Source organism: Gigantopelta aegis, chromosome 3, assembly GCF_016097555.1.
Source record: "Gigantopelta aegis isolate Gae_Host chromosome 3, Gae_host_genome, whole genome shotgun sequence".
NCBI classification, from domain to species: domain Eukaryota; kingdom Metazoa; phylum Mollusca; class Gastropoda; order Neomphalida; family Peltospiridae; genus Gigantopelta; species Gigantopelta aegis.
Window position 1 is genome coordinate 41,646,836 of NC_054701.1, and position 141,682 is coordinate 41,788,517.

Consider the following 141,682-nt stretch of genomic DNA (forward strand, 5'->3'; position numbering starts at 1 on the left):
TATTGAAGAAGAAGCATTAAGACAGCGGGGAGGTGTAGGGTAGGGATTGCAGTGGAAGTCAGGGCCCATAATTTTGAAGGTATCTTAGCGCTACGATGTCGTAAAACCATCGTAGCCTATAAAGTCACTGTGTTGTAGTGAAATCATAGCCTACGATGATTTTACGATATCGTAGCACTAACATAGCTTCGAGAATCTAAAGCCAGAAAAGAAATGAAACGGTGAAAATCGTGAAAGGTTAAAAACTTCGGTGTTGGACAAGGACTGAAGTAGTCGGAATCGGAAAAGGGTTGATGACTGAACAGTTCAATGAGCTAGTGGAAGTCAGACAAGGGTTGAGGTAGTCGGAATCGGATAAGGGTTGATGACTGAACAGTTCAATGGGGTAATGGAAGTCAGACAAGGGTTGACGTAGTGATAGTCGCGTAGACATCGGAATTAAGCAGGGCTTGAGATATAGAGAGTCTGATACGAATTAGGACAGAGGACGTTTGGCTTACGACAATGGGCGTCTTCCATGAGCTAGGACAGTGGGAACCAGACAGGCTTTGAATCGGTTAACATTAGATAAGGGCTGGGGCAGTGAGATTTCGATAGTGATGGCCATGTGCCAATTGGGTTAATGAAAAGGAAGGAAGGAAGGAAGGAAGGAAGGGAATGATTTATTTAACGACGCACTCAACACATTTTAATTACTGTTACATAGTGTCGGACATATGGTTAAGGACCACACAGATACCGAGAGAGGAAACCCGCTGTCGCCACTTCATGGACTACTCTTTTCGATTAACAGCAAGGCTTCTGATCTTCCTGATGTTTATGGTAGCTAAAACTGTGTTTACTCTCTATTCTAATAAACCAGTGAACCCCACTTACATGTTGCTATATAGTTTTAATTTATCCTTTAATGTTTAAAAGGTATCTAAATAAGTAGAGGTCTTCTAATAACTTTTTACCTATAGGGTATTATAGCATGACACAATGGGCCTAACGAACAAATGGAATTTGTTTTAGCCTGGGGGTAGTGTTTTTAAAATGGCCGTAAAACAAATTGCTCAATGAAACTGTCATGTGGTTTTTGATTCAGGATACCCTAAATGACATAAAACTACCATAAAACATGGTATGTACCCTAGTTCAACGTTAAGTCAAATTTTGGCATCTGACTATAAGAAGTGTACACAGTTTTTCCATTAGTACGATATTAATGAGAGGTAAAAATCTAGCCTCTGTTTCTAGAAGCATTCAGGTGATGAGAATCACCTTGTATATTTTAGTCATTGAAAATGCTCTGTCGGTTTAAAACGTGTTACAATAGCGGTAGACTTAGGACTGACTCTTTTAACTTTTACGAGACAGAATTAATTAGATATTTGCACAACCATACAGGCCTAAGGGCTTAACTCACTAAACTCTCGCACCTTTAGTAATATCGCAGTGCAGTGCAAAAAGTATTTTATGATGTGATGATGTTTAAAAGAGCTTAAGAGAGCTATGTGAATTTAGCCCATGCCTTACAATGTCCAAAGCAACCAAGTAATAGCCACTATGTACTAATTATTTCACCAGGTACAACACTTTTGATGAATAAAAACAAGTTATATCCAACTGCCTTAATTTATATTAAAAATGTCATTCTGATAATGTATGCCGCTGTTCTTGTATTAGATTGTCGTGTACCGTTAGCGAGTTCGAATGGACTAACGCTCACGGGTATTCATATATTAAATCTATTTGCGAGCGCTCGGAACATCCGCACTCCCAAATATACTACCTGTTTGCACCAATGTTGTCACCATGATGACCTTGTATAAAATATTTCCATTTTACCTTTGTAGAACTACAAAATCATATTTTTGTTTATTAAAAAACTAGCAAGAATTAAATAGAAAATTAATATTTATTTAACGATACCTGAGCACATTGATTGATTTCAAACATTTGGTAATTTTTATATGTGGTCTTAGAGAGGAAACTCGCTAAATTTTCCCACTAGTATCAAATAATATTTTATATGTATCACACATCAGGCGAGCGCTTTACCACTGAGCTACGCCATGCCCCCAGGAGTGAGAGAACAAACCCATTATTCGTATCATATACCAACACGGAATCTTGAATATGTGCGCTCTGTCATAAATTGGACAGTGCATACCACGTGGGCTTTTTATGTACCAGGGAATGGAACTGGAGACGGATCCGCCAAAGGGCAGCTCGTCGCGTCTCAGGCGGGCACCCAACCACTGAGAATCATTCAAGCACGTAGAATCTAGAACCAATATTCGTTTCAGAGCATCATCTCATTAACAGAAAATCATTTGCGAAATCGAACGGACCGAGAGGATGATAGGTGCACGGTGAGTACACTAACGAATAATCGATCAGCCGATCGGTTTTCGTGTCTGAAAACATAACACCTCAAAGGACTCATCAGAAAATGTATTACAGCACAAAGGAACTATCAAATACCTGCATAAGAATTATTTCCGGATTGGTACCAGAAAACAGAAACCCTTGTCTTTATGCACGAAAATGACAAAGGAGAACAATTCGTGAAAATGGAATACCGGAGAATTAAATGTTATTAAGGACAATGCCCGACAAAGACCCCAGTTCTTAGGCAGTGTGTGAAATACTGTTGGTTATTTCATCCTTTTCGTTGTCAAATCATACAACCCTAGTATAAATGATCAATTTTTACCAATCCTATGTGTTGTTTGGCTGCCTTGGTGTTGGTAGTAGATCCAAATACATTTCACGCGAAACACAAATGGTACGTACGTACATCGAAAACCTGGGTTAGTGACAATAATGGGATACCCCCAAGTACATTTTATTTCAGAACACCACTAGAACACATTGTTTAATCATCAGCTATTAGAAAGACATTTTTTTTTCGGTTTGATAACGGTTTAACTGGCTCTCTGAAGCTCGCCTGTTACACCGTTATCTAAAACTCGCCAAATAACCACGATATGAAAACGTAGTAACCTGATATTCTATATAATTACACACACACACACACGCACACACGCACGCACAAAAAACACAAAAACAAACAAAACAAACACGCACACACACGCCCGCGCGTGCACACACATACACACATAAATACATACATTTTCCAGTTCGAGTCCCAGCAACGGCATGAGGCAATTTTTGAGGTCAGAAATTATTTAATTATCCCCTGCGCCAGTGCGTTAATATCTATGTAAGTAATAGGCAAACCCGACATACATACAATATATAGATAAGGAATAACTGGTTACTGTCTTAAAGGGACATTCCTGAGTGCTTCATTGTAAGATGTTTCCGACTGATACAATATTTCTACGATTCAACTTACATATTAAATATTTTTTCTTGTTTAGAATATCAGTGTCTGTATATTCAATGTGTTTCTGGTCGTCTTAATATTTGTAAGAAGCCCAAACTGAAATTTGTCTTCAAATAATTTCGTACGTACGAAAAAACTATATTTTAGGAAATAAAATAAAATTTAACCTAGTACAAATATTAGAACGATCAGAAACACATTTAATATACAGCCAATAATATTTGATGCAGAAAAATATATTTGATATGTAATTACAATCGTTAAAAAGTCTCTGTTAGTCAATAACATCTTAAAAATTGCAGCAAACTCGGGAATGTCAGAGCCTTGCTGCATTCGCCATTCTAACCTTCGCGCCCCTGCGTGTGCTGTAACCTCACCGTGGTGCAGGGGTGTAACATTCTCTTTGAGAATGGCCAATACAGCACAAAATTGAAGTTTTGAGTAAAATTCAGTATCCGTAAAATTCTGTGATATTTGTGTTTTTGCACAGTTCTTTACACTGTTTTTGTTTAAGTCTTGAATTTTTATATTGATGTTGATCATCACTTTATCTATTTGTATTACCATAGTTTGACACCCAATAGCCGATGTATTTTTCGTGCTGGGGTGTCGTTAAACATTCATTCATTCATTCATTCTAACCTTCGCAGGATCAAGCCGATATCTTAAGACAGTAATCAGTTATTTCTTTTATCCTGCAATCCTACAGGAATATCCGGAAAATCATTATTTATTCCAGTTTTGTGTACGCAAGTCGAGTATTTCAACCTAGCAAGGCTTTTGCCGTATGACGTCATACAAGATACACGGCGTCACATTAAAAAAGCGTTTCTGACCTTTAATTCATACAAGTTTTGTATTGTTATCGCAAAACTAAAAGTTATTTGTATTTACTGTACTTCAACAAATGATTTAAAGAGTATGTTTATTGAAATTCTACTCTGAAATACTCGAGTCGAGTCTGGCTTATGGCACGTGACCGAAAATAACAAGATTTATCTAGTCATCATATCAGGTTCGAGTCCCAGCAACAGTATTAGACAATTTGTGAGCCGAGAAAGGATTTAATTATCACCTGCGCCAGTGCGTTAATATCTATGTATGTAATAGTCAAGTCCGACATACATACAATATATAGATATTCATACATCAATACATACTTGCCAGTGCCAGGTCTGCCACTCTTTCATGTACGTAAGCGGGATCGACCGTGTAGCTTGTGGCCCCATGTGTATGGTTCAATTAAAGAGCGTTAATATCTATGTGTGTATTTGTCAAACCCGACATACATACAATATTATTATCGATATGCATACATCGATACATACGCCAATTTTAAATTGCCTTGTGTGGAAACATTACATTAATGCCTCTTTTCCATTACCTAACGCGATAACAGTCGATTGCAGCTGGTGACGCTGTTTTTTCAATCAATCTTTGTCTTACCATCAAAGATCTCGGTTTCAAACATAGCCTTGACGTTATATTTTGTTAATTAGTGTACTTTATCTGGGCTATTTGTGTGTAAACGACCCCAGCCTACCCGTAACTGTCCATTCTTTTAAAAACAGACACGTATAGGGGAAATAATAGATATTTATTGTTTACTTAATGGACAAATGCACGTATTGTAATGTTGCTGTGTTTGAAGTAGGAGTTTTAAAAGCCTCAAAATATCCATTCTGCTAATGCGCCTCGATTGTTTACACAGTACCTTTTTTTTTTTTTTTTTTTTTTTTTTTTTATCCCAGTGCTCCCTTTCCTTTCTCTCCTTTGAATTCCATCTCATTTCTTCCCGATCTAGCAACTCCTCCTATCTTTCAACTTCTTTCGTTGTCCACCTCCACATCCCAGTCCTTGACTCCTCAACCGCGACAGGTGCTTGTCTCTTGTGGCTATCTGTGCCACACACCTGTTCCCCATCAGCTTTTAGCTGTGGGCTTAGTCTTACCACTTCGGGGAGTGTTCAGTTGTTACTTCTGGCATTGTTAAGAGGCACTTATAACCACCTACTATGCACCCCTACTACCGGCGGTCGTTAGTTAGTGCCGTGGGTCAGACCAGCTTTATTAGCGGCAGAGGACGAGGATGCCAGGTGGGTGCAGGGATATACACAGAGACTGCACCCGTGGAGGAAGTTGAGACAGGTAGGCGATGGTGTGGACAGCTCAGAAGACAGAGTCGGAGGAAATTGACAGAAAGGGTCGAAACAGATTGAAATCGTGGGAGAAATTGGAAAGTTTTTTATATTAAGATAATGAGAATGATAGGCAGAGGGTGATAGATGAGAAAGATGAATGAATGTGTGAGCCAGCTTTGACGGGATTTGAGCCACTGTCGTCAGCTTGATTGTCCAGCAGCTTATCCACTAGACGACGGAGCTCACAGTACTTGTCAGTCGAGAGCACACCCTAAATTTAGTAGTCACATGACCCACTCGACAGTATTGTATTTTTCACATATATTCTGACATAGAAATTGTATTGAACTGCATGGAGTAATTAATGATGGTGTGTAACCTGAATGGCCAGTGATCGACTAAACAACAGTAAACATTCTAATGATTCATTCATTCTTTCATTCATTCATTCATCGTTCATTCATTTATAATTATTTTCGTTCTATATATATAATTAAAGTTAAAGCACGCTGTCCTGGGCACACATACATCAGCGATCTGTACTTTCTGCCCAGGGCAGTGGATTAGTGGTTAGTAGTCTTAGCACCTACCCACTGAGTAGTTAAACCTCGCTGTTGGTGGGAGCCGGCACCGTGCTGCGAACCCAGTACCTAGTAGTCTTATATCCGATGGCTTAACCACGACACCGCCGAGGTGGTTAGTGAGAGAGAAGTCGGTTAACCACCTCATAAACTGGGTATTCTGAAACCTAACCTGAAATAACTATGAAAAAAGACAACAAAAATATACAAACAAACAAAGAACCTCAACCCCAAACGAAACAAAAAACCCAACACCCCCTAACCCTCATCCCACCCCCATTCCCAAAATCACACGGGGCAGTAATACACGGTTTTCTGAAGCTACACAGAAAAGACTCTTAAACATATATACGTGTATAAATAAGTAAACTACTTTTAGAACGAACACGCTTATAACAAAGTAGTGGTTAGAACGAACTGATTATAAGGTCCCGATCCCCCCCCCCCCCCCCCCCCATAGTATTAGTAAATTTTAATGTATAGCGAATTAACTGTTAAAACGAACTAATTTGTTTGTCAAAATGGTGAATTTCAGTGTAAATTAGTGCATAATTATACAGCAAACCGATCATAATTTTTTTTGTTAATAAAAAAACAAAACAAAAAAAAAACAAACAATTGTATCTTATTTGTATCCAGTAATGAAAGTCGTATATTTTGTTTTGAAGGTAGGTAACACAAGTATTATGAAATGTTGATCAGTATTCGGTATATGCGCAATCATGACGCACAAGATAACACTGTTTTTCCAAAGTAAAGTTGATGTAGCTATGCCTGTGTTTTATTCGATATTGCCGACATCGCTACAGCCTTGCAGGCTATGAGACCTACGCTCACTAAGCACACAAAAATAAGCAACTTTGTTTCAAAACGTGACTGACTGAACTCTCATTTGATTCAACATGCTGTATTTATTTGCATATTTGCTTCTATTGGTGATAATAAATGATAAAAAAAACCACCCCACTAATTCTTGTGTTTATGGTGTTTAAATTTGAAAAATCCAAAATAGCCGACTTCCTGAATTAAAGGGCTAACGTCTGTAAATGTTTACAACGAACTACTGCTATAACGAACCTTTGTTCCTGATCCCTTGTAGTTCGTTAAAAGAATATATTTAAAATATATCTGAAGATTAAAAACTGCATAATTTAAAATTCCATACTGAAATTATTCCACTCTTTTTCACTTGACTTACAAAACCGATATTCATAATTCCATTATCCCCAGTCTTGTTCTGGCACACACACACACACACACACACACACACACACACACACACACACCAATGAATATGAAATCCCTCTAAATTGCACACCCACGATACTGGAAGGAACAAACCCGGTTTTAAGGTGTATCCGGTTTAGAGAGGTTCTGTTATGTACAGGAAACCGCTGTCACCACTTCATTAGCTCCTATTTTCGATTAGCAGCAAGGGTTCTTTTATATGCACCATCCCACAGACAGGGTAATACATACCACGGCCTTTGTTACACCAGTTGTGGAGTATTGGCTGGAACGAGAAATAGCCCAAATGGGCCCACCTACGGTCATCGATCCTAGATCGATCGCGCATCAGGCGAGCGCTGTACCACTGAGCTATGTCCCGCCTTTAACTATTTAAAGCCATTTTAAACATTGGCGTAGTGAGGATTTTATACTGGGGAACACACTGGAATGAAGGGGCACCTAAACTGTCCATGAGTCGTGTTATGGGGTGACTGGTAGTGGATGGACGAGAGCTGTCATGACCCCCCCCCCCCCCTCCCCAAGCTACGCCAGTGATTTTCAAAGAAATATTCCTTTCCTTTTGTCGTTCATTGTAGGGTACATTAGAATTGGAACAGTTTGATATTATATGCGGTTGTTCGTTTTTAAGCACAATAATAAATAAATTAGTCACGTACACAATAATTCCAGCCAGTGCTGCACAACTAGTGTAACAAAGGCTGTGGTATTGACTTCACTATTCTGTTTGTAGGATAATGCATATAAAATATCCCTTGCTGATACTCGAAAAGAGTAGCCCATTGAATGACGGGAACGCGGGTTTCCTCTCTAATTATCTCTGTGATCCTTAACCATAAGTCCGATGACATATAACCGCAATTAAAATGTGTTCAGTACGTCGTTGAATAAACCATTTTCTTTTCTTACTCTATCTTGTAGTGTTACACTTTGTTTAACAACACCACTAGATTACATTGATTTATTAATCATCGGCTATTGGATGTCAAACATTTTGACATATAGTCATACATTTTTCATTAGTAGCAAGGGATAGTTTATATGCATTATCCCACAGACAGAATAACACATACCACGGCCTTTGACTGGGATCGATCCTAGACTGACCGCGCATCAAGGGAATGGCTTTACCACTGGGCTACGTCCCTCCCCTGTGTGGATGGAGGCACGTTAATAAAATTACTCAATTCAACTCACGGAATTTAGTTCGGTCGGTAGAGCGATCGCCATATTATGTCTGACGCCATATAACCGTAATTAAAATGTGTTGAGTTTGCGTCGTTAAATAAAGCATTTATTTATCTTGTACCTACATATGTAACATAATGATGGGTAAAAGCAGTGAATAATACAAAGTGAAAAAGGGGATATAACTCTTATAGCAGTATATATCACAACTATTAGAACAGTTGATACGGACTATTTGCAAACAAGTTTCTCGAACCTAATCTCGAAGAGTCGATCTAGTGATTGTAATAGACCAAATCAATTCCTATTGCCGATAATGTTAACATTTACTAATAAAACTGATATAAGCAGCGTATCAACACACCCAGGCAGTACACCAATAAAAAGTGTGGCACCTCACATTTAATCTACCTGCAAGAAAATGGGGGATCACACACCATTTAAGAGATTTAATTAATGTTTTTATTAGCAACCGTCAATTTAATTTTGCTGAAAATCGCAGTTCTATTTTTGGGGGTACCTGCATTAGTTTCAACCTCTGCTGTATACTGCATAATAACTGTATAAGAAATAAAAGTGTATTTATTTATTTATTTATTGCCAATGGATAATAGTATTTGAACAAATAATCAATGTCTACCAATCACAGTCACAGCTGTTTTTATTCCGTAAATAGTTGACGGTGCACCTCGAACTTTGACATGGAACTCTCTTCTTTGGTACCATGCGACCTAGTATGCTCCGTCTAATGGCTTTAAAGGAGACATGATCGGGAAAATGCCCTGGTACACACACCACACTCTTCCAATTGCCAAAATCAGAAAATGAGTAAGACTCCCTAGGAGAAAATTAGGGCGCGATATTATGTAGCTCTGTGGTAGAGCTCTCGCGTGTTTCTCCCATTCCAACTATTGCCCCAGGGCTGGTGTATTAAATGTCGTGATATATTATGTTATTTCCCGTAGAGGTGTAATATCATCTGATCTTGGCGGGTTGGAGATCGAATATTAACCTAGTGAACCCTTTTTTCAAAAAATATTTTCCAGGACCATAGGCGTACCGGCTCCCATTTTTGTAAGGGGCAGGCTGGCTTTTGCCGGAATTAAACGAAAATGTCCGAATCTGGATATCAACATTTATTCATATTAGCAATATTACTACCAAACAGCTATATATGGGTGCAAACGAATCATTACGCATTTTTACATGGATTACAACTAATTTTGAGGATAGAATCATGAAAATACATGGTAAAACCGTCTCAGGTTAGCATATTTACCCCCGAATATCTGTAAATGTTTTCCCCGAATTTGAGGTTTTGCTCCAGCACTAGTGGGACAGTTACCCCACCCCACCCCACCCCCCGCCCCGTCTCGTACGTTTCTATCCAGGAAAGCTATATTAACACTGCAAATGTCCGTCTAGCTCTCTAACGGCACTGTATTCGCGATACCCATGCGACAGCAGCGGGTTTCCTCTCACATATTTTCTTTCTCGACAAAGAGCTGAAATAACCATGTGCGTAGTCACTAAATGGTCGTTTTGTAATAAAAGTCCTGAGGTGCCATTTTGTCACTAAACGTTCACAAAACATTTTCACTTGTTCCCGAAATAGTCATTCAGGCAAATCAGACAACGATCAAAGAGTTTTGGAGGTTATACGAAATGACCCGATACTGCAGTATTTAACGACAGTTTACAGTCAGTTTGTGTTGTTTTTAATGTGGAGAGTGGGTGGGAAGGGCGAAATTGTAATATCTTTGTTATGATTTTACTTTGATATGCAGTTAAAAAAAAAAAAAAAAAAAAAAAAAAAAAGAGAGAAAAGTTAATTCATTCCTAAAACTAAAATATTCAGCTGCAATTTAGTTTAAACTTAATAATACTGTCAAACTAGATTTAAAGACATAGCAGCAACAATCCCTTAAGAGTAGGATTCTATTAATTTACGTTCTCATAATTTTGTCGTTCAGACGAGTGTCGTCTGTTCTTATTCTTTTGTACTCGTTTCGCCCCATTTTCAAATAGTTCTTGCAGGAAATGGATAACCGCCAAATGAGAAACGCTGCAATTCTGAATCATAAGCACTATTTACATTTATACACGACAGCTAGCTATACAAACAGCATCGTGGACATTTTCGTGTTTACACTGTAAAATATTAATCATTGACATGGTCCCTCTACGTTTGTGTGGAATTGCATTGCTGCACCGAGACATGATAGACCATATCCTGTCATCAAGTGTCGGATAGAAATGTTGTGCAAGTAAAAAAAAAAAAAAAAAAAAAAAAAATAATAAAAAAAAGAAGAAAAAAATAAACGTTTAAATAAGATTTTGATGCATGATTCAGGCGAATACAGTTTTTTGAACACTTTAAAAAAAAAATTTGTTTGGATTTCCATGAACCAAAATACCTGAAACACATTATTGGTTTGTGAAGTAGATTTTGTTATGTTTTGTTTAATGACACCACTAGAGCACGTCGACTTATTAATCATTGGCTTTTGGATATCAATGTGAAGTTGAAGAGAATATTTGTTTTATATTCATGGAGTTATAAACAAAAAATGCACACACACACACACACACACACACACACACACACACACACACACACACAAATACACACACATAAATGCACGCACACGCACGCATAAATACACACATAAATACACACACACGCACGTACACGCACACACACATAAATACACACATAAATGCACGCACACGCACGCACACACGCACGTACACTCACACGCACGCACGCACACACACACACACACACTAATTGTAAAGTTTATAGATGGTTGCAATATGTAACACTTGTGGACACACCGTAATGTTGTATATCTTCCAGGAGCGGATCCAGGATTTTGTGCAGGGGGTGGTGGTGGTGGTGGTGGTGGTGGTGGTGGTGGTGGTGGTAGGGTTATGAAAATTCTAAATGAGCAGGTTTATTTTGCAGAAAGTAAATCAGCCGAACTTTAAAAAAAATAAAGATGCTGAGTTTATTGTTGCAATATAATAATAATAATAATAATAATAATAATAATAATAATAATAATAATAATAATAATAATATATATTGTCTAGTCATTAGAAAGGGCATTTGAAATGGGCATGGGGTGGGGTGGTTGACAACCCTCTAGATCTGCCTAGTGGATCGCCTAGTGTTTACGAATGACCAATAAAAGATTTCTTGAAAACGATTTGATGTTTTCTTTCAGTACCGTTAAACATATATGATATATCATATACAATGGCGCATCCAACGTAAAACTGAGCAGGGGTCACGAGACTGTGAAGCTGGCAGATGGGGAAAGGAAAGAGTAGTAATTGTATTTAAAATGTGTCAAAACAGGGATGGGGGGGGGGGGAGGGGATGCAGCGCTTTAAAAGGACACCTACAGTATTCATTAGTAAACTAACTGCCATTAAACGCGCTCTCTCACAGATGGTTGACCTAATTATTAACCCAACAAGGTATTATATGACAATATATACATTTGATTTGTACCTAAAAGTACTTTATTGAACCATCTACATAACCACCATAAAAATAAGTGAATTATGGGTACGGTCCATAATTCTGAGAAAAATAACGGCTATTTAGAGAGCATCGGTGTGACGTATTATTTTGAGTCACGTGACGGGCATTCCCCGAATAACCGAAGTGCCAAAACCATTTACCAAGCTTGTGTAACGAGAACGCTTGACCGTCCTCTGCGAAATAGGGTAAATAGAAAAAAAACCCCAATGAAAATAAGTTATTAAAAAATAATTAAAACATGTACTGAATGATAATAAGCTTATACATTAATTTATTTTAGTAACAGAAGCATGTTAAATGTCGACAATCCCGACTAGTTAGGCCTTTACATCTACAGGTAAATTTATCGTTAGTCGTATGCGAAAAATTCTAAACATCTGGATCAGAAACACCATCATTTTCCACCTTGTCAAATTCATTATTATGCAAAATATGGCATAACAGCTGACTTGGGATAGGAATTGCTCCTTTAATATCTATAATCAATAACTGTTCCCCACTAAAGAAAATTAAATGCGTTTACTAATATATCCATCTGCTAAACACTGCATTTTCGGGGCACTTCCAATTTCGGAAGATGCGCATCCCCAACGCTTACAGTCCCTCGGAGTTCGTTTGTACATAAAGAGAACTCAATTGTCCTTTGTGAACATATTTTGTAGTCTTACTGATATGCATTGATTTAGCCTGCAGCATAGGAACCACGACATCCCCAATATTTGTTTACTTCACTTTATATTGGCATGGTTGCCACATCCTATAACATCCTGGCTATACTAGCTAGACACGGCGGAGCAGGGAGGGGGGGGGGGGGGCGCTGTGTGTGTGTGTGTGCTCTAGCCCACCCAATAATTCTGAATAAAAAATATTATTGGTAGTAAATATTATGGCAGAGATGAATTTTACTTGTAGAATGTAGGAAATGGCATTTTAGGACATCTAGTTTTCATAATTTTACGGGGGAGCATACCCCCGAAGCCCCCTAAAAACTTTGCTTTGCACCCTCGATCTCAATCAGCCCCGCAATGTCTACTTGCTTCCGCGCAATCTAATTAAAATTAGCTCCACTATTACATGTGGATCTAACAGCAGCTCGTTGGAGCTCATGTCCAGTTGACCTTTCATTCGACCAATCAAAACCTTACTTGAAAAATCATGCCAGTGATTTGAAAAGAATTTGAAAACATTCGGGTTTATGCCGAGGGTATACGAAATGATTCGGGTGAATTACGAAGTAAAGAAAGAAAGAAGTGTTTTATTTAACGACGCACTCATCACATTTTATTTACGGTTATATGGCGTCAGACATATGGTTAAGGACCACACAGATTTTTTAGAGGAAACCCGCTGTCGCCACATAGGCTACTCTTTTACGACAGGCAGCAAGGGATCTTTTATTTGCGCTTCCCACAGGCAGGATAGCACAAACCATGGCCTTTGTTGAACCAGTTATGGATCACTGGTCGGTGCAAGTGGTTTACACCTACCCATTGAGCCTTGCGGAGCACTCACTCAGGGTTTGGAGTCGGTATCTGGATTAAAAATCCCATGCCTCGACTGGGATCCGAACCCAGTACCTACCAGCCTGTAGACCGATGGCCTGCCACGACGCCACCGAGGCCGGTGAATTACGAAGTATGCCGGAAACTAATTGCAATATAAAATTTTATATAAAATTCGCTTCAAGACGAAAAAAACCCGTGATGGTATAGCCATAAAATCGGTTTATACTAGTATACAATCCAAAGTTTTATTACTGCACTTTTCCCCCTGTTTTTTCAATGTTGAAATAGACCAACAAGTTCGCCTATTGCATAAATAGTCTCGACCGATATTTTTAGAATTTGTATGCTCCCGAATAACGTTATAAAGGCGAAGTGTAATTGGTCGATATTTAAATTGTTATTTTTAGATGAAATGTCGCCTGAACATGGGAGTCCACGCAATGCTGTTAGATCTACTGGTGAGACCAGTAGAGCTAATTTTAATCAGATTGGCTTCCGCGGTACATGTCTACGAGTGTTAAAATGCTATTTTTTTTTACACATTTTCAAATTTCCACAAATACGTTGAAGGCAAGACCCCTAAGCACATTGACGGTCTCCACATAACACGACTCATAGGTAGTATGGGTGCCACCCCCAATATGAGTACCTCCCAATGTAAAATCTACGCACTCCGACCTCAAAGGTCCTGAAAAACAAACAAATACGCAATGAAACACTTACCTGAGGTCATATATCCAGTCAACAAAACAGCACAGTAGTTAGCAGTCGTCATTTGGTAGAATTGTCCATGAATATTTTACATTTATACACATTTAAAATAAATATGCTTATAAATGTCAAACAGCGATCCTATTTGCCCATACAGAAGAATGTACGTAGTATCGCTTTGACATCAATAATCATATTAATTAAAGAGTCAAAGTATTGTTGACGTCATGTCAATGGATTGTTTGACGTTCATATGGTAACGTTTCCGGCAATTTCCGTAACGTAACGGACGATATCGAAATACAATTCTCTCTCTCTCTCTCTCTCTCTCTCTCTCTCTCTCTCTCTCTCTCTCTCTCTCTCTCTCTCTCTCTCTCTCTCTCTCTCTCTATGTGTGTAATGTTAGGATCAGACTACCAACTACCAGAACAAAGTTGGCCAACTTTCTGCTGTTGCGACTTCTACGACTGTCCAGTTGCTAGTCTGAGCGTAGAAGTGACGATATGTTTGCCACATTAGCTTTGTTTAAATACACCACTAGATCATATAAAAAAAACACACACCGGCTATTGGATATCAAATATTTGATAATTCTGACTCGTAGCCTTGGCAGAATACCACTTCATTTTTTTTCCATTAACAGCAAGGGATCTTTTATATGCAATTTCCCACAGACAGAACAGCACACACCACGCCCTTTGATCTACCAGTCGTGGAACGAGAAATAGCCCAATAGGTCCACCGACGGGGATCGAACCCATACCGAACGCGTATGAGGCGACCGCTTTACTACTTATTGGACTATTTGATATAGACCGTCTTTAAGCGAAAGAAAAGAAAGAAATTTTTATTTAACGACGCAAACAACACATTTTATTTTACGGTTATATGGCGTCAGACATATGGTTAAGGACCACACAGATTTTCAGAGGAAACCCGCTGTCGCCACTTCATGGGCTACTCTTTCCGATTAACAGCAAGGGATCTTTTATTTGCGCTTCCCACAGGCAGGATAGCACAAACCATGACCTTTGTTGAACCAGTTATGGATCACTGGTCGGTGCAAGTGGTTTACACCTGCCCATTGAGCCTTGCGGAGCACTCACTCAGGGTTTGGAGTCGGTATCTGGGATCCGAACTCAGTACCTACCAGCCTTTAGACCGATGGCCTAACCACGACGCCACCGAGGCCGGTAGTCTTTAAGCGGAACCCAATAACAAGATTTTTATGTAGACAGTTGCACAATTGATGTGAAGACTTTAGGGGATTAGTAGACACCGCGGTGAGTTGCCATCAATTTACAACAGTAACCTAATCGTACCTGGTCAACTCGAATACTGGATCTTGTGTTTGCGTGACATTTTGATCTCCTAAAGTTAATTGTGCGAGGCCTGCGACATTTGATGTAAATCATCCTCCTAGGACTCCTCGGGTTCAATGATCGGAAATCATCGACCTCCAGTGTGGGGAAATCTCTTCATCACAAACATACTTTAAGGAACCATGGGCGTTCGGGTTCTGGTTGTTGGAGTTTTTAGGTGGTTGGTTAGTACCAGTTAATGGAACACTCATACGCGTTACGCTATATTGTCTGTGTTTATAATATATATATATAAAATCACGTAGTCAAGTGGGATAAAAAATTACACCCGAGGTGGTGAAAATTTCGACCCGGGACGGGTGTACTTTTTCTATCCCATATAAACGCATATGATGGGAGTATTTTTCTCTCATCCATTCGATAAATAAACCATTATTGTACACGAACAAACGAAGATGACTGAAAAAGTAACTTCTTTATTTCAGCATTTTATCACAAATAAACTACACTATCATATTTGTCGCGTTTGTTTCATGTGTATAATTTAACACTACAAATTAACAAGACAGCTTTTATAATGATTTTTAATAACAAAATATCAATCTAAAACTCGCATTGATATGACGTTATATAATATTATTACCAACGAAGTGTACTCCCCGTAGCGGCCTTGAGTGTTCCATTGACTGGTACTAATGAAACACCTAGAGTGTTCAGCACCGACCTCGGTGGTGTTGTGGTTAAGTCATCGGACATAAGGCTGGTAGGTACTGGGTTCGCAGCCCGGTACCGGCTCCCAGCCAGAGCGAGTTTTAACGACTCAGTGGGTAGGTGTAAGACCACTACACCCTCTTCTCTCTCACTAACCACTAACCCACTGTCCTGGACAGACAGCCCAGATAGATGAATTGTGTGCCCAGGACAGCGTGCTTGGACCTTAATTGGATATAAGCACGAACATATAAGTTGAAAAGAAAGAGTTTTCAGCCATTGTAAGACGGTCGTGTGCTAATGTTTGTAGCAATCATTTTCCAAATGGTTTCGTAATATATATTTCCTTTTGTGCGTACGAAATTATTAGGAGGTAAAATCCAGTTTGGACTGCTGCAAGCATTAGCACAACAAACACTTTTTTATGGAGGAAAACGCATTTGATATGTAATTTTCTTCACCAACAAGGCTCTGTTAGTGGGACACATTTTCATTCATCTTTCTCATATATCACCCTCTATCTATCATTCTCATTATTTTAATATAAAAAAAAAACCTTTCCAATTTCATATTGAAGCAAACACAAATAAGGCATTGAGGGTTACCATGTCCGAACATTACCAGGTTCAACAGAATAGTCTAGAAATAATGTGTTTTGTTTAACGACACAGCTAGAGCCCATTGATTTATTACTCATCGGCTGTTGGATGTCTAACATTTGGTAATTGTTACATATAGTCTTAGACATTAGTAGCAAGGGATCTTTTATATGTACCACCCCACAGATATGATAGCACATACCACGACCTTAGTAGAACAGAGATTGGATCACCGTGTTTTGGGGTGCAGAGTGAGAGCGGGATCTGGGTTAGCTGGTAGAGCGTTAGTCTGAGGTGCTTTGGTCGCAGGATCGAATTTCCCCAGTGGACCCATTTCTCTGAATGTTTCCCTTTTACCTGTCCCAACCAGTGCCCCATGTCTGGTACATCATAGGTCGTGGTATGTGCTGTCCTGTCATGTGGGAAAGTGGTCGTGTTCAATCTAGAAAATATCGAATTTCAGTACGTCTCCGACTTCAGAATCGTGGTCGTTTTCAACCTAATTGGTCTCGCTCCTTATTTTCATTTCAATTTATTTTTGTACTTATATCCAATTAAGGTTCAAACATGCTATTCTGGACACACACCTCAGCTATGTGGGCTGTCTGTCCAGGACAGTGGGTTAGTTGTTAACGGTTAGTGAGAGAAAACAGGGTGTAGTGGTCTTACACCTACCCACTGAGTCGTTACCTACCAGCCTTATGTCCGATGGCTTAACCATAACACCACCGAGGCCGGTCTTACTCCTTAGAAGCGACATTGGGGTGGGGGGCACAACACCTGTACATTTTCGTCCTCGGGTGAAGGGGATAAGCTCCCCCCCCCCCCCCCACTCCCACTCCTCGGCATGAAGGGCATAAAATTGCATTGTCCACAAGAAATATCTCATTTCACAACAGGATACATTATAACATGGTTTGTGTGCTGACACAAATTGCACAAAATAACATATACTAATACTAAGTTGAATTATCACGGGTTTTTTTTCACATAAAATATTTAATATTCAAAAATGTATTTAACACAAATTTGTATGACTTCGCTACATTGTTCGTTCATTTGCAGACACACGTTTTCTGACAGGCCCCAAAGCTAAGTTGTGCTATACTATAAAATCTTTGGCAATGTCGTGAATTATAGTTTTCATAAGAAACAAATGTCTTCCCAACACTAATATTGTCTTAATTTTATTATCAATAATACACACGTGAACATTAAAAACAATACTGCTGAACCATGGTCAGCTACAACGTTTATGTATATTAATGCATGAATATGTATTATTGATGAAGATTATTTATTTGTGACCATGCCTTCATTCCTCTTCTTGAACATTGATTCGTGAGTCGGAAGAAGAAGAAAAAGAAAAAGAAGAAGGAACAAAATCCCGAGGAAAAACTATGTGACCGGCGTGTGTTTGAACTAAACAGATGACCAATACATTAAAGGGACATTCCCGAGTTTGCTGCAATGTTTAAGATGTTATCGACTAACAGAGACTTTTTAATGATTGTAATTACATATCAAATATATTTTTCTGCATACAATATTAGTGGCTGTATATTAAACATGTTTCTGATCGTTCTAATGTTTGTACTAGGTTAAATTTCATTTTATTAACTAAAAATTATTTTTTCGTACGTACGAAATTATTTGAAGACAAAATCCAGTTTGGGCGTCTTACAAATATTGAGATGACCAGAAACACATTGAATATACTGATATTCTAAACACGAAAATATATTTAATATGTAAGTTTAATCGTAGAAATATGTTATTAGTCGGAAACATCTTGCAATGCAGCAAACTCAGGAATGTCTCTTTAAGTTGTGATGTAATATATACGACCTTTACCAGTGATACTTAGTTTTAAATGAGACAGATGACAAATGATACAACTGGAATGTTAGTCCATAGTACGTCCCACAGGAAATTTTTTTTTTCATTCTATTGAATTTACTACAAGTATCTATTTCTGAGCCATTTATAAATTACAGGCAAAAATAGTTTTGTTATGTTATTTCCAAAACAGTTTTACTTTTCTTCTTACGTCAAAAACCCCCCAAAACATATTTAGAATGATGGGACGGACTATAGTTTGCTTTTTACACTTGCAAAGTACCAAAGTTAATAAATATAAGTGACACAATTAAAAATTATAATGTCTCATGACAGCATCGTAAGTTAGTGACATTTGCTTTTGGTCGTGTATACACAACCTTATTCTCTTTATGTCAATATATTACATACAATAAATGAGAAAAATTGAAAAAATTGAAAGACTGTGTTAAAGCAGCAACTATGGTGTAGATATGTGCATTATTTGAAAAAAAAGAGGATAGTTTCATCCGCGCCAATATTATATTCCTGTTAGTGAGGAAAACACGTGTTTCTTTGGTAATAGTCAATGAACCACTTGACTCGTGTTTCACTTTCATAATTTTGTAAATATATAGGCCCCAAAAACCTTGACATCTAACAGGGCATACTTATTTCTCCATCACATTTCTAAAGTCGTTTATTAAATCTTTTGTCGATATTCCTCAGAAAGATGCCCAAGCACAGGAATGATATGAAGACACTCATATTCCACCACCTCTACTAGGTAAACTGTGACCGTGTGCCCCTTCATCTTTATCCTTAACTGAATTGTCCCCACACTACCCCCGAGTACTCCGACGGTAAACGCGTTGAGAGAGAGAGAGAGAGAGAGAGAGAGAGAGAGAGAGAGAGAGAGAGAATTAGAAAGCGTTGATAACTGTCCAAATGTCCGTCTAGCTCTCTTACAGTCAACGTTTTCGGGCTACCACCACACCTCATACTTCGCTACTCATAACTGTTCATGGCAGTCGTTGATTTGCAGTGTCCTGTCCACGCAAGACAAAACTGAATATTCTGCCATCACAAAAGACAGCAAGTCCTGGTTTTGTGATTGGCATACTTGGACGTTGTCCTCGTGATCGACGCTGAGACTGTCTGGCTCTCTTGGTCCAGGTCTGCCAGTGCGCAGAGATCCCGATACTCGTCATTAGGTTCCTTGAGTTGTCTCCACCTGTCAGCCACGAGGAAGTATGTCGTCATCATTCCCTTGCCTTTCACGGCTATGTCCCCACGTCGCTTTAGTCGGAAGTTAGATTTCCTTAGGTACCTGCGAATATATATATATAGACGTTATTACCAGAGTGCTATTTGTCACGTGTATTTGTCCACCAATCAGGACGCTCTATTACATGAACCAAACGAGTTTTATTTACTGTTTACACACTATTTCGGAGAGAGAGAGAGAGAGAGAGAGAGAGAGAGAGAGAGAGAGAGAGAGAGAGAGAGAGAGAGAGAGAGAGAGAGAGAGAGAGAGAGAGAATAACAACATTTTAGATTTCCAATTGAACAAACATGAGCTAGAGCTAAGCGTAAACTAAACCATCCAAACTACGTAACCAATCTAGTAAAGTTATTTAAAATGAGCCAAGTATCAAATTTACGTACCAATTCATAACGTATGTTATTAGTATACTGAGACTAATTAAAAGAACAGTCTCTAATGGTTGGTACAAAATATTTACGGAAAGTCATCAGCAGGTGATATAAAATAAACACGAACAGTCACTAATTGTTGGTACATAATAAATATTGAAAGTCACTGATAAGTGATAAAAATAAACTTGAACAGTAACTAATGGTTCATACAAAAGTGAAGAAGAATAGTCATTAATAGAAGATACCAAATCAATTTGAAAAGTCACTAATACACATGTAGTTGGTACAAAATAAACAGGAACAGGCCAAAATCCGGAAACATATCCGCACAAAATAAATAGTCCGCTGTTTGACTGTGATTATTTTATGTTTGCAAACATGTGTAACTTATCAAAATTGGAGGCTTGTTTGTGGTAATTTTATCCCATGCAGATATAGTACATTTTTAGTAAAATGGTCGCTGTACTTCGGCCAAGTTTAGTGAGTGTGTTTGTTTAAACCAATATCCTGGGAGAAAGAGCTGGACAGGGGTTGTACTTTTCAGGACAATTTCCCCCCAGTCAGGAAAGTTGCATGAAAAAACAACAACATCCACGGGCCTACTTTTATGAATAAAAGTCCTATAGCCACTAACGCTATATAGAAATATGTATACAGCGTAAATAATTGTGGTCTATGGCCAACAGTCACCAATGATTGATACAAAATCAATATGGACACAGTGACTAATTGTTGATACAAAATGTTATTTTCTTACTCCATGGTTGAAGAGCTGATGTGTATTCTATCCGGCACGCCGTGACTCTCCATACGCGCAGCCGTGTTGACCGTGTCACCGAACATACAGTAGCGCGGCATCTTCATACCTACGACGCCGGCCACGATGGGGCCGCTGTGGATCCCAACACGAATCTACGTCACAAATCAAAGCATAGCAAGTAATATATATATACACACACTGAACTGCATGCAGTAGCATGGCATCTTCATGCCTACGACGCCGGCCACGATGGGGCCGCTGTGAATCCCAAAACGAATCTACGTCACGAGAGAATCAAACGATATCAAGTAATATAATTAATATATACACGTATAGTATATACTGAACTACATGCAGTAATGCGGCATTTTCATACCTACGACGCCGGCCACGATGGGGCCGCTGTGAATGCCAACACGAATCTACGTCATAAAAGAATCAAAAGATATAAAGTAATCTATCTATCTATCTATCTATCTATCTATCTATGTATTTATCTATCTATGTATGTATGTATCTTCATATCTACAACGCCGGCCACGATAGGACCGCTGTAGATCTCAACACAAATCAAAGCATATACCAGATATACCAGTCGTGGTGCATTGGCTGGACCGAGAAATAGTTGACGGGGATTGATCCCAAACCGACCGCGCATCAAGCGAGCACTTTACCACTGAACTACGTCCCGCTCCCTTTGTGGGGATTCAGATGCTCCGGGATCTCGCTCGGTCCAGCCTGGGGCCGCAAAATCCTCAGTTACCATGGTATGCCAAACTAAAAGTGCAGAGTGCATTGTGAATCTTGTCCGAGGAGAGGTTATGTACTGGAGTAGTACAAACTCACCTCTGACTACATTTTCACCTTAGTATGTTATCCGATGGCTACAGCTAAAGCTAGAAGGGTATAAGCCTGCTGCCCTCTAAAGACACGTCACATAGACCAGGACCCGTGCTTATGCCCAATATCTAATGACGTCACACACACACTTTGTGTGGCGTTGTCATGACATCAGTGTCTTAGACTCTATTAGAGTTTCGAATGAATGAATGAATGTTTAACGACACCCAAACACGAAAAATACATCGGCTATTGAGTGTCAGACTGTGGTAATGGAAAAACAATGTGATGATCAACATCAATATAAAAATTCAAGTGTCAAATAAAACACAGTGTAAAGAACTGTGCAAAAAATACAAATATCACAGATAGAGAAAATTAAAATCTAGAATAAAAGTCCGTATCACGTAAAAACTGCAATAAAAGTTCTGGATGGAATCGAAATGATTCCATCACATTTCTTTTCGAGTTGCTGACAAATGCTTACACTCCACCAAAATGTGTCGCACAGTCAGAAGACACTGACAGTGCTCACACTGAGGTGGAGGATCTTTCTTCAAGATAAATGAATGGGTCAAGTAAGTATGACCGATGCGGGCACGACACAAGACTACCTCATCCTTCCTGCACTGTCTATAGGAGGACTGCCACTCTCCCAAGACTGGCTTGATAACATGAAGCTTGTTCGCAACCGCACCGTCCCAATCACGTTGCCAAGTCGAAAAAGATAAATTGGTTGATACTATATTTAAAATCAGTATAAGGTACACCAACCCTGGCATGAGGGAAATCCAAAGCAGACTTGGCAGCAGAATCTGCCTTTTCATTACCCCTGATGCCAACATGGCTGGGCACCCAACAAAATACAACATGTTTATTGGCAATAGATAAAAAGACACACTTTCGTATCACCATCCCAATTAAGGGATTGGCTAGCTTCATATTGCGTAAAGCTTGGAGACACGAAAGTGAGTCGGTAAAAATAATAAACTTGGATGCTATTGAATCTTTGAGTTCTTCTAAGGCTTTAATGACTGCCCAAACTTCAGCACTAAAGATCGATGCCGAGTCAGGCAGTCGCATGGAAATGATAGTGTCTGATAGAAAGACTGTAGCACAAGCCACAGAATTCCCATCCCGTGATCCATCTGTATACACAGGAATGTAATCACGGTACTTGTCTTGAATTTCCATGAAAAACTGTTTATACACAACAGCATCTGTGCGATCTTTCTTCAGATGCACCAAATCAAACACAATTTTAGATGGTGTAATACACCAAGGTGGTAAAACAAAATATGAAGGAGTTTCCAAAGTGTCTGATAAATCAATGTTGGAAAGCGATAAAAAACGCTTAATGCGAAGACCAAATGTACGAATAGCATTTGGCCTTGCATCAAACAACTTCATATATTTGTTGTCAAACACCGCATCATGTGTAGGATGTGTTGGTAATGAGTTATTCTTGGTGGCATACTGCAGAGAAAGCTTGGCACGTCTAGCACCCAAACAAGGTTCGTGTGCATCAACGTACAAGCTCTCTACAGGAGATGTTCTAAATGGCCCAAGACAAAGCCTAAGTCCATGATTGTATATAGGATCTAGCATCTACAAGTAAGACTTGCGTGCCGACCCATACACAATGCACCCACAATCAAGTTTTGACCTCTCAAGAGATCTATAGAGACGGAGCATAACCTTTCAGTCTGCTCCCCATTCTGTATTACCAATAACTTTAAAAATATTCAGACAGGATACTACCTTGAGGCACACCCATCTCCTGTGGGTGAATGTCAGATAAAGTCGACCCCACCCGGACTTTAAAAGTTCTATCTTTTAAAAATTGAGAAATAAAAACAGGAAGTCGACCTCTTAGGCCCATGCTATGGAGGTCGTTTAAAATCCCATACTTCCACGTGGTATCGTAAGCTTTCTCCAAATATCCCCCCCCCCCCCCCCCCCCCCCCACTGAAACCAAGTGCTGATTATGGATGAAAGCTTCCCTACAAACTGTTTCAAATCTAACAAGATGATCAACCGTGCTACGTCTAGATCTGAATCCACATTGCACATTAGTGAGCAATTTGTGAGATTCAAGATACCAGACAAGTCTACGATTGATCATTCGTTCGATGGTTTTAGAAATGCAACTTGTCAAAGCAATAGGGCGATAACTAGTAGGATTAGTTGGATCCTTACCAGGTTTGGGAATAGGAATGATGATTGCTGCCCTCCAATCAGAAGGAAAGTCACCAGAAATCCAGATGTCATTAAAAATATTCAAAAGAACCATCAAAGATGATTCAGGTAAATGTTTTAATAACTGATAATGAATTTCGTCCGGTCCTACTGAAGTATCATGGGCTCTACGAAGAGCATCCTGCAATTCCTCCATAGAGAAATGCATGTTGTATACTTCAGCATTTTCGGATGAAAAATTAATGGACTGCTTTTCAGCTTTAGTTCTAACAGATGTAAAAGCATCTGTACTGAAAGCAGAAGATGAATTATGAGAAAAGTTGTCTGCCAATGCATTGGCCTATTAGAGTCTCGAGTCTAGACTCTAAACGTTTTATTCGCACCAGGCCTGTAGTCTGGCAGCAACTTCAATCAACGAAAAAAGAGTCAAGTTTGTTTTATTTAACGACGCCACTAGAGCACATTGATTTTTTTATCTTATCATCGGCTATTGGAAGTCAAACATATGGTCATTCTGACCACTGGTTTTTTAGAGGAAACCCACTGTCGCCACATAGGCTACTCTTTTACGACAAGCAGCAATGGGTCTTTTATTTGCGCTTCCCACAGGCAGGATAGCACAAACCATGGCCTTTGTTGAACCAGTTATGGATCACTGGTCGGTGCAAGTGGTTTACACCTACTCATTGAGCCTTGCGGAGCACTCACTCAGGGTTTGGAGTCGGTATCTGGATTAAAGATAACATGCCTCGACTGGGATCCGAACCCAGTACCTACCAGCCTATAAACCGATGGCCTAACCACGACGCCACCGAGGCCGGTCAATCACCAAAAATGACTAAAAGCTGTTATACTCTTTCATTGAAATTACAGGTGATAAAAAAAAAAAAGGTAGGCCTGTTACTTGTATACTTATTAAATTGAAAAATCTGTATAAATAAATATCATCTTGAATGCTAAGGGTTGATTTATAGAATGCATTTTGTTCTTATTCTCCATCCCCACGCAACCACCACCTCACCTTCCCCCACCCAAAAAAATAAAAAAATAAAAACAAAAATAAAATAAAAATAAAATAAAAATAAAAATGAAAAGAAAGAAGAAATGGAAATGACATTACTTTAGTAAAATAATTCAATATGAATTTCTATACAAGTTAATTGACTCCAACTTCGTCTAGTCATCGTAAGGCATATGGACATCGTCACGTACGCCAGTTGTCTTGTTGGATATCGAACGTGTTAGTCTGCTGGCGTATATAGTACCAGCGTCAGTGATTGTTATACTGGAAGTTAACAACATGCTTAACCAACTACTGCCGCCAATATATATATATATATATATATCGATAACGTTGACAAGAGATAATTAAGTCTTTAATATCTTTATCTTCAAGGATCTGTCCAATATGTCTCAGCCGTAAATACTATTAGGTCAATGAAACCTGGATTGAGAAAGCTGCGTGAGACGCGCAATGGGGTCGTGATGGAAGGTGGGGTGTGGGGTGTGGTGTGACACGTAGCCTAGTAACAAAACACACGCCTGATGCGCGGTTGTTCTAGGATTGATCGCCGTCGATGGGCCCTTTGGGTTATTTGTCATTCCAGCCAGAGCACCACGATTTATATATCAAAGACCGTGGTATGTGCTAACCTGTCTGTGAGATAGTGCATACAAACGATCCCTTGCTACTAATAGAGAAATGTAGCGGGTTTTCTCTTTAAGACTGTATTAGAATTACCAATTGCTTGACATCCAATAGCCGATGATTCATAAATCAATGTGCTCTAGTGGTCTCAGGGCGTGATAAATGAAACAGTGGTAGAGCGCTATCCTGAGGTGCAATGACCGGATTTCTTGCGCTATCAATCTATACACACACACACCTGTGTGATCAGTATATACGGGTGGTGGGGTGTGTGGGTGTGTGTGTGTGTGTGTGTGGGGGGGGGGGGGGGGTACTCACCTGCAGTGGGCTGCCTGTAGCCGGCGATTCGACGGTGGCCGCCTCAGTGACCATGTCGATGGCGAAGCTGGCCACCTTCTCGGCGTGTAACGTCGTCTTCTCCGGCACGCCGCCCACCACCATGTACGCGTCGCCGATAGTCTCAACCTGCAACGAGAATTCACGAAAATTAAATGTTTCGCCCACCATAAACAGTTTCGGTGTATTGTGATTAACACCCATAGGTGCAACTATAAACCACGTTTCTTACACACCCCTTGGTTAGAACATTATTCGTTATTGTTGATAACACACACTTGCTAACACATATGCGTGCGATAACATTTTACAGACATACGACTGGCTGCACCTAGGTGATCACCAGGTCACCAATGCCATACCATCCAATGAAAAAGCACGGTAGAAATCGATCACTAGATGTGACGTACAAGTTAACCTGCAATTGACTTGTTTGTGACGCATAACTTAACTATATAAGCGCTAGGGCCGTACAAAGGTTTTAGTTGAAAAAGGCGTTTAAATTTACTTTAAAATCTGAAGATATGTATGAAATAGAATACTACATTGGTGTCCGTTAGATATCGTTTATCTTACAACTCGTTGTTTAAAAACATATCGAACTCGCTTTCACAGATACGTTAGATACGTTTTTAAACAACCCGTGGTAAGAGAAACGGTATCTAACGGACGCCCATGTAGTATTCTCTATGTATCACTTACCATAAACGGTTTCGGTGCATTGTGATTAACACCCATAGGTGCAACTATAAACCACGTTTCATTGACATATGACTTACAGTTTTGTGAAAAAACCCTGATATAAACGTTAAACTTTAACGCAAAGGTTGACGCCATCGTATCCGCCGCCGTTAATTCTTGACACAAATCACTGTCATAGATATCAACAGTTTTGTCATAGGTGGTAAAATATCCGAGACATTGCCATTTGTGCCTTTTGGCAGCTATCTTGAATATTTCAAAAAGCTCAAGGCTACCAAATTTGCACCCTTTGATCTCCAGTCATCACCTTTCAAAGATGCAACCCCCCCCCCCCCCCCCCCCCCAACAAGGAACAATTGTGGGTATCGAACGGCAAGGTTCATCCCAAAAATGAAGGTTTGGCAAACAGACTTAACAGTCTTAGACTATAATTAAGGTCCGGGTTACAAAGTATCCCACCGGCCTCGGTGGTGTCTTGGTTAAGCCATCGTACATAAGGCTGGTAGGTACAGGGTTCGCAGCCCGGTACCGGTTTTTACCCAAAGCGAGTTTTAACGACTCATTGGGTGGGTGTAAGACCACTACACCCTCTTTTCTCTCACTAACCACTAACAACTAACCCACTGTTCTGGACAGACAGCCCAGATAGCTGAGGTATGTGTTCATGACAGCCTGCTTCAACCTTAATGGGATTATAAGTACGAAAATAAGTTGAAAGGAAAGGAAAGATATCTCAAATCGGTATAAAGCATTAAAAAAGCGATTAGCAGAAAACTCTCCAGATTCTGGAGTTTTTATAATTTTTTCATGGCTTTAAGATACACTGATGGAACAAAATAAGAGACCACACCAACGCCAACAGCAAAGCGTAACTCTCAATCAAAACTCTCATCCATGGTATGAGGAAGTGAGTCGTGTTACTGTCAGCCAACCTGACACGACTGACATTCAATGGCTAAAAGTGAATTAAATTTCGTCTACAGGTTGCATGGTACCAAAGACGAGAGTTCCGTGTCAAAGTTCGAGGTGTACCGTTAAATATATACGGAGTAAAAACAGCTGTTGCTGTGATTGGTAGTAATATATGACATTTATTATTTGATTGCTAATAAAAACATTAATTAAATCTTTTAAATGCTATGTGACCCTCCATTGTCTTGCCGGTAGATTAAATGTGAGGTACCACACTTTTTATTAATGTATTTCCTGTGTGTTGATACGCTGCTTATATCAGTTTTATTAGTAAACGTTAACATTATCGGGAATAGGAATTGACTTGGTCTATTAGAACCTACAATACCAAATGGTCCCGTATTTATTTCTGTCAGTATATGTTAATACTTCCGAAATTGTCAATTCCCGTCCAGTCTATTTGCTTCCTCATCAGCTAGTTTATTAAATAGCTAGCTTATTAAATTTGATATTAAGATTTTAAAAAATATCATTATCATTTGTAACGCAGACTAATATTCTCGATAGAGAGAGAAAAAAACACAAAAAAACAAATCTCGATAGAAATGTCTGGTTTCTTTTAAAAGTTATTCCCGATTTTTAATTTCGTTCCCATTGTCTAATGGTATTCTACAAATTAATTTACTAAAATAATTTGTTGATGTCATACTACCATAGGCGTCGGAAACGGAGGGGGGCAGGGGGGCACTGGCCCCCAACTGTGAAACTGGGGGGAGAGGCCACAATATGTTTTGCACCTCCTCCAGTTTAAAAGCGATAAAAATAAGGATTTGAATGAATATTATTACACCGACCAATTTTCTGGAAAGTTCAGAAGAATGTAGCTTATAATTCATCCTATTATTGAGACACTGTTTTAGTACGACCAGACTTGATTATAATAGGACCCATTTTCCCCCGTTCTAAACAGTAACAATGACTTAGTCGCGTGATAGTAAACCTCGGCCTTTTCCGTAAAGGTTACGGCAAGTTTTTATGGCAGATGGCATTTGAATAGTGAAACCTACTCTTGTACGACTTCTAACGTCCCACAGGGATAAGTACTGGGCAGTATAATCTGATTCTTTATTTCATTTCATTTTAACTTATTTTCGTGCCTATATCCAATTAAGGTTAAAGCACGCTGTCCTGGGCACATACCTCAGCTATCTGGGCTGTCTGTCCAGGACAGTGAGTTAGTTGTTAGTGGTTAGTGGTAAGTCAGAGAGAAGCGGGTGTTGTGGTCTTACCCATCGTTAAAACTCGGTCTGGGTAAGAGCCGGTATCGGACTGTGAACCCGGTACCTACCAGCCTTATGCCCGATGGCTTAACCACGACACCACCGAGCAGTCATGAGATTGTCAAAGCATCCTTTGGACTCTTCTTGTGCAGAGGTATGACATTGAATATACTACTGCTTTTGCTATAAACATCGTGCTTAAGACACTATTTTGGAAATGTTGCTTGAAATTGCACCAATCGAGATCGATCCAGCTAACAAGAACTTCTGACTATTAACAGGTAAGACGAATGCACAAAAGTATAACACACAAGTGACAAAACTAAATTTTTTTTATAAATCACGACAATATGAACTAGAATGACTTCACTTTGAGGCTTCGCCTAATCAGAAAGATGCGACTACCAAACAAGTAACTAGTAAGTAAGCTTAAAGTATGTCGTTGACTTGGTGTTTGTGAAGTGCATATTAACCCACAACTAACTTTACCCATAATTGATGTCACCCCTAGAAATATCCCAAACAGAAGAGTAGAAAACACAACACCACTCCACCCTCATAACAACAACACGCACAGATACATATTCCTGAGCACACTCTAAATTGCCGTATAACATGTCATTGGATTTTTGTAAAAATTTCAAACATGAACTCGCATTTAAGTGACCCCCCCTCCCCCCCTCCCCAATTGCTGCCATCTTCCGACGCCTATGGCTACATATATATTTTGATAGCTTTACTCCTTCCTGACAATTTTTTCTCATGACCGAAAATAGTGGCATATCAAATTTTCTTTTCTAAAATCCATTAATAACGCATCTCTCTTATTTTCAATTTGTTTGCATGAACAATCTTTACTTAATGTTCAAGCATTTTAATTTCATCAAAGAGCTTTTACTTGTAATTCGTTTCTTCTGTTTTTTCTTCTTCTTCGTCTTCTGTTTTTTAAAAATCGAACACAAAATTGTATTCCTTGTAATTTTTGTTCAGTAATGTTTCAAGAAAGAGTTGGTCATTTAATGGAAATTGGATCTCAACATCCGCAAATTGATTATGGATTTCCGAAATTATATACAAATATTGCATGCTGGCATTTTATTTCCTAAATAGCTTCATTACTTTGACATGACGTTTTTATGGCGCTTTTTTAGATGGTGTCTTCTCTCTCTCTCTCTCTCTCTCTCTCTCTCTCTCTCTCTCTCTCTCTCTCTCTCTCTCTCTCTCTCTCTCTCATTTAGTTGTTTTTTAATCGTTACTCTCTCTCACACACACTCTCTCTCTCTCTCTCTCTCTCTCTCTCTCTCTCTCTCTCTCTCTCTCTCTCTCTCTCTCTCTCTCTCATATTTAGTTGTTTTTTAATCGTTACTCTCTCTCTCTCTCTCTCTCTCTCTCTCTCTCTCTCTCTCTCTCTCTCTCTCTCTCTCTCTCTCTCTGAAACAAATCTAAAAGAAGACAAAATCTGAAGGAAAAAAATCGGACAAAACAATTGGTTTCCTACACAAATCGTAACAGCAAATCTATTATTTGTACCATTCCAGTGGGGTCAATAAATATCTATTTTACGATATTAAGCATCAAGTATCAAGCCACGTTCTGTTAACAGCAAGCCAATAACATCTCCCTGATGGTTCCAGCCTCCATCTTCTTACTTTGACCTTTGACATTGTGTGTAAAACATGAACGTGTACAATAGTAAAATCGGTAATAATACTAATACTAATAATACTAATATTAATAATAATAACAATAATGATGATAATGATAATAATAATAACAACAACAACAACAACAACAACAACAACAATAATAATTACAACTACTACTACTACTACTACTACTACTAAAATAATAAAAAATAATAACATACTAAGTCGATCTATTTTGTCTATTGTTTTGTCCCAGCCAATACACCACGACTGGTATATCAAAGGCTGTGGTATGTGCTATCCTGTTTATGGAATGGTGCATATAAAATATCCCTTGCTAGTAATGGAAAAGTGTAAAGGGTTTCCTCTCTAAGGCTATATGTCAGAATGACTAAATATTTGACATCCAACAGCTGATGATTAGTAAATCAATGTGCTCTAGTGGTGTCGTTAAACAAAAAACTTTAAACAAACTTTAAATAATAAAAAACTTCTAAATATTACCAAGCTTCTAATAACAATATTTATAAATAATAATAATAATAATAATAATAATAATTATTATTATTATCATTATTATTATCTAATAGTAAATAATATTATTTTGTTGTAATTTTAATAATATAGTGGACATATACTTGAAGATAAATATTTGATTGATGACACATGGCAACTTGGTGTCCAGGGAGAGTGCCACCCCACATGTTACCCCCCACCGAAAAAGCAGCAAGGGATATTTTACATATACCCTTCCCATAGTAGTAGTGATGTTTAGTTTAATGACGCCACAAGAGCACAAGTAGTCCAGGAGCCGACACCAATTTAATCATGTTTTCTGTTGCAAAATTTTTGCGGCTATTTCTTGGTGTAGCCAATCCTGGGGCATGAGGAATTGGCAGTCTTGCAAGTTGTATCCTGTGCTTTACTGAAAAATTTGCACTTTTCTCATATTTCGTGACCACATATTTTCACCGGAAATTATGGGGTAGGGGAAACAAACTGCTGTAGATTATTTATTTCTTGCTCTGCTGCATCATACTACCACTCACAATGTGTGTCTTGGTGAGCTCTTTCAACTGGAATATGCAATTTGCAAATTAATTTGATAATTAGGTCACCAGAGGTCAAAAGGACACCGATTTTGACGACTGCCTAAAATCTAGACACAAATGTGAAGAAAAATTCACCAAATATAACATTTTTCAAACAAAACCAATTTAATGCCTTTATTTCTTAGCAAAGACGATAGGTAACTTTATAGAACAAATTTTATACATAATTTTTTTTAGATGAAACTGTCATTTTTTTCAAAATAGCCACTTTTCTTGCTTCAAAAATTAATTTGCAGATATTTGCCTCAGATATTTGCCAAAGTTGTGGAATATATATTTGTCAAAGTTTTTACAGTTTACCCATCAGAAATATGCACAGCCTCTATAGAACTATCGTCTGTAGGTTGTAATTGATGTTATTTTTTCAGGAATGATGTCGGGTCATGCTAATGCGCCTTCAACAAGTACCGACAACCACAAATATCGCTGTATCCTGCATATAGGACCCAACTGTACAGAATCGACTCGTCCATTTTCTGCCCAAACATGGGATGCCGTTAGGTGTTCTGCGAAAACCAGGGCTAAGGGTCTCTACAAAAATTCAAAGTACATCCTGGTATGCCAATCGCTTCCAGAAGAGTATGGACAATATGATGTTTACCATAAAAGCTGTTATCGCAATTTCACGGCAGTTGGGAAAAAGACATCAACCGTACGCCCTACTATCCCTACCAGTAAAGCCACTGATGATGACGAAGAGAGCCAGACTGGACGACCCCTGCTTCGTTCTGCAATTTCATGTCCAGCCACCACTTCTTCAGGGGTGTTTGATAAAAACAGCATATTTTGTCCTCATTTTAGAATACGAGCCGGTGGTGTGAATAAATTTGAAACTCCTTCTCGGTGTGTGACAACTGATGCACAGGACAGTATCTTGAAAGTTGCAAAGGACTGTAATGACACAAAACTATTGGCAAAAGTAGGGGATATTGATTTCGTGGCTAAGGAAGTTAAATACCATAACACTTGTAGATTCTGATTACACCTCCCAATCATTACAATTGCATATTCCAGTTGAAAGAGCTCACCAAGACACACAATTTGAGTGGTAGTATGATGCAGTAGAGCAATAAATAAATAATCTACAGCAGTTTATGTTTCCCCTACCCCATAATTTATAGTGAAAATGTATGGTCACGAAATATGAGAAAAGTGCACATTTTTCAGTAAAGCACAGGATACAACTTGCAAGACTGCCAATTCCTCATACCCCAGGATGGGCTACACCAAGAAATAACCACAAAAATTTTGCAACAGAAAACAGGTGTCAGCTCCTGGACTAAAGGCTGTTGAATGTGAAACATTTAGTAATTCTGACACATAGTCTTTTAAGGAAACCTGCTACATTTTTCCATTAGCAACAAGGGATCTTTTATATTCCCTATCCCAAATACAGGACAGCACATACCACGGCCTTTCATATACCAGTCGTGAGCTAGAACAAGCTCCTTTAAAAAAAAAATATATATATGAACAACTCAACAATATACCTTATATACATCATGTTTGTTGCTTTTCTCATCAAATTTCTGGTACAAATTGTTGAGCATGTTTACAATTTGTAGAGGGGTACAGGCAGCAGCAATGGTTGTAAATGTCACGACGTCGCTAAACAGAATGGTTACAGCATCGAACTTTTCTGAAGGAAAAAAACAAAAATCAAACAAAAAAACACCCCATCAATTAATGAAAAAACTTTAAACAAATGGGCAACCCAGTGTGTACAAATATTGTTTAAACATTTGAAACCATGAGTTCTGCCAGACAAAGCTAGAAACGCCCACAAGACTGACTCACTCTGCCTCTCTCTGTCTCTGTGGCTCTCTCTGTCTGTCTGTCTGTCTGTCTCTCTCTCTCTCTCTCTCTCTCTCTCTCTCTCTCTCTCTCTCTCTCTCTCTCTCTCTCTCTCTCTCTCTCTCTCTCTCATACAATACCAGTGTAAATTCAAACTGTGACTAGTCCTAGAACTTAATTAACCATATAGGGTCATCCTCGAGTTTGCTGCATTGTACGATGTTTTCGATTAATAAATTATTTTTTCGATTAAACTTACATATTAAATATATTTTCTTGTTTAGAATATCAGTGTATGTATATTCAATGTGTTTCTGGTAGTCTTAATATATGTAAGAAGCCCAAACTAGAATTTGTCTTCAAATAATTTCATACGTACGAAAAAACATTTTAGGAAATAAAATAAAATTTAACCTAGTACAAATATTAGAACGATCAGAAACACATTTAATATACAGCCAATAATATTTGATGCAGAAAAATATATTTGATATGTAATTACAATCGTTAAACAGTCTCTGTTAGTCGATAACATCTTAAAAATTGCAGCAAACTCCGAAATGTCCCATTAAGGAGAGGTAATGACATTTAATACACATTGATCTCCTTCCATAATTTGGAATAGAAAACATTAAAAAAACCCAACTGATTCCTTGGTTTGAATTGATGAGTGGTAGAAAATAGATTTGAAGTAAACTTCCTGCCTCTTAAACTCGTTAGGTTAATAAATAGATGATTTGTATTTTAAATGTGTTTTTAGAGATGCCCGGGTCACTTATAGTTCCTAAGGCCCCTGGCGATAACAAACTAAAACATGATGTGTCGAAAGACGGAGATCAAATGGACTTCGCGGTCCGGTCCGGTCGATTAGCCGTACACGCAGACTGTCACGCAACCACGCACTCCCACAAACTGTTCTCCTTCTCAGACACGCTCACTGTATCACAACTGCCATTGATGTTTATACAATGACTCCAGGTCTGCGTTGTGGTTAAGCTATCGGACTACAGGCTGGTAGGTGCAGGGTTCGCAGCCCGGTACCGGCTCCAACCCAGAGCGAGTTCCTAAGGGCTCAATGGGTGGGTAGGTGTAAGGCCACTAAACCCTCTTCTTTCTCACTAACCACTAACCAACTAACAACTAACCCACTGTCCTGGACAGACAGCCCAGATAGCTGAGGTGTGTGTGTGTGTGTGTGTGTGTGTGAGTGTGTGTGTGTGTGTGTGTGTGTGTGTGTGAGCGCGCTCGCACAGGGTAGCTTACTTGAACCTTAATTGGATATATGCACGCAAAAGAGTTGAAATGAAAAATGAAATGACTCCAGGGCAGGCCCGTAGGATCCGAGGGAGGGTGTGACGGAACATGCTCTTAATTTTGTTTTCGCCTGTGGCGATATTAATTGTTTTAGAGGGCCATGTGCAGTTCCAATATGCACTTAAGCCCAGATGGGCACTTTGTTACGTAATACCTCTGCGCGACGGTGGTCGTGCTGTTTTCAATACACACCCGGACGAGGTGCGGAGGCCATGTGACCAGTAGTTACGTAATACCTCCGCGAGTGCGGTTTTTACGACCGTGATTTTGGCGACTAGGCGACAGTGAGTCTGGCCATCTAAGAGAAAATTCCCGTCTTGGTCGCTGTGGAAATATCACTTGTAGGTATTCGGTGCCGCGATGTACCCCCAGGCGATATTCGGTTTTGTAATAAATAGCTAGGGTTTTAGAGATATCAGGTAGAAACATATTGGAAGGCTTCCAGGGAGTGCGTCCGTTTGGACTTGGTAATTATATATTTTCTGCTCTGTTGTATAACCTTGATGTGATTGATGTGACTTTAAATATTTTAATACTGTATTATACCAATATTATTTAGACGGTGTTTCCGGTAATCTGACGAAGTAAACTGTAGGATTCATTGTTCTAAAAATTATTAAAGCTTAACCAGTCATCCAAGAGGACCTAGGTTATTGTCTTTAGTGTGATAGGTACCAGTATTAAGTCTGTATTACAAGGTTACTGAATGAGTAGTAAGGGTTAATTAAAAATTAACCAGTTAGGAATAGAGTTGTAATTCCTTTATTAACTAAGTTCCCCTGGAAGCGTTTCTCAATTATCACACGTGTGGGTGTTGTGTCACGGTGAAGTGATTTGAATATTGTGTAAACTAGACACCTAGTGATTAACTAATTAAGTGATTAGTTCTGGGTTGTTATTATTTTGTTGTTGTTAATTAACTACTGCGGCAGTACATTTGTCAGCGTAGTATTAATACAGATTCCAAAGTGTATTGTGTTTTTGTTGTGTTTTCTAATGAACTAAACGTGCTATATTACATATACTTTATATAAGATCTTATCTCTGATCATACCTAGAGACGAGCCACGCGGGTATAACTGTCCGTTACAGAGAGATCTAATAGATATACAGTTAGGAGAAATATTTGGATGATCGTGTTTTATTCAGTTACGGGTATTATAGGATCCCCGTGACAGAGGGGAAGGGGCTGTGCCCCCAATTCGAGAATGAAAATATTCGTTGTTTTGTCCTATTCTATAAAAATAAAATATGGCTCGTTTCCTCCCCACGCCCAACCCGCCCACTACAGATGTTGTTCCTACAGGCCGTGTCTAGCCTAAAATAACTGGAGAATAGAAAGACAGTGAACTGACCTCAGTGGAGTAGTGGTTAAGCCATCAAACTTAAGTTTCTGTAGGTACTGTGTTCGCATCCTGGTACTGGTCCTCTCATAGTTTAACGACTCAGTGGGTAGTTGTAAGACCATCGCGCCGACTTCTCTCTCACTAACCACTAACAACTAACCACTAACAACTAACCACTAACAAATAATCACTAACCCACTATCCTGGACAGACAGTCCTGATAACTGAGTTGTGTGCCCAGGAAAGCGTATTTGAACCTTAATTGGATATAACCCCAAAAATAACTCCATAACTTATAATCGAAATGAGTTTTAAGCAAGCTGTCCTGGACACACACAATCCAGCCATCTGGTCTGTATGTGTCCAGAACAGCGGATTAGATGTCAGTGAGAGATATGTCTTTGTCTCGTGGCACCGGCCTCGGTGGCGTCGTGGTCAGGCCATCGGTCTACAGGCTGGCAGGTACTGGGTTCGGATCCCAGTCAAGGCATGGGGTTTTTAATCCAGATACCGACTTCAAATCCCTGAGTGAGTGTTCCGCAAGGCTCAATGGGTAGGTGTAAACCACTTGCACCGACCAGTGATCCATAACTGGTTCAACAAAGGCCATGGTTTGTGCTATCCTGCCTGTGGGATGCGCAAATAAAAGATCCCTTGCTGCTAATCGGAAAGAGTAGCCCATGTAGTGGCGACAGCGGGTTTCCTCTCAAAATCTGTGTGGTCCTTAACCATATTTTTGACGCCATATAACCGTAAATAAAATGTGTTAAGTGCGTCGTTAAATAAAACATTTCTTTCTTTCTTTTGTCTCGTGGCATTATACCTATCCACTGAATTGTTGAAACTCGCTCTGGGTGGGAGCAGGTACTGGCAATGCGAACCCAGTACCTACTAACTTTAAGTCCAATAGTTTAACCTCTACACCATCGAGGCTTGTCCCGTGAAAACGAAATAAAGGAAAGTAGTATAAGGTCTTCTCCAGTTAGGCAAAGAGAGTATTTTAAAACATAAAACAATACTTTTTAATTTTAAATATTTTTTCGGGGTGAACCCTCAATGGTCCTCATTATGTTCCGCCCTGACCCCTCGATTCATGGACACATGCAAACAGTTTGATAAATTGTCTTAAAACCCAATCAGCAACACAACCATAAACACCCAGTCAAGTACTGCCATCCACCACAAAGACAATGTACTAACCGGCCTCCACTTGTTTGCCGTTCTTCAACTGGTTTGCTACTTTTGGCGGTAACATCTGATACAGGAGTAGGTCGGTCTTCTTCTTCTCTTCTTCCAGTTGTTCAGACGTTTTCTTCAGAGCGACGGTCGTCTCGTCCAACTTTTTACTAAAAAGGAAACCCAAATACCGAGTCGTACCGAGCCAAAATAAGTGGAGTGGCCATGCGACCCCCCACAAAAACCCCAACGCCCAAAACAACAACAAACAAACAAAAACAACAACAAAACAACACCCCCCCCCCCTCCAAACAAACGGTGTCCTCCCATTTTGCGTACAACCCACTTTGCCTACACTTAATTTGCCTACACCCACTTTGCCTACACTCAGTATGAAAAGATGCCACCCCCAGTTAAAAGTGGAGCATTCCATGTATGGTCCCTATGTATAAAAATAACATGACAAAATAATATGACAAACACATATTTTATTATAAAAACGATTAACATTACACAACAAAAACAATTAAACTATAAAATGACCTCACAAATATTAAACAAATATTTTGTACAAAGTTGAACTTTAATCCTATATCAAAGAATCATGAAGACCATTTCACTTTGATCACATATTAAAGATCACACTATGGGATCACTGGACTAATACTAATCACCATAAAGAGCATGAAATCACCTTTGTGCAACTAAGCCCCAATTACATTACTTATGTTCATTATAATCTTAATTGTTTATGTAATACAATATTTTTATATTGGTTTGTCCCACTATGAACTGGGGATGTCACTTTTTCACACTGTAGGCAAACTGAGTGTAGGCATACTGGGTTGTAGGCAAAATGGGTGTAGGCAAAGTGAGTTGTAGGCAGAATGGGAGGGAACCAAACAAACACTCCCTCCAAAAATAAACAAAAGACACTAGAACAAGCAATAAAAAAACTCCAACAACAAAGAACACAAAAATAAATAAATAAATTAATAAATAAATATATATTGTTTTAATATTAAAAATACCAAAAGAACAACTACCATCACCACCAATAACACTCCCACCAAAAATAAAATAAACAACAACTAAATAAATAAATTTAAAAAATAATAAAGAAAAAAAGAAAAGCAAAAAGAAAGAACAAATAAAACCTGACAAAACTAAAACAACAACAACAACAACAACATTAAACAATAATGCAAAACAAAGGCACAGTAATAATGATCTTCCCACATTAGACAAAAAGGACACTTGTAGACTGTAATAACTTTTAAAAATTAATTATGATGTTGGTTTTGCACAGGTGGCCACCAAATTACGATCCTAATCATTACTTTTGCTCATCTTTTTTTTCTCTAAAATACGGAAATAATAATGTATTTTCCCTCTCACTGCTAACCATAAACGTCTGCCAAAGACAGATAGCTCCACAGATAACGGAAATGTATTTCCGGGGCAACGAGCTTGAACCGTACGTAATGAACAACCAATAAATGATGCATTTGCCCCAAAGCCTATATATATGGGGTAAATGCTATTAGCATGATTGATATGCACTGCGAAAAATTCGAAATAAAGATACTCAATGACATTTATTCAGTGTACTTCAGGGTCACGGGTGTATACTACCAAATCAAATCGCATAGACGACAATAGTAACATATATGTTTGTATGTGTGTGTGTGTGTGTGTGTGTGTGTGTGTGTGTGTGCGTGTGTGAGTGTGTCTGTGTGTACATGTATGTGTGTGTCTCTCTGTGTGTGTTTGTCTGTGTGTATTTGTGTGTATGTGTATGTGTGTGTTTCTGCGTGTGCGTGTGTGTCTGTGTGGCGGGGTGGGGGTGGGGGTGGGGATGGGGCTGGCAACTGGATTCAATATGATTACAGAGCTGTATATGTTTTGAATCAACTAGGTCTATGATGTACCCAATTACAGTTATTATTATAGCGGCTTTGATTTCCGAAATATCTCCACCGATTTCGTTTGCTTACCGATAGAATTTTTACATGTTCAACTTTTACTGGTCAGACGAACGTCACTTAAGGCATGTTCAGAAGGGTTTACCCTCGCAGACAGATTTTCAATATGTTAAGATGATAATCATTCCAGTTGTTTGCGAGATATTGGAAATGGCCTATTTTAGAGAGTTCAAGGTCAGGTCAGGTCATAGGGTTTTACGTGCACATTCAGAACAAGCTGTTGTATCGCACGCCTGTCCTGGGCACAAGAGCCGGCCATGGACAGGACAGAGAGTTCAAGGGTTATCTATCTCATTTTATATCTAAGCTAGTTAGGCATATTAAAGGCCGATAACTATGTATGTGAAAGCTGAGAACACGTTTAGTCTTAAGACGCCGCCACACGATACAAGTGCCTCGTACGATAATAGCCGATTGCATAGTAACAGATGAAATCGTAATGTTTGTCTTGTCACAATCTGATTAAACTTAGCTCTACTGTCCTATCAGTAGATCTAACAGCATTGCGTGGACTCCAATGTCCAGGTGACATTTCATCTATTTATGCAATAGCCGAACTTGTTTGTTTATTACAACATTGAAAAAAACAGGGGGAAAAGTGCAGTAATAAACTGTGGATCGTATACTAGTATAAACAGATTTTATGGCTATACTATTAAATTGTTTTTTTCGTCTTAAAACGAATTTTATATAAAATTTTATACTGCAATTAGTTTCCGGCACCCGAATCATTTCGTATACCCTCGGCATAATCCCGAGTGTTTTCAAATTCTTTTCAAATCACTGGAATGATTTTGCAATTAAGGTTTTGATTGGTCGAATGAAAGGTCAACTGGACATGAGCTCCAACGGGCTGCTGTTAGATCCACATATAATAGTGGAGCTAATTTTAATTAGATTGGTCTTGTCACAATCGGCTATTCTCATACGAAACGCTCGTACTGTGTGGCGTCGCCTTTAGCTCTTTCATTCACAAAATATTATTACAGTGAATTAGCTACAATAAGAATTTCAACTATGGGTTTTCTTTATATGTACAAACTACGTACAACCCTTTAATAGGCAAAGTCATTCAATTAAAATTCAGCTTCCTATGCCGCTCAATGTTTTTAATAAGATATTTTTTCCCCTTTTCTGTCCAACTTTTTTTTAAAGGAATAGTCACAAATTTAAATGACAAAAACACGATAAAATGAGTGTTAGTACACGTGTAAGAATTTAATAGAACTGTGTTCGTGCAAGCCGTTCATTTATAATGTGAATTAATGGAACCAATTTTGTCCCCAGCACGAGGCAATTAACAGTTCATTTGTAGGCAAATGCAGGTTTTAAAAACTGATTCTAGACACGCACACTCCATGCAGCGGGAACCGGGAATAATGGCAATAAGGGATAGAGGGTCGGGACCAGTCAATCAGCGGCATTATTAGACCGGTTGTGCACGTTGCGTTACGCCAGAGAGAGAAAACAGGAAAAAACTGAAAAAAGAAACTAACAGAGCACGAGCACTCTTACGAGCGTGTGTGATGAGGTCAACAATCCCATTGCCCCCATCTTCATAAATCAAGGCTAATATTCGTTCCTCGTATTCAGCCTTGATACATGTCGTCAAGAAATCGTGCCACAAAATGCTTAAATTTCATTGGATGCGATGAGATATGATTGCAACGAATCGTAACGCTCCTTATAGATCCATGTTGGTGGGCGAACACTGATATTGCTTTCAAGATTGTCACATGTTACCGATGCTGTGATTGGTCAGCGATGTCATCGTGTAAGGGACATAATCGGTGTTACAAAATTTTTTCCAATAGAGGGTGCTAGTAGTGGATATCAGTAATCTTGACTACATGTATAAAGGCTGAATACGAGGAACGAATATTAGCCTTGATTTATGAAGATGCATTGCCTCTTGAACTAAGAGGCGTATCCAAGGGCGAGGGACAAGGGGACCCGTTCCCCTTAAATGTATGCCCTGGGTTGCCCTGATTTCGTAGCCCAGTGGTAAAGCGCTCGCTTGATGCGCGGTCGGTTCGGGATCGATCCTTGTCGGTGGCCCCATTGGGCTATTTCTCGTTCCAGCCAGTGCTCCACAACTGATGTAACAAAGGCCTTGGTATGTTCTATCCTGTATGTGGGTTGGTGCATATAAAAGAACCCTTGCTGCTAATCGAAAAGAGTAGCTCGTAAAGTGGCGACAGCGGGTTTCCTCTCTTTATATCTGTGTGGTCCTTTAACCATATGTGTACCGGCCTCGGTGGCGTCGTGGTAGGCCATCGGTCTACAGGCTGGTAGGTACTGGGTTCGGATCCCAGTCGAGGCATGGGATTTTTAATCCAGATACCGACTCCAAACCCTGAGTGAGTGCTCCGCAAGGCTCAATGGGTAGGTGTAAACCACATGCACCGACCAGTGATCCATAACTGGTTCAACAAAGGCCATGGTTTGTGCTATCCTGCTTGTGGGAAGTGCAAATAAAAGATCCCTTGCTGCTAATCGGAAGAGTAGCCCATATAGTGGCGACAGCGTGTTTCCTATCAAAATCTGTGTGGTCCTTAACCATATGTCTGACGCCATATAACCGTAAATAAAATGTGTTGAGTGCGTCGTTAAATAAAACATTTCTATCTTTCTTTAACCATAATATGTCCGACGCCATATAAAATAAAATGTGTTGAGTGCGTCGTTAAATAAAACATTTCCTTCCTTCCTTTTTTCCCCCACAGAGGACAACACATACCAAGGTCTTTGTGATACTAGTCGTAGGGTACTGACAGGGACGGGAAAAAGACTCCCAGAATGCGTTTTTACTCACGCTACGTCTATTTCTGCTATTCGTTGTTGATTAAGAAGCACCAATTCTCGAGTGACGTCATACAGCGGTATGTCGGCGAGAAACACGTTCATCTCCATCAGTTCATTGAGACTGGTCAGTCTGGGCGACCCGATGAAGATCATGTGATGCGAATCTTCCAACCACATCATTTGACCTGAAATGATTTGCATAAAGGCAACTAGTCAAACTGAAAAAAAAAATGAACAAAAAGTTTGTTTTGGTTAACAACACCACTAGAGCACATTGATTTATTAATCATCGGTTATTGGATGTCAAACATATGGTAATTTTTTACACAGTCATAACCCACATGCCACAAATTGGTTGCAACAATGCAGTGATTCTTTCATACTGTATGCAGACGTGAAGCAATGGTTAGACATATCAGTGCTCAGGGCGACTATGCCCAGGCCAATGGCGTTAAATTTTTAGAAATATTAAAAATATTTACAAAATAATGCTGCACGAAGTTCTACTTTTCCACGAAGTTGTAGAATCTACTTTTTATGTCTGATCCATCGCCCCCCTACCCCTCCCCCATCCCCCGCTCATGTTCCTAAATTTATCTACGAAGTAATAGAATCTACTCTTTATTCCACATGATTATGTTTTTGGAAGCGGGGCCGAATATTTAAATACGTCTATGACCCATTGGTTCTAGAAGGGCGCTGGATCTACGATTGTCAAACTCTCCCAGATCCTAACTGTTGTTATTACGTAAAACAAAACCAAGTTTGATTTTACTGTGAGGTCCAAAATATCTTGTTATTTCTTTAGTGACTCAAAAAGGAAGATTTTTATCGATAAAACCATCTATCTAGATAAAAATGTAATACAAGTTTCCCGGACAACTTAAAGTCGACTCTTAAAATATATAGTTACAACCTCGTTCATTTTCAACTGACGTGTTTGATTCACACTGAAAGTATTAGCATTAACACCGAGCAACAGTTCCTGAAATAATGCATAGGAATAAGAAATAATTTAGAATAGAAAGGAAAACAATAAAAATCCACACACACTCATTCACACACACACACACGAACACCCCACCTGACAAATACAGAGAGAGAGAGATAGTGAAAGAGAGAGAGAGAGAGAGAGAGAGAGAGAGAGAGAGAGAGAGAGAGAGAGAGAGAGAGAGAGAGAGAGAGAGAGAGAGAGAGAGAGAGAGAGAGAGAGAGAGAGAGAGAGACGTCTGCACACTTAAAATCAGTCAAAACATTCAATTAGCAACTAATTGCGTTACCTTTCAAAACTAACGCTCGCTTTTCTATACAGCCATCCGGAATCTTAACAGCCAGTAAAAACACGGCATTGATGAACACGTGGATGTTGGCAATGGTCAAGGTCATTTTCGGGTGTACGACGGTGAAAGCTTCGGACATGTGCACGCCCTCTTGAATATTCATGTGACTCATCTTCTGGACCATGACGCCACATTGTCGGATCACCAGTTTCTCGTTAAATATGATGTGGTACGGGAACACGGAACAGAACTGGTCGGCTGCCAGGTGGAAAGACGTCTTGGGTGTCACGACTACGACTTCGCAGCACTTCGCCATGGGCATTTCCACGGCGTCGAACACGCACCTGAAAGATAAAGATAAAGCTGGAGAAAACTTTATAATGATTACTGTGCCCTGATTCCGTTTGCACTTCCCCCACCCCAGCAGCTACACTCAACTATGTAACTAAGAATTACTCTCGACAAACGACTGGCTATCTGACTCTCAGAATGTTAAAGTTAAAGTTTGTTTTGTTTAACGACACCACTAAAGGACATTGATTAATTAATCATCGGCTGTTGGATGTCAAATATTTGATAATTCTGACACGTAGTCATCAGACGAAACCTGCTACGTGTTTCCTAATGCAGCAAGAGATCTTTTATGTGTACTTTCCCACAGACAGGAAAGCAACTACTACGGCCTTTGACCAGTTGTAGTAGACGAGTTGGAACTAAAAAAAACACCCAATCAGTTGAATGGATCCACCAAGGTGGTTCGATCCTGCGACGCAAGCACCTTAAGCAAGCATTGAACCGACTGAGCCCCTAGCACGCACCTGAAGACGGTGTGCTCCTGAGTCTTGCCGCCGTCGATGGGCTGTTTGAACCTGTCCTCCACCGAGATCTCCAGCTTCTGTTCGTACAGTTCCCTGCCAACGGCCTTCACCAAACCTAGATTGTGAATATATAAATTAGCATGATAATGATGATGATGATGATGATGATGATGACGGCCATAACGAGGAGGATGATAATGATAAAGATGATAGATGAGGAGGAGGAGGAGGAGGAAGAGGAGCAGGGGAAGCAAAAGGAGGAGGAGGAAAGAGAAGGATAAGGAATAAGAAGAGGAAGAGGACGACGAGGAAGAGGAGGATGAGGAGGGAGAGGAGAAGGAGGAGGAAGAGGAGGAGGAAAAGCAGGAGGAAGATGAGGAAGAGGAAGAGGAGGAGGTAGAGGAGGAGGAGGAGGAGGAAGAGGAGGAGGAGGAGGAAGATGAAGAGGAGGAAGAGGAGGAGGAACAGGAGGAAGAGGAGGACGAGGACGAGGAAGATGAGAACGAGGAAGATGAGGAAGAAGAGGAGGGGGAGGAGGAAGAGGAGGAGGAGGAAGAGGAGGAGGAGAAGGAGGAGGAGGAAGAGGAAGAGCAAGAGCAAGAGAAGAAGGAGGAAGAGAAGGAGGAAGAGGAAGAGGACGAGGAAGATGAGGAGGAAGAGGCGAAGGAAGAGGAAGAGGAAGATGAGGACGAGGAAGATGAGGAACAAGAGGAGGAGAGGAGGAAGAGGAGGAGGAGGAGGAGGAGGAGGAAGAGGGGGAGGAGAAGGAGGAGGAGGAAGAGCAAGAGCAGGAGGAAGAGAAGGAGGAGGAAGAGAAGGAGGAAGAGGAAGAGGAGAAGAGGAGGAAGAGGAGGAGGAGGAAGAAGAAGAGCAAGAGGAGGAGGAGGAAGATGAAGAGGAGTAGGAGAGAGGAGGAGGAGAGAGGAGGCGGAGGTAGAGAGAGGAGGCGGAGGAGGAGAGAGGAGGAAGAGGAAGCGGATGATGAGGACGAGGATGAGGAGGATGAGGAGGAAGAAGAGGAGTCTTGCCGCCGTCGATGAACTGTTTGAAACGAGATCTCAGTCTTCTGTTTGTAAATTTCGCTGGCAACGGCCTTCATCAAACCTGCATTGTGAACATATAAATGATCAATATAAGATGATGATGCTGATGACGGCCATGATGAAGATGATGACTGTGATGATGAGGATAAAGATGATCAATGACGATGATGATGAGCAGGAAGAGGAGGAGAAGGAGGAGGAAGAAGAGGAGGAGGGAGGAGGAGGAGGAGAAAAGAGAACAGGCAGGAAGGTTATCTATTTTCAACCACTCATCAGTTCCAAACAAGGAATCAGTGTTTTTAATATTTCATCTTGCAAATTTCAAATTATGGAGCGAGATCAATACATATTAAATGTCATTACCTCACCTTAATTGGTTCATTAAGCTGTCCCCCATTTAGGTCTAGTCAACGTTAGAGTTTGTTTTGTTTAATGATAAAAGTAGAGCATATTTATTTATTAATCATCCGCTCTTGGGTGTCAAACATTTGATAAAATTGATGTAGAGAGGAAACCCAGTACATGTTTCCATTAGTAGCAAGGGATCTTTTATATGCAACATACCAAATACAGGATAGCACATACCATGAACTTTGATATACCAGTTGTAGTGTACTGACTAAAACAAGAATTAGCCCAATGGGCCCACCGACGGGGATCGATCCTAGACCAACCGCTTCCTGCCCTTGCAACTAAAATAGAAGCAGGGAGGCAGTTGCATTCTGGGAAAGTACAATAATCGGTTATACAATCATAAGAATATAAAATGAACTTTCGTTTCATACGAAGTGAAATCATTTTCAGTTGTCAGGAACTTTAACGAATGACAAATTAGCACTATTTCACAAGGGACATAAACTTGATATGTTTTATTTAACGACGCACTCAACACATTTTATTTACGGTTATATGGCGTCAGACATACGGTTAAGGACCACACAGATTTTGAGAGGAATGTCGCCACTACATGGGCAACTCTTCCGATTAGCAGCAAGGGATCTTTTATTTGCGCTTCCCACAGGCAGGATAGCACAAACCATGGCCTTTGTTGAACCAGTTATGGATCACTGGTCGGTGTAAGTGGTTTACTGAGCCTTGCGGTGCACTCACTTAGGGTTTGGAGTCGGTATCTGGATTAAAAATCCCATGCCTCGACTGGGATCCGAACCCAGTACCTACCAACCTGTAGATCGATGGCCTAACCACGACGCCACCGAGGCCGGTACGCGACTTTAAAAAGTTGTTTATTACTCGATATTTATGGTAATATTATTTTTACATGTCTATCATATAACACTGAAATAATAAAAAAATATTTTACATTTTTGAAATAGATAGTTGATTTATTTTACACAGGCACGCTTAAAGAATTTAATACAGTAAAAAAAAAAACCCAACCCAATCAAAAAAAAGAAGAAAAAAAAAAGAAAAAAAAAAAAAAACAAGAAAAAAAAAAAAAAAAAAAAAAAAAAAAAAAGAAGAAAAAAAAAAAAAAAAAAAAAAAAAAAAATCAATAAAAGAAAACAAACAACGCAGGGGAAGTTTCAAGGCTCAATATCTTTTTTGTGGGAAGCATGACTCGATCCCCTCCCATAAACTTCTCCCGACACAGTCTATACCCCCGCCCCCTCCCACCGCTAATCTTCTTGCTCCCGCGCCTGCAACCCACACAAGACCAGCATCAAAAACAATACTCTATCTCTTAAATATCAATACTTAAAACGCCTACTATCGTTCATTTACATGTTACAAGATTCACATTACACTAGCATGTTTCCTCTTATATGTAATTATTATGGTTTAAAACACTTTCGCCATTTTTTCGACAACATAATTTTTTTACAATCGATTTCTAAGTCCACAAACACAAATTCAATTGTAAATTATGCTCGACTTTCTTAAAAAAACAACAACCCAAAAACAAAACCCCCAGCCAAGAACACATTTGAGATTTGTTAAACTAAACGGCAAAAACATTCACAAATCGAAGCATGAATCGCTGCACAAGACAAGATACAAAGGACAAAGACTCCCTCCACTCCCCCCCCCCCCCCCCCCCCTCCCGGCCGTTAATATATCTGCACTTAAGGTCGTGATTCATAAAAAAAAGTTACTTTTTATCGAAGTGGCGCACCCAGGGCTTCTAGAATATGGTAGCCCCACTCCCATGGCTAGTGATATTCAGTGTTGGGCTGGTAAATAACTATTATTACCATGCCCGATGGCTAGTGAAATTGTTTGGGTCAAATGTTGCAGTTAAGTCTGTTTTGTAAGTATGAATATCCTGCTCCCACCCCACCCCAATTCCACAATGCTAGTGTTTTAAAGCTATATATATCTCTCTTTACGTGACATATCTGATTATTACTATTATTTAGTGAAAATTGTATTAACTTAAAGTAAAGTAAAGTAGCGCTAGTGAATTTTTAATCGTGGCTAGTACATTTTTAAAATCACTAATCCTGTGGCTAGTGGATTTTTATAAACATTTTAGAAGCCCTGCCGGGAACCTCTTTCATTTTAGCTTGATTATCATTATTATTTCAGATTAAGGTTCAAACACGCGGTCCTGAGCACACATATCAGCTGCCTGGGCTGTCTGTCCAGGACCGCGATTAATAGTTAATTGTCGGTGGTTAAAGTGAGATCGAACAACTCCCTGGCAGTAAGCCTTTATCGAGAGTTTGGAGCAGGACGTAACCCAGTGGTAAAGCGCTCGCTTGATGCGCTGTCAGTTTGGGATCGATCCCCGTCGGTGGTCCCATTGGGCTATTTCTCGTTCCAGCCAGTGGATATCGACTGGTATATCAAAGGCGGTGGTATGTGCTAACGTGTCTGTGGGAAAGTGCATATAAAAGTTCCCTTGCTGTATTAGAAAATATGTAGCGGGTTTCCTCTGATGACTATATGTCAAAATTACCAAATGTTTGACATTCAATAGCCGATGATTAATTCATCAATGTGCTCTAGTGGTGTCGTTAAATAAACCAAAATTTAACGGGTGTTTGACTGCAAGCGAAGTATTATTTGTATAATCTCTTGCATCACTATTTCTTTCCTCTTTTTGTTTTCATATTATTTTGTATATAACAATTATATCCTTCTTCTGGTTATCTTTGAATGTTTAAATGTAGTTTAAATATACAGTTATGTAATATAGTCACCACGTAGAGTATTATAGTGTATGCATATAGAAGAGGGCCTCGCAAATTGTCAAACTAGTACCCGATTCTTTTGTCCTTTATACAATAAAGCAGGTTTTCAATAAAAAAGCCCTTAGAACTCAGCCGATAATGGGAAGCGAACCCAATACCTTATCAGCGTTAAGACTGGAAAATTTGAAGATGTAATAGATCCTTGTTACTAAGGATTTTTTTCAATCCTAAAATGCAGAAACATAAATTTCTTTCTTACGCTATTGACACAAACACACTTAATACTAGTCCACTGATCGCAATCTGAAACGACTAATGGATTTACAAAGGGGAAAAAAAGAAATCACGGAATGACAAAAAAATTCAATGGTTGGTTACTCCACGGTTATGTGCTTCCAAACAAGATATCAAATTTAAATGCAAGCAATAAAATAAATTGAATTTGAAACTAATTTGTACTTATTGGAAAATCAATATTGATAAAAATGGTCACAGCAACCAAATTGGATTCTAATTTGATAAAAAAAATCACTGTATTTGCAGAAATAAAATGATCAGATATAAATTTGGATGTATGTGTAATTTAGTGCCTACTTTAAGGTTATAACTTTTACTGCTTAAGTTTAAAGTTTGTTTCGTTTAACGACACCACTAAGATCACATTGATTTATTAATCATCGGCTACTGGAGTCAAACATATGGTAATTCTTATTTATAGTCGTAGACATGAAACCCGCTACATTTTTTTTTTAAATATTTGTAACATAAAGTGACTGAACTGAACTGAACATTTATTTCTCTCAGGCCGTAATCCACGGCATATGAGGAACAATATATAATACAACAATTCACACTTTTTAACAAGATGACAGAGTAAAACTATTCACATAAGTATATCTACATAAAACGAACATGGGAATATAATTATAAATAATTGGTTTGGGTTTGCATACACAATAATAATACAATAAAGCTATGAGCCGGAGGGCTTGAAAGTATTCATAATATGTTTACAAAATATTGCAAGTTTTCGGAGGACACCAGTTTTTTTACAATTAAATAATTCGTGAAATTTATATGTGTTTGGTTTGGATCGATAATATTTCGGTATATATTGAAGTCTGAATTGGTTGAAATATGGGCATGTAAAAATATAATGGAATTCATCTCCGATGTCGTTAGTGTTGCATAAAAAAACACAATCTATCATGTAATGGTTTACGTATCCATCTACCTGTCTCTATTGGAAGATTGTGGTTTGATACTCTAAAACGTAACAATGGGCACCAATGTTTTTTTTTCTAATAAATTTAAATAATTTTCGAATGCTATACTGCTTTTAAATATATTTTGTAACAAGATGCTTTCGATGAAGTGTCAATATGACTGTACCATGTTTGCAAAAATTGATCTATGAGTTTTGTTGAAATAAACATTTTCAACAATGAAGCACTATTAATACGCTCACAATGTGACCACCATATGTATGTGCAACCAATATTATCTAAAATTGATTTTATAAAAGCTATCCATTTGTGATCATAAAAATGTGTATTATAATCATTCAATAACATTCTGTACACTAATAATGATAGCTTGGACTGCTTCCCAGTAATCATCCTAAACCAAAATCCTATCATTCTTATTTTTACTGTTATATCTACCGGGAAGCATCCAAGTTCTCCATACAACATATATAATGGGGTGGATTTTCTAACAGGCAATAATAACTTTAAATATTTGCTATACAATTTTTCTATGCAGGACAGACTTTCAAAACCCCAAATTTCACATCCGTATAAAGCAATAGGTAAAACCATACAATCGAATAATTTAAGTTGGCATTGAATGGAAAGATGGCAACGTTTTCCTTGTCTAAGTGTAAAATACATAGCTTTTTGAGCTTGATCATATTGATGTTTTCGAGCATTAGTGAATTTATTGGATTTATGAAATATAATTCCAAGATATTTGTATATTTCTACATTATCTAGATTTGTGTTTCCTAAATGGAACCTTTTGGAATAATCTTTTTATTACCACTGAAAATTAGCACTTTAGTTTTTTTACAATTTACATTTAGTTTCCATTTTGTACAATAAGAGTCGAAAATATTTAATAAATTCTGCATGTCGTCATAATTTTCGGCAAAGAGCGCTGTGTCATCAGCATATAGTAACACAAAAAGAACAATATTTGTATACAAAGTGGAATCTGTGAATAAGTTATCTATGCGGATGCCATTACAATCATTAGTTTTAAACGTATCCTCTAAATCATTGAGAAACATGGAGAATAATAGGGGCGATAAATTTTCTCCCTGTCTAACACCCATGGAACATTGAAAATAATCCGACATTGTGTTATGTGCACTAATGCATGACTTAATGTTCTGATACATGCTATATATTACTTTAAAACATTTACCATTAATACCATTTTGTATTAGTTTTCCCCAAAGTCCTGTTCTCCATACTGAGTCGAATGCCTTGCTAAAATCTATAAAAGTACAATACAGTTTTTTCTTCCGTGCTTTTAGCAATTCGATGAGTCCATATAATGTAAAAATATGATCGTTCGTCGAGTACTCCTTCCTGAATCCGGCTTGAACTTCACATAACAAATCATTAGTTTCTAAATATAATTTCAGTCTATTATTTAAAACAGCTGTAAACAGTTTCCCGAGACAACTAAGTAAAGTAATAGGTCTATAATTTTCTGGAACAGTTCTATCGCCACATTTATAGATCGGTTTGATTATGCCAACTAGCCACGAATCAGGAAAGATGCCATGTTCAAACACTAAATTAAAGAGCTTAACATACACAGGGACCATACAGCCGATAGTTTGCTTAATATACTCGTTGATTATTTGGTCTATTCCGCAGGCTTTATTGTTTTTTAGATTTTTAACAACGGCGAGTATTTCTTCTTGTAATATTGATTCATTTAGCATGGTAGTGTCCTCAAAATCTATATTAAAACTTGGATCTTTTTCTTCTGTTGTGTTGTCATCACTGCTGTTTATATTTTTAAAGTAATCGTACAGAGTGTCTAAAGGGGGGAGAGTAGGGTCTTGTTTTTCTTTTAACAGTTTCCAAAAGGCGTGGGTATCATGTTGACTAAGTTCTGTGAGTCTTTGTTCTGTCTTCCAATTGTGTTTGTTAACATATTTCCGTATTACATTTCTGTAGCTTTTACTGGCATTCAAAAGTCGTTGCTTATTATCAGGTGTTTTTCGTTGTTTGTATGCTGATCTCGCTTCTGTATACTTTCTTCTTAGTGTTCTGCAATGATTGCCAAACCATGCTTTGTTACGGGTATTTTCACGCTTGTGTCTGGCTCTGACGCGGGCTTGCGTGTAACCGAAAGTGTCGGCTGCGGTGTCAACAAATAGGGTCCCAATACGCTCCACTGCACCATTCAGCTTTTCTTTCGAGAAGTGTTCATACAGTTCATTTAATATTACGTTTATGTCGTTGACTGTTTCTTTGTTTATATTTTCACTATAGTGTTTAGCCTCTTTAGTATTCCCATTTCCTTGGGGTGAGTTCATTATTAATGACGGCGTGGTGTTTACCACTAGCTGTATGGATATTCAGTCGCATTGTTAATGGATTGTGAATGTCCGAGAATAGTGGTTCGAATTCGTTGACCTTGAATTTAAGAATTATTTCCAAAACTGTGAATGAGGGCTATGGCATAATCTATTACACTCGATCCTTTGCAAGTAGGTTGTCCTATACCCCGATCTTCGCCGACTCTTCCGTTCACTAAATACAAATTACTATTTTTACAAAGATCAATTAGTTTTATATCCGTGACCGTTAGGTCTACTGGTATCTTGACTCGCTCTTTGTAATGGAATGCCAATATTTAATAAGTTGTTAGGTTCATTCATAAAATCGGAGATATCAGAAATGAGTGTGTTATTAGTATGTTCACCATCACAACTCACATAATCTACAAGCAAACTCGTTTTAGCATTAAAATCGCCGATCAAAAGAACATTATTTCCACTTAAGAGTTTCTCGTTCACTTCGTCTTGTATTGTGACAGAGACAGACAAAAACAGATGAGTCTAATAATCTAAATCTGTTTCTCAGACTTACCAATCACGATAGGGTATAGGCCCGGCCTCGTGGTGTAGTAATGTAAAAGAAGGCTGCCATCGTCCGCATTTTCACACCTACAAATACGTAATATATGCAATACAATGACCAGGGCTCGATGTGGTGTAGGTATTGGGTTCGCACTCCGATACCCGCTGCCATCCACAGCGAGTGTTAACGACTCAGTTGGAATATGTAAATGCAATGCCACGACACCGACGTCTCTCTCTCTCTCTCTCTCTCTCTCTCTCTCTCTCTCTCTCTCTCTCTCTCTCTCTCTCTCTCTCTCTCTCTCTCTCTCTCTCTCTCTCTCTCACTCACTATCCACTAACATCTAACCATTAACCCGTGTCCTAGAGAGACAGCACAGAAAGCTGATGTATGTGCCCAGGACAGCGTGCTTGGACTTTAATTAGAAATTTCGAAAATGTGACTGAAATGAAATGTAAATACAATAGAAGTGATGCTGAGCTGGCACAATAGCCGGTTTTAATAGAAACGGTGCCTAATATTTTCTAGACGAACATTGAGCCAACTCTAAAAATGCGAGAATCTAATTATTATCAATGATTTTCGAAGACACACAATGCTCAACGCGTTACGATTTTTTACAATTTCTTGGATTCCCGATCCTTTAAATGGTATTAAACTCTAAACTTCCGAGTAGATTACAGTCTCATCAAAGCCTACCACAGACAAATCCTATAAATAGGTTACTGATGTTGACATCTCGTCTGTCTGTAACTAGATAAGGGTGTCTGGGCTTGACGGTAACGTTTTAAAAAAGAAGATAATTCATCGACTTTAAGGCTGGTAGGATCTGGGTTCGCATCCTGCTACCGGCTCCCATGAAGAGCAAGTGGCGAGTGAAGTTTGTAGGAGGGATTGAGTCATGCACCCTCGGAATGTATTAAAAAAAAAGAGAACATTTGCTTTAGCAAGGAGGGGAATGTTTTACTTAATGACGCCCTCAACAGATTTTATTTACGATTATATGGCGTCGGACATATGGTTATGGACCACACAGATATTGAAAGAAGACACCCGCTGTCGCCACTTCATGGGCTACTCTTTTCGATTAGCAGCAAGGGATTTTATATTGACCATCCCACAGACCTGATAGTACATACCACGGTCTTTGTTACACCAGTTGTGGAGCACTGGCTGGAACGAGAAATAGCTAAATGGGTCCATCGACGGGAATCGATCCTAGATCGATCGCGCATCAGGCGAGCGCTATACTACTGAGCTACGTCCCGACCCCTCAACTCAAAGAACAATAAACGCATTCTGAAACATATATGACATTATTTAATTTCCTTTCTTTCAAATGCTCTTTTGATAGTGCTAAAATACGTAACTGAGTTAGAGGTGCCCTGATCCTATTTAAAGATATCTTCAAACGATGCGAACTTTACTACCGATTTCAACAATATTTGTGCATTACAGTGAGATAGTAAAACTTTAATAGGATATACGAAAAGCCCAAGTCGTAAAGCTTTAATAGGATGATAAGTTAGGAGGAAAGGGATGTATGTACAGGCACGTATGCAGAAATTTTAGCAGCATGGGGGTATGGACTGCGGCGACCGAAGTTTATGGGGGGGAGGGGGGGGGCTCGCTCGTTTGTTTTCCCCTGAACACGCGTCTGATGAATGTTTTACGACATCTTGACGCAAAAGGAATCGACTATTGAATGCGGAAGTTATTCGTTTCTTGATTTTTTTTCTCACAACAAAGCACAGGCTATCCGCCAATCATGCAGGAAATCGGATCGTTGTTTAATGTCGCACTGTGAAATTGGATCTTAATTAAGAACTACATGTGCTGGGGTGTCGTTAAACATTCACTCATTCATTCTTAAAAACTACATACCCAATGATGTACCGTGGGGTTTTGGTGCTTATATCCAATTACGGTCAAAGCACGTTGTCCTAAGGCACACATATCTGTTATTTTAGTTGTCTGTCCAGGACAGCGGGTCAATGATTAGTTGTTAGTGGCCAGTGAGAAGTCGGTGAAGTGACCTTACCCAGCCGTTAAAACTCCCTTGAGTTGAAGCATGTACAGCAATGCGAACCCAATACCTACCACCCTCAATTACGATGGCTTAACAAAACAAAACAAAACAAACAAAAAAAAAAGTGAAAAAGATCTTCAGGATTATTAACTGAAGATGGGGATTCTTACCTCACGAAGTAATGGCTAAATGTTGGACAAAACAAACGTAATTGGCCGAATTTACAAAGCCTGTTTTTAGACTTACAAGCGTGTAACTACAATACATTTGCTATACTGAAAACACCTGCGATTAAGAAAAAATCAGGCTTCGTAAATTCGACCCTAATAACTTTCTAGTTTAATATTATTGGACTACCTGAAAGAGGTATTTTTGTGTAAATGAAAACAAAATCGCATCTTTGCACAAAACACAGTCGAAAGGACGTAATAGGCAAAACAGTGATTGCTTCTAAACTCTTTTTTTTTCTTTTCTTTTTTTTCTAAACCTTTATTACCCCCAGATCACTGGCAGTGTCAAGGGTGGGTGCCTTGAATCATCGTCTTGCAATATACAACAAAAATAAAATTATAACATGATTATGTGTACCTGTATAACGGTACGGTAAAGGTTTTATATTTCATATTATGTATATAAACAATATGTGATATGTATGGGAGTTATATTCATTACATTTCTTATCATATACTGCACAACCGTATTCATATACATACATATACCTACCTACCTACCTACCTACCTACATACATACATACATACGCATTAAATGATCTGAGGGTCAAGAATGATAGGTGAAACGAGCTTGCATTGGAGGAAAGAAAAAAGAAAAAAGAAAAAAAAAAGGGGGGGGGGGGGGGGGGGGGGGGGGTGGTGGACCGAGGAAGGGGAAAAAAGAACATAAAGAAAGGTTTATCGACAACCAAAAGGTTTTGTTATTGTTGTTTTTAACTGTTTTACGTGGGTGTCTAATGTAGTAAGGACAACACGTTTTTTAACGAAGAACTCAACAATCAGGCGCTCGTTCCTGAGAGGACCGCCACTCCCTAGGAGATTCGTATCAGTATGTTGTATTCCTCTTGCACCGCCTTTTAAATGGGCGCCATTGCTCCCAGAGGACAAATCTGCAATGTCCTTATATCTAATTTTTGTCTCTAGGGTATGTCCTAGCATCATGCAAAGTTGCATGCTTTTATCATAAAAGGCACAATTTTGTCACATATCTGCTGGACTATTTACAGGATAGAGCCCAATGGAATATATACAGTAGCGATGATGGTGCGTAGTTCACCCGCCTGCTACCGATTTGATCGGGCTGCTAGTGCTCCCTTACACCTGCCAATGTAGGCGGTCCCTCCTCTCCCCTCCCCCCACCTTTCCTGCCTAACTTGCTTAGATATAAAATGAGATAGATAACCCTTGTACTCTCTGTCCCGTCCATGGCCGGCTCTTGTGCCCAGGACAGGCGTGCGCTACAACAGCTTGTTCTGAATGTGCACGTAAACCCCTATGACCTGACCTGACCTGGTGCGTAGTATGTATAAACAGTCGATGTTCACAATAACATACTAGTTAAATAACTAGATGAAAAATATACTTATCTGAAAGAGGGAGAGACTATACACTGTCGTGTAAGGTTAGTTTGTTGGATTGTTTTGTTTAACGACACCACTAGAGAACATTGATTTATTAGTCATCGGCTATTGGATGTCAAACATTTGGTAATTTTGACATATTATCTAAGAAAGGAAACCCGCTACATTTTTTCATTAGTAGCAAGGGGTATTTTATATGCACCGTCCCATAGACAGGATAGCACATACCACGGCCTTTAATATACCAGTCGTGGTGCACTGGCTGGAGTGAGAAGAAGCTCTATGGGTCACCGACGAGGATCGATCCCAGACCGACCGCGCATCAAGCGAGCGCTTTAGCACTTGGTTACGTCCCACCCCTATCATATAGGGAGTCAAGATTTAGAATTTCTAGTTAAATTAATGACTGGACGATAAGAGTACTTGTCTTAATGAGGAACCGTAACCACTGTAGTTTTGTAGCTAAGGGCAAGCAGGGAGTGAAGAGAGACGAGATTCAGAAATACTTAGTTATTAAATTAAGGACCGGATGAAATGAGTACTCACCTGAAAGAGGGAGTCACTATAATTTTGTAGCTGAGAGCGAGCAGGGAGTGTAGGGAGTCAAGGTTCAGAGTTACTTTCTAGATAAATTAGAAAAGAGTACTACCTGAAAGAGGGAGCCACTATATTTTTGTAGCTGAGAGCGAGCAGGGAGTGTAGGGAGTCGAGGTTCTGTATAAAACTGCGAATATCTCCCCCCAGCGTCTTGAGCATCTTGTCGTAGCCGTGTTTGAGACAGTAGGTGAGGAAGTAGTCCCCGAACACCTCGAGAACCGTCTCCATGCTAAGAGCTGCAAAGTAAACCGATATTAAAATACTCGAGAATTGTCTCCATGCTAAGAGCTGCAAAGTAAACATATATTAAAATACTCGAGAATTGTCTTCATGCTAAGAGCTGCAAAATAAACCGATATTAAAATACTCGAGAACTGTCTCCATTGCTAAGAGCTGCAAAGTAAACCGATATTAAAATACTCGAGAATTATCTCCATGCTAAGAGCGGCAAAGTAAACCGATATTAAAATACTCGAAAACTGTCTCCATTGCTAAGAGCTGCAAAGTAAACCGATATTAAAATACTCGAGAACTGTCTCCATGCTAAGAGCTGCAAAGTAAACCGATATTAAAATACTCGAGAATTGTCTCCATGCTATGAGCTGCAAAGAAAACCGATATTAAAATACCCGAGAACGGTCTCCATGCTAAGAGCTGCAAAGTAAACCGATATTAAAATACTCGAGAACGGTCTCCATGCTAACAGCTGTAAAGTAAACCGATATTAAAATACTCGACAACGGTCTCCATGCTAAGAGCTGCAAAGTAAACCGATATTAAAATACTCGAGAACTGTCTCCATGCTAAGAGCTGCAAATAAACAAATATTAAAATACTCGAGTAAAAAAGGTATTGAGATAAAACATTTAAAAAGCCCACATTTTGAAAGTCTGTTTCCTTTTTAGGACCCACTGGCTATGTTAGAGGTTGGATCCGTGGTAGGCGTGCCTGAACCTTTATTGGATATGGGCACGTAAATAGAGTTCCTTCCTTCCTTCCTTTTTAGGACACTAGATCAAACTGTAGCCAAGAGCAACTAAACCCAACAACAGGAGCAGCAACCGCAACCGCAACAATGAAAGAAAAAGAAAGAAAAAAGAAAGAAAGAAAGAACGAAAGAAAGAAAGAAAGAAAGAAAGAAAGAACGAAAGAACGAAAGAAAGACATATACAAAAATATTAGCTAATTACCCCCCCCCAAAAAAAAAAAAACAAAAAAAAAAAAAAACCCCAAAACAAAACCAACCCCCCCCACCCCACAAACAACAATAACAAGCCTCTATACAGACATATATACACAAAATGTACTTATTTTTTAGTAAATATAACTATATAACAATATATACATTTGTAATACGTTATTCAAATTAGTTTTAACCATGTTGAAAGAAACTAGACCAGAGCTTGTGATAATGGCACTAAGTACTAAGCTATGACTAGGATGCCGCGGATATAAGAACCTAGTCATAACACACTTAGGAAAGTAGTTGTATTAAACGGGGAACACTTTACAGTAGTAAACACTGATATTTGCATTTGTTGGATTCAGACGGACTCTAGCAAGATTCTGTTATCGAGACTAATCGAGTGGAATAATCGCACGGATGCACTAATGTTCTTGAAAGCAGCAATATAGCAGACGTTACAACTCTCATTGATTCGGGTCAGATTAAAAGGCTACCATCGCGGTCTTCTTTGTGATTTATTAATAACTGTACACGATAAAGGTCACTTAGTAACTATAAGCATTGACGGATCCAGGCCGTCCTGTTTCCAGTTCAGTTTATAGTCCGGTAATCGAAATTTTTACTATTTTCGTGCTTATAGCCAATTAAGGTACAAGCACGCTGTCCTGGGCACACACCTCAGCTATCTGGGCTGTCTGTCCAGGACAGTGGGTTACTTGTTAATTGGTTAGTGATTAATGACAGAGAATAGGGTGTAGTGGCCTTACACCTACCCATTGAGCCCTTAAGAACTCGCTCTAGGTTGGAGCCGGTGTAAAAGGAACCCAAGTCCGTAGGAACCGAGGTCCTACGGACCTCGGTTCCTAGGAACAATGGTCCTATCGGACTTGCATTCAGTGGGAATATTAGTCCTACCCAGACTTGCATTCCGGATTTATTTTTATATTTTTTACATATAGTAAGCCTAGGACTTGTATTCCTACCGGACTTAAATTCCTTCTACAGCAGTGACAGAAATACTAGTCCGTCATATTAATAGACGTCCGTGTGTTATATTTCACGGTGTGCACGAGTTGTCTGAAAGGCATGCGTTAATATTTGGAATCTGGCAGCCTTCTCTCGTAGGGTTGTGGATAATTGTATGTTTCCAATTCAGATTGTTGTTGGTTCAAATCTCTATGTCGCACATATTTTTTTCCCTTTATAATCAAGTAATTTTTTTAAAGCAATAGGCTCGTCCATTTAACACGTGAGCGCATGTTTGTAACCGTGTTACATTTTCATTGGAAGATGAACACGTACGTGCATCTTGTTTCTGCCGAACGTATATAAAACAGATAATTTGTACAAACATGTTCGTGCATTCAATATGTCGGACGACCATAAAAAACGCAACACGCCGAAGATTTCAGAGATATTTCTATATTTACAAAGTGGAGAATATGAAACAGGAACAACTCATTCGAAGAAGCGTGCCATTCGACGGACTGCAAATGCCAACTTCAAAGTAAGTTAGTATAAGTTATCCTTTTTAACAATTTTATGTTTTCACACCATCTTATACTTCGTGTACATCATATAATTTTAAATATTTTGTCCGTCGGACTTCCATTCCTCGGAATTTTAGCCTGCGGGACATGTGTTACTGGAATATTAAGTCCGATGGACCTTTATTCCTAGTACTCTTAGTCCGTGGGACTTTTATTCCTAGTACTCTTAGTCCGTGGGACTTTTATTCCTAGTACTCTTAGTCCGTGGGATTTTTATTCCTAGTACTCTTAGTCTGTGACACCTGTATTCCTAGTACTCCTTATCCGCTTGTATTTCATTCCTGAAACTTCTAGACTTTTACCCCTACCCATATGTGCATATGTGCCCTTTGTTTGATAATGCAATTAACATGCTTAAGGTACAGGTGCCATTTAAGATATAATTTAAAATAAATCACCTAAGATATTTTGGTGTTTTTTAAAAAGATATTAGTGCTTATTTTCAGGTTGATAAAACAATATTGTTTTTTAAAGTAAAAAAACAAAAGACCATCGACATCCTTCCTAATAGTGGCTCAACGTCCGATACGCAGGAAAACTGGCGAAAAGTTCTCATGACGCCTGATGCTATTGATGAAGCTCTGAATGCCATGCATTCGAGCCCATTGGGTATGTACTTGCAGCAAGTTATTATCAAGTTCACACACGAACACAGGGACACACACACACACACACACACACACACACACACACACACACACACACACACACACACACACACACACACACACACACACATATATATATATATATATATATATATATAATATATATACTGTGATATGTTTCCACACCTCTTTATGCCGTTTTAAAGTTTTAAAATGTATGTTTATTTGAATGTAAATAATAATTTACATATGCTTGCTTTGTTTGGAACCCACTTGCCGATGTGGCTGTTTGTCATTGGTGGGATTTCGTTAAACATTCATTCAGTCATCCATTCATTACAATACATTACATCATAAGTAAAACAAATGGACACTTTGGCCGCGATAAGACTTTGGACAAAATACAGAAACGTTATTGGTGGCCAAATTTAGTGTCTCATGTAAAGCAATATCTTCAGACCTACGAGAGATGCCAGAGGGTTAATAGAAAGGCCAACAGAGTCGCCCCACCATTACAGCTTATTCCAGTTACAAAGCCACAAGCCTGGCGATCAGTAAGTTATATAACAAATGTTCACAATTTGTTTGGAATTTATCGATGTATAAAATTAATTTTATACTAAATGTGTGACTGCTATACATCTATACATTTTTAATAATCTATAAACAATTGTTAAGACACTTGAAAATATTAATAATAATGTTGTCTTTATATGACCCATCTTCCAAAATGAAGTCATTTTCTGCAAATATTTTTTAAACTTAATTTTAGTTTATGTAAAACATAAAGCTAATTAAAAAATATATATTATATAAAAAAACACGTATTATGATTTAAAAACATCATTAATATCTATATATTTGTTTTGAGAAAAAAATCTATGTAAAAATAAATACATTATATTATATAAATAAAGTAATAATAAAAACGTGTTTTTACTTTTTAAAATATTTTTTTTATATTTAATATATTTAGATTGGCATAGATCTGGTCGGCCCTATGAGAGAAACTGTCGGTGGTAATAAATACGTGTGCACAGTCACCTGTTACTACACCAAGTGGGCACAGGCAGAGGCTCTACCAACCAAACATGCATCGGGTGTGGCCCAATTTGTAATGGAGCTATTTTTATGGTAAACTAATTTTTACATTATTTTGTATACTTGTTAATATTTATAATTAACAACATTAAAACATTTGTATTTCTCATTTTAACACGCACACACGCACACTCACTCGCACACACACACGTACACGCACATGCACACACAAGTTTAGTTTCATATAATTTTAAAATCAATTTCACATTGAACATATGGAAATTGTCATAATTTGTACGTATCATATTTATAGCACGTAATTCATGTTTATGATTTCATTTGTAGTTTCGGTTTCCCCCACAAGCGATCAGGGTCGTGAATTTAACAATGATGTGGTTGATGGCATTACGGATGCGCTGAACATTATTCATCGTCGAACCACAGCCTACCACCCGCAATGCAATGGACTGACAGGTATATATTATAACATATTAGTGTCAACGCATACAACGCTACAATCGAAACTGAACCTATATAATTTAACATGATAATAAATGGTTATAACCCTCAATAAATGTTTACAAGTTGCCACTTCCTGGACATCAAAGTTTATATATTATGAGTGAGTGAGTAAAAGTTTTACACGTGCGTATATACCACGAAGGTTTCACACACGCCTGTCACGGGCTTAATCTCTGACTTTCGCCAGTGACTAAGTCCGGGCCAGGAGGGGGGAGGGGTACATTTGAGGTGGGCGGAATTTGGAATAAAACATTTAGTGGTCGGTCAAAGACCTAAGTCCTAAAATCCTAACGACATTCTACACTTCTACACATGTCCGGACTAAGAATTTAAAACCAAATGTTTTTGACTGCTCGGCCTAAAAGGTTTTAAGGTGATTTGAGCAAATGATCGGACACCAAAGTAAAGTGCGTTGGACTATTTATAAAAAAAATAAACATAAGAATTTTGAGCCGCGGCCGAAAAAATTTAAAGTCCAACTAAGCCCAAAAAAAGAAAAAGGAGGTTGGCGTCTACTTTGGCGAGCCTGAAGATTCCCGGAGTAGAGGCAGGAGATGTTGGCGTCGTAGCAAAGTACGCACTACAGCACCGCCTGGATTATCTTGTGGATATTCTTGTTGTCCAACTTGGCCGGAAGTATGACTTGGCGGTAGGTCTTGCCCCTCTGATGCGTCACGACTACGGTGTCATGAGTTCCAAACATCTTTGTTGTGGAGTTCGTATTTGCTGCCGTCCTCCAGGGATCTCCAATCTGTGTTGAGGTGGCTGCCTCGTAGCTGCGTCGGGTCAGTCGTGTCCCCCTGCATGTACTGGTGAAGTTGTTTATTCAGTCCGTTCACAGCGACGGTCCATTCGAACTCTTCAGGGGGAACGACTACCGGGGCTGGTCTCTCGGCCTTGGCTGGCCTGTCGGTCGGTGATGTTGCCTTCCTTTTTTCTCCAACGGTGGTCGATCGGGCCGATGGCAAGGCGACTGGCTGTACCGGAGATACCGGCCAGTTCTTCCTGGGCCATGTGACAGTCGGTGATGGAGGGTCGTTGGGCGTCTCACACACCGCAGTGTTGAGCTCGTCCAGTTTGGTGGCCGACGGTTCCCTTGGGGCTGGTCGCGTCGTCTCAGGTTGGACTGAGGGCGGCATCGCAGAAGGGACCGCCACTGACGGTTGAGCCGCCAGCTTAGATCCCCCCCCCCCCCCGTGCCGCTCCTGGCGCAGGTTTCCTCTTCCTCCACTTCCGATTCCTTGTCGGTGAGATCGCGTCCCCGTACACCAAGGTCACGGAAGCCCGTGACCCGGTGTGCGTGACGCGATACTCACTCAGCTTTCCAAAACTTGCGAGCAGTCCCCCCAGGTAGGGTGGGGGTGGGGTGGGGGTGGGGTGGGGGTGGTGGGGTGGGGGGGGGGGGGGGTGAAGTCAAGAGCGCAGCTAACCACGTCTACTCATCGCGAGTTGATCTTTGGATTTAATCTTTATTACTCTTATATATTATACATTTTCTATGCAGCATTACTACCGACGACATCTTAATGTATGTTTTTTTTCCTAAGGCACGGCTCCTATTATTTTTATTTCAGAGAGGTTCAATCAAACGTTGGAGAACATGCTGTTAAAGTTGGACGAGGATGCGGAATGGGATACCCTGATCCCACAAGTTGTCTTTGGCTACAACACAACAAAGCATGCAAGCACCAAGTTTCCCCCCTTTTTCCTTATGTACGGAAGGTGAGCTGTTCAAAGATACACCCAATAGTAATGATAATGAGATAACTCTAAATTGGTTCTTAAATAAATGCAGTTATTGTTTGGAATTGAACCTCCTCAACCCATTGGGATTTTGCAGTTGCAACTAGTGGCCCACGACTGGCATACCAAAGGCCGTGGTATGTACTGTCCTGTATATGGGAAATGCATATAAAAGATTCCTTGCTGCTTTTTCGGTAGGAGTAACCCATCGAGTGACGGCAGCGGGTTTCCTCTATCATTAACTTTGTGGTCCTTAACCATAATAATGTCTGACACCAATATAGCCGTAAATAAAATGTTTTGAGTGCGTCGTTAAATAAAACATAAACCCTTCAGTATATATTTATATTATAGGGAACCAGTTTTACCAAATGATGTTTGTGATTCCGACAACGAAGTGACGGAGCAACCAGACCCCAACGAAACTTGCCAGGCTGAAATCAGTAAAAGAGTTTTGAATACGGCTAACATCGTTGGAAGGAAGGCAGTGACAAACATCAAGAAAGCACAGCATCGACAGAAAAAGTAAAGTTTGTTTTATTTAACGACGCCACTAGAGCACATTGATTTTTTATCTTATCATCGGCTATTGGACGTCAAACATATGGTCATTCTGACACTGTTTTTAGAGGAAACCCGCTGTCGCCACATAGGCTACTCTTTTTACGACAGGCAGCAAGGGATCTTTTATTTGCGCTTCCCACAGGCAGGATAGCACAAACCATGGCCTTTGTTGAACCAGTTATGGATCACTGGTCGGTGCAAGTGGTTTACACCTACCCATTGAGCCTTGCGGAGCACTCACTCAGGGTTTGGAGTCGGTATCTCGATTAAAAATCCCATGCCTCGACTGGGATCCGAACCCAGTACCTACCAGCCTGTAGACCGATGGCCTGCCACGACGCCACCGAGGCCGGTGCATCGACAGAAAAGAAATTACCACCAAAGACGTGTTTCTCAACAGGTTTGAAAGCGTTTATAACAAACTGAGAAATGATTGTTTGATTAAGTATAGGTAGATAAACTATAAATTGTGAGTCATCGTTCGTGGGTGTATTGAAAAATATAAATTAACACTATAGTGGTTTTTAAAAAAAATAAAACGTAACGAATATTATTTATGTTCTTAAATCTTGAAACAACTAGTAAAGAGATAATACTACATATTTATTTGATAGGACATGTTAATTAGAAAACCCGAATTAAATTATTTTTAAATACACGTATGTAACGGATAATGTTCATGGGTCTACATTAACAGGTTATAATTGCACGTGGGTATCAACAAAGCTCTTGTCATACATGTCTAAAATATTTATTGTATTTTTTCAGGACTTGTCTGCCGGTACTAAAGTTTTTTTTTTTAAAACCCTGCGGCGACAGGATCGCAAACGAGGCAAACATGAGAGGCCTTGGCTAGGGCCATACATAATTCGAGGGTTAACAAAAGTGGAACCTACCTATTGTCGACTATGGATGGACTGGCGCTGAAAAGCGGTATTAATGGTGTGAATTTGAAAGAATGGCAGGAGACCCCAGCGGCTCAAATGGCCAAATTCACTGAATAAATTTAATAATAATTAAAAAATTAACTATTGTTAGTTTTGTTTTCATTCAATCAATCAATAAAATATTTACATGCTCCTATACCACGAAGGTTTCGAGCATGTCTATCCCAGGTTCGTCCACCGGATGCCAGTAGTCCAACCTGGGACAGAACAATTACTGGGGCAATTTTGATATTTAAACAAACAGGGAAAAAGGACTTTACAATAAATAATTTTGTGCGTTATTTTCCCAAACAATATTTAATATACAGCAAACAACTAACAATTTGTAACGCAAATTTAGATCGGGCAGTCCTAAATATAAATATATTTTAAATGTTTTTTTTAAATATATTAATTAGCCCTCAAAATAGGGGTGGCAGGTGACTAAGAGGTTAGGCTTCAGCCACAATTTTTTTTTTTTAACAGGGAAATATGTTTTACTTAGGGGCACCCATCGTATTGGGGACTTCGGTGTGGCCGAAACCAGGGAAGGCTCCAGGGGTGGGGGGAGGGGCAGTCCCCCGGACAAACCTAACACCCCTTACGGCCAAAACCGCCTACGCCTACCGCCCTACCCATCTTCCGGTGGAGTATCCCCCCCCCCCCCCGCACCCCCCCCCCCCCCCCCGGCCAACCCAACAGTCGTGCCCTCCAGTCTCGGTGCCCCCATTTGTTTTCATTGCATTATATTTTCGACGTAAGCCATCGGACTTGTATTTGGGTTGTCCAGGAATGCAAGTCCGACTCGGACTACAAATCCTGGCAGTCAGACCAGTATTCCCAAGGAATGTACGTCCTAGGACTTGCGTTCCTAGTTATGTTAATCCTAGGACATGTATTCCTAGGAGATAGTCCTAGGAGATACCGGGCTGCGAACCCTGTACCTACCAGCCAGTAGTCCGATGGCTTACCCACTGCGCCACCGAGGTCGGTTTAACATCATCTCGTGGGGAGACATTTATACAGGCGTATTGCCTGTTTGCCGATCCACTTCATTTACTTTATTAAATATTGTTTTGGTTTGGGTTTTTTTAAAAGAAAAAAAAGTCCAGTAATCAATAGCCAGACCGAGCAGAAAAAAACAACGTTCGCTAGACTGGTTTGTAGTATGCGCCTTATGGTGTATTTAGGTGGAACCAAATAACATCCGGCTAGGTCAAAGTTCGAAGTGACCCGAATTTTTGATAATGCAGTTAATAACACCAATCCTGCCATTGATGGTAAATATGATAGTGTATATCACAATATTGATAAATCAGAAGGAAAATGTTTTAAATGTGCTGATGAAATTGAAAATGAATATCATTTTATATTGGTTTGTCCATTATATAACAATTTAAGAATTTCACTTATTAAGCCATATTATTGGAAAAAGCCTTCTTTCTTTAAATTTATTCAACTGCTTACTGTACATTGTCATAATATTAAGCAAATGCGCAATTTAGGTAAATATTTATATCTTGCTGCAAATTTGAGAAACAGCTGTATTTAATAGGTTGTTTTATGCACTCTCCACATCTGGTATAATATAATTATATCTATTTATGTACATCACCACTGTTTACCTGTATGTATATATCATTATTTTGTACTGATGAGCATTTAGCTCAAAGTCAATAAAGAAATTGAAATTGAACATTCGTGTATATTTAAATCTGTGTCTGTGCGTGTCTGTATATCAGTTTGTGTGTCCGTAATAGCACATTTCCAGTGTTTTTTTCTAGTGTTTACACAAACAGGTTATTAGAGCGGAATTTCCCATTCTTAACGTCACAGAATAAAGCATATATCCGACGTCATTAACTAGTTATTCTCCATGTAGTTACACGCCGGTAAGACATAAACAGGCTTTATAAAATCGGCCCCAAAACATTGATGACTAATATATAATGTACATAATAGTAATAATAATAAATGAATAACACTTCTGAGAATGCCGCCATCTTTAAGTCACTAACCGTGCCGATCTGCAAAACGAGCTAAACGATTAGTACTGTTGCCGAATCATATTAATGGGCCGATATAAAACGTGTATTTTCTTTATATCCAAATCAGTTTGAAAGCAAATACGAATAATACAGCAACTGTCTGTGTGACTTTCCCAGATGGAATTAAAATGTGTTGAGTGCGTCGTTAAATAAAACATTTTCTTCTTTCCTTTCCAGATGAAAATGAAAACAAGTTATGAAGTTTGACAAATATTTTGAATTATCATCTGAAATAATTCCATATGCTATATGACACTGTTCTAGCGTGTAAAACGGAATTCTCCGACCCTCAAAACATACATTTGAGCATCAAAATTATCTTCATACAACAAGCTGAGGCTGAAAAAAACAAACCCATCCACTTGTTTTAATAATTTTGGTGGCCATCTTGGATTTCGACACCTGGCGGAGTTAGCCCACACTTTTGAGAGTGTCATCCCAGTTACTTTTATATGGAAGGCTATGGAGATATGAAACACGCCTTCAAACCTTTGTCCCCGTAAATCGGTCACGGATCTGTGTTAATTTACCCCTACTAATTGTCAGTGTCTATAATTACACGCATGCAAGACACTACCAGGAATGGTAAATTGGCTATCGGTATCCGTAACAGTAACGATGTGGTTGCCAAGCCTCTTTAGATCATACTGTCAGTGCAGACAGTCATTTACAATGAGATATTTCACTTCCTTGTTACTCAGATACATTTTCCTTCACGGAGTTCATGTAAACTGTCATTATTTACACATACACTGAACAATAAAAGAAACGCGAATATGTTAAAAGGACATTCCTGAGTTTGCATCATTGTCAGATGTTTTCGACTAATAAAATATTTCTACGATTAAACATTGTATTAGTCGATAACATCTTAAAAATTGTAGCAAACTCAGGAATTTCCTTTAGTAAATATTTTTGTTTCATGATTAAAATTAATTAGTTAAATAGACTTGTCAAAATGGAGCTAAAATGTTCACAAAAAAACCCATTGATAATTTGAAAGGGACATTCCTGAGTTTGCTGCAATTTTAAAGATGTTATCGACTAATAAAATGTTTCAACGATTAAACTTATATATTAAATATATTTTCTTGTTTAGAATATTAGTGGCGGTATATTAAACGTGTTTCTGATCGTTCTAATATTTGTACTAGGTTAATTTTCATTTTATTTCCTAAAACATATTTGTTCGTCCTTACAAAATTATTTGAAGACAAAATCCAGTTTGGGCTTCTTACAAATATTAACACGACCAGAAACGCATTGAATATACAGACACTGATATTCTAAACAAGAAAATATATTTAATATGTAAGTGTAATTGTAGAAATATTTTATTAGTCGGAAACATCTTGCAATGCAGCAAACTCAGGAATGTCCTTTTAACGCACAGGCAAAGGGATTAAAATCCTTGCTGGGATTCGAGCCTATAACGATCGGCCAACAAGAAATTCTTTTTAAAAATGTCCCTTTAATATAAGGAACAAATTTCTTCTGTTGTTGAGTATACAGAAAGAATACTTTCTCACAAACGTCGAAAGCAAAATAAAGAATTCCGGCTTAATATGATTCCTGAAATATGCTTGACCTTTTTTTATCTTTCGCCATCAAATTGGTTTATTTCGGTAAAACCGACACTAAAGTCTTTGAATTGAATCATAGTATCGCCAGCCGTTGGTCGTAACTTAAATCTTTGGAACACAATTGTATTGTAAGTTCTGCCATTGTCAGATTCCCGAGCTCTCATCGGTCATTAGTTCCAGTCGCAAACAAAACGGCGCATTGTCCTGTGGAGCAGAGCGAATATTGCCAGACATACACGTCAAAGACAAATTGACTAATATGGGAAGCTGGAGTCGTCCCTTTATTGTGCCGCTTTGTGCAAAAAGCTTTTCAAACTTTCGACCACAGTGGGAGCCAACGATTCTAGTTTGAAATTCTAATACGTACACGTTGAAAAACAAATGAATCTGCTACAGCGAACAGATAGTGCAAATAAGTTTCCAGACACATTGTTTAAACAGTCAAACCTGTGTTTTAGCAGCCACCATTAAGGTAGTATCAACATAACTTTTTAAGACAGATGGATGCTTTAAACTGATGAGATTATTTTATATTAGATTATATTAACTGTTGCCTGGTAGATAGGGGATTGTTCTAGTCAGACAGGCTAAAGCCAGAGTGAGTGCACCGCTCTAGACTCAATGGTTAGGCCACATACACCGAGTTTCACCCACTTCACATGGGAGATAATTACCCAGCATACACTGCAGGTTCAGTGTACTCCGGGCTCGGATGATACCGAGATAGCTCAGCTGACAGTAGGTAGTACTAAACCAAATAACTTTCGGCTGGGTAAAAGTTTAAGGTGTACCGAACTTTTGACAGAGAAGTGAACACCACAAGTCCTGTGATTGGTGATAAATGTGAGTGTGTTGGTTGTATCTGGGCAAAGAATGTATGCAATTTTATTTCATCTGGTACCACTGTGTCAAGTAGCCTTGTTCTTGAAACATGTATGGGGTACCTATAGGAAACGTACTCGAATTTTGTGCGGAACTAGGGTAGTCATAGACGCTACCCGTTACCTCAGAAATGAGCAGCTTGACCCCCATTTTTTTCCCGATTCACTTTAAGGGTGAGGGGTGGTAGTGTTTATATCTGTGGCGTTTATGTCGATGGATACGCTGCAGGTAGGAGTTTTAGCCACATATGTTACTATTGTCGTCTATGGGATTTGATTTGGTAGTATACACCCAGTAAGCGTGGAGCACGGCCCTGTCAAGTAGTCCCATACCGAAATGGAAATACTGCGGCTTCACCAGGTAACCCATCATCATTATATTTGTAATGTCCAAAGACAAAAATGTATTCGGCTCTATGTTAAATATTAAAAACCCGCTACAAAACAAGAAACAAAACAAAAACAAAACAAATATGAGAAGAATCTTCAGCATCATCATCATCATAATCATGATCATCATCATTGTCGTCGTCATCATCATCATCAGCATCATCATCGTCGTCGTCGTCATCATCATCATCGTCATCATCATCAACATAATCATCACCATCATCATCATCATTACCATCATCATTATTATCATTATCATCATCATCATTACCATCATCATCATTATCATCGTCAGAACGCAGATCCCCCAGTGACAAAATCAGTGTTCAGCCCTAAAATAACATTTGTTTACAGTTAAGAAACTTTATAATATAATTTATAACAGCCATTAGTGGTTAAACAACAATGTTAACAAATAAACCAGTTAATAATTGGATTATTTTTCGTTTTTCCTCAAACAAGTAAAAAGTGTGTTACTAGATTTTGCCATTAGATTGCAAAATCTTTCTGTCTATTACATGTATTTCCTGTAATCGATATTGTCTTTTATCTGAGAGACTTTTCTTGTTTATTACAGAAATTGACTATCTGGGAAGCCGATGTAGTCAAATTATTCCTATTAAATCACTTTGCAGTGACGAAACTGTGGAAGCTAGGGAATCCAATGGAGCTACTTTAAAAATCTTACCCATATGCACCGAAACACAACCGGTAAGTAACTGAGAATTGATGGGGAATTGATTAGATTACCTGGAATATTATCCTGACATACCAAATTCAAAGTTTTAGCAGATCCGTTTAAAGGGACATTCCTCAGTTTGCTGCAATGTTTAAGATGTTATCGACTAACAGAGACTTTTTAACAATTGTAATTACATATCAAATATATTTTCCTGCATAACATATTAGTGGCTGTATATTAAACATCTTTCTGATCGTTCTAATATTTGTACTATGCTAAATTACATTTTATTTCCAAAAATACAACTTTTGAAGACAAAATCCAGTTTGGGCTTCTTACAAATATTACGACGACCAGAAACACAGTGAATATGCAGTCACTGATATTCTAAACCAGAAAATATATTTAATATGTAAGTTTAATCGCAGAAATATTTTATTAGTCGGAAACATTTTACAATGCAAAAAAGTCAGGAATGTCCCTTTAAGTGATTGTTTTTTTCTCGTTCCAACCAGTGTACCATAACTGGTCAAAGGCCGTGGTATGTGCTTTTATGTCTGTGGGAAAGTGCATATAAAAGATCCCTTGCTGCATTAGGAAAATGTAGCGGGTTTCCTCTGTTGTCTACGAGTCAGAATTACCAAATGTTTGACATCCAATAGCCGATAATTCATTAATCAATATGCTCCAGTGGTGTCGTTAAACAAAACAAGCTTTAACTCATTAAAACTGATCAACGATGATCCATGTCAAATATCTTAACATATGTACTTATGTGATGACTGGCACATATAATCATATCAAAATATATACCGAAAGAAAGAAAGAAATGAAGAGTTCAGGCGCAAAACGCGATATAAACCATTTTCTTTCTAGTTTTTTTAGTTAAAGCCATTATTGTATGTCAGTAAGGGCTAATCGTGGGCCCGCTGATTTGCCGCAAAAACGCGATTGATCCTTATGAAATTGTATTGGGTAAATTCCGTTTTTTTTTTTTTTTTTTTTTAATCAAAACGCGATATACGCCAATTAAAAAAATCACTTTTACTGAAAATGAAAAATGGATATATCGCGTTTTGCGCCTAAACTCTTCAAATGTTTTATTTAACGACACACTGAACACATTTTAACCAACAGTTATATGGCGTTGGGCATATTACCACACACATAATTAGACAGGAAACCCATTGCCGGCACTATAAATGCAACAACTCTTTTTGATTAGCAGCAAGGGTTCTTGTATATGCATCATCCCGCAGACAGGGTAGTACATACCACGACATTTGTTATACCACATGTGGAGCAAAATGGCTGGATCGAGAAACAACCTAATGGGCACACCAACAGGGATCGATCCTAAGCAGACCGCACATCAAGCGAGCGCTTTACAACTGGGCTACGTCTCGACTCAAATACATTACACTGAATCCAGTTCTTAACTTTGAAGTGACATATTAACCGTATACCGGCCTCGGTGGCGTCGTGGTTAGGCCATCGGTCTACAGGCTGGTAGGTACTGGGTTCGGATCCCAGTCGAGGCATGGGATTTTTAATCCAGATACCGACTCCAAACCCTGAGTGAGTGCTCCGCAAGGCTCAATGGGTAGGTGTAAACCACTTGCACCGACCAGTGATCCATAACTGGTTCAACAAAGGTCATGGTTTGTGCTGTCCTGCCTGTGGGAAGCGCAAATGAAAGATCCCTTGCTGCTAATCGGAAAGAGTAGCCCATGTAGTGGCGACAGCGGGTTTCCTCTCAAAATCTGTGTAGTCCTTAACCATGTCTGACGCCATATTTCCGTAAATAAAATGTGTTGAGTGCGTCGTTAAATAAAATATTTCTTTTTTTATTAACCGTAATGAAATCTCGCCAAATGCCTTTCACACCCCACAGACCCCCATTAACATAATAAAATGGTGACAGTGCATTTATGTATGCAACTTCGAACCCCCCCCCCCCCCCCCCCCACACACACACCAAACAAATCCCAAAACAACAACAAAAAAACAACAACCCCAGAAACAAAAACCCTAAACGAAACAAAACAACAACTAGTACACACGCACTTGCATACATCTATGTCAAATAATATTGATGCATTTACCACGTGATTACATGGCTATAGAAGATGAAACGGTAAATAGCATGTGCAGGTGTACGATTAAAATCACAGTATTGCTATTAAGATACCGCCAGAATAGATATACGCTGCTATTTCGGTGAGGGTAGACTCTATGCCTATGGAGGCTGCTGCTGATTTCATCATTCCATTATAGGTTGCATAGTACCAAAGAAGAGAGTAAGGTGTCAAAGTTCGATGTGCACCGTCAAATATTTACGGAGTAAAAGCAGCTGTGGGTGTGATTGGTAGTAATATGTGACATTGATTATTTGTGCAAATACTACTATCCATTGACAATAAATAAATACACTTTTATTTGTTATACAGTTGTTATGCAGTATATACCAGAGGTTGAAACTAATGCGGGGTACCCCCAAAAATGGAACTGCAATTTTCAGCAAAAATGACGGTTGCTATTAAAAACATAAATTAAATCTCTTAAATGATACGTGACCACCCATTTTCTTGCAGCTAGATTAGATGTGAGGTGCCACATTTTCTATTGCTGTACTTCCTGGGTGTGTTGAAACGCTGCTTATATCAGTTTTATTAGTAAACGTTAACATTATCGGCAATAGGAATTGATTTGGTCTAATGGAACCATTAACGCAAGAGTCACGTGAACCACAATTATGTAAGTTTATGTAGTCTTTAATGTGCTGAGATGCTGTTAGTTGCTCATTTCATTTTCTGTGAAATTCGCTGTTCTATTGAAGTCATTTGAATGATTGTCCCCGCCATGGAATCGCGGGCTGGCGAAGTCAGAACCCAAATCCATGAACCTTAAGGATGTGGGCACGTTAATACAGTTCCCTTCCCTTTTTAATGGTTTGTCAAGCATTAATGATTCAGCCCTTTCAGTGGCGGATCCAAAAAAATCCATTTATACGGTGGCAGTGACTTGAGGTGAAATGCCAAGGGAACTTTGGGGGAGGTTTGGAGGGGGATCGTAAAAACGTGAAAATTAATATATAATAAAATGATAATTATCGCAAAATTTAGGGGGGGGGGGGGGGCCCCTGGGCCCCCTAGGTCCGCCTCTGCCTTAGCAATTCGAAAAGTGCTGAAGCAAAAGGACAAAAAGAAAATCGAAACAAAAGAGAGAGAGAGAGAGAGAGAGAGAGAGAGAGAGAGAGAGAGAGAGAGAGAGAGAGAGAGAGAGAGAGAGAGAGAGAGAGAGAGAGAGAGAAACTCAAAAGAGTAAAAAAAAAAAAAAAAAAAAAAGAGAATCAGCAAACACCCCCCCCCCCACCAAAAAAGAAAGAAAAAAAAGCCAACAACAACACAACCCCCCAGACAAAAACAACAACACTCCCCCAAAAAAAGAAAACATAAAAAAAACACAAAAACAATGGACCAATTTTACTACAACTTTTACTTCGGCACTGCAGAATGCTGACGCGAATTGCGAGGCGTGGTGTTTGCATAAATCAGATACAGGTTCAGGAGGACGAGCGACGATCACAGGCGCTTGCTAGACAGATTTGTTTGCACCTAATGTTAGATGAATGAGATATGAAAGAAGACTATGGCGCCAATTAAATTGTTCGCGTGCGCTCGACATCCTGAACACATCCCTGTACTGAAATTGTGTTATTGTGTGTCTATGCTGTACAATTGATATATTTACCCATCACTTTGCTAACGGCTCCTATTAGCTGGAAGGTCAAGGAATCATCGTAGCGGTTGAACACCAGGAAGTGTTCGTTTTCATCCAGCCCAGACTCGTTTCTGATAATAATAATAATAAGATATATATACAAACAAGCATGTTCAGACTTTCTACCAGAAAATAATTTAACAAAAAAAGAAGAAAAAAAGACCAAAGTGCTCCAACTAGGTGATTATGTGTTTGAAATTGGAAAACTGTATTTTGCGCATTTTGACACATTTTAAACAGCTGTTATATATCCACTCCCCCTGTCTTGGACCTATACACCGGGCAATCTCGGAGGATGTGCCCACGACAGTCGTGCTTGAACCTTCAGTGGACGTAAAGCACGAGTCAAATGGTTGATTGGCAGTTATCTTTCCATCGTCTATGAAATTATTACAAAACGTAATTGTACCCTCCGTACCCTCTAGCAGAAACCATGATATTTTTTTTCCGAAGAAAACTTATTTTATTTCGCTTTTTTCTATTTATTTGTATTTGGTTAACATAAATATTGCATTGTCAATGATTGAGCTATGTGCTTTTACCTGGTTAAAAAGGATATTGTAAACAATTTAGCAAATTGTATTCGATAATAGTCATTTATATATTTCTGTTTGTAGTGGGTGGGGTGGGGGAGGACGTTTTTTTTAAAACTTGTTTTATTTAGTATAACTATCATTATGTGATGCTGTATCGATTAACAGACATTTTACACACAGCCAAACTTTACATAGTCATATGCAAAACAAACCTAGAACAATAGCATTAACAAGTAATTATATATGAACACACAACAGGAAGGAAGGAAGGAATTGTTTTATTTAACGACGCACTCAACACATTTTATTTACGGTTACATGGCGTCAGACATATGGTTACGGACCACACAGATATTGAGAGAGGAAACCCGCTGTCGCCACTTCATGGGCTACTCTTTTCGATTAGCAGCAAGGGATCTTTTATATGCACCATCCCATAGACAGGATAGCACATACCACGGCCTTTGATGTACCAGTCGTGGTGCACTAGCTGAAGGGAGAAATAGCGCAATGGGCCCACTGACGGGGATCGATCCCAAACCGACCGCGCATCAAGCGAGCGCTGTACCACTGGGCTACCCCTCGCCCCTGAACACACAACAGATGAAAAATACCATAGTCAGGGATAAGGACACACTGGGTGTGTGGGGGTGGGGTGGGGCTGGAGGTGGGTGGGGTGTGTGTTGGGTTGGGGGTGTGATAGGATAAAAAGAAATAAGACCAGATACAGGATATTGATTCTTTTTTGAAAATTGGTATTTAGGAGTAAAGTCCTAACTAAACGATACACTCAACTATTGTTTTCGCTCATTACGCATGGTTAATAAAACAATCCTATTAATAATAACCTGGAGACATTATTCAAGCAACAGATACATTAAAGTTTAAAAACTCACATCAATATTCTCAATTTGAACTGATTAATAACATATCAGTTTGTATATATTTTAATTACATATTTTATATAATGAACTTACAAAATATTTTTCCAAACGTCATTTCCAAATTTGTTTATAGCTAGCTCTCGAACCACACAGTGTATTTGGCCATACTGAAAAAAAGAAACGAAATTATCAGAGCACAGTAAAACAATAAATGGACTAAGTACAATTTTTATTGGTTATTAAAAATCCAGCAGTGTAAACCCGCTATTATAATAAGGACGTGCATACAGAAGAGTTTGCGGCAGGGTTTAACTCTGCAGTTGAGTGCTCGCTTGAGGTGCTTGCGTTGCAGGATCGAACCACCTCGATGGATCCATTCAGCTGATTAGGTTTTCCCCCCGTTCCAACCAGTGCACCACAACTGGACAAAGGCCGTGGTATGTGTTTTCCTGTCTGTGGGGAAGTGCATATAAATGATCCCTTGCTGCATTAGGAAACATGTTGCGGGTTTCCTCTGAGGACTAGGAGTCAGAATTACGATATCCAATAGCCGATGATTAATTAATCAATGTGCTCTAGTGGTGTCAAACTTTAACAGGAGAGTTGAAATATTTTTCATATACATGTAGTACTATGAAGAGTAGTTTATGTTTTATTTGTCGACGTAGAATTATTTTGTGAGGTTTTTTGTGTGTTAATTTTTGAATTTTAAACATTTCGTTTTTTTGTATTAAACTTATACAAGTCAACATAAATAATCTGTAAAACGACACAGTGTGTTGACATTGGCTCTATATTTATTTATTTATTTATTTATTTATTTATATATTTAATTAACGATTATGTGTATACTCAAATGGATATTTTGGGCATTTTTCTTTGAATGATGTTTTAACAAAAAAGCAGTTTCTTCTGTTGTAGAGTGTTGAGCATGTGGCATGTTCTTACAATTGATGATGTAAAGAACAGTTTTAGCAAACAAAATAACAAGTATTGTTATGAACCAAAGTGTAACGAATCCTAGACGAATGTGCATTTCGCTAATTTTCATAAATACCCGACAAACACACCGTGTGCAAGATTTTGCGAGTCAACTTTTACTGAAGCAATATTTAGAAGTCAGCTGTGATCAAATTTGGCTAAAACAATATACATATATGCATATATATATATATATATCATTAGCACAATATTACCAAAAAGTCTATTTGACTCTTAATTAATTTTGTTGAGTATACAATATCTACTAAACTTGTCACTAGACGGTCACGCGTCCAGCTACTAACATTCATTCAGACACTTCAACTTGTTTCTGTACTTATATCCAATTAAGGTACATACACGCTGTCCTGGGCACACACCTTAGCTATCTGGGCTCTCTGTCCAGGACAGTGGGTTAGTGGTTAGTTATTAGTAGGTAGAGAGATCGGTGTAGTGGTCTTACACCTACCAATCGAGTCGTTAAAACTCGCCGTGGGTGGGAGACAGGGCCTCCACGAGTCCAAAGTATTGGACTTGAGTAGGCCCTATTCAAGGGTCAAACTCGACCTGGACCCGAGTACCCGTCACTTACACTAGATGCTAATGAGACTAAGGAATAAAGTAAAATAGAATTATGCATTTTAATTCCAGCACTGAACATGGATGCCAAATCATGTCATTGTATTGCATTTAGAAACCGGTTGATATGTTCAGTGTTACGACGGACGGACGGTCAGGTTAAAAAAGAGAAACTAGCGCATGATCATATAATTATTGTGTAACTTATATCGTTGATTGTCTACTGCTGAAATTATTATTCTACATTGTCCATTGTATTATAGTTGATCATTAAATTACACCTTGCACGGGTACTCGAGTCCTGTGAATGGACTCGAGTCTTGCTGGACTCGGCCCGCGCCCGAGTACTCGTGGAGGCCCTAGTGGGAGACGGTACCGGGCTGGGAACCCAGTACCTACCGACGGCTTAACCACGACATAACCGAGGTAGGTAGCTACTAAGAGAGCCCAACGTCGCATAGCTTTTGTTCAACACGAGGCGTATTCAGGAGGATGATCAATCGCGGTCACTCGCTAGACTGGTTTTTGCGCATAGCAAAAGAAAGAAAGAAATGTTTTATTTAACGACGCACTCAACACATTTTATTTACGGTTATATGTCGTCAGACATATGGTTACGGATCACACAGATATTGAGAGAGGAAACCCGCTGTCGCCACTTCATGGGCTACTCTTTTCGATTAGCAGCAAGGGATCTTTTATATGCACCATCCCACAGACAGGGATACCACGGCCTTTGATATACCAGTCGTGGTGCACTGGCTGGAACGAGAAATAGCCTAATGGGCCCACCGACGGGGATCGATCCCAGACTGACCGCGCATCGAGCGAGCGCTTTACCACTGGCTACGTCCCGCCCCTTTGCGCATAGCATTACATAAATGTGATATGATACCAGTGAAATTGTTCGCGAGCGCTCTGCCTCCTGAACACGCCACTGGTGTATTGTGTATAACTGTATTTACAGTATTGTATTTACAGTATTGTATTGTACTGTACTGTACAGTATTGTATTGTACTGTACTGTACTGTACTGTACTGTACTGTACTGTACTGTACTGCACTGTACTGTATTGTATTTATAATTAAAAAGGCTGTTCACATGTGAGTATGCTATCTTGTTACATACTCATCGGCAATAAAACAAATTTAATTAACTCATATACGAACAGGTGAAACGTTGCGGCAGATTTATCGGACGTAAATAATAATAATAATAATAATAATAATAATAATAATAATAAGTACCCCACTACCCCAGCCTTACTCCACGCCAGTGATCGTTTCTGGAACAACATTAATTGGATAAAATATATAAAACACCTTCCCCAAGTTCAACCAGCGAACGTTTTGCTAACGTTCGCGATCTATTTGATTGGGTCCCGACGTGGCCATTTGGTTTAACGTGAAGCGCATAAACCAGTTTAGCGACAAGCGATTAACTGAACTTGCCCTGTGAATTTCTGTACAGCAAACACCTGCCGCAAATCCAGCCAGCTAATGTTCGAGAACTATTTGATTGGATCCCAACATGGCCATTTGGCTTACCACGAAGCGCATAAACCAGACTAGCGGACGTTTTTCTGCTCGGTCTGGCTGAACGCAGCCCTGGCCTGTTCTCCAGCGCTACATAACCGGTGCACAGGACACTGATTACGGTAGTAGACTACGTATGCACTGTGCACATATATTTGCATGTAATTATAATAGCGTGACAAGCATGATATTAAATTAAACACGTCTTTGAGTCTGGTGATCAGGATTCAATAGGAAAAGCAGAACTATTTGACAAACTCATCAATCAACCTCGCCGGGTGAGATTAAATAGAGATCCCGGGACTCTTGATCATAACCACTTGTCAAAAACATCATTTTCCAATTAGGAAGACAACGGTAACCGTGGGTCAAATCCAGCTGCTTTTCAAACTGTTGTAATTGTATTAGCCGTGGATAAACAGTAGGCGCTGGCGTTACAAATAATGGAAAATGCATGTACAATACGATGTTTCATCGTTTGATGTTTTATTAGCGGTAAACGTAAACCTCACGGAGGTTACAAACAGGTGAATATACAGTAAATACAATTATATGTTTCGTAATTTTATTCCTAACGGTACTATATGAAACGTAAACAAAGCAAAAACCCTTGCAGTTTGATGCATACAATTGTTGTAAATGTAGGTTTTGCCTCTTTGAAATTTCCTGAAATACGGAACCCTTGAGAATTTAAAAATATTCATACAAAAGTTTGTTTTGTTTAACGACACCACTAGAGCACATTGGTTATTAATCATCGGCTATTGGATGTAAAACATTTGGTAATTTTGACATATAGTCTTAGAGACGAAAGCCGCTAAATTTTACCATTAATATCAAGGGATCTTTAATATGCACCATCCAGCAGACAGGATAGCATATACCACGGCCTTTGATGTACCAGTCGTGGTGCACTGCCTAGAGCGAGGAATAGCCTAATGGGCCCACCGACGGGGATCGATCCTAGACCGACCGCGCATCAAGCGAGCGTTTTACCACTAAGCGACGTCTCGCCCAAAATATTCATAATGTCGTCCAAGATAGGCACCAAACATAAAGCACTAACTAACGACCGCCGGTAGTAGGGGTGCATAGTAGGTGGTTACAAGTGCCTCTTAACAATGCCAGAAGTAACTACTAAACACTCCCCAAGTGGTCAGACTAAGCCCACAGCTAAAAGCTGATGGGGAACAGGTGTTTGGCACAGATAGCCACAAGAGACAAGCACGTGTCGCGGTTGGAGAGACAAGGACTGGGATGTGGAGGTGGACAGCGAAAGAAGTTGAAAGATAGGAGGAGTTGCCAGATCGGGAAGAAATGAGATGGAATTCAAAGGAGAAAAAGGAAAGGGGGCACTGGGATAAAAAAAAAAACCCCACCCATCTAGCACTGACAATTTTATTAATATTATATCACTAATGACAAAACAATTGAAGTCTATTACTGGGTTTTTAAGTACAAGATGGCCACTAATATGACCGCAAGAACGTAAACATTCTAGCTGGGGTTTTTCATCCTACATCATCTAGAAGACAAGTAATGATGTTAGTATCTGGTTTTAAGAGTTAACGCATTTATTAATTGGAATACTGCATCATCATTAAATTTTATGAAAATGGCCGTCAAAGGAAAGAAGTTGTATTATCTTGCATTATATTTAACCTTTTTTTCTTCAAATTTCGTATATGGGTTTTAAAGGACGGTCAAGCGTTCTCGTTACACGAGTTTGGTTTTTAAAAACTAAGACGTATGTCTCACTATTAAAGTCGTTTTTGATCATTTAAATTAGAAGTACTTACATTTTTTTATTTAGAGCATTAATATTCGTACACCTGGAGTGGTTCTAGTCATCCAGGTTTTTGTAATACCCCAAAATGCATTTTTCATAATTCTAAAAACGCACGTTCGTTTGAGAAGTAATGGTTATCGAGACGAGCTCTAGTAAATTTTTTGACGGTATTTCTCCGTTAAAACATCAATGACTTTAGCTTCTCTCTGTTATAACCTTATCCAAACGTGTTGCAGGTTTTAAAAATTTAAAAACTTAGTGTCCATTTTCACAGGCCGAAACTAAGGTCTGCATCTTTAATATATATTTCTTTGCAGTTTTTGTTTGAACCGGCCTCGGTGGCGTCGTGGTTAGGCCATCGGTCTACAGGCTGGTAGGTACTGGGTTCGGATCCCAGTCGAGGCATGGGATTTTTAATCCAGATACCGACTCCAAACCCTGAGTGAGTGCTCCGCAAGGCTCAGTGGGTAGGTGTAAACCACTTGCAACGACCAGTGATCCATAACTGGTTCAACAAAGGCCATGGTTTGTGCTATCCTGCCTGTGGGAAGTGCAAATAAAAGATCCCTTGCTGCTAATCGGAAAAGTAGCCCATGTAGTGGCGACAGCGGGTTTCCTCTCAAAATCTGTGTGGTCCTTAACCATATGTCTGACGCCATATAACCGTAAATAAAATGTGTTGAGTGCGTCGTTAAATAAAACATTTCTTTCTTTCTTTTTTGCAGTTTTTGTTTTAGTGTACATGCACAAACAATTCAAAAGAACCCGAGATGTATTGTAATAAACAGTCCATGTCAAAACCCAACACAAAACGCAATCAATATTACTTTTGTTAAGTACGCGTATGCATTACAATACACCACTTTGCAGTTATTGTTGTTTGATTGGTAACACAAAAACAGCATGTCGCCATAAAAACATATCAAGGGGGAGTCGGACCTTATTCCATTTACATCACGATCGCCAATTCCGTTGTGTGTAAAGCTCGTAAAATGGAGCATGGTTACGAACGAGTTAAGAGTTTTTAGATCGATGGAATTGATTGCGTTCGAATGGGTTTGGCATATTGTTTACTTCAGTGGTTGTTTATGAAGGCTCGTCAGGACCAGATATATATCGAAAGGCTGAAAATGAGAACTGATTATGTTCAAAGATCGTAGTTTTCAGAAAAAAACACAACAAACAAAAATAAAAATAAAAATAAAAAGCAAATGAAATATATATATATACACACACAAAACATAAAACACACACCCCTAAAAAATAAAGAATATAGAAACCAACCAAAAACCAACCCCCCCCCCCACACCTCCAAACATAAACAACCCCTTCAAATCCCACTCCTCTCCCGAAAAAAACCCAACAAACCCAACCCACCAAACAAACAAAGAAACAAAAAGAAAAAAACGACAACAAACCATCATAGAACAAAATCCTCAACAAACACAGCAGACAGGGGGTTACCCTTTATTTAATACGTTTCATGGCCCTACTTCCTACAGAGCACATATAATTAACAAATGACAGCATTCCCCGAGGTAACTCTAAACTGTTTCTGTCAACAAGGTTGCTTGTTACTTAATGTCCACCTTACTCTGGTGTCGCATTTATCGAAAAAAAACCCACATCCAACAGACACTTGAGAATGTGAGTATACATACAGTTTAAAGATTGTAACTTAATGGTATAACTTACACAGGTCAGGTCAAGACACAGGGCTGTACGTGCACATTCAGAGCAAACTGTCCAGGACAGCTACACATGCGTAGCCAGGAGTTTATATAATATGGGCGGTACGTAAATAAATGTACACCCTATTAAGTTACGTTAGAACTGTAATAATTAGAGTTACATGCATATCAAATTTTTTAAATATTGAATAAAAATGACTGTGATCTTACAATACAGATAGATTTATGCGCCCGATGGTGTGAATTTGAAATAATAAATTGTTAAAGACTCACACCAAGCCTCGTTTAAAAATCAATCACGATTTTAAAAAAAAACAAAAAAAATAAAGAGAAAACTTTAAATAGGTTTTTGGCATTTTGTCGTTGGGGTCATTTTTTATTGCTCTAGTGGTGCAACATTCTATATTATATTTCAATTAAAAATAACAGGTTTAGTATATAAAACAACTACATATGTTAACAACGACACTGTTTTATTCCGATATCTTATGATTATATATAGCAAGAAATAAAACCCAAAGTAAAAAAGGTGATGAAAGAAAAACAAATATTAAATATTAAGTAAATTTTTCTTCTTTTGTGTTTTTCTTTTTTCTTTTATTGACGTGTCTGACATTATACATAAACGCCTTCAAAGAGACCAATATGATCAACCCTAAGGACGGGAAAGAAAGAAAGAAATGTTTTATTTAACAAGGCACTCAACACATTTTATGTACGGTTATATGGCGTCAGACATATGGTTAAGGACCACACAGATTTTGAGAGGAAACCCGCTGTCGCCACTACATGGGCTACTCTTTCCGATTAGCAGCAAGGGATATTTTATTTGCGCTTCCCACAGGCAGGATAGCACAAACCATGGCCTTCGTTGAACCAGTTATGGATCACTGGTCGGTGCAAGTGGTTTACACCTACCCATTGAGCCTTGCGGAGCACTCACTCAGGGTTTGGAGTCGGTATCTGGATTAAAAATCCCATGCCTCGACTGGGATCCGAACCCATTACCTACCAGCCTGTAGACCGATGGCCTAACCACGACGCCACCGAGGCCGGTCCCTAAGGACGGGACGTAGCTCAGTGGTACAGTGCTTGCCCATTGGGCTTTTTGTCGCTCTAGCCAGTGCACCATGACTGGTATACCAAAGTCTGTGGTATGTGATATCCTGTCTGTGATATGGTGCATATAAACGATTCCTTGCTACTAATGGAAAATTATCAAATGTTTAACATCCAATAGTCGATGATTAATAAATCAATGTGCTCTAGTGGTATCCTTAAACAAAACTTTTATGATCGACCCTCCTCTTTGCGTTTGACAATACAATATTGAAATTCTTGGAGAATAGAGGGAAAAACAAACAAAAACCAAGCTACTAAAACTGGAAAAAGCACTCGGTACTCCCAATTATACAAAGATTGGCGATCGATTTTGACATATATATGAATTTAACATTTGTAAACAGAGTAATGCGCATAAATAAGAAAAGACAAAAACTTCTAAGTTTTGGATTAAAATTGAAAAACAGAGAGAGAGAGAGAGAGAGAGAGAGAGAGAGAGAGAGAGAGAGAGAGAGAGAGAGAGAGAGAGAGAGAGAGAGAGAGAGAGAGTAACAATTAATAAAAAACCTAACTAAAATACAGTCATTTAATAGTTTGTCTTTTTATATTTGCCACAAGTACATGTAACCACGGAAACATACAGAAATGGAATAGTAGGCTATTTTGTTTTCCTTAAAATATTCAGTGTCACAATGAATACATTTGTATACTGAGAGAAATAAATAAGACAACATTTGCTATTATAAACCACACTTCCGTCACTATTAGCGTCACCATGTCTGTACAAAATAACATGATATGATGTTGGACTGGATGTGAGAAATGTGAGAATGAATGTCAGTAACACAATTACGACCTTGATACTATGGATGAGGAGGGTTTTTTGTAGTTATTCTTTTCTATTTGTGTTCCGTTATATTGGATTTGCAGGCTGAGTCCTGATGTATCTTCAAATAAAAACGAATATGCATACTGAAGAGAATGTAATGCGCATAAAAAATGTTTCGCCTAAAGTTCTAAGACGACACCGAGATGACGCCACTGAGATGACGCCACCATTGAAAAGCTGGTGAATCGGAAATAAAATATTCCTTGCATTGTAAATAGAGCGGCAGATGATAACAGCGCTAAAATATTTATGAAGGCCTCGTCATTTTTTATTTGTTTTTTGTGTGGTCCTTTTCACCCCTAATCTAAATATTGAAGAGTAGACGCTTTAGAAAAATAACTTGAGTGTTCTTTAACCGTATTTTTGTTTCTTTTTTTTGTGGGTAGTCAATATTTATTGCTAGTTTGGAACATAATTAATCGTTTTAGGACAATATTAATGAATAATTAAATGGTTTCCTTAATGATTGACTATATGATAAAAAAAACCCCAAAAGATTAATCATTGAGAACATCTGCAGAAGTAACACGCATGCTTATTACAATTGTTATTATCACGAGGTTATACATGTATGTATAAATATTAGTGATATAAATAAAAAAAAGATTTTATATTATGTAGCCCAAGTTCTCATAGCTTATAATTTTGAACTAGACATATTAATTAATTAAACTAAAATTAACTATACAAAATGGGTTCTGCGAGATATTTTCTATTATATTGTATCTACTTATACACTCATCCCCGCCCAACCCCACCAACCCCCACCCCCCACCCAAATCCCACCAACAAACAAACAATCTCTAACCGTATTCAATTATATGCGGTAATAGGCTAGAGTGCACTCTTTATAAGAGTCTGTCAATTTTAAACAACCAAACGGTTTCGCTCGTTAGATACATTTTATCTCACAACGAGTTGTTTTAAAATGTATCTAACGAGCGAATGCGAGTTTATCACGTTTTTAAACAACGAGTTGTGAGATAAATGGTATCTAACGGACACGAATGTATTATTCTATTTCTTACACATCCTAAAACCCCCAGGTTTTAAGCACATTTTAACATCTTTTTCGACTAAAAGTTATTTACAGCCGTTGCACTTGTAACTAACTTACGCGTCACAAACACATGATTGTCAGGTTAACTATACGTCACAGTCTAATTGATTTCCATCGTTTAGTTTTTCATTGGATGCATGACACTTGTCACCTGGGCATCACCTAGGAGCAGCCAGTCGGATGTATTGAAATTATTAACACACGTACATGTGTTAACAACCATGTGTAACCAAAAATAATACATGGTGTTCACACCAACGGGTGTGTGAGAAAAATGGTATCTAACGGCCACTCATGTATTATTATGATCAAGGAATGAAATGCGTTAAGGGAAAGTTAAAGTTTATTTTGCTTAACGACATCACTAGAATATATTCATTTATTAATCATCGGCTACTGGATGTCAAACATTTGGCAATTTTGACGTATAATCTTAGAGAGGTAACCCGCTACATTTTTCCATTAGTAGCAAGGAATCATTTATTTGCACCATCCCACACACATGACAGCACATGCCACGGCATTTGATATACCAGGCGTTAACAGAACATCAGCATATTATTAAACATTAGTAGCAAGGAATCATTTATATGCACTGTGACGGAACATGCTCTTAATTTGTTTTCGCCTGTGGCGATATTAATTGTTTTAGAGGGCCGTGTGCAGTTCCAATATGCACTTAAGCCCAGATGGGCAACTTGTTACGTGATACCTTTGCGCGACGGTCGTCGAGCTTTTCTAATACACACCCAGCGCAGGTGCGAAGGCCATGTGGCCAGTAGTTACGTAATACATCCGCGAGTGCGGTTTTTACAACCGTAATTTTGGTGACTAGGCGTCATTGAGTCTGACCATCTGAGAGAAAAAAAATACCGCTTGGTCGCTGTGGAAATTCACATGATAAGATTCAGTACCGCCTTGTACCCCCAGGCGATATTCGTGTTTTTTAATAAATAGCTAGGGTTTTAGAGATATCGGGTAGAAACAAAAGGAAGGCTCCAGGGGATCGCTGTCCGTCCGGACTGGTAAATAATTTTATTTCTGCTCTGTGTATAACCTTGATGTGATTGATGTGACTTTAAATATTTTAATACTGTATTATACCAATATTATTTAGACGGTGCTGCCGGTCATCTGACGCAGTATACTGTAGGCTCACCGTTCTGATATATATATATATATATATATATATATATATATATATATATATATATATTATATATATAGTATAAAGCTTAGCCAGTCATCCTAGAGGACCTAGGTAAACTGAAGGTTATTGTCTTTATTGTGATAGGTACCAGTATTAATTCTGTGTTACAAGGTTACTGAACGAGTAGTAAGGGTTAATTAAAAATTAACCAGTTAGGAATAGAGTTGTAATTCCTTTATTAATTAAGTTCTCCTGGAAGCGTTTCTCAATTAGCACACGCGTGGGTGTTGTGTCACGGTGAAGTGATTAGCATATTGTGTAAACTAGACACCTATAGATTAACTAATTAAGTGATCAGTTCTGGGTTGTTATTATTTGTTGTTGTTAATTAACTACTGCGGCAGTACATTTGTCAGTGTAGGTTAATACAGATTCCAAAGTGTATTGTGTTTTTGTTGTGTTTTCTAGTGAACTAAACGTGCTATATTACATATACTTTATATAAGATCTTATCTCTGATCATACCTAGACGAGCCAGCGGGTATAACTGCCTGTTACAGAGAGATCTAATAGATATACAGTTAGGAGAGATATTTGGACAATCGTGTTTCATTCAGTTACGGGTATTATAGGATCCCCGTGACATGCACCATCCCACATACATGACAGCACATGCCACAGCCTTTGAAATACCAGGCGTTAACAGAACATCAGCATATTATTAAACATTAGTAGCAAGGAATCATTTATATGCACCATCCCACAGACATGACAGCACATGCCACAGCCTTTGATATACCAGGCGTTAACAGAACATCAGCATATTATTAAACATTAGTAGCAAGGAATCATTTATATGCACCATCCCACAGACATGATAGCACTTGCCACGGCCTTTGATATACCAGTCGTGGAGAAATAGCCCAAAGGGCCCACCGACGGGGATCGATCCTAGCCGCCGGCGGATCAGGCGAGCGCTTTACCATTGGACTACGTCCCGTCCTGCGTTAACAGAACGTCAGCATATTGTTAAACAGTTGTAGCAAAAAATCATTTATATGCACCATCCCACAGACATGACAGCACATGCCACAGCCTTTGATATACCAGGCGTTAACAGAACATCAGCATATTATTAAACATTAGTAGCAAGGAATCATTTATATGCACCATCCCACAGACATGACAGCACATGCCACAGCCTTTGATATACCAGGCGTTAACAGAACATCAGCATATTATTAAACATTAGTAGCAAGGAATCATTTATATGCACCATCCCACAGACATGATAGCACATGCCACGGCCTTTGATATACCAGTCGTGGAGAAATAGCCCAATGGGCCCACCGACGGGGATCGATCCTAGCCGCCGGCGGATCAGGCGAGCGCTTTACCACTGGAATACGTTAACAAAACGTCAGCATATTGTTAAACAGTTGACTTATTACATTCAACTATTATATACTACTTAGTTTAGTAGAACAAATCTATCAATGTATACATTTTATCTTCTACGGAACTGACTACGTTCTTCATTATGGATAAGCATTTCTGTTTTATTTATAATTAAAACAGAAGAATTTGTCTTAAAACCATCCTGCCCCGGATTGGGCCTCTGGCCTCCAGAGGTCGAACCCGGGGTGGACATGCTCGAAACCGTAGTGGTATATGAGCATGTTAAACACATTACATTACATTAAAACCATCCACTTAATAATAATTATTTTTTGTTTTGTTTATAGAACTCGACGTTTCGTATGTACTGGGTTCACAGCCCGGTACCGGCTCCCACCCAGAGCGAGTTTTAAAGTTTGCTTTGTTTTTAACAACACCACTAGAGCACATTGATTAATGATTGGCTGATAGGTGTCAAACACTTGGATCACTGGTTGATAGATGTCAAACACTTGGTTATTTTAACATATAGTCTTAGAGAAGAAACCCGCTACATTTTTCTATTAGTAGCAAGGGATCTTTTATATGCATGCACCATTCCACAGTCAGGATAGCACATACCACGGCATGTTTTAAGGGTTCATTGGGTAGGTGTAAGACCACTACACCGACTTTCCTCTCACTAACCACTAACAACTAACCATTAACACTCTCTCATATAGCTGAAGTGCGTGCCCAGGACAGCGTGCTTGAACCTCAATTGGATTAAAAACACTAAAATAAGTATAAAGTAATTAATGAAAAGTACGAGGGAAGCAGAAAACGAACTCACAGGTATAAAAAGGCGTGAGGCAATAAGCACGCAAGTTGGCTAAAACCCAAGTTAACTAATCAATAAAAAAAGTTCAGTGGTTTCGGACCACAATTATGGGTCAAAAAGAAAAACCTAACAAGCTGAGATTAAAACAAAAGTCCAACCAAGCGGGGAGGTGTTCACCGGCCACTCTGGTCAAACTCACTCAGTCCTTTGGGCCACACAAAGTTATTTATATCTTGACCAGCGGTTTTACAACTTACACTTACAAATAGAACACAGGCACGGCGGAAGCAAGTAGACATTGGGGTTGTGGGGAGGGGAGGGGGGCTGACTGAGATCGAGGGCGCAAAGCAAAGTTTTTAGGGGGCTTCGGGGGTATGTTCCCCCGTAAAACTGTGAAAACTAGATGTCCTGAAATGCAATTTCCTGCATTCTACCTTAAGATGTACTACCAATAATATTTTTGATTCAGAATTATTGGCGGGGGTGGGGGTGGGGTGGGGTGTTTAGATCCCCCGTGCCTCCTCCCCCTGCTCCGCCGTGTCTGGAACATTTTTGTTATTTTCAAAACACTTAACATGAAATTGAAATCATAGTCTAGGACGAGGTAGCGAATGCCGCCACCCCACTCCCTCAAGCTGCATGATTAACATGAGTAAAACATTTACACTAATTTCGAGATATTTGATATCAATACATTTTTCACGTCAATCAAAACTCAGAACTGAAGAAAAACTATACAGGCAAGGAAATTTACCCTTGGCTAATCATAAACCCTATACAAGGATTAGTCTTTAATGTAAAGAAAGCTATATTATATATTTGTATACAAACTTGAATAACATCATGCACAATACGTATTATTTTAGTACTTAGCTATAGTACTTACCATTGAAGCAGTGAACCGTATATCGCTGGACTAGATAATTATTTCCACGTTGAATCCTGTCTTGATAAACCTAAATGCAGTGTAGTTTCTTCCTTTTTTTCGGTATCTCGATGAACCTGAATTCGGGGTGGTCGCATTTGTGTGTTTCGCTGAACCAAGATGAGTCGTGATCAACCACTGTCTCGATAAACGCAGATGTTCTGCAGTCCCATTGATCTTACGTTTGAATAAGTGCTGATCAGATCGTCAATAGAATCCTCGTACGTCTCGCTCAATAACAATCGAATAACGAGTCGGTCGTTTCGAATTTCCCTCAACTAAACCCTCCATATCGGCTGTTGGCTGTTTAATTTTTCGTTTTGTTCTTCTACTACAGCGATTGTCCTTCTTTGCCAATCAGTGTCTTTGACGTCGGTGTTCACTGTTCAATCGTGAGTGCACACCGGAAGCCTTGCCTGACACTGCGTGTAATATTCATTCAGTGGAATATATAGAATAGTAAACTAGTTCCCGTAAGAGACTTATTTATAGTATTAGTATTACGAGTGTGGTTTTTAATCGTACATCACGAGCAAAAGCATGGTCTCTTTCGGGAACGAGTATAATATTATATTTCTTACACTGCATATCAATGAACAAAAATCAGATAGAATTACTTCGAACATAACTAAACGAAACCTTGAAATATACAGACCTAAAACCGTTGAAGTATGAAGATGACGTTGTTTACCGATATGACGTCATATTATGAAAATATAAATAGAAGGGACGTTGTGCACACATTTTGCATGACGATCTACACAGTCACATTATGTCACTCAGCTGATCGCAGTTCATGACCTCAAACAACAAAGGAGAGAGGTGTAGCCCAGTGGTACAGCGCTCGCTTGATGCGCTGTCGGTTTGGGATCGATCCCCGTCAGTGATCCCATTGCGCTATTTCTCGCTCCAGCCAGTGCACCACGACTGGTACATCAAAGGCCGTGGTATGTGCTATCCTGTATGTGGGATGGTGCATATAAAAGATCCCTTGCTGCTAATCGAAAAGAGTAGCCCATGAAGTGGTGACAGCTGGTTTCCTCTCTCTCAATATCTGGGGATATCGCAGGGGACAAGAGGGTATATTCCGCATAGTATGTGTCTGACTGTCTGTCTGTCTATCTGTCTGTCTGTATATATATATCTCTCTATCTATCTATCTATCTATCTAACCCCCCCCCTCTCTCTCTCTCTCTCTCTCTCTCTCTCTCTCTCTCTCTCTCTCTCTCTCTCTCTCTTCTTCTCTCTCCCTCACTCTGGATGGAAAGTGGTAGTGGTGGGTTTGCGTATGTTGTTTTGGTGTTGTTTGTGGATGAATGAATATATATATATATATATATATATATATATATATATATATATATATATATATATCTCTATATCTATCTATCTATCTATCTATCTCTCTCTCTCTCTCTCTCTCTCTCTCTCTCTCTCTCTCTCTCTCTCTCTCTCTCTCTCTCTCTCTCTCTCTCTCTCTCTCTCTCTCTCTCTATATATATATATATATATATATATCTCTCTCTCTCTCTCTCTCTCTCTCTCTCTCTCTCTCTCTCTCCTCTCTCTCTCTCTCTCTCTCTCTCTCTCTATATATATATATATATATATATATATATATATATATATATATATATACCAAATAACAAAAGAAATGCGAATACACGTATTAATTTTAGTTTACATTAATTTAAAAGTATTCAGTTTAAATCACATTAGTGTTTGTGTGTATTAAAATTATCATTGTCTTGTGATTATTTTAGGTCCATTTAGACAGTCTGTTTACGAGTTCATTTAATCATAAAATTAAAAAAAATAAGTATTCGCGTTTAGTTTCTTATTCAGTATACTAATTAATATATAATAGTATACTTATTAATGCGAATAAAACGAATGCATTTTTCGCATTAATAGTATGATTGCATTAATTTCAGGATCTACAGTATATTACTAGTAATACAAAAACGAAAAAATTGTTCCGTCTGCTAAGCAAAAAGTTAAAAAAAAAATAACCTGACCACTAGATGAGACTGATGTTTTTAATGATCGGCTATTACATGTCAAACATATTGTCATTGTGACATAGTCATAGAGAAGAAACCTGCTACATTTTTGCATTAGTACAAGGGATCTTTTATATGCACCATCCCAAAGACAGGATAGCACATGCCACGGCGCACTGTCTGGAACGAGAAATAGCCCAATGGACCCACCGACAGGGGTCGATCATAGACCGACGCGCACCACTACTAAGCAATGCATGACTTAAAGGGACATTCCTGAGTTTGCTGCAATTTTTAACATGTTATCGACTGGCAGAGACTTTTTCACGACTGTAAATACATATCAAGTACATTCTTTTTGCATAAAATATTAATGGCTGTATATTAAACGTGTTTCTGATCGTTATAATATTTGTACTAGGTTAACTTTCATTTTATTTCCAAAATATATCTTTTTCGTACGTACGAAATTATTTGAAGACAAAATCCAGTTTGGGCTTCTTACAAATATTAAGACGACCAGAAACACATTGAATATACAGACACTGATATTCTAAACAAGAAAATATATTTAATATGTAAGTTTAATCGTAGAAATATTTTATTCGTCGGAAACATCTTACAATGCAGCAAACTCGGGAATGTCCCTTTAAGGACAGATATTTGTAGTCAAGAAATGGATTTATTAAACACCACTGACTACATCTGTATTTGGGGCGTGACCTAGCCCAGTGCTCGCCTAATGCGTGGTCGGTCTAGGATCGATCCCCCTAGATTGGCCCATTGGGCTATTTCTTGTTTCAGTCAGTGAACCACGACTGGTAGGCTATATTAAAAAAAACCCCGTGGTATGTGCTATCTTGTCTGCGGGATGGTGCATATAAAAAATTCCTTGCTACTGATGTCTGAATACATGTCAGAATTATCAAATGTTTGACATCCTATAATAGCCTATTGTTAATAAATCAGTGTGTTCTAGTAGTGACGTTAAACAAAGCATAGGTACCACTGTCAATGCGGTTAAAAGGGGGCTTCCCTAAGCAAATTATGAAGTCCAGGTGTTTAGGTACGACATAGTCTTCCTTCTGAGCACAATATTAGGGAGAGAAAAAAAAGGGAGGGGTGTCCCCCGCGGCTTCTCCTATTCCGCGTCCCCTGTAGTACTACGTTCTAAAAGGGCATACCATTTTTATGTTCTTTATATAACATGTACATTAATTTTTATATTATTTCTGTTAGTCTTCCATTATTCCTTTAAGGAATGGCTTATGTACAATTAGGCCAAACAAAAATTAATAAATATATAGCCTCCAGTCAGCGCGTCGATTTTGAACCTCGCGCGTCAACATGTTTTTTTTTTTTTTTTTTAATTTCCCGCGGTAATGATTTTTGTCAGGCTTTTCTTAGAATGACATAAAACCGCATTTGGAGCCAAACATGTCATTGCGACACGTGTGCTCGGATCATTATCTGTCTTTAATTTCTCTCCTGAAACAAGGCCTCTTGTCCTGAATGAGCAGCATGGCTTGTTTTAAAAACATTTGCCGAAGTCACAAAAATTGTCTTAGCTATATGGAAAATGTAAAGGAAAATATTTAGGGTACCAAGGCAAAGAAGGGGGAACCATGGCCATTGAAGATGGACCAAGGCAGACGGGGAAGACGTAAAACAACTAAATATACCCACCTTTTCCCTGCAATTCATGCTTTAAAAAAGAAAAGAAGAAAAAAAAGTAACATCGCTGCATCAATTCTGGAACTTTGGTCTGGCCAGAGACCGATTTTTAAATTTTTATTTGTTTATTTGTTTATTTTTTGGGGGGGGGAGGGGGGGGGGGGGGGGGGCTTATATTGAATTTTATATTATATTAATTTTAATTATTGAATGTACAAGGTGAGACTAAAATAAAATGTCTGTCTGTCTGTCTGTCTGTCTATCTGCAAATTACAAGATACTTCAAACTGTAGACTCTGTTAACACAACTGATTGAAATCTAAAAAAAAAAAAAAAAAAAAAACATAGAAGAAAAACATTGGTATTCAGAAAAGATGGAAACACGAAACCAGAACAGTGGACGCAAAACTCGTTACATGTCACTATTTCATTTATCATGGGGTCTGTCTTGAGTACAATGAAAAACTTAACGACGCACTGAAAGTGATAGGTTACACAAACTGAAAAAAACTATATGTTTTATTGTTCGAATTTAGTTTATTGTGCGAAATTAGTTTACTGTGCGTAAGATCATAGCTTACTATTTGACTGCGTTTTTGTGGTACCGTATATTATATTCTTTCGCACAATAAATTAAAACTCGCGCAATAAAAAGAAAGAAACAAATGTTTTATTTAACGACGCACTCATTTTATTTACGGTTATATGGCGTTAGACATATGGTTAAGGACCACACAGATTTTGAGAGGAAACCCGCTGTCGCCACTTCATGGGCTACTCTTTCCGATTAGCAGCAAGGGATCTTTTATTTGCGCTTCCCACAGGCAGGATAGCACAAACCATGACCTTTGTTGAACCAGTTATGGATCACTGGTCGGTGCAAGTGGTTTACACCTACCCATTGAGCCTTGCGGAGCACTCACTCAGGGTTTGGAGTCGGTATCTGGATTAAAAATCCCATGCCTCGACTGGGATCCGAGCCCAGTACCTACCAGCCTGTTAAACCTTAGATTGACTGGACTATGACCCAATGTCTAATATACGGACTGAAATATGCACTTAGGGGGCGGGACGTAGCCCAGTAGGAAACTGTTTATTTAACGACGCACTCAACACATTTTATTTACGGTTATATGGCGTCGGACATATGGTTAAGGACTACACAGATATTATGGAGGAAACCAGCTGTCGCCACTTCATGGGCTCCTCTTTTCGATTAGCAGCGAGGGATCTTTTATATGCACCATCCCATAGACAGGATAGCAGAACAGAATTTATTTACACTCTGGCCGTTCAGCAACGGCATAGGAGGGCTACATAATATAAAGGAACATATATATATATATATATATATATATATATATATATATATGTATATACATGAAGAATTTGGGATTTACAATATAAATGTATATATGTACACACATTCACTTCACAATATACACATGACAAGATGGTGGTTGACAATATATGCAGTAAATAAGTTATTTTCCAGTATAAACAGTACAATCCTTAAATACTGTTAGTTTGGGTGTATTTTGAGCGTTTAAAGATATTAGTAACAACATTTATTAATTTTGATAAGTTCTTTAATACACTGATTCGTTTACTGTTCATGAGTTGTTTGAATTTGAAAGTATTTGGTCGTGTATAATAATATGGATGTAGAAACTGGACCCTGGAATCATGAAAATATTTACAGACGAAAATATAATGGTATTCGTCACCAATGTCTATTTCATCACATAGGTTACATAGCCTGTCTTTCTTAGGTATGTTATTCCAGCGTCCAGTTTCAATAGGCAAATAGTGATTAGATAATCTGAATTTCAAAATAGTTGTCCACATCTTTTCAGGGATAATAGTAAAATATTTTTCTAGACTGAGGTGTTCTTTGTAATATCTGTATGTAGTGCCTTTCGATGAGAGTTCTATTTCGTTACTCCATGTTTGTAAATATTGGTCATATTGTCTATTTTTTATTTGTTGAGAGAGGACCTTAACTGATACAAAAGATTGGGAAAGCCAGACATCGCTCATATCACGGCATTTGATGTACCAGTCGTGGTGCACTGGCTGGAGCGAGAAATAGCCCAATGGGCCCACTGACGGGGATCGATCCCAAACCGCCCAGTGGTAAAGAGCTCACGTTATGTGCGGTCACTTTTAGCCAGTGCACTACGACTGGTATATCAAAGGCCGTGGTATGTGCTATCCTATCTTTCGGATGGTGCATATAACAGATCCCTTGCTACTAATGGAAAAAATTAGCGGGTTTCCTCTCTAAGACTTTATGTTAAAATTATCAAATGTTTGACATCCAATAGCCAATGCACCACGACTGGTGTAACAAAGGCCGTGGTATGTACTATTCTGTCTGTGGGATGGTGCATATAAAATATCCCTTGCTGCTAGTCGAAACGAGTAGCCCATGAAGTGGCGACAGCGGGTCCCCCCTCCCCCCCCCCCCTCTCATATATATATGTATGGTCCTTAACCATATGTCTGACGCCATATAACCATAAATAAAATGTGTTGAGTGCGTCATTAAATAAAACATTTCCTTCTTCTTTCAATAACCAATGATGAATAAATATTGTGCTGTTATTCCGAATGTGACAACTTTAACTTTTTAAATGTGCACTTCGATGTGAATTGTTGGCGTATATTAGATATTTTGATTAATTAATTGACTGTCAGCTTAAACTTTTCGACCAGACTATTTTACCTATTTCACTTTATGGCTGTGAGATATGGGGTTTTGAAAATTGTTCTATTGTTGAAAGTGTACATATACGATTTTTGCGAAGTATTCTTGGTGTAAAACGTAGCACACCATTATATATGATTTATGGTGAGCTTGGAAGGTTTCCACTTGTTGTTTATGTGAAAAGTAGAATGATTAGCTATTGGCGTAGGATGTTAAATAGTGATAACAAAAATAAGCTATCCTTTAGAATATACAATGCCCTTTTATCTGATTATGTTTATGGAATACATGCATATAACTGGTTTAATTTTGTAGAAAATATTTTTAATGAAACTGGATTTACGTACGTATGGTTATCTCAAAATGTTGTTAATTATGGAAACGTTAGCGATATTATTCTTGAGAGACTTAAAGACCAGTACTTGCAGTTATGGACAGACAACATTTACCATTCTAGCAAAGGTACTGACTATAGGATCTTTAAAGAAATCATAAATTTGGAACCATATTTATTACTTTTAAATACAAAACATAGGTCTACTTTCACTAATTATCGCACTGCCAATCACAGGCTCCCAGTAGAAGTTGGTAGATGGGAAAATATTCCCAGGTGTGAACGGAAATGTTGTTTATGTCACGATGATGTTGTTGGTGATGAATATCACTTTCTATTTGAATGCTATTTTTTCCCAAATGAAAGATGCAAATACATACCAAAATATTACTATATATAAAACCAAATGCAATTAAATATCATGATCTATTCTGTAGCACGAATATTACTTTATTAAATAATACTTGTAAATTTTTAGATAACATTATGAAAACATTTATGCCCCCACGTTAATCTTGTATTATTATATAGACCAACCACCCCCTCAAATAAAAATAAAAAACCCCAAGAAAAAGAAACCAAACCAACCAAACAAACAAACAAAATTCAGAAATGACGAGGCGATGCTTTTTTGTCTTGGTTTGTTTATTTGTTTCTTGGGTTTATTTTTGTGGGTCTTTTAAAGCATGAATTGCACAGAAAAGTTGGGTATACATGTATTTAGCTTTTTATGTCTTCGTCTTATGCCTTGGACCCTCCCCATTGGCCATGGTATCCTAATGCTTTCCTTTACTTTTTCCATATAACCAAGGCAACTTAATATATGACTTTGACCTTGCCACCTTAGTTAAACTCACAATATCACAGTGCGTCATATTTTTTTATTTTTTTTTGAGGTGGCGCATTATTATTATTTTTAATATAGATTTTAGTTACCGGAGAAAAAAAATTGGAAGAAAAAAGAGATAAAAATAAACCCGCGAGGTCAAAATCCACGCGCGCCTTGACCAGAGACCAGCACTATATATATATATATATATATATATATATATATATATATATATATATATATATATATATATATATATATCATGACTAGGGTTAGGTCAATATATATATATATTGACCTAACCCTAGTCATGAGCCGTTGAAGCTCGCTCTGCCACACGTCTAAGTCGCAATTTCCAGTTGTCCGTAATCCGTATGCTTATACGTATACGTAATCTATAACGCATAGTGTGATCAAATACGCAGACACGTATGTACACGCACGCGCGTTCGGAGACGCATAGACGGAATCTACTCAACTTACGTGCATATAGTAATTGATTGTTACGGATTACACACTGCGGCTGACGTATACGTAATGATATATGCACACGTATTACAGACAAATTGGATTTGCGCCATACCACCACAACACGGTGACTGTCGGTGAGTGTCCTTGAACCCTAGTTGTATTATGAATGTGTCACAATCAATACACTAGATGGACGAAGTATATAGGTAATTAATTACTTAAAGCCGATAACCTTCGTACGGTTTCCAAGATACAGTGAATGGAAACAAACGTTGTTTTCTGGTATTTCATAGCCATACTCCTCCACGGCATGTATATGAAGTACCCTGTGCGTTGTACTAACAAATAGGTAACAAAAGCGTAAAACAGAATACATTTATTCTATAGGAAGGAGGACAACACCTCAGAACATTTTAAACTACGGCTATTTGGAATTCAAAGTGGGTTAGACAATAGGAGAGAGAGCGAGAGAGCGAGAGAGAGAGAGAGAGATCGTAGCCATTATAATTTAAATACTCTTAAATGTCGACGTCAACACACACTAATATTATAGATAATTCCTTTTTTACACAAAAAAACACCATTTCGTATTTCTGTCAGTTGGCGTCTTTAAGAATTTAATTTTACGAAATTAACTTGTTTAAAGACTTAGAAAATCCATAATACTTAAGGTTCAAACAGATTAGGGATGTGTGATACTGAGCGGATGTAGATGATAGCCATTCAGCGCGCTAAATTAAAAACAAACAGCTAAATAACACACGATCAAAGAAATACCAAGCAAATACAATATTTAAAAACACAATTGGGATTACGTCAAACGCGTACAACGTGAAAATCACCATCCATTATATATATATATACTACTCAAAAGAATTTAAGGGTCAAAAATGTATAACAAAATAAGTTTCAGAGTGTATTAGATTGATGATGTAAATTACACCAAAAATTTAATTTATTGTTCCATATTTACAAAAAAACACAAATAAACGTCACTGTATACAAGAAAGTCACATGACATGCTGTCAAAGTTGAAGGTTGTCAAACATGGCTTTTACACATTAGAACATTCGTTTAATAGTGTGTGAATCCACCCCTGGCGCGAATACACTCGACACATCGTTGCCTCATGCTGTTGATCAGACGTCTGAAGAACTCTTGGGGAATGGCCTGCCACTCTGCCATAAGAAGTTGACCCAGATCATGAAGGTTGGCCGGAGGGGCATGGTTATCCCGAACTCTCCTGCCTAATTCGTCCCAGGCGTTCTCTATTGGGGCCAAGTCAGGCGAATATGCTGGCCAATCCATCCTTGCGATACCTTGTTGTCTGAGAAAGTCCGTTACCACCTGGCGCAGTGGGGTCTGGCATTGTCATCCTGCAGAACTGCCCCGCCGCCAATCTGCTGAAGGCCTGGGAGAACCAACGGCCGGATAATCTCATTCAGATAGCGGATTCCATTCAGATTGCCATCCACCACATAGAGGGGGGTCCTGTGGTGGATAGAGATGCCGCCCCACACCATGACGCTGCCACCACCGAACCGGTGACGTTGTCTAACGTTAACATCAGCGAAGCGCTCCCCAGGACGTCTGTAGACACGAACCCGACCGTCGTTGAACTGGAGACTAAACCTGGACTCATCAGTGAACATCACTCGACCCCACTGAACACGTTGCCACCGCAGATGAAGTGTGCACCAGTGACGTCTGGCCGTTCTGTGATGTGGTAGGAGTGGTGGTCGAACAGCCTGGCGACGGCAGCGTAGATTATTGGCTCTCATAGGATTGCGTATGGTTTAATCAGACACTCGAGTTCCAGTCGCAGTCCGCAGATTGTCACGTAATCGGCGTGCAGTGGTTGTGCGTTGACGTAGAGCCATATTGGTGATGTAGCGGTCCTCTCTATTTGTAGTGTTTCGGGGTCTTCCCGAACGTGGACGATTTCGAACAGAATTCGTTGCTTGGTACCGTTGTCACAATCGGCCAACGACACTGACTGACACCAAGTCTCAGAGCAACATTTCTTTGCGTATTGCCATCCTGAAGCCAAGCAATAGCCCTTCCTCGATCTTCGATAGTCAGTTGACGTCGTACCATTGTCGAATTTGGAGTGTGCACCGTACACGAACGCAAGCTCCAATTATACGGAAATTCAGCATTGGGAACATGGAATACACATGCAAAGCGTGCAAATGAAGCGCTTTGTGAAAAAGCAAGTTATGGGCACTTAGCAGACCTTTCGCTTTCGCCTAATTTACGTGCAAATGTAAGCATGTTTTCGCCATTAGAACTAGTCGACAGTGTCAATGACAGTGGATTTTAATTCATTTATGGGTTGCTTAGACCCACTTTCGTCAAAATGGAACAATACCATGCGTGACATTATGGTCTAGCTAATATAATTGACATTCAGAAAATAATGTCGAAAAGATCGTCTGACCCTTAAATTCTTTTGATTAGTATATATATATAGCTCGCGGTCTGGACCGAGTCAGAGTTGGGCCCGGGCTATAGGAGACAAATAGCCAATGGGTTATGGAGGTCGTGGTTCCTCTCAATATGTTAGGGCTAGGGCGGTGATTGTTCCTCTCAATAGGTCAGGGCTAGGACGGACGTTGTTCCTCTCAATAGGTCAGGGCTAGGGCGGTTATTGTTCCTCTCAATAGGTCAGGGCTAGGACGGACGATGTTCCTCTCAATAGGTCAGGGCTAGGGCGGTGGTTGTTCCTTTCAATAGGTCAGGGCTAGGGTGGGCGTTGTTGCTCTCAATAGGTCATGGCTAGGGCAGACGTTGTTCCTCTCAATAGGTCAGGGCTAGGATGGCCGTTGTTGCTCTCAATACGTCAGGGCTAGGGCGGTGGTTGTTCCTCTCAAGATGTCAGGGCTAGGGCGGTGGTTGTTGCTCTCATAGGTCAGGGCTAGGGCGGACGTTGTTCCTCTCAATAGGTCAGGGCTAGGGCGGTGGTTGTTCCTCTCAATAGGTCAGGGCTAGGGTGGGCGTTGTTCCTCTCAATAGCTCAGGGCTAGGTGGCGTTGTTCCTCTCAATAGGTCAGGGCTAGGGCGGTGGTTGTTCCTCTCAATAGGTCAGGTCTAGGGCGGTGGTTGTTCCTCTCAATAGGTCAGGGCTAGAGTGGGCGTTGTTCCTATCAATATGTCAGGGCTAGGGCGGGCGTTGTTCCTTTCAATAGGTCAGGGCTAGGACGGGCGTTATTCCTTTTAATAGGTCAGGGCTAGGGTGGGCGTTGTTCCCCTTAATAGGTCAGGGCTAGGCGGGTGTTGTTCCCCTCAATAGATCAGAGCTAGGGCGGACGTTTTTCCTCCCAGTAGGTCAGGGCTAGGGAGGGCGTTTTACTTCAGGGCAATAGGTCAGGGCGGACATGCACTTACCCAAATCTGACGAGGTCAAGCTATGACTCACACCAAGGTCAAGAAGTAGGACATGCACGTGCCCAAAGATGCCAAGGTCACTGCTCCCCTCTAAATAGGTCAGGCGTTGAGTCACAAACAAGATCACCAAGATCACGAAAAGTGGGTCACCAAGGTCACGAAAAGTGGGTCACCAAGGTCACGAAAAGTGGGTCTTACCGCTAGACGGGCCTTCTTTTCTTAGTACTGTTAGTCCGCAATACAATCAAATTTGGCGGACGAACTAAACCATACAGGTTTATACATATGGAGTTTCTGGTGGTGCAAAAACAAAATAGAAAAGGTCGACTTGGTTCATATTCGAACCGCCCCTGGTTCCATTAGTCGGCGATCCACCAGACAAACTACTAATTCAACATGTTGTTTACTATCGATCTGACATATCCTTGCAGTGGCGGATCCAGAAAATCCATTTGGGGTGGGGGAGGGGGAGGGGGTGCAATAACATTTGGCCGAAGGCAACAAACCTTCTCGAAGGGATTTCTCGGATTCTTCAACGTAAAAAAAGAAGAAGAAATAGAACAAAAATATAACTGTCGCAAAATTTAGGGGGTGGGGGTGGCCCTGACCCTGCTTCCCCTTAGATCCGCCACTGCCTTAGTTTTCTTGGCCAAAATGTATACGTGTGTTTTTGTGGTTATCGTCTTGTTCTGGTAGCCGCAGAATACATGAATACATATGTAGGCCAGGTCACGCGTTGATCAAGAATCCGTTCAACTGTGTTATCATTTGGTTATCTGCCCTGGAAGCATTGTTGTAGGTGGATGGGATTCAATTGGATGGTAATTTGTAGAGTACATTCTATATGCATCACGCGATCACGAACAACCTTAATATTAGTTAATGGTAAGGCTACAATACAATGCATGCTAAACCAAATCTGCTGACTTTGCCTTACAAAAACCAGAAATACAAACAGCCTTTATCGACTTAGTCGACTACATTAAACCCGATGACATTAAATACGCCTTGGAACATCTAAGTGATATTCTCAAGGCCACCCTCCTTTGTGTACCCCTGGGTACTTGTTAATTCATAGCTCATTCCGTATAGTCATTCAATCTAAAATCATTCATCAATAATGCAAACACTCGTGCTTTACCATCAGTGCATACACATAATGGAATTCCAATCGAATGGCTTTAAGTGAATACCATGAGTTATAGTAGTTAATGTACTGAAATGCTAAACAATGGTTAATGGTTAGTGCAGCTTATTGTTTGTATAGTGTGGTTAATAATAGCAGTTTCACCAGACTTTGTTTTATGGCCATGATGACAGTTACATTCAAGTACATTTCGTTGGTGATTCCACATTATTTATTTTCTGGGGCATTAAAAATATTTAGCCAATTTCCACGCAGTCAAAGAGTCTGCAATCAATGGTTTGAACTTCATGTACATTAGGTTGTACTATACCGAATAAAATCCCATAGGCAACCATGTTAACATTTATTAATCATCTGCTATTGGATGTCAAACATTTGGTATTTCTGACACATAATCTCAGAGACGAAACCCGCTAATTGTTTTTCATTAGTAGCACGGGGTGTTTTTTATGCACCATTCCGCGCACAGGATAGTGCATACCACGACATTGCATACACCAGTCGTGGTGCACTGGCTGGAACGAGAAATAACCTAAATGGACCCACCGACGGGATCGATGCTGGAACCGACCGCGGACAAGACAGTGAAGCGGTTGTGATCACTGTTTGTTATCGTTAGCTAATCGTAACCAAGTCGACGTAGATACCATGCATCACTTTCAACAGGCTTAGGTAATTCTTTCTATTAGAGGCGACCTCTTTCAAACCTTAATAAAGTTCCAATTCTTACCACAGCCGGTCACGCAAACATACGGATACTGAAGCACAGAAGAAACGCAGGCAAGTGTATTCTATAGGAAGGAGGACAACACCTCAGAACATTTTAAACTACGGCTATTTGGAATTCAAAGTGGGTTAGACATTAGGAGAGAGAGAGAGAGAGAGAGAGAGAGAGAGAGAGAGAGAGAGAGAGAGAGAGAGAGAGAGAGAGAGAGAGAGAGAGAGAGAGAGAGAGAGATTTTATGCATTTTCTCAGTCAGGACAGTATATGCCACGGGAGTTGATTTACCGATCGGGTATCACTGGTTGGGTTTGAAAAACTGAATTCCACCGTGGACGATCGATTCAGCTTTCCATGGAATCTCAGCCGAGGGCTATATCGCCTACTTTCATTCCGCCAATCAGTTTTATATATTAGTTAAATGTTAGAACATACGATGAGACGATTTTTTGACAGCACATCCTCGTGCCTCAAATTAACTTCGTTGTCAATGTATAAATTTCTTGAAAAGCCTTTAACAGAAAAGAAACAAATGCTATACTGCTTATTCCGTTGGGGTAAACCTAGTTTCAAGAATATTTTATTTGCACACTGTGTAGCAAACTTTGTAAAATGTGTCAAAAACCATCCCACAGAAGATTGTGAGTACTTGTTAGGCTATTATCGGAACACAACACAGTTTACAGCAAATTTTATAGCAAAAGTTAGAACTGAAAATGCAACAACATAAAATATGTCGAAACACCTTCAAACCTAATCATTTTCATTTCAACTTTTCTGTGCTTATATCCAATTAAGGTTCAAGCATACTGTCCTGGACACACAGCTCAGTTATCTGAGCTGTCTGTCCAGAACAGTGGGTTAGTTGCTAGTTGTTAGTGGTTAGTGAGAGAGAAGAGGGTGTAGTGACCTTACACCTACCCATTTAAAACTCGCTCTGGGTGGGAGCCGATACCGAGCTGCGAAACTAGTACATACCAGCCTTATGTCCAGTGGTTTAACCACGACACCACCGATGCCGGTAAATCTAATCATACAAGCGCTGCTGTTACTTCATCTTCCAGTCCTTCAGGTTTGAAAATATCAGGCGAGTGATAAATCAAAAGCTTCAGGTGAGTGATTCAGTTCCCATTGGCAAAATCTGGAGTAGTTTGCATATATTGACAAAGTAATATATTCAATCACTGGGCCTGCTATAGTTAAACCTCAAACAGCCAGCGGACGGTGCGCTGTTAGCCTGTTACCATAGTTTAAGGTGGACGATACAAAAAACCCAAACAACAAACAAACCTAAAATCACCAAGCAAACCAACAAAAACACCACGCTTCTGAGGTATAATTAAGGTGCACATGGCCGCGCATGAGCGATCGCGCACCTCAGATTTGAATGACTGGACTCTTCCTTTCTTTTCTTTCATTCTTTCTGCTTCTGTCAGTCATTCTTTCTGTGTTACTCACGTTTGCTCTCTCTCTCTCTCTCTCTCTCTCTCTCTCTCTCTCTCTTCTCTCTCTCTCTCTCTCTCTGTGTCTGTCTCTGTCTGTCTGTCTGTCTGTCTCTCTCTCTCTCTCTCTCTCTCTCTCTCTCTCTCTCTCTCTGTGTGTGTCTCTGTCTCGCTCTGTCTCTGTCTGTCTGTATCTTTCTCTCTCGGTCTCTCTCTGACTCTCTCTCTGTCTGTCTGTCTGTCTGTATGTCTCTCTCTCTCTCTCTCTCTCTCTCTCTCTCTCTCTCTCTCCCCTCCCTCTCTCTCTGTTTCTCTCTCTCTCTCTCTCTCTCTCTCTCTCTCTCTCTCTCTCTCTCTCTCTCTCTCTCTCTCTCTCTCTCATCTTTGTTATTTTGTGTCAAGTTACTCTGCATAAACTATATTAGAAAACGGAAACATACACGCGTTAATCTCGACTTATTACTTGTTTATCAGTCTCATACCTCTCATGTTTTATTTAATTTTATTCACGTACCATGACTTATTGAGAGATACGGTCTAGACACGATATTTTCATCTTCTACATTAGCACCTCGCTTGAATGTTCTATCCACAAGTGACTTTCAATCCGAACAGCTCGATGGCCGATTTATATTTTAACATTGATTCGCGATACAAGGTCGGGCTGTCGGGTCTCGTTTGAAGATATGTGCCGGACATGATAAGTGTTTTGTGTTTGACATCAGGTCACACCAGACTTCCAGCAACATTCTGAACGAAAATCTCTGTGAATTGATTGATCATGGTTCAACAATGATTCTCAAGGACTTGTCATATCTTGCTTAACACGTCCAACTCTATGAACAGTACAACTGGCGAATCCAGAGGGGGTCAGAGGGGTCCGGAGACCACCCCTCGCCCGTTTGAAGTACCTTTTTTTTTAATGACCTTTGGTTGTTGTTTTTTAAATTCATCATCCATCACATACAACACTAAAATGAGCCCAAAAAGCAACTCTGATATTCTTTACAGCATTCTTCGCAACCCCCTAGAGATTTGTATCCCCTTTGTTTTTGTTTATAATTTTGCCATCCCCCTTTGTAAAATCCTGGATCTACCCCTAAGCACAATGGATGAAACCTGGAGATCAAAAGGTTAACATACATGAACTAGATAAAATTGTTTTCAGTTGTATATTAGCATGTTAATCGAACACTCTCTTCATACGGCTTCAACAACATGCAAATCTAAATATTTTTTCTCACTTTTTTGCATTGGTCAGTGATTAATGAACGATTGCCGTTTTCTCTAGATATTCAGTAACAGTTTTGACTTTTTATAGCAAGACGAGACTTCCACCGATTTGCACAACGAACACTGTGTTCTTTCCTCATGCTTTATGGCACAAGTAACTGAGTAAATATCTTGTTTTGTCTTGTCCGGTCATGCTTTGTCTTCTGTCTTGCAATCCGTCGTTTAGCTTTGTCCACAAAAGGCTTACGACGGGTTTTAAGAACTAAAGGCGACGCCACACCATACGAGTGCCTCGTAGTAGAATAGGCACTAGAACAGCCGATTTTTATAGCGATCGGCTATATATTCTCGTTCGAAGTATCGTTTGGCGTCGCCATCAATAAATTATGGATGTATCGTGCTTTAACGTCAATTCGGGGGCGAGATTTAACTCAGTCCATTGAGTGCACGCTTGAGGTGCTTGCGTCGTATGATCGAACCCCTTCGATGGATCCATTCAGATGATAGTTTTTTCTCTCGTTCCATCCAGTGTACCACAACTGGACAAAGGCCCTGGTATGTGCTTTTCTGTCTATGGGAAAGTGCATATAAAAGATTCCTTGCTGCATTAGGAACACTGTAGCGGGTTTCCTCTGAAGACTACGTGTCAGAATTATCAAATATTTGACATCCAATAGCCGATGATGAATTAATCAATTAATCAATCAATCAATGTGCTCTAATGGTGTCGTTAAACACACCAAACTTTAACGTCGATTCACAACTTCATGCTGCATACACTGGGGATTCTGTTGGGTGGTTCGTGGGGTTGGAATAAGGTCAGGTCATGTCAGAGTGTTTTACGTGCGCATTCAGTGCAAGCTGTTGTAGCGCACCCTTGTCATGGGCGCAGGTGCCGGCCACGGCCGGTTCCTCCCCCTAAGACAGGAAAGGGTTGGGGTGGATGTAGAAGGGATAGCCTGCGCTGGAAGGTGCACGAGAGCAACAACATCTCGACCAGGATCGGTTACAGGCGGGGGATTGGTTTTGGTGCTATGGAATTTTAATGTCCCGTAGGATTAAAGCCAAAGGGAAAAGTGCGCAGTTTGAATGAAGGCAATTGGGCTAATTTTTTACTGGTCTACCGAAAGCTACAAATGAGTTGAACTTAGTTGGGGTGGAGTGGATGGTTGGTTTGATATGAACACATTTGTTTTTCAAGATTATCTGGTCTGGTCAACAAAGATTGTTCTGCAGTGGATCCCTGCACATACAGGCATAGCGGGGAATAAAATCGCCGATCTGCTGGCAAAGGAGGGGAAGAAAAAAAGATCAGCCCCTCTCAGATCTATCTTACAAAGAAACCAGAACTCTGATCCGCAACAGGCAAAAATCCACCTTCCTTGCTTCAAATGACGGATACAATCTACATCAAGATCCTCTCCACCAACTGTCTCGCCACGAGCAAACAACAATTTGCTGAGGACAGATCACTGCGGACTGAAAGGACATCTTAAAAAGATTGTTATTCAGCCCTCGGCTCTCTGTGATTGTGGAAAAGCTGACCAAACACCACAACACTTCCTGCAGTCCTGTCCACTCTATAACAGAGAGAGGCAATAAATCTGGCCTATGAGTACTACCATGGATGACAGCGCTTTTTGCGACTCTCACGGGACAAAGGCTATAATACAACCAATCGAACGCTGAAGAAGAAGATCTGGTCTGATATCTGAGACTATGAGTTATTGTTATTTGTAACGAACAGGACCCATATTCACAAAATATCGTAAGCCTAGTTTTACACGTAAACGTAAATCTACGACTGAAGAGCTATTCACGAAACCACGAAAACGTAAGTTACGTGTAAAGTTGGACGTAAATATAAGAGTGCCTCAGGTTGCAACTAACGCTGCACGTAAGTTGTGTACATATAATAAATCAAGCACGATCGCCGTTATTTACTATTATTTACGGAAACTAGCAGCATTTCCAATAAATGAAACAGTTTGCTATGGCGAACGCCCACGGATTGAACATATTTTTGTTCGTGATCGAACGGATGTTTTCGACTTGGCCAATTTCTCCTGAGTTATCTTTTCCTTTTTAAGAAATGTCCTCAAGTTCGTACCAAAACGCGGATCCCCACCAATACCAAACTGCCATGGTTCACTGTTCGCAATGTTATTGTTAGCAGACGACAAACAAAATTGCCTTTTGCGCATTTGTTATTTACCCGGTAGCCATCGTTTCTAATGTGTTTTTATTAATTACTCCAGTGAGAATGTTAAATCGTAGATTTACGTCCAACTAAGTTACGTTTACATTTACGACCATCTTTGAGAATAAGGTGCTTCTTGCACGTAAACGTAAATCTACGGCACACGTAAGTGCTAGTCGTAGACGTAAATTTACACTTTTTTGTGAATATGGGTCCTGTTCTTTAACTTCCTTGTGGTTGTACAGTGATCCATCGGTATGTTGTCTAATAATACTGTTTTGTTGACAGACACACAGATATACAAGACTTTTTAAATTTCCATTTCAACATATAACTGCATGGTTCTGCAAGCAAATTGTACGGGGGCGGGGCGTAGCCCAGTGGTAAAGTGCACACCTGATGCGCGGTCGGTTTAGGATCAATTCCCGTCGGTGGGCCCATTGGGCTATTTCTCGTTCTAGCCAGTGCTCCATGACTAGTTTACCAACGGCCGTGGTATGTGTTAATCTGTCTGTGGGGTGGCACATATAAAAGATCCCTTACTACTAATTAAAAAATGTAGCGGGTTTCCTCTCTGAGACTATTTGTCAAATGACAGAATTTTTAACATCCAATAGCCGATGATTAATAAATCAATGTGCTCTAGTGGTGTTGTTAAACAAAACAAACAAACTCTAAGACTATATGTCAAAATTACCAAATGTTTGACATTCAATAGCCGATGATTAATAAATCAATGTGTTCCGGTGGTGTCGTTAAAACCCCCAAAAAACTCTAAGACTATAGGTCAAAATTACCAAATGTTTGTCATTCAATAGCCGATGATTAATAAATCAATAAGATCTACTGGTGTCGTAATACAAAACCAAATTTTTAACAACTTGTACGAAAGACGCAGTATAAACATCCGCGTGTTGCGACATTGACCTCCAAGAGCACAGTTTCATGCATTCTTCAGAGAGACAGAGCTAGATATGATAACCACGTTTTAATGTTCTGTCCGTGCACGATTTACAGCTGTATGCAAGAACTTAATATCATATTTGAACAATGATTTATAAGTCTATGCTGTCATGGTTGACATAAATACGCAGAGATATGATGTGAGCACAGTGATGTTTTCTGGTTGGAGATTATATACTATTGTCTGATCTCTTGATCCAAAGAGAGGGAAGGATGTAGTCCATTGGTAGAGCGCTCTCATGAGAATCACTAGTCCTTAATGAACTCAGGTTTTACTCATCCCAACCAGTGTCCCAACCAGTGTCTCAACTAGTGCCCCAACCAGTGTCTCAACCAGTGTCCCAACCAGTGTACTAGGACTGATACCTGAAATGCTACGGTAAATACTACCATGTCTGGTGAAAATGCATATAAAAGAGTTCGACAAATATTTGAGACAATCACTAGCCCTCATAGAAACTTTGGCTAGTGCCCTATGTATTATAGTAATACAGTTGATAATTTCCACTAGCCTAGACCAAATATTCACTAGCCGGGACCGAGTGCTGGGGAATCTGTCGAACTTTGAATAGCTTCCGTGGAAGCTCCTGGTTTCTTCTGCCTCTCGATCAAGTGTCGCAATAAGCATTTTAGTATTTTGGAAATCAAATAGCTATAATTTAAAATGAGTTGAGTTGCTATTATATAAATATGCCTTTCCTTTTAAACCACACAAATCTAGTAGTAGGTCTACTAGTATTCAGAACTGTAACTGGTCGTCAGTGATTATTTAGAAATAAGAGTCACACACAGTAAGATTTACTGAAATTTAATATCATAGATTTTCAAATCCCACGCAATTCTTTTTTTTTCTTTTCTTTTTTTTGGTCATCTACTAGTGGGGTCATTATTGAGTGCCCCGTGACCATATTTCAGGGACAAAAATTTGAGGGTGGATTTCAAATCGTTTGGACCTCGCGAAAGTTCCGGCTAACTCCATCAGGAGGCCAAATACACGACGGTCGCCGGCGACCATACTGAAAATAGAAAATCGTCATATCTCACTTAATATGTGAGTTAGAATCATGAATAAGGTGTCTGTTTCCATTACACAGAAGGTGCTTAATCTGCTGGTGGGGTTATGTATGTAATTTGAAGGCGTCTTGACATTGAAATCCAAGATGGCTGTTGTCCACAACATTGATAATAAGAAAGCGTCAAAGCTCTTGAAATATTTAACAATATGTGATAAATAAGTAGTGTTTTATGTTGAAAAGTGGATGCACAATCTATTGGTGGGGTTATTTTTTTGCAATTTTATATCATCTTGGTCTTTAAATCCAAGATAGCTGTTGTTCATGTTATTTAAATTAAGAATATGCTGCAGCCCTTGATCTGATTGAGATAGAATAATTAAAATAATTAAACAGAGCATTTGCAAAAGTTTTACCAGTTGATTTTACAATATAATGCCATTTTGACCTTGAAATCTGATAAGGATGGCGTGGCAGCTATATTGAAACCACGGAAAGCGGAATATATTTCGAAATAAATTTATGTCCACTGGAACATTTACCGACAAATGATACGTCAGTTAAATCCAGTGTCTGATTTTATTTTGTAAGTCACGAGTTTACTTTTATTTAAGCACATTTACCAAATTGCTAAAGTTTTTTGGATAAATATATATTGAGCAAGTTTTAATCAGCTGCTACGCTCTCCATATTGGATTTCCGTGTCAAAATGACCTCAAATTGCAAAAACGACCACACAAAAACGAATGTGAATCATCGGTTTGATATAAATACATACGTCATTTATTATTCTAATCCTATTAATTTAAGGGTTCCAGCATGTTCTTATTTTAAAAATGATGACCAACGGATATCTTGAAATTGAAGATCAAGATAGCATGAAATTGCGAAAATTAACTCACCTAAATATTGTACATCCTGCTTTTTGTGCAAATAGATACCTCATCTATGATTTAGCCCAAATATTTCACGAGTTCCGCTGTTTTTTAATTATCAATATGGTGGACAACGGCCATCTTGGATTCGAATGTAAAGATTAAGAGAAATTGCAAAAATATCACCACCAGAAGAATAGGCACCCTCTGTGTAATGGGAATAGACACCTTATCTTTTAAATTCTTACTCACATATTAAAAGAGATATGGCGATTTTCGATTTCCTGTATGGCAAGCAATCATGGATTTGGCACCCCCTAAAGGTACACAATATTTGAAATGCACCTTCAAACTTTGGTCCCCCCCAAAATGGTCACGGAGAAGCCAAATATGACCCACAATACACTTTTTTATTGCCCCAGATCAATGTGACAATGTCAAGGATGGGGAGCCTTGAATCCTTTGCTTACACAGTATTTATAACATACACATATCCATATCGATATCCATACACTCATACATATACATATACATACACTCATACATATACATATACATATACATATACATATACATATCCATATCCATATCCATATCGATATCCATACACTCATACATATACATATACATATACATACACATACACATACACATACACATACACATACACATACACATACACATACACATATACATATACATATACATATCGATATCCATACACTCATACATATACATATACATATACATATACATATCCATACACTCATACATATACATATACATATACATATACATATACATATACATATCCATACACTCATACATATACATATACATATACATATACATATACATATACATATACATATACATACATATACATATACATATACATATACATATATATATACATATACATATACATATACATATACATATACATATACATATCCATATCCATACACTCATACATATACATATACATATACATATACATATACATATACATATACATATACATATCCATACACTCATACATATACATATACATATACATATACATATACATATACATATACATATCCATACACTCATACATATACATATACATATACATATACATATACATATACATATATATACATATACATATACATATACATATACATATACATATACATATACATATACATATCCATATCCATATCGATATCCATACACTCATACATATACATATACATATACATACACATACACATACACATACACATACACATACACATACACATACACATACACATATACATATACATATACATATCGATATCCATACACTCATACATATACATATACATATACATATACATATCCATACACTCATACATATACATATACATATACATATACATATACATATACATATACATATCCATACACTCATACATATACATATACATATACATATACATATACATATACATATACATATACATACATATACATATACATATACATATACATATATATACATATACATATACATATACATATACATATACATATACATATCCATATCCATACACTCATACATATACATATACATATACATATACATATACATATACATATACATATACATATCCATACACTCATACATATACATATACATATACATATACATATACATATACATATACATATCCATACACTCATACATATACATATACATATACATATACATATACATATACATATATATACATATACATATACATATACATATATATATACATATACATATACATATACATATACATATACATATACATATCCATATCCATACACTCATACATATACATATACATATACATATACATATACATATACATATACATATACATATACATATACATATACATATCCATACACTCATACATATACATATACATATACATATACATATACATATACATATCCATACACTCATACATATACATATACATATACATATACATATACATATACATATCGATATCCATACACTCATACATATACATATACATATACATATGCATATACATATACATACACATACATAAACATATTTTCACAGATATACACATATTTTGTTACTCGTGCCTAAGCAAGTATTGATCTCAGGAGAAAAGATCTTTAAGAAGGAAAGAAAGAAAACAAAACACGCATGTAAAACGACAGTTAAAAGTTTGTTTTTGTTTAACAAAATCACTAGAGCATGTTGATTTAGTAATCATCGTCTATTGGATATCAAACATTAAAAAAAAATTGACATATAGTCTTGTTTTTTTAACGACACCACTAAAGCACATTGATTTATTAATCATCGGCTATTGGATATCAAAGATTTGGTATATTTCCACATATAGTCTTACAGAGGAAACCTGACCGGCGTCGGTGGCGTCGTGGTTAGGCCATCGGTCTACGGGCTGGTAGGTACTGGGTTCGGATCCCAGTCGAGGCATAGGATTTTTAATTCAGATGCCGACTCCAAACCCTGAGTGAGTGTTCCGCAAGGCTCAATGGGTAGGTGTAAACCACCTGCTCCGACCATTGATCCATAACTGGTTCAACAAAGACCATGGTTTGTGCTATCCTGCCTGTGGGAAGCGCAAATAAAAGATCCCTTGCTGCCTGTCGTAAAAGAGTAGCCTATGTGGCGACAGCGGGTTTCCTCTAAACAACAGTGTCAGAATTACCATATGTTTGACGTCCAATAGCCGATGATTAGATAAAAGTCAATGTGCTCTAGTGGCGTCGTTAAATAAAACAAACTTTACTTTTTTAGAGAGGAAACCCGCTTTTCCATTAGTAGAAAGGGATCTTTTATATTTCAACATCCCACAGACATAATAGCACATACCACGGCCTTTGATATATCAGTCGTGGTGCACTGGGTGGAACGAGAAATAGCTCAATGAGTCCACCGTTGAGAATCGATCTTAGATCGACCGCACACCAGGCGAGCGCTTTACCACTACATTGACAACTAGTCAAATCTTATTGATTTGTATATAAAATGTATGCCTATGAGCCGGAAGGCTTAAAGCTAATAAACTATACTATACCACTGGGTTACGCCCCGCCCCATGAAACAACAATTACATGGTTCGACAATGACTCACGAGTCCTAGCCGCTATGGCTTTATTTTCCGGAGACATAAAAAACGAAATATGAGAACAGGTTTCTTCCGTTATAATGTATTTATAAGTATTAAAACCATTACTTGAGTGTTCTTAATAAATGGTTGTTCAAAGGCATCCCGTACCGTGCTCCGTACATATATAAACTTTATGTAAACCGAATGACCTACCCACAGGAAATTGTTCCGCCCATTAAAATATCTTAAAAGTGCGGATAGCATGCTGTCATATATTTGTCTGATCTATTATGGAGATACAGCCTAGGAGCAATGACATTTTCGACCTTTAGATAAAAGTACCTAAGAAATCGCTGCCTCCTAACCGGCCTCGGTGGTGCAATAGTTAAGCCATCGGACTAAAGGCTGGTAGGTACAGGGTTCGCAGCCCGGTACCGGCTCCAACCCAGAGCGTGTTCTTAATGGGTAGGTGGTAGGCCACTACACCCTCTTCTCTCTCTCACTAACCAACTAACCAACTAACCAACTAACAACTAACCCACTGTCCTGGGCAGACAACCCATATAACTGAGGTGTGTGCCCAGGACAGCGTGCTTGAACCTTAATTGGATATAAGCACGAAAATAAGTTGAAATAAAAATGTTGCCTCCTGAATATGCAGTGTATCAGTGTATGAGCCATTCTCCCTATTTTGGCACATAATGTGAATATTCCTAATCCTTGCAGAAATATTCTATATCTGGGGTTTGGGGGCGAGACGTGGCCCAGTGGTAAAGCTCTCGCTTGGTGCGCGGTCGGTCTAGGATTGGGCTATTTCTCGTTCCAGCCAGTGCACAAAAACTGGTATATCAAATGCCGTGGTATATGCTATCTTGTCTGTGAGTTGGTGCATATAAAATATCCCTTGCTACTAATGGACAAATGTATCGGGTTTCCTCTCTAAGACTATATGTCAAAATTACCAATATTGGCGTTAAACAAAACAAACCTTTTTTCTTTTATCTGGGTTTCATCCGTTACATGACATTTTTAATGTTAAAGAGTTTGTCACACCGAACATGGACATATATAGTTGTTTATCCGTGACGTGTATTACTGACAGAGCTGACCGTTTTTAATGATGTTTAGTACATTATCGGGGTTTTTCAGAATGAGCCATTCCTTCAATATATTGAGCCCTATCACTTTACTGCTCGAGATCACCTTACCGCTCAAATAAGGGAAATACAGCATGTGTATGTGCTAAAATATAAAGGACCTCTTTCACGTTACCACTAATTTTATTACGTTATCGATCAGGGTGTGTTGAAAAGTAAAGTAAAGTTTGTTTTATTTAACGACCCCAAACCGGCCTCGGTGGCGTCGTGGTTAGCCATCGGTCTACAGGCTGGTAGGTATTGGGTTCGGATCCCAGTCGAGTTTGGAGTCGGTATCTGAATTAAAAATCCCATGCCTCGACTGGGATCCGAACCCAGTACCAACCAGTCTGTAGACCGATGGCCTAACCACGACGCCACCGAGGCCGGTAAGGGTGTGTTGAAGTCCAAAATGTCTCAACTGTCCAAGATGTCCCAATTTTAACAAGTATGTACCAAGTCGGCCCAAAATGTCCTAACTGCTGCATTTGCATATGTATGTATGATTTTATGTATGCATGTATTGATGTATGAATATCTATATATTGTATGTATGTCGAAGTTGACTGTTACATACATAGATATTAACGCACTGGCGCAGGGGATAATTAAATCCTTTCTTGCCTCACAAATTGTCCCATGCCGTTGCTGGGACTCGAACCTGTGGCAAATTGCAGACTTATCACGATGCGCTCTGAGCTATTGAGGCATCCATAAAAGAAGGATGCTCTTTAACTCAACTATATGCATGGGGCCTACAATCTACGCGGTCGATCCCGCTTACGTACATGAAACAGTGGGCAGATCTGGCACTGGCTAGTATGTATTGATGTATGAATATCTATATTTTGTATGTATGTATTGATGTATGAATATCTATATATTGTATGTATGTCGAGGTTGACTATTACATACATAGATATTAACGCACTGGCGCAGGGGATAATTAAATCCTTTCTGGCCTCACAAAGTGTCCCATGCCGTTGCTGGGACTCGAACCTGTGGCACCGATTCGCCCGCAAATTGCAAGGCTAACCACGATACGCTCTGAGCTATCGAAGCTTCCATAAAAAAGGAAGCTCTTTAACTCAACCATATGCATGGGGCCTACAATCTACGCGGTCGATCCCGCTTACGTGCATGAAACAGTGGGCAGACCTGGCACTGGCTAGTATGTATTGATGTATGAATATCTATATATTGTATGTATGTCGAGGTTGACTATTACATACATAGATATTAACGCACTGGCGCAGGGGATAATTAAATCCTTTCTGGCCTCACAAATTGTCCCATGCCGTTGCTGGGACTCGAACCTGTGGCACCGATTCGCCCGCAAATTGCAAGGCTAACCACGATACGCTCTGAGCTATCGAAGCTTCCATAAAAAAGGAAGCTCTTTAACTCAACCATATGCATGGGGCCTACAATCTACGCGGTCGATCCCGCTTACGTGCATGAAACAGTGGGCAGACCTGGCACTGGCTAGTATGTATTGATGTATGAATATCTATATATTGTATGTATGTCGAGGTTGACTATTACATACATAGATATTAACGCACTGGCGCAGGGGATAATTAAATCCTTTCTGGCCTCACAAATTGTCCCATGCCGTTGCTGGGACTCGAGCCTGTGGCACCGATTCGCCCGCAAATTGCAAGGCTAACCACGATACGCTCTGAGCTATCGAAGCTTCCATAAAAAAGGAAGCTCTTTAACTCAACCATATGCATGGGGCCTACAATCTACGCGGTCGATCCCGCTTACGTGCATGAAACAGTGGGCAGACCTGGCACTGGCTAGTATGTATTGATGTATGAATATCTATATATTGTATGTATGTCGAGGTTGACTATTACATACATAGATATTAACGCACTGGCGCAGGGGATAATTAAATCCTTTCTGGCCTCACAAATTGTCCCATGCCGTTGCTGGGACTCGAGCCTGTGGCACCGATTCGCCCGCAAATTGCAAGGCTAACCACGATACGCTCTGAGCTATCGAAGCTTCCATAAAAAAGGAAGCTCTTTAACTCAACCATATGCATGGGGCCTACAATCTACGCGGTCGATCCCGCTTACGTGCATGAAACAGTGGGCAGACCTGGCACTGGCTAGTATGTATTGATGTATGAATATCTATATATTGTATGTATGTCGAGGTTGACTATTACATACATAGATATTAACGCACTGGCGCAGGGGATAATTAAATCCTTTCTGGCCTCACAAAGTGTCCCATGCCGTTGCTGGGACTCGAACCTGTGGCACCGATTCGCCCGCAAATTGCAAGGCTAGCCACGATGCGCTCTGAGCTATTGAAACATCCATAAAAAGGATACTCTTTAACTCAACCATATGCATGGGGCCTACAATCTACGCGGTCGATCCCGCTTACGTGCATGAAACAGTGGGCAGACCTGGCACTGGCTAGTATGTATTGATGTATGAATATCTATATATTGTATGTATGTCGAGGTTGACTATTACATACATAGATATTAACGCACTGGCGCAGGGGATAATTAAATCCTTTCTGGCCTCACAAAGTGTCCCATGCCGTTGCTGGGACTCGAGCCTGTGGCACCGATTCGCCCGCAAATTGCAAGGCTAGCCACGATGCGCTCTGAGCTATTGAAACATCCATAAAAAGGATACTCTTTAACTCAACCACATGCATGGGGACTACAATCTACGCGGTTGATCCCGCTTACGTGCATGAAACAAAAAGTAAAGTAAAGTTTGTTTTATTTAACGACGCCGCTAGAGCACATTGATTTTTTATCTTATCATCGGCTATTGGACGTCAAACATATGGTCATTCTGACACTGTTTTTAGAGGGAACCCGCTGTCGCCACATAGGCTACTCTTTTTACGACAGGCAGCAAGGGATCTTTTATTTGCGCTTCCCACAGGCAGGATAGCACAAACCATGGCCTTTGTTGAACCAGTTATGGATCACTGGTCGGTGCAAGTGGTTTACACCTACCTATTGAGCCTTGCGGAGCACTCACTCAGGGTTTGGAGTCGGTATCTGGATTAAAAATCCCATGCCTCGACTGGGATCCGAACCCAGTACCTACCAGCCTGTAGACCGATGGCCTGCCACGACGCCACCGAGGCCGGTTGCATGGAACAGTGAACAGACCTGTATGTATGTATGTTAAAGTTACAGTTTGCTTTGTTTAACGATACGATTAGAGCACACTGAATTATTAATCATCGGCTATAAGATGGCAAACATTTGGTAATTTTTACATTAGTAGAAAGAGATCTTCTATATGCATCATCCAACAAACAAGATAGCACATACCACAGCCATTGATATACTTTGATGGCTGAAACGGCTATGTACATATGTATGTATGTGTGTGTATGTGTGTGTGTGTATGTGTGTGTGTGTGTGTGTGTGTGTGTATGCCTGTGTGTATGCAATGTATATCAAAGGACGTGGTATGTGCTATCCTGTTTGTGGGATGGTGCATATAGAAGATCCCTTTCTACTAATGAAAAAATTACCAAATGTTTGCCATCCTATAGCCGATGATTAAAGGGACATACCCTAGTTTTTAAACACTAACGCATATTTTGGACTATTATAACCGTTTTTTGGTAACTTATATCACACTTTACTTAGATTTTATTATTTAGATTATCAATTTCCGTACATTCGAAGTGGGTTTGGGTTTTTTTGGTCATCCTGGTGTTTTTAATATCACAAATTGCATTTCTCATATTTTTAAAAACGCACGTGCGTCTGAGACGTAACAGTTATGGAGTCGAGTTTAAGTCTATTTTTAGAGGGTATTTCACCATTTCAAAGTCACAGACTAATTTTTTCACTCAATTGTAACTTATCCAAATGTGTTACAAGTTTGTAGATTAACTAAACTTAGTGTTAATTTTCACGGGTTGAAACTAGGGTATGTCCCTTTAATAAATCACATCTACACATGTATATACATTTGTGTATTCGGTTTGTTAACCTGAATTCAGAAGTTAGAGGGCGATCACCTTATGAAAAGGACAAATACGTTGATGCCTAAAATACAGTTTATTCTGTCTGATCCCATTCCCGTTTGAAAGCAGAATGCGCATGACGATGTTTCAATCTGTATTTACTTTTATTTTTTTCTAATTTGTTATGCTTTACTTTTTGTTTTATTATTGAATGGCTGGGATGGTAACCCGCTGGTTTTCGATTTATTTCTTTTCTTTGCAAAGCTAACTTCAGTGATTAAACACAGCGTTACTAGGAATACATTTTATGTCGTTGAAATATTTCTTTTTCGATTACAAAAGCCCTGTTAATTATAACGTACGCATATTATAGACAATACAAAACATTATTACCCATATGGTTAAAAATATCCAGGTACACTTCGACGTCATCGATTGGGGCACTACAACCTTACAGGAACGTCAGCCAAACGAGCTTAGCGGTACAAATGTCAATGACACCAAGGGGTGGGGATGACAATTTTTATTCTGCTTGTAATTGCAGTATATCTACCTTGCTGGAAAACATGAATTGACGTCAACAAAAGAAAAATACTTTTTTTTATTATTGCACATCAACTTATCCCAACATAAGGAGAATGGCCGATATTCAGAACTAAAATATTCTCAAGATTCTTCATTGATTTATGTGTGCATTGAAGTCAATGTTATCTATCTTGTTTAGAAAGCAAGACACGATAATATATAAAAAAAAATAATTCTGTAATAACATATGATGAAACCGTGTTACCGGCAAGAGACTTTGGCCACGGGAGATGGCAAGAATTTTAATATTTTGTATTCAGAAGGAAGAGGCTCTGTTAAGTTCCCATGAAATGAGTATCTGATCAATAACGGCAATGCTTGCCTGTGTGTCGCCAGATATTCAGATTGCGATGCGCGCCTTAGGGACAGGGCAAAGTATGGCGATTCGTTAGGATAATTATGTACTTAAACTGCAGTGTCTCTGGTGAAACACTAGACACGGGGATGTGTAGTATCACGAGCAGGGTATCGATTACTAATAACCTGTCCTTTATAGTGTGATTCCGTTTGAGATGGACATGATTAGCGCAGATCCTGACCGCTAAAATTGTTTTGATAAAACATTAAACGTTTGTGTATTCATTTCGCGGTATCAGAAGAGGCGTTTATCCTTTGCATCGTCTTCACCATATGTCATATCAGGGAATCTTTTTATCGATATTTTAAAAACTTACTTTTTTTATTTGCAATGTTTGTGTATTCATAAAAATATCAGAATAGGTGTTTATTTTTTTGCATTATCTTCATCATTGGTTGATGATTATTAAATCAATGTGCTCTAGTGGTGTCGTTAAACAAAACAAACAAAATATCTTCATCACAACAGAATAGTTTTAACGATATTTAAAAAGCAACAGTTGTTGAACTTTCTTGCAATGTTTATGTATTCATTACGTGATATCTGAATAGGTGTTTATCTTTTGCTTCATTTTCATCATATCAAGGAATCTTTTTATTGATATTTAAATGTTTTATATCAATTACGCCTGTCACGGGGATCCTATAATACCCGTAACTGAATGAAACACGATTGTCCAAACATCTCTCCTAACTGTATATCTATTAGATCTCTCTGTAACAGCCAGTTATACCCGCAGTGGCTCGTCTAGGTATGATCAGAGATACGATCTTATATAAAGTATATATTATTATAGCACGTTTAGTTCACTAGAAAACACAACAAAAACACAATGCACTTTGGAATCTGTATTAACCTACGCTGACAAATGTACTGCCGCAGTAGTTAATTAATAACAACAATAAATAATAACAACCCAGAACTGATCACTTAATTAGTTAATCTCTAGGTGTCTAGTTTACACAATATGCTAATCACTTCACCGTGACACAACACCCACACGTGTGATAATTGAGAAACGCTAACACACACACGTGCGATAATGGTGAAACGCTTCCAGGGCCGGCATATTTTCCTCTGATCGTCAGACTGGCTGTCGCCATTCGCTAGAGATACCCCGATTGCGCGGAGGTATTACGTAACTACTCGCCACATGGCCTCCGCATCTGGGCTGGGTGTGTATTAGAAACTGCACACGGCCCTCTAAACAATTAATATCGCCACAGGCGAAAAGAAATTAAGAGCAGGTACCGCCACACACCCCCACCTCAAAAAGGATATTTCCTCTACTCTAGGAATAGGGAAATATACTACATTAAAACAAAAAGGTGCGTTAACCGACGCATACGGGCATTTATAACACATGTAATAATAAGGTGACTACCAGTAATCACACTGAGTCTCTTAGTCCCTGGTATACAAATATAATATATATAAAAACAAAGCAGAAATCAAGAATGTCAACACATTATCATACGTTCAACTTCGGGACAGGGCATCAGCGATTACATTGGATGTGCCCTTGATATGTTCAATGGTGATTGGGTATTCTTGCAGAAGAAGACTCCACCTCAAAACTCTCTGGTTGGTGGCTTTCATTCTGTGAATGAAAGTGAGCGGATTATGATCAGTAAAGACCACCACTTGATGCACTGTCGATTTCACGTAGATCTGAAAATGCTTCAGAGCTTGTACCATGGCCAAAGCTTCCTTGTCTATAGTGGAATAGTTCACCTGGTGTTTGTCAAACTTTTTGGAGAAGAAACTTACAGGATGGTCCAGTCCATTTTCGTCTTCCTGGAACAGCACAGCTCCAGCTCCCACGTCACTGGCATCCACAGCTAGCTTGAAAGGCATTCGGTAGTCTGGTGCTGCCATCACGGGAGACGAGGAGCGCATCTGCTTGAGACGGTTGAATGACTTCTCGCATTCACCTGACCACTGGAACTTCGTTTCTTTCTTTTTCAGTGTCGCACGTTTTCCAGGTTTTCTCCGATAGGCATGCTGTCGAATCGGTGTAGTGTTGGGTTCCAAGCGCACATCCTGGCTTAAGGTATTGGTAACCGTTGGAAGGTCCTGACAAATGGAAACATTGTCTTGTATCAGCGTAGTCAACTTTTCTCGCTGGGGGTTCAAGTCTGCTAGAATCTGGCTGTTGGTTAGTTTTCTCTTTGCAGTCTTGACGTCATCACAGGAAATTGAGTGATTCTCAATTTGGACAGGCAACACTGGAACTATCGGCAGTCTGTCAAAATAACCTTTTAGCAAATTGATGTGACAATACCTACTTTTCCTAACCCTATCAGGAGTGTTTATCACATACCCTGTCTCATTAACCCGTTTGTGCACAACATAGGGACCGAAATACCGGTTCTGTAATGAACCCCGTTTAATGGGAAGGTACAGCAGCACCTTATCCCCTGGTTTAAATTCCCGACTCCTAGTCTTCCTATCAAACACTGATTTTATTTTGCTCTGAGCATCCCTCTCTCTATCCCTCTCTTCTCTTTCTCTCTATCTAATGCACGTTCTTCTCTTTCGTCATCAAGCTTTTTAAAAGGTAACTGTTGTTCCATACTCAAGTCATTTATCTCTATCTCTGGAACAATCTCACTTTCTTCCATAACAGGACTATCACCAAAAACGTCCTGGATAATAATTGTCCTTATATCTCCTAAGGTTTTAGCTGATGTTAAATCAATTTCTCGCTCACCCGCGATTTAAACTAACTCGGCCTTACGTGCTCGCTTAATCTCCACTACACTGAGCGTAGGCCTATCCAGCAAATTCTTATCCATGTTTAGATATGACGCACTTATTATTAATTAATTTTCTAGTGAACAAGTTTGCTACTTCTAGTTATTTGTAAAAATAATTTATAAAGCCCCCATTTACAAACAATACTTTTTTTTAAATATGCATGTCCCGTTTCAGATCCGGGACGAGCGCCCCAATTTTCTACTCCTGTCACGGGGATTCTACAATACCCGTAACTGAATGAAACACGATTGTCCAAACATCTCTCCTAACTGTATATCTTTTAGATCTCTCTGTAACAGGCAGTTATACCCGCAGTGGCTCGTCTAGGTATGATCAGAGATACGATCTTATATAAAGTATATATTATTATAGCACGTTTAGTTCACTAGAAAACACAACAAAAACACAATGCACTTTGGAATCTGTATTAACCTACGCTGACAAATGTACTGCCGCAGTAGTTAATTAATAACAACAATAAATAATAACAACCCAGAACTGATCACTTAATTAGTTAATCTCTAGGTGTCTAGTTTACACAATATGCTAATCACTTCACCGTGACACAACACCCACATGTGTGATAATTGACAAACGCTAACACACACACATGCGATAATGGAGAAACGCTTCCAGGGGAACTTAATTAATAAAGGAATTACAACACTATTCCTAACTGGTTAATTTTTAATTAACCCTAACTACTCGTTCAATAACGTGTGATAATTGAGAAACGCTAACACACACACGTGCGATAATGGAGAAACGCTTCCAGGGGAACTTAATTAATAAAGGAATTACAACACTATTCCTAACTGGTTAATTTTTAATTAACCCTAACTACTCATTCAATAACCTTGTAATACAGAATTAATACTGGTACCTATCACAATAAAGACAATAACCTACAGTTTACCTAGGTCCTCTAGGATGACTGGCTAAGCTTTATATATATATATATATATATATATATATATATATATATATATATATATATATATATATATATATATATATATATATATATATATATCAGAACGTGAGCCTACAGAATACTGCGTCAGATGACCGGCAGCACCGTCTAAATAATATTGTTATAATACAGTATTAAAATATTTAAAGTCACATCAATCACATCAAGGTTATACACAGAGCAGAAAATATATATTTACCAAAGTCCCGTCTGAACTAATATAGATCGTTCAGTGGACGGACAGCCGTTCCCCTGGATACGTCCAAAAATGTTTCTCCTCGATATCAGGTCAGGTCAGGTCATAGGGTTTAACGTGCACATTCAGAGCAAGCTGTTGTAGCGCACGCCTGTCGTGGGCGCAAGTGCTTGCGAAGCAAGCTCTGACGTCCAAGACAGAAAGCCTCGATATCTCTCAAACCTAGCTATTTATTCAAAACTCTCAGAGACAGCGAATATCGCCTGGGGGTACAAGGCGGTACCTCACGTATCATGTGGATTTTCCACAACCACCACGCCGGCATATTTTCCTCTGATCGTCAGACTGGCTGTCGCCATTCGCTAGAGATACCCCGGTCGCGCGGAGGTATTACGTAACTACTCGCCACATGGCCTCCGCACCTGGGCTGGGTGTGTATTAGAAACTGCACACGGCCCTCTAAACAATTAATATCGCCACAGGCGAAAAGAAATTAAGAGCAGGTACCGTCACAACGCCATATCAGAATACGTGTTTTATCTTTTGCGAAATACTTTTTAACGATATTTCTTGCAATGTTTGTGTATTCATTATGCGATATCAGAATAGGTGTTTGATATTGGAAGTGTTTCTGGTTTTTCTAATACCACGAATGACATTAAAAAAACCCACAACCCACACGTACCTCTGAGAAATAACGGTTATTGAGACGAGGACCGGCCTCGGTGGTGTCGTGGTTAAGCCATCGGACAAAAGGCTGGTAGGTACTGGGTTCGCAGCCCTGTACCGGCTCCCACCCTCTTCTCTCTCGCTAACAACTAACCCACTGTCCTGGACAGACAGCCCAGATAGATGAGGTGTGTGCCCAGGACAGCGTGTTTGAACCTTAATTGAATATAAGTACGAAAATAAGTTGAAATGAATGAATTGAGACGAGCTCGAGACTATTTTTAAAGGTATTCCTCTGTTTCAACTTCACAGACTCTTGTTTCACTCTATCGTAACGTTATCCATGTGTGTTACAGGTTTGTATATTAATAACCAAAAGTAGTGTCCATTTTCACGGGTTGAAAGTAGGATCTGCAACTTTAATCTTATGATGAAATCATATTGACTGAATCATGTCAACATGTCGATAAAAGTTATTAACCAAATAGTAAAACGCATTAGCCAGCTAAAGTGAACAATTCTTTTTGACGTTTTCTTTTATTCGTTTGATTGAAACATATTTTATTGCATATAAGGTACAAATGGATTGGGCACAAGTTATCCAACTTACGAGGCCCTGTCCTAATAACATACAATAATGACAATATGACAGTAAGACAATAACGGCGACTACAGCTATTACAAGAATATACAAAAAATTCAATATTCAAAGAGAAGTATATACATGAGAGAAAAACAAAACAGAATTATTATTTTTATTTTTTTTATTCGTGTTGACTGAATGAAAAATGAATAATTCGTTGATCCCTAACTAGGCCGGTATATACTAAAGCGCAATCTGTGCATGAGATTTTCCATAAAACCGATATACTACATCTTGAATGTATAATATAGAAAATACTACACGAGTGGCCGTTAGTGACACGAATGTAGTATTCTATTTCTTACATATGTTCAGAAAACAGTTTTAAAATAAATGTAAACGCCTTTTCCCAACTAAAACCTATGTACGGCCCTAGCGCTTAAAGTTAACTTGTGCGTCACAGACAAGTCAATTTCAGTTTAACTCGTACGTCACATCTAGTGACCAATTTCTACCCTGTTTTTCCAAAGGATGGTATGGCATTGGCGACCTGGTCATCACTTAGATGCGAGTGCGAATGCGAATAATGTTTACATGCTCATATACCACTAGAGTTTCGAGCATGTCCGTCCCGGGTCCTGTCATTGGATAGCCAGGGGCTTGTCCCGGGACAGAAAAAAAAATTATGAGGACAATTTTGAAATTTACATCCAAAAATTAAATAGTGGGCCTTTAAAATTTTGATGCGCATCTCTAATGAATATAATTAATAAAGAAAATTCTACTCATTAAATTTGGTCGCTAGATTAGATTGGGTGGTCAAAAAGAAATTAGATAAGATCGGTGGCCTAACTTTATATAATTTGGAGCATTTTAGAAGGACAGTCCAAAAATAAATAAGAGAAAGAAGAGAGGATCGGACTATTTAATAATATTTTAAAAAAAGAAAGTAATTTCGACATAAACTTTTGAACGAAGGTCTAAAAGTTTAAAGTCCGATTTATATGTCCACGTGAGTGGCCTCGTTAAGGCCGTTAGGGTGCACAGTTTGTAGGGACGAGATGGGTTGCATCCCGTCAAGAAAACCCCTAGACTGACAGTCAATAGACATTGAAGGTGTAGTGCTGTGCTGAAATACAGATCTTGGGAAGCCGGATCCATCTGAACGAGAGAAAGAATCAGACTAGGGTATAGTCCAGTCGTCATGGGTTGGTATAGTGGTGCGGACGGCCCCGACTCCGGAGGATACAATATGGACTCACAATAAAACAAAATAAAGTCCAGAAAAGAGTAGTAGAGGCCGACCCCGCTTCCTATTTCTTCTTAGTGTGGGGCGGTCAATCTACCAGTGCTGCTAGGACAGGCCCGGACACGTAGATACTAAACGCGAACAACCGTGGCGTTCTGCAGAATGGTCGTCATACGAGTCACGAAAAAAACAAGTCTACATAGTCAGACGGAAAAATGACGTGGAGGCAAGGAATCTCGCTAAAAAAGAATCCAACCTGGTGGTGCAGACTGTCGAAACGAGAAGCGTTCCAGCGTTCAATCAGTTCCAATGGCCGCATACATCCCAGTAGAAAACTTAATTTCGCTGACAAAAACAACGAAATGAAGGATCCCCAAGTCGAGCCACAAAAGCACGTGCAGTGTGCAGAAGCGAAACAAACATGACTTACCGCGTGGAGTTCCAGACTGGGAATGCACTTAGATGCAACGAGTTGTAAGATAATTGGTATCTAACGGGCACGAATGTAGTATTCTATTTCTTACATATCTTCAGAAACCAGTTTTAAAATAAATTTAAACGCCATTTTCAACTAAAACCTACATTGTATGTACGACGCTAGCTCTTAAAGTTAACTTGTGCGCCACAACCAAGTCAATTTCAGGTTGTACGTCACATCCAGTGATCGATTTCTACCGTGCTTTTCTATTGGATGGTATGGCATTGGTGACCTAGTCATCACCTAGGTGCCGCAGTCGTATGTCTATAAAATGCTATCGCACGTATATGTGTTAACAAGTGTGAGTTATCAAAAATAATGAATAATATTATCACCAACTGATGTGTAAAATTTTAGCGTTCCTTTTTTTGTTCATTATTTTTTTTACTGAATAGTCGTTTAAAAACTGTGTCAGTGTCTGTGCTACAAATCTTGGTCAGATGTCAAGTTATTTAGCTTTAATTACTGGCGTTTCGTGCGCCATACGATATCTAGCTGAGATTCGCCTTTTGCGATTTGACTTGGTAGTTCAATATCCGAATTCATCAATGCAGACCATTTTCGTTTGTTCGAAGAGATTGTCTTTAGTAAATTAAGTCTTGCAATGCTGATGAGTTTGATATAGTAAGATATTTGTTTCACTAATGTGTTCTTTTAGCTATTGGTCTCCTGCAGGGCACGTTGCTACAGTTTCTTAGTGGAGCAAAAACCCCTCATTTGTGTTACTGATCTCGGCCATGTTCCACGAAGCGATCTTAGTGCCAAGATCACGTTTAGAGCATAACTACATGTACCTTAGGCCTATACACTTAAAGGCGCAGAACCTAGTTTCAGCCCTAGAAAATGGACAATGGTTAATCTACAAACCTGCAATACATTTGGATAAAGTTATAATAGAGAAAGAAGCTAAAATGTGCAATGTTTAAAAGGGAAAATATCGTCTAGAAATAACTAGAGCTTGTCTCGGTAACCACTACCTCTCAAACGAACGTGCGTTTTAAGAATTATCACGAGAACCACTTCAGATGTATGAAAATGAATATTCTAAATAATAAAATATAAGTACTTTTAATTTAAATTATCAAAAACTGCTTCAGTAGTGAAAAATATGTCGTAGTGTTTAAAGTTTGTTTTGTTTAACGACACCACTAAAGCACTATGATTAATCAATCATCCGCTATTGAATGTGAAACATTTGGTAACTCTGACAATCTTAGAGAAGAAACCCGTTAAATTTTACTATTAGTAGCAAGGGACTTTGTTTACATGCATTTTTCTACAAACAAGAAAGCGCATACCACGGCCTTTGACCAGTTGTGGTGCATTGCTTGAAACGAGAAAAATGGATCCACAGAGGTAGTTCGATCTTGCGACGCAAGCACCCCAGGCGAACACTCAACCCACTGAGTTAAATCCTGCCCCGCGTAGGTGATCTTAGCCCTAAGATCGCTTCGTGGAATTGGGCCTTGGGGAGGCCCATAGGAGCGACATCATCATATATTAAGGGGAGGGGAGTACAATCTCTTGTGCAGAGAACCACCTCTAGTGGGGGACACAAACCAGGTTTCAAAAATCTTTGTTTTGTATAGAATAGGACAACAACGTACAGTTTTGTCAAGTTACCCCCTCCTCTCCGGTTCCTACGGACCTGCTAAACTAGCAGTACAACATAAATTCTTCAGTTTGTGTAAAATAATCACAATGCAAGATATCTCATGAAAATAAATGAAGCTATTGAATAAAAAATACTGGCAATCTTCGACAGAATAATTCGAGGAGAAGATGTGATTTAAAACAGATTTTGAACATTACCGAAGTGGAATTTCTTTTTTTGTTTTTTATTAACATATCTGTATTCTGTTTGAATAAATAAAAGCTATATATATAAATAGACATCAAATTTTTTGTTTCTGAAATGAAAGAATAAGTTGAATAATAGACTACTGACCATTAAATCTGACATTCCCTGTTCTACTCTTACTGATGTTATTTACTGGCTTGGTGCACAGTCGGTTTGGGATCGATCCCGGTCGGTGGGCCCATTGGGCTATTTCTCGCTCTAGCCCATGCTATCAAAGTCCGTGGTATGTGCTATCCTATCTGTGGGATGGTGCATATAAAAGATTCTTGGCTGCATTACGAAAAATGTAGCGGGTTTCCTCTGATGACTACGTGACAGAATTACCAAATGTTTGACAACTAATAGCCGATGATTAACTAATCAATGTGCTCCAGTGGTGTCGTTACACAAAACAAACTTTCACTTTATACAACAGTCTTGAGAATGACAAAAGAGCTGTTAAAAGTCAAAGTTTTTTGTTTTGTTTGACAACACTACTAGAGCACATCGATTTATTAATCATCGACTATTGAATGTCAAATATTTGGTAATTTTGACACGTTTTCTTAAAGGAAACTCACTACATATTTACATCAGCAGCATGGTTCTGTTTTTATATGTACCATCCCAGAGACAAGATAGCAAATAAACCAGTTGGGGTACACTGGCTGGAATGAGTGATATAGCGTAATGGGCCTACCAACGGGGATCGATCCTAGACCGACCGCGCACCAGGCGAGTGCTTTACCACTGGGCTACGTCCCACCCCAGACAGCTGTTCGAAACGGTTGTAATAATAATAATAATAATAATAATAATAATAATATATATATATATATATATATATATATATATATATATATATATATATATATATATATATATATATATATATATATATATTATTAAAATTTGGGGTTTGCTTTTTTGTCGTCTGCAAGCAGCGACAGGATAAGGCAGAGACCAGTGGAAGGTGAATGATTGGATTCCCACTGATATAATGAAACCCAGACACCACGGAAACAATTCGTCACCATCAGGTCACAGACCACAATTAATTACGCTGTATGTTTCTATATAGCGTTAGTGGCTATAACATTTTGTTTATTAATATTAGCAGGCCCACTGATTTTTTTAAATGTACGTTTGCCTGTCTGAGGGAAACATACACTAAAAAGGACAATGCCTGTTGCCCAGCTCTTTCTCCCAGGATATTGGTTTAAACAAACGCACCCACTAAATCTGGCCGGAGTACACCCATTTTACACAAAAAACACTACTTTAGCATGGGCCGGAATTACCACAAACAAGTCCTTCCTTCCTTCAATATCAATAAGTTACACGTTTTCAAACTATCTGCTCTCCCCTGTCAACTTCAGTGAAATTGTTGCCACTTCAAAGCTGTCTGCCATGAAATAATCACAGTCAAACAGAAGACTACTTGCGCGGACAAATTCCCGAACAACCAAATGGGAAGATAACTGTGATCTGACGCCATCAGACTCAAGGTGTTGTGTCGTAGACTTCACCGTTTATGTAGATTAATGTATATATATATATATATATATATATATATATATATATATATATATATATATATATATATATATAATATATATAAAGACCTAGGCAGCTGTAGAATAATTTGTAGATTGATTACTTCTGTTGTTGTATATATCAGATATAAAATTAAAAAACAACACCCCAGAAAAACAACAAAAAGGCCCGCAAATAACACACACACAAAAAACAACAACAACAAAACTGTACACCTCTGCGATTTATCACCCTTTGTTGGCGTATCAAAGACTTGTCCCTTCTTGTAATTTTAATAATAATGTTTTACCGTGTTAATGTAACAGGATCCACGTACTGACAATAACACGTCTTGTTTAGAAAACCTTTACTATCGTGATAATCAAAGTGAACAACACCCTGCAAGATTAAAAATAGACATAAAAACATAAATCATCAAATCATAAAAATAGCATAATCATATATGATGTGCTGGTTCACACCTATAGACAATAAAATACTATGTCATGGGGAGATAACCAATAACGTAAATGGTTAGCATGAAATGAATAAATTACAAGTGTGTATTTTATGAACAAATATATACTTTACTATATTAAATATTACAATTACAATATAATGATATTAAATATTAAATGGATACGTTTTGGAATTCCATAGTGACCTACACATTTGTTGAAGAATATTTCCGCCGTTGTCTTTGCGATCATGTTCTTAGTGGGATAGGCCTGCGCATACCTGGTGAAATGGTCTGTAACCACCGAGATATAGTGCTGCCCTCCTTTCGGTGGTTCCAACGCCAGGAAATTCACACAGACAAGTTCCAGTGGATGTGATGTTTCGATACTGACCAAAGGTGCTCGACTTGTGGTAGTAGACAAGGTACACAGTTGTGTACGTGTTCCTCAACATCTTTGGTCATTCCTGGCCAGAAAAAAAACGCCGTCTTTAATGAGTGACAATGTTCTATCTCTGCCTGGATGTCCAATATTATTATGTAGACTGGTCATAGCCACTGTCACGGGGATTCTATAATACCCGTAACTGAATAAAACACGATTATCCAAATATCTCTCCTAACTGTATATCTATTAGATCTCTCTGTAACGGGCAGTTCAAAACCGCTTTGGCTCGTCTAGGTATAATCAGAGATAAGATCTTATATAAAGTATATATTATTATACCACGTTTAGTTCACTAGAAAACACAACAAAAACACAATACACGTTGGAATCTGTATTAACCTACGCTGACAAAGGTACAGTCGCAGTAGTTAATTAATAACAACAATAATAACAACCCAGAACTGATCACTTAATTAGTTAATCTCTAGGTGTCTAGTTTACACAACATGCTAATTACTTCACCGTGACACAACACCCACACGTGTGATAATTGAGAAACGTTTCCAGGGGAACTTAATTAATAAAGGAATTACAGCTCTATTCCTAACTGGTTAATTTTTAATTAACCCTAACTACTCATTCAGTAACCTTGTAACACAGAATTAATACTGGTACCTATCACAATAAAGACAATAACCTACAGTTTACCTAGGTCCTCTAGGATGACTGGCTAAGCTTTATATTACCAAATACTCGTATAAATATAGAACAGTAAGACTACGATTTACTTCGTCAGATGACCGAAGACACTGTCTAAAGGATATTGGTATAATACAGTATTAAAATATTTAAAAGTCACATCAATCACATCAAGGTTATACACAGAGCAGAAAATATATATTTACCAAAGTCCAAACGGACAACGTTCCCGGGAAGCATTCCTTTTTGGTTCTCCCCGATATCTCTAAACCCTAGCTATTTATTATAAAAATCAGAATATCGCCTGGGGGTACAAGGCGGTACTGAATCTTATCATGTGAATTTCCACAGCGACCAAGCGGTATTTTTTTTCTCTCAGATGGTCAGACTCAATGACGCCTAGTCACCAAAATTACGGTTGTAAAAACCGCACTCGCGGAGGTATTACGTAACTACTGGCCACATGGCCTTCGCACCTGCGCTGGGTGTGTATTAGAAAAGCTCGACGACCGTCGCGCAAAGGTATCACGTAACAAGTTGCCCATCTGGGCTTAAGTGCATATTGGAACTGCACACGGCCCTCTAAAACAATTAATATCGCCACAGGCGAAAACAAATTAAGAGCATGTTCCGTCACAGCGACATATTGGCATCTACTGGGAAGAGCCAACTGTTTATGTGTTTCACCATCCACTTCAGTGATTTGGTACAAAACACCACGCAAAACTCTTGAAAGGTCTTGAAAAATCCAATCATCTCCTTTTTTTCCAGCATACTACTGTCTGTCAGGTCTGGTTCTATTTATCAGGTGTCCAATTACTGTGGCAAGTGCTGGATCCTCGTTTTGGGAGCGTGTCCATTCACGGGCATTCAACTCACACTTATCAGCTGTGATACTTACATCATCAAACCCATTAACATCAATGGACAAAAACAAACTTTCTACTAAATTCGAAATACAAGTAGATTTATAAATTGCTTCAATGGAATTCTTGGACAAACTTTCCAATTCTGGTGAATCCTCTGTGCAGTCTGGTAATCTCGACAAAGCATCAGCATTAGCCTTGCCTGGTCTATATCTGATACTAAAATTATAATTAGCCAAGTTCAAATTAACAACTAGCTCCTCCACCCCCCCCCCCCCACCCCACCCCCACCCCCCGATAAATCGTTAAAAAATGTGCCAAAATTTCTTCAAGAAATTGCGCACTACTTTCCTTTTTGACTTAATCTTACAGACCGGCCTCGGTGGCGTCGTGGCAGGCCATCGGTCTACAGGCTGGTAGGTACTGGGTTCGGATCCCAGTCGAGGCATGGGATTTTTCATCCAGATATCGACTGCAAACCCTGAGTGAGTGCTCCGCAAGGCTCAATGGATAGGTGTAAACCACTTGCACCGACCAGCGATCCATAACTGGTTCAACAAAGGCCATGGTTTGTGCTATCCTGCCTGTGGGAAGCGCAAATAAAAGATCCCTTGCTTCCAATCGGAAGAGTAGCCCATGTAGTGGCGACAGCGGGTTCCTCTCAAAATCTGTGTGGTCCTGAACCATATGTCTGACGCCATATAACCGTAAATAAAATGTGTTGAGTGCGTCGTTAAATAAAACACTTCTTTCTTTCTAATCTTACAGGTTATTCAAAATTCAATAGCACCAACATTTCCCACGCCCACTACCGATTCCACTGTGCGCGGTCCCCTCTTCCACCCACCCCAAGCCTTTTCCTATCTTGGACAGGCGTGCACTACAACAGTTTGTTCTGAATGTGCACGTAAAACCCTATGACCTGACCTAATTAGCCAACAAAGCCAGCCACCAGTAGCGTCAAGACGAGAAGAAGTCAATATGTAAGTCAAAGGATTGCTCAGTCACCACAATAAAATCATGTCCATATAACTAGTCATAATTCTTTTCTGATATTGCCCATTTCAGACATAAAAATTCAAGTTTGTGAGCTGAATAATTGTTTTCAAAATAGCTCACTTCTCTACTGGCATAGGCAATGACTCTAAAAAGGTTTTGGAAAAAATGATAGCCGCTTTTCAATGACATGTCAAGAACTGAAAACTATTCCATGCCTCCCAAACAATCCAAAAGTTCGACAATTCGTGGCAACACGTAGAACTCCTTGATGGTTCGATTATTTAACTGTCGATAATCAATACACATTCAAAGCTTATCATCTTTCATCTTTGCCACCGGCATCGGTGGCGTCGTGGCAGGCCATCGGTCTACAGGCTGGTAGGTACTGGGTTCGGATCCCAGTCGAGGCATAGGATTTTTAATCGAGATACCGACTCCAAACCCTGAGTGAGTGCTCCGCAAGGCTCAATGGGTAGGTGTAAACCACTTGCACCGACCAGTGATCCATAACTGGTTCAACAAAGGCCATTTTCTTGATACATCAATCGCCTGTGGATCCTCTAAAGTCGCTGGGTGTAATTCGCAGAGCTGCGCTCGTGGAGGAATAATTACTGTTCGAGACTTTACATTACAGATATGAACTTCAATAACGTTCACATTTTCCTGTCAAAATTAATAACAGTAGGTTCAATATCAATATCGTCTGTCAAAGATGACATTGGCGTCGGTTGGAGAAGTACACAAATATTTGGAGATCTTAAAACTTTATCAACTCGACCTCTTACAACCACTTCACTGTTGGGAGGAATAAAAAATTTTGGTCTTATGCATTTTTGACTAAACCCAAACGCCAATCATTCCTTATCAAGTCCTTCTTCTGCAAAACCATACTTCTGTAAGCCGCGTATCATTTAGTAAACAATGGCGCTTTTCTTGTAGAAATCTGTTTCCATGTTTAGCCTTGCATTCTGCTATCAGACAGCTCAAGATGTTAGTACCAGCAACGCAGGCACACGGACGGTATACTTAGACAATAAAAACAAACAAGAAAGATATCCCACCGCCAGTAATAGCAAGTTGAACCTCAACAAAATCCTTATATGGAAGGTTTCCTCCTCCGGCATATTCAATGTTGAGAAGATTCCCAACAAGTTCCAAAGGGATATGTTGAAAATTAGTCATCACACATTATTCCGAAGTAATAGAAACAGTATCATCTGTATCTAGAAGAGCACACACTGTTACCCCTTCAATAACCTCGTTAGCATGGCGAACTAACTCGTCTGACACTCGATTCACTGTAGGGCATGCTGTGGAACCTTGCTATTGTCGCACTCTTTGCATAAGTACCGGCCTCGGTGGCGTCGTGGTTAGGCCATCGGATCCCAGTCGAGGCATGGGATTTTTAATCCAGATACCGACTCCAAACCCTGAGTGAGTGCTCTACAAGGCTCAATGGGTAGGTGTAAACCACTTGCACCGACCAGTGATCCATAACTGGTTCAACAAAGGCCATGGTTTGTGCTATCCTGCCTGTGGGAAGCGCAAATAAAAGACCCCTTGCTGCTAATCGGAAAGAGTAGCCCATGTAGTGGCGACAGCGGGTTTCCTCTCAAAATCTGTGTGGTCCTTAACCATATATCTGACGCCATATAACCGTAAATAAAATGTGTTGAGTGCGTCGTTAAATAAAATATTTCTTTCTTTCTTTCTTTGCATAAGTCTCCGGGAGTTTAAGGTCGGCGTAAGTGATCGCCTGTAAAACACTGGTTCCTGATATTCATAACTTGCATCACCTGCACCATCCAAGTTATTACCATCTGGAAAAGATAAAGCATGTCATTACTTCTAGTTGGAAATGTCTTAAGTCTGCCGTTATCCATGTTCTGTGACATCTGTCTCTGTCCATACTGGTGACTGTCATAAGACCTAGATTCACGGTGAAATGATTTCCTACCACCTCTACTTTGGTTGTATGGTCAATCGTATCTGGACTGGCTTGGTGGAATCTGAAATTGTTGTTGGTGAACAAAAGCAGAATCTTGTTTTTGTTTCAAATCTGAAACCTGGCTACAAAGATTCTGTACCACTGAAGTCAGTTTATCCAAATCGATGCATGTCACAGCTTCTGCTGATGCTGCCATCTTCACTGAAGCTGGTTTCTTGGGACGAAGATGACGCCGTCGCTGAAGCAACTGAGTTACTCCTCACGTCGTACTCAAGCCATCCTATGTATATCAAAGGAATGTATGCCGTCAAACTTATGACCAGAAACTGACCCCAATTCCGGTAACAGTCCACTCAATAGCATATTCCTCAACATTTCATCGTATTCTGACAATGGAATTGGATGGTGCTCTGTTACCTTGTACAGAAGGTTTTCCAGTCGACATCCCCAAGTCGCTATATCCTCCTCAACACTCTGACTCGCATTACATAATTGTGCCATCAAAGCTTCTCTGCGCTGCACTGTTCCAAAAATACTTCTAAGTTTCGCCAAAACATCTGAAATAGAAGCTTCAGGACCCAACCGCACAACCACACAAGCGGCTTCCCCTCTCAGTGAATGTCTGATGACCTGACTGATGACCTCAGCACTGTAAGTCTTATCCTGAAGTAAACAATGAACTTCATAAGTCCACAAATCAAAGGAAGTGTCGTTTCCCTGTCCATCTCCACTAAAGAACATTAATTTCGGAATTTGAGGAAAAGCAACAGCAGATTCCTTGGATGACGGCAAAGGATAATCGGTCTTGACAATCTGCTCCTGTTGTTGAGAGATGCCTTGAATCCACGCTTTTGATTCCTCAGGTGTATCATATTTAGGCGCCAAACCCATCTTATGAAACATACTGATCATTTCCCATACCTCTTGCTCACTAGGTTCCATGATTGTCAAATATGTTATAACAAGTCACTACATAAATAAGGAAAACCAAAGTTAGTATTGTGGTTTTTCCCCAAAGAGAATCAATAGAAAGTTATCTAATTGAACCGAAACAAATTCACCAAAAGGATTCATATATATATGGTTGGACTTTGGTTTGCCTCAGTTTGAGATATTTCATATCTTCATTTGGGACAAAGAGTTGATAATTTGTGGATATATATATATATATATATATATATATATATATATATATATATATATATATGCCACACTGAAATCCAGATTGAAGTGAAATTAAATTCGGTTCCTGAAAAGATGTAACTAAATACCATCAATCAATCATCAGCTAATGACGTATTTACAACCAACACTCATCAGCAGCTCATTATGGCTTTGGGTATTTGACCTAACTACTAAATTCGTATTCCAAATTCCGCCCACCATAAACTCACCCCGCCTCCACCGGCCCGGACCATATAGATCGGACTTTAAACTTTCAGACCTCCGTTAAAAAGTTTATGTCGAAACTACTTTCTTTTTTTAATATTATTAAATAGTCCGATCCACTCTTCTTTCTCTTATTTATTTTTGGACTGTCCTTCTAAAATGCTCCAAATTATATAAATATTCGGCCGAGCAGTCAATTCTTTTTATTTTTCGCTTGTAACTTTTTATTATTATTTTTAAAAATTCTATTAACTTTTTTACTAATTGCTATTTTCAAAATTCTGCCCATTTTCAACACTATCCCCTCCCCATCCCGAGTCAGGCCACTGATCTTATCGGAGGTCGGACTCTAGATGGGCGTGTTCGAAACCCTAGTGGTATATGGGCACGTTAAACTAGTTATCTATCTATCTATCTCAGCAGAAACAACAATAAGCAAGCAAATGTATTCAAACTCCTAAAATCATATCAACACCAAACTGTAATAAAATTAACAATTCTGTTATTCAATTTAAATTGAATACGGAACGCTATCAGGCAAGCTGCAGCAAATCGCGATATAAAAAATGTCCCGAAAAATAATGTCGCGAATAGAGAAAGAAGAAATTAAATAAATAAAGTAAAACAGATCTATTCAAATGATAACAGTTGGACAACAAAAATAACAATTGTGTATTTACCAAGTAACTATCAGTGAAGCTAGTACTGAAGTTATTGTAAACTGAAAACAGTTGGGCAGTAAAATTGCAATTGTCTAAATAAACACTTCCATTAACATACAAATGGCCATTCCAATTGCAACGTGTTACACAGGTGCAGATAATATATAAGGAAATAGATAGCTAAAGGAACAAGGAAGGAAATGTTTTATTTAACGACACACTCAACACCTGTAGTCTTAAGAAGGAGCCCGCTATATTTGTTTCATTAATACCGTAGCAAGGAATCTTTTATATGCAGATTAGGCTCTCAGTGTAATCTTCATTTATAAGGCAATAGTTATATATCGCATGGAAACTCAGACACATTACAATGTGTAACAAGAGGACATTTTCAAATACATAATTAACATACATGACAAGAACAGGCGTCAACATAGAAGTATCTATGATTAACAAAACACAAGATATGCAAACAAAATAGCTACAATATGCGGAGAAACATCAGTTCACAAGACAAGATAATATTTTAATAAATATAGCTAGGTTTTTTTAATAATGGTGCATTACATAATGACAGCATACCTTTCATTTTAAAAACGCTAGGATTAATTCTATAATATTGTTTTATATATTTTCTTCTAATGTTTTCAATATTATCATTTTTACAATTGAATAAATAATGGTATTCATCTCCAATATCAGAATTACAAAGTTTGCATATTCTATTTTCTGTAGGAACGTTAAACCATCTGCCAGTTTCGATTGGTAATCTTAAATTTGACGTACGCAATTTAGTTATCCAGCATCTATTTTGGTACAATAATCTCGACAAATAGGTTTCGAAATAAAATTCTGTTTTAAATAATGTATAAAAGTGACCCTTAGAAGAGTTTGTAATGTCCGAGAACCACCGTTGTATAAACTGATCACAGAAATTTTGTTTTAATTCTTGTTTATCCGATTTGTTTTTAATTATTTTGATTGGTATAGATGTACCCCATTCCCGAGTTATCGAAAATACTTTTTATGAATTTCAACCATTTAAATTGATTTCTTTCACCACAGTTTAAAGAGAACATTAATTTATATAAAATACTACTAAGCTTATTTTCGTCTTTAACCAGTTTACTCCAAAATTACACCATTCGTAATTTTACTTGTATTTCTAAAGGGAACCTTCCTAATTCTCCATATACCATAAAATTTGGGGTACTTTTTATTACCTTCTAAATCCGTATGCAAAACTAGAGATGAATTTTTTCTATTATTTGTAAATTTTCATAACCCCCAATTTCTGATCCATATAATAAAATTGGTTCAACCATTGAATCAAAAAGTTTTAATTGTATATGAACTGGTATGCTATGGTTCCGTATATTTTTGTATATGGCAAAAAGTGCTTTCCGAGCTTGGTCTACAAGATGTTGCTTTACATTAGAAAAATTCCCATTATATTGAAAACAAATTCTTAAATAACAGTAATAATCAACAATCTCCAATCGTTCATCTTGCAGCATAAATTCAACATTAGACCTCGACTATCTCTTGCTAAAAATCACAACTTTTGTTTTACTCACATTAATGCTAAGATTCCAAGAGTTACAATAGTCATCAAATATATCTAAAGCATGTTGCATACCTTCAGGAGTTTCGGAAAAAATTACAGTATCATTTGCGTCATTTCATTCATTTCATCTTTATTTTTGTGTTATATCCAATTAGGGCTCAAGCACGCTGTCCCAGGAACAAACCCCAGCAACCTAAGCTTTCTGTCTTGGATCGTAGTTAATTGATAGTGATTGGTGAGAGTGTTAGAGTATCAGAGTAGAGGGTGTAGTGGCTGTGGTTAATTGATAGTGAGTGGTGAGAGGATTAGAGTATCAGAGTAGAGGGTGTAGTGGCTGTGGTTAATTAATAGTGACTGGTGAGAGTGTTAGAGTGTCAGAGTAGAGGGTGTAGTGGCTGTGGTTAATTAATAGTGACTGGTGAGAGTGTTAGAGTGTCAGAGTAGAGGTTAGAGTGTCAGAGTGGCTGTAGTGGCTGTGGTTAATTAATAGTGACTGGTGAGAGTGTGAGAGTGTCAGAGTAGAGGGTGTATTGGCTGTGGTTAATTAATAGTGACTGGTGAGAGTGTTAGAGTGTCAGAGTAGAGGGTGTAGTGGCTGTGGTTAATTAATAGTGACTGGTGAGAGTGTTAGAGTGTCAGAGTAGAGGGTGTAGTGGCTGTGGTTAATTAATAGTGACTGGTGAGAGTGTTAGAGTGTCAGAGTAGAGGGTGTAGTGGCTGTGGTTAATTAATAGTGACTGGTGAGAGTGTTAGAGTGTCAGAGTAGAGGGTGTAGTGGCTGTGGTTAATTAATAGTGACTGGTGAGAGTGTTAGAGTGTCAGAGTAGAGGGTGTAGTGGCTGTGGTTAATTAATAGTGACTGGTGAGAGTGTTAGAGTGTCAGAGTAGAGGGTGTAGTGGCTGTGGTTAATTGATAGTGACTGGTGAGAGTGTTAGAGTGTCAGAGTAGAGGGTGTAGTGGCTGTGGTTAATTAATAGTGACTGGTGAGAGTGTTAGAGTGTCAGAGTAGAGGGTGTAGTGGCTGTGGTTAATTAATAGTGAGAGTGTCAGAGTAGAGTGAGAGTGACTGGTGAGAGTGTGAGAGTGCTAGCAGAGTGGTGAGTGTCAGAGTAGAGGGTGTAGTGGCTGTGGTTAATTAATAGTGACTGGTGAGAGTGTGAGAGTGTCAGAGTAGAGGGTGTAGTGGCTGTGGTTAATTAATAGTGACTGGTGAGAGTGTTAGAGTGTCAGAGTAGAGGGTGTAGTGGCTGTGGTTAATTAATAGTGACTGGTGAGAGTGTTAGAGTGTCAGAGTAGAGGGTGTAGTGGCTGTGGTTAATTAATAGTGACTGGTGAGAGTGTTAGAGTGTCAGAGTAGAGGGTGTAGTGGCTGTGGTTAATTAATAGTGACTGGTGAGAGTGTTAGAGTGTCAGAGTAGAGGGTGTAGTGGCTGTGGTTAATTAATAGTGACTGGTGAGAGTGTTAGAGTGTCAGAGTAGAGGGTGTAGTGGCTGTGGTTAATTAATAGTGACTGGTGAGAGTGTTAGAGTGTCAGAGTAGAGGGTGTAGTGGCTGTGGTTAATTAATAGTGACTGGTGAGAGTGTTAGAGTGTCAGAGTAGAGGGTGTAGTGGCTGTGGTTAATTAATAGTGATTGGTGAGAGTGTTAGAGTGTCAGAGTAGAGGGTGTAGTGGCTGTGGTTAATTAGTGATAGTGATGTGGTGAGAGTGTAGTAGAGTGTCAGGTCAGTAGAGGGTGTAGTGGCTGTGGTTAATTAATAGTGACTGTGAGAGTGTTGTGTAGTGGCTGTGGTTAATTAATAGTGAGAGTGTGTAGAGTGTCAGAGAGTAGAGGGTGTAGTGGCTGTGGTTAATTAATAGTGATTGGTGAGAGTGTCAGAGTGTCAGGGTAGAGGGTGTAGTGGCTGTGGTTAATTAATAGTGATTGGTGAGAGTGCTAGAGTGTCAGAGTAGAGGGTGTAGTGGCCGTGGTTAATTAATAGTGATTTGTGAGAGTGCTAGAGTGTCAGAGTAGAGGGTGTAGTGGCTGTGGTTAATTAATAGTGACTGGTGAGAGTGTTAGAGTGTCAGAGTAGAGGGTGTAGTGGCTGTGGTTAATTAATAGTGACTGGTGAGAGTGTTAGAGTGTCAGAGTAGAGGGTGTAGTGGCTGTGGTTAATTAATAGTGACTGGTGAGAGTGTTAGAGTGTCAGAGTAGAGGGTGTAGTGGCTGTGGTTAATTAATAGTGACTGGTGAGAGTGTTAGAGTGTCAGAGTAGAGGGTGTAGTGGCTGTGGTTAATTAATAGTGACTGGTGAGAGTGTTAGAGTGTCAGAGTAGAGGGTGTAGTGGCTGTGGTTAATTAATAGTGACTGGTGAGAGTGTTAGAGTGTCAGAGTAGAGGGTGTAGTGGCTGTGGTTAATTAATAGTGACTGGTGAGAGTGTCAGAGTAGAGGGTGTAGTGGCTGTGGTTAATTAATAGTGCTTGGTGAGAGTGTCACAGAGTGTCAGAGTAGAGGGTGTAGTGGCTGTGGTTAATTGATAGTGATTGGTGAGAGTGTCAGAGTGTCAGGGTAGAGGGTGTAGTGGCTGTGGTTAATTAAT

At 39.0% G+C, this 141,682-nt stretch overlaps 1 protein-coding gene across 1 annotated transcript; it reads right to left on the minus strand.

Annotated features, from left to right (window-relative positions):
- Nucleotides 1–18,616: 18,616 nt before the first annotated feature.
- On the minus strand, nucleotides 18,617–90,318 carry LOC121368062 (guanylate cyclase soluble subunit beta-2-like). The gene is made up of 13 exons (XM_041492586.1): nucleotides 89,613–90,318; nucleotides 75,865–75,938; nucleotides 74,322–74,422; nucleotides 56,897–57,080; nucleotides 52,636–52,712; nucleotides 44,326–44,440; nucleotides 43,508–43,851; nucleotides 42,238–42,412; nucleotides 37,462–37,607; nucleotides 33,298–33,446; nucleotides 26,138–26,284; nucleotides 21,130–21,284; nucleotides 18,617–20,043 (listed from the first exon to the last, which is right to left on the minus strand). The coding sequence occupies exons 1-13, from the start codon at nucleotides 89,613–89,615 to the stop codon at nucleotides 19,797–19,799; spliced, it is 1,917 nt and encodes a 638-aa protein (XP_041348520.1). The 5' UTR covers nucleotides 89,616–90,318; the 3' UTR covers nucleotides 18,617–19,796.
- Nucleotides 90,319–141,682: the final 51,364 nt, after the last annotated feature.

Bases quoted from the DNA above. Each gene is read 5' to 3' on its own strand.
- LOC121368062 (XM_041492586.1), bottom strand. The intron at 43,852-44,325 runs GTGCGTGCTAGG...TTTATCTTTCAG, and splicing joins CAGGAGCACACCGTCTTCAG to GTGCGTGTTCGACGCCGTGG. The intron at 42,413-43,507 runs GTAACGCAATTA...AAATCATTTCAG, and splicing joins GCGAGCGTTAGTTTTGAAAG to GTCAAATGATGTGGTTGGAA.